Genomic DNA, 144179 nt, shown 5'->3' with positions numbered 1-144179 from the left:
TACTGTGCCCAGTAGGTAGATATGGACCCAACCTAGTTGTCCATCAATATATGAATGAATAAAAACTTTTTGAAACATATACATGATGAAATTTTATTCCTGCATAAGGAAAAATTAACTTCTAACATTTGCAGGAAAATGTGTGGATCTGGAGATCATTAGGTCAAGTGACATAAGACAGACTTAGAGAGACAAATAGCACATGTTCTTTTACATGTGTGAAATCTAGATTTATATATCTGCATATGTATGTGCACATCTAATATGTATTAGAACAAAATAGAAAGGTGACTTCCAGAGGGAAGGAAGAATTCTAAAGGGAAGAAAAGGAAGAATGAGATAAGGTAATGGAATACATATGCTATTAAGGCAGTATGGGGGACTAATTGGGAGAGAAGAAGTGGACCAGAACTGAATTAAACTCCATCATATCTTCAGTTACTGAATAGATTTTGCTGTAGGCATCCTCTAATATGGTCCCCAGTGAACACTTGTGGTATTATGCCCTTGAGTAACCTACTTTTGAGTTTGGGTTTAGTTTAATGACTTACTTCTAACAAATAGCATCCACAAGTTGATGAAATGTCAATTGATATTAAGTGACAAAAGACTGTGGCATTCTCTTTGGTACCTTTCTTGCTTTACTTGTCTACTGGAAGAGATGAGGCAGCTCTCTTTGCAGACATGTGAATAATCCGGGAAACAAATTAGTTAATGTTTGCCAGTACCCATGGAAGCTTGGAAGTGAACCTTCTTGGGCTTGAAAATTCCCACACAAATGAGCTTACAATCAGATATCCTCCAAGCTTAGCCTGGAGATGACTGTATCCCTAACTGACAGAACGTCTGTAGCCTTTGAGCAGATGTGGATATAGAGCTGAGCTGCTCATTCACTCAAGACTCCTGACCTTTGGAAATTATGACATAATGAATGTATTTTTATACCTGATAATTTTTTGAATAATTATTATGCAGCAGTATGTAATCAATAGTGTGTAATAGTTGTTATTTTTTTTTTTTTAGATTTTCTTTTTAGAGCCTGGTACCAAGTGTTTTGTGCAATGACTCAGTGTTATTGTCATGTTTTACTGGAAATGTAATGAGGTTTGAAGCCCTGTTCAAGATTTCAATGTGCTAATAAATTGAGTTATGATACAAGTTTATACATTCTAATGGCAAATAATTCTTTTTCTACTATGGTCCCGTTTCTTATATCTAAATGCTGACAATAAAAGGGACAACAAGGAAGCTACTTAGCAATATTACTGAATATATTAATGAATTGCAATTTTCTATCCTGAGCATCCAGACATTATTATAGAATTAGCATGTAATATTAGGCAGTTGGATTTTGAGTTAGGAGGTCTTCTGTGCATATATAATAATGAAATCTAGAGTTGAAACCGTAAATTCCTCAGGAAATATATCAAACTCTTGATTTTTTAAAATTAGCTCTTCCTAAAATGATGTGTTCCCTCTTTAGGAGGACTTCAGTTTGTCACATCAGTGTTAAAATAGCCATCTACATGAAGGTGACATTTGTGCTGTCTCTGTGGTTTCCCCTGGTCATTGACTTTCATTGTAATCTCCCCAATGCTTCACAACTCCTCATTCTAATTGCTGTACTTTTGGATGCTGGCCCTGATTGGGAAAGGCAGTTGAAATGGCTTGTACTGGGTGATTGACATTGCCTGTATAAATACCTATTCTCTTAAGCCTGTACCATGTCACAGGCTGTCAGAGCTCTTCTAATTCCAGAGCCTTTTCATAATCATAATTAAAACATGATGCTCACTAGTCAATTATAAGTTCACAAATCAGGCTTTATGTTAAATAGCTACTCTAAGTCATATACATACATGAATACACACATATTTGTGTGCATATGTGTGTTGAGCATTCCTATGATTTAAAGGGTTATTTTTCAAGCTCATGGTTCCTATATAAAATTAATATTTGAATTAATTTTATTTGAATAGTTGAGTAGAAGCCATAAAATCTACTACAATGAGAAGTATTATTCTTTGTCCCCAGTAAAGATCATTGATGGATGGGCAGCTGTTTTATAGAGAGAAGGGAAATCTTACATGGCTTCTAAAGGAGTTTCCTTGGTGTGTCTGATGAGTAAGAAGAGTCAAGGGTGGCAGATTAATGTATGAATAATCTGAAATAATTCTCATAATATGTTATGATTATTGGATTCCCAGAAGTAAGTAATGAAAAACAAGGGTAAATTTGTGTGTAGTGTGAATTGGTCATATATAAATTAAATTAATTGAAAAGTGGCTTATTTTATTTTTTATTTTTAATTAGTTTTGTACTCAGTGAAAACAGTCAAGTCGGTATCATTGTTAGGCCTCTTCAATGAAGGTGGTTTATTTTTGATGACCTCTAAAGAGAAATTCCTAGAAAGTTCTAGGGTTGTATTTTGATTTTCCATTCATTCTTTTTACCTTACAGTTTTAACTTGCATGGCAGTTTTCTTCTTACTAGTGCTGGTTTTCTCAGTTTTGTAGCAGTGTCATAATCAATAATTATGAGTGCAATTCACATAGAACCACAAAAGTGGATCAAGAAGGAAAAGTTATTATTGATATCTTTGAGAATACAAGTTATATAAAAATTTGTGTTCTAGGCCTAGAGGGATGGCTTAGAAGTTAAGGTGTTTGCCTGCAAAGCCAAAGGACCCAGGTTTGATTCCCCAAGACCCACGTAAGCCAGATGTGCAAGGTGATACATACATATGGAGTTTGTTTACAGTGGCTGGAGGCCCTGGCATGCCCATTCTCTCCCTCTTTCTCTCTGTCAAATAAATAAAAATATTTATATTTCTTCTAGCTATAAGTATTGCCTTACACATTGTGATGGTTAATCTTCATTGTTGTTTTGACTGGATATGGAATCACCTAGAGTGTATCAATGAGAGTATTTCCAGAGAAGTTCATTCTTAATGTATGCAGCACCATCCCATAGACTGGGATCGCAGACTAACTAAACAGGAAAAATGGATGATGCCAGATTTGCATCAACATTCATCTGTTTCCTGACTGTGGGTCAATGTAACTGTAGCAGACAGCTTCAGGTTCACTGAGATGAACTTTCAGACCAGGCACAATTATGGAGGAAGGGATATTTATTGAAGCTTAAAGATCCAGGGGAAGTTCCATAATGGCAGAAGCTGGCCTGCCTTCACAGGACCAAGCAGACAGAGAGAAGCACAAGCCTAAAGCCACACAGCACAGCACACTTCAGGAACTCTTGGTAGGCACACTTTGCATATCTTTAGATTGAAATCTGAAACCCACCACCACACCTTAAGATCACCTGGTGACATTGCCTCTAGCCAGGTAGCCAGCAGATGCAAATTACAAACAATAAAGAACTGAATATATTGGGGGCCATCTATTCAAACCACCACAGTAATCAACTGCCTTATGCTCCTGCCACTATAATGGGCTTTGTCTCTTCAAACAGTGCACCAAAATCAACCCTGAGATTTTTTTTTACAATAAGAAAATACACTAGTACACAGCTCTTTCAAGAAGGGCTGAATTTGATTGCTTAGTACCCATGTAAGCCAGTTGCACAAAGTGGAACATGTGACTGGAGATTGTGTGCAATGGCTAGAGGCCCTGGTGTACCAATTTTCTCTCTCTCACTCTCTGTACTTGCAAATAAATTCTATTTCTTTATTTATTTTGGTATTTGTGTATGTGTATATATGCACTTTTATATGTATTTGGTAAATGTGTGTGCATGTGCATGTGAAAACCAATGGTTGACATTGGATGTTATCCTTAGTCACTCTCTACTATTCTTTGAGACAGGCTGGCTCACAGAATAACTATTTTCAGATATATTGTGAAGATTTCATAAATGGTAACATTTACCAAGCACTGGCTATGTTTTCAAAATGTTCCTTATTTTTTTAACAAAAATCCTATAATACAGATGTTATTATCCATATTAAATTGATGAACAAACTATTTTATCTACCTGAAAAGGTCATACATCTCTAAAAGAAAAAAAAAAGTCTGATATCATCTTCGTTTACTTTTACTTCAAATCTACATACCTTTCACAGCTGCCTTCCTGGAGGTCATTTCTATTTTAGGTACGATAGTGATCTTGGGCCTGAGACAAAGGTTAGATGACATAGGATTCACAATAGTGCTCAAGAAAAGAAAGGTCCTGAAGTAACTGATCAGTCAGGGGAAGGAACGCAGTAATAACATAAGCTGAACTCAGTAGCAAGAGCTGTTCCTTGAGGGTTACAGTTCAAGGTGACACCGAGGATGCTCTTTGTATCATTTAATTGCCAGAGAGAAGGATATGAAAAAAAAGTCCAATTATGCCAGCTTCTGGGTACTGAGAAGTTTTCCAATGAGATAGTGAAGCTGTCAGTATAAAAGCTAAGACAGGGGGACTTCCTTCACCTGCAGGGAAGGAAAGGCAAAATTGGTGGGGCCTTTAAGGTCTTCAGATAGTAGTAGACCTCCAGTGGGAAAGCGCAGAGGAGAAAAAGTAGGGAATATACTCATTCCCATGATCTCAGGTAGCCCATCAGGCCCCCAAATCCCTCAAGCAACCATCTCAGTTATTGCACTGTAGACCAAGTTCACTTCTGCACTACCTGCAGCCTAAGCAGAGCTAGGCAAGCCAGGTAGCATTCTTCCCTCCCTCCATCCCATGGCTTTCCTCTCTCTTCCACAACTGGGAATACAGCCCCATCCTCCGTTCCCACTGGGTCACATGCCCATGCTGTCCTATCCAGTCCCCCACCCCCATCACAGCATCACTGGACCCTGCAGCAGTCCCATCCCCTCCTGCTATGGCCATATCACAGGACGACGCACTCCCATCCTCCTCCTGCTTCCTGATGCTAGCAGAACCACAGTCTCATCCCCTCACCCTGCTGTGTCACAGCACTGTGCAGTCCCTTCCTCTCCCTTCCCCCACCCCACCACAGCACCAGACTGCATTGTCCCATTCCCTCCTCACCATGCCCCATTGGGCTACCTGTCCATGCAAATGCATACCCCAAACAAATGACCAACAAGTCCTTCAACCAGGTCTTTGGGTCCCTGCCAGAGCTCTTCCTGCCTGAGAAGACAGCCCCCCTTGCCATCAGAAGCCTAATCTAATCAAACATAAAAGAGAATTAATCACTGAAGACAATTCAAAGGTAAACTACAGCTTCTTCCTGAATTAAATAAAATTCCCACACTGTGATGGGCAGACCATAGCACAAAAGGAATAACATGAAAAATCAAATGGAAGTAAATCCAACAAGGTTGCACAGCCCCATAATGGAAGTCTATAATCAAAGCATAGAAGAAACAACAGGATCAGATAGTGAAGGCACAAGCTATGCAATCCTGGCCAAACAAGTAGAAGAACTTGCAGAAAATCAACAAAGGTCCAACAATTGTATGAATGCTGTTCTTGCTAAATTAGACCTAATAGAAAAAAACCTAATAGAAAGAAACCAGGAAGTTGTCCAAAGACAGTTAAGTGATCTGAATGGGAGTGACCTCAGTGGGGCTAACCTCAGTGAAGACATAAATAAATGCAAGGATAAATTCCAAGAAGCATTAGGAAAATCAGAAAATGACGTAAAAAAGGAACTTGAAAGAGGGATGGGTACTATACATAAAAAGGCAATAGAAAATACAAACCAAATTGAACAAATCTAAACCTCTATAGAAGCTCTGCATAAGACAGTCAGTCATGTGGAAGACAGAACCTCAGAATTGGAAGGCAAGACAGAAGAAACAGTTTGTGAGTCAAAAATTTGAATAGGTTCAACACTTTTTATGAACAGAACATAAGGGAGCCGGCAGCTTTCCTTAGCAGCTATCTCATGGTCCTGGCATCTCCACCAGGTCTCCACTGAAATCTATGGCTCATCATTATAGCTCCATTGGGTCTCTATGCAGGCATCCAGCAAACATACTTCACACTGCCCATGGCCATTTCCAAAACACAAGACTGCATTGACAACTCAATAACTCTCTCTTCCTTGCATTTCTTATACTCCATAATACCAGGTAGGGTGCCAATTTGTTAATTCAGGGGGAGATAAAGCAGAGTTTGAAGAACAGGACACTCCTTGAGCACTGAGGGCCCTTAAAAAGAGTCTACGTTCTTCCTGTTGCCCAAGTGCAGGTCAGCTGGCCCAATCTCAAAGGTTGTAATCTCCCAATTGAAGCTGAATGGGCAGCAGTTCACACTAGGATTTCATTTTGCTGTGTCATATCTCTGCTTACATCAGTCTGTTTCTGTGCAAAGCAACCCTGAACAAATTCTCAGGACACAGACATATCAGCAAGCCTTTCACACAAACTGCTTGTAGCCCAGTCCAGACAAAGCTCCTATTGACCCTCATGAGCCAAACCTCACAGTCCATAGTTCTTAGTGTGTGGCTTTGGAGTTTTCAAGCTGATTTTCAAGAAGAATGTGGAAGGATTTAAATCATTGGCCTAAGAGACACTTTGCAGTGCTGTAAGTACAGCTTGATGGACTATTCTGGTCAGAGTTGCAGTCAGGTTCACAATGCTGGTAGAAATTTCTCAACCAAGAGCAGTTTGAGGGAAAAAGAGATTTATTTTGGCTTACAGGCTTGAAGGGGAAGCTCCATGATGGCAGGGGAAAATGATGGCATGAGCAGAGGGTGGACATCAGCCCCTGGCCAACATAAGGTGGACAACAGGAACAGGAGAGTGTCTCAAACACTGGCAAGGGGAAACTGGTTATAATACCTGTAAGCCTGCCCATATAATACACTGCCTCCAGGAGCATTAATTCCCAAATCTCCATCAGCTGGCAACCTAGCATTCAGAACACCTAAGGTTATGAGGGACACCTGAATCAAACCACCACACTCTCCTCCTCTTCTTGTGAAGCTAGTATCAGCCTTGTACCAAAACCAGATAGAGATACAACTAGAAAAGAAAACTATAGGCCTATTTCCCTGGTGAACTTAGACACAAAAATCCTGAACAAAATCCTCACAAACTGAATTAAACAAAAATAAATAACATTATCCACCTGGTTCAACTAGACTTTAGCCCAGGAATGCAGGGTTAGTTCAACATATGGAAATCTGTCAATGTACTACACCACCTAAATAAGCTTAAACACAAAAACCACAAGATAATTTCAATAGGTGCAGAAAACAAATGTTGGTGAGGATATGAAGAACTAGGAACCCTCATTCATGATTTGTGGGAATTTAAGATGGTACAACCACTATGGAAAGTAATGTGAAGGCTCCTAGACAGGTTGACTATAGAGTTACCAACAGACTCATTTATTCCCTTACTGGGCATTTACTCTGAAAGCTCCATATCTCAGTTCAGAGATATTTGCTCAACCATATTTGCAGATGCTCAATTCATCATAGCTAAGAACTGGAATCAACTCAGGTGTCCTTCATTGGAACAATGGATTACCAAGATGTGGTGTATCTACATGATGGAATTCTGCACAGCACTAAGGAAAAAGGACAGATCATTCTCGGAAAACTCACCCAATCACAGAAAGACAATCATCACATGGTCTCACTCAACTGTGGCTCCTTACCTGGATCAACCAGAGATGCTGACATACCTAATAGGCATATCAAGGACCAGAAAATGGGAGGGTTGGGCTTGTGGGGAGGGTAAGGTAGGGGGGAACAAAACTGGACACAAATGGAAGTGGTACCATAAAATCCTATATCCTGGAAAACAGACTAAATGGCTGAATCCTCAACAGGACCTTAGAGGGAACAGGTGAATCAAGGGGCCTTGGAAATGGCAAGATGAAGCCTAACCTTAACCTTCTCCTGTTTCTCTCTCTCTCTTTCTTTCTCTTTTATATTACTCATCTTTTTCTTCCTTCTTTTTCCTTGGTACTGTCCTGTAACTCCCAGTACCAGGATGTTGTTAACATCCACAATGGACTGTTGATCAGAGAAACCTACAAGTTTTCCCAAAAGAAGACAGACTTCTGTCAGAGTGCTTGATTACCCACTAAAGGTTAATGGTAAGACCCTACTTTCGCAGATGCCATAGACTGTCAGTATGGAACATGGAGAGACCTGGCTGAAATCTGGAAGAGAGCCAGTTCCCAGATAATTTGTCTAGTGCCAGAAGTTGCTACATGAGATACTTGGGGAAAATGGCCCACATCTCTCTGAGAAATTTGAGATCTAAGCTACTTAGCTGCAAACAACCTGACATGATGCTCACCCAAGTGCAATAGTGGCACAGAGCCATGGTGGGTAACCAAATGCTCTTGGATTGGCTAACAGATCTCCTCAGTGGAAAGGGATTCATAGCTATTACTGGTAAAAAAGTAAGAATCATATCCAAATAATGAGTTTGCTCTCCAATATCAAGCTTTCACCAATTGGGCTACAAGAGTGCCTATACCTATTAAATTCTGTCTAAACTAACAATAATTATCACATTTAACTGGTGCTGACTTCACTTGCCATTGGAGAATCTGCTTCCTTTTTCAGATGGATGCAGAACCTGAGGAAAGAATCAGCCTAATACACTTAATCAAGACCCCAGCTGAAACCATAGAGGAACTGGGGAAATGAGCAAGAGTGCTGCTTTTTTGATGACCCTGATATCAGCACAAGGGTGAAGGAGATAGACACAGAGGACACTCAACTTCTACCAAACCAGATATCCAGACACAGAGGCTTCTAAGAGCCCATCACTGGAGTAGACCTAAAACAAACCCAACACGGCTAAGGGAAATTTGCGGAAGAGGGATTGGAAAGCTTGTTAGGGCCACAAGTTGGCACATTATACACAGAAACATTGCCTCTTCCCCTTAACTTGTGGTTACACCCACAATGCATGACCCACCCAACCAGGAGGTTACCTTCAGAGATGAGGGAACAGGGATGAGGGAAATGATGGTACCAACATGTGCTGTTTAAAACACTGAGTATGTCCATAAGTAATAAAAAAAAAAAAAAAAGCTAGGACAGTCTCAGGCAAGCCAGGGTGGTTATCCTGATGCATAGTGGCTGAATGAGAACTAAGGAAACTTCTCAAGTGAAAGGGAAGCTGTGAGCCAATTGCCTCTAACACTCACCACTCTTTGGGGATAATTTCATGGTCTAGAACAGTATAAGTCTTGGCTACCATCAAGATTACTTGCTCTCCCCTTTCTTAGCCCACTGTCTAGAGGAATTCCCCAGGCCAAAAAACAAAACAAAACAAAAAACATGACAACTACAGAAAACACACACGAAAAACACCAAAAAATACCCCCCAAAACTGAAGAAAGCTACACATGTACTCTTTAATTACAACTGGTAAATTGTGGGAAATTGGCCCTTAAAGTCTATGCCGCAAGAATTGATGTGGATAGATTTTAGCCACTGAGGCAACCAGCAAGTAGAAATTCAGTTAATGGAATGGCTCCTGTTGTGAAGAGTCCTTTTCCATGAACAATGGAACATGTTGCAGTGTGAAATGGCCATCATTAGACTGATAGTGAGCTCTGTGCCTCTTCTTTAGCAACTCCCCTTCCTTTCTTGAGGTAAGTCATGAACCAGAGAGGAAAAGGGAACTAGAAAGTGAAATCTAAGAATAACTCATCATGGCTTACAAATCTTTTTTTAAAGAAATATATTTACTTATGAGAGAAAGAAAGAGAGAGGGAGAGTAGGGACATGCCAGAGACTTATACCACTACAAACTTTGTTCATCTGGCTTTATGTGGATATCAGGGAATTAAGCCCAAACCACTAGGCTTTGCAAACAAGCACCTTTAACCACTGAGCAGTCTCTCCAGTTCCACAAATCTTGACATAAATAAAAATACTACATTTTCCTGTTATTAGTCACTAAAACTATTGCTTGATGCCTTTATTAGGGATTGTAGTTATAAAATAATCCTGCTAGGTAGAAATCACCTACTATAGAATTAGATGTCATAGAATTAATTAATACTGTCACCATAACAAGTTTGCATTTACATTATACTCTAGTTTAACTTCAGGTCATATGAATCTTTTACCTTTAAATTTTCATTTACTAGGGGTCTTACTACAGAATAAGAACTCTAAAACTCTGTCTATTGAACATATGCAAGGAAAGACTTCTAATTATTTTAAGCTGGAAGAAAAAAATATTAATTTCCTGTAAATCATCATCCAAAAAGTAATTAAGCGTGAAGTAATCTTTTTCTTCAAAACTTCAAAGAAAGTTATATTTGATTAAAATTATTCTCTAGGTTTAGATTACTATAGTTATTGTATTGACTTAAATTATAGCTTAAAGTTTGTGAGCATGAAAAATAACAGTATTTTTACTAAGGCGTGCTTTCCTCACTTCCTGCCCCAGAGTAGATGAGTTGGAGTGGATATACTCATCCTCAGGGCATACTTGCAGGGCCAGTTAGGACATTCCTCACTCATCCTTCCCAGAATGCCTTTTGCAGTTACAGCCTGAGGAACCATGTGTGGAAGTGACTTCTGAGTACATAAAGGGCTTGTTGTCAAGGGATCTGTAATTTTCCTCACATGGGCTCTGATCTTCTCTTGAGAGACCTGTGTCTTCAAGTGCATGGAAAAAGACAAGATGTGGTTGAAGTGCCACTTTGCTGACCCACTCAGGAATCTTTTTCTGATCCTATTCACATCTGTGCTAGTAGAAACCTGTCAGGGCCATGTTAGAAAAGATCATTTCCCAAAGGGTGCTGTGTTAACCCGTCCCCTAGCCTTCTTGGAAAAATATCTGCATAGAACCATATTAAAGCCTTTATCTAATTAGTGCTATATTAGCATATTTGTCATGCACATTCTTTTTATCTTGTAGCTCTAATTCCATCCTTTATGGGGCACACACATCTTAGAAAATTATCCTTACAAATGCTAGGCAACAGGAAGGACAATGGATAAGTATTTGGGACACCTTTATGGTACCTTGTCCCTGTCTCATATATCTTGCCAGTCCTTCTGTTCCTAGTGCACCTTGGCCTTGAAGCATCTCCATTGTCTGGAATAAAAATAAAGTGCATGGGAAAATCATGGCCTTTTCCAAAGTAATAGTGTGTCACTCTTTGAGGGCAAGTAAGAGCAGATATTTTTCCCTATATCTGGGACTGTATTTGTATATATATATATTTTTTTGCTTTTCATAAGGGAAAAATCTTATGCACAATAATAGAGGAAAAGAAAGAAAAAAAACCTGTATTTGGCTATTTTATTTACTTTTTGAACCTTAACATTTGAACAATATGTATATGTGTGCTTGTGTAGTGCCAAACATATCTGAGATAAAGTGGTATATTTAAACATTTGAGCATAAAAATGTATTAAATGAAGGGGTGATGGAGAAATACCCAAAACATTCAATAAAGCTTTCCAACCTGAATATAGGGTTACTATGACAACAAAACTCAAAAAAAAATTCCTCTTCATCATATAAAGTTGCTAAAAAAAAATGCCCATGGTGGAAGCAGCATGGAGTACTCAAATTTATGACTATTCTACAGAGGCACAAAGATTTTCCAAAAACATTTGAGAAAGCTTTAGGGGGAACGTTTTAATATCTTTCTTTAGACATAAAAATAAAAAAACTCAAGCCATTTCCTCACTACTTCATTTTTGTATTTCATCTAAACCATTTTGAAGATTTTATACCAATTTTGAAATCATTTTTATGAGGGAAAACAGTGATGATTATAATTTTTGAATGAGGCATATTGATGATATTGACCTGAAAATAGGTTTGGAGGATCCCACACATGGTATAGGAAGGGTTCCTATGTAAACACAGTGGCAGTTGTCAGACTGGTGCTGACTTGGTGCTGTGGGTTTGACTAACTCCTGAAAGGTTCCTCAAAAGCCTTGAAATAGGCAAAGACAAGCTATGCTGAAGAAAGCAGAAGTGAGACTGTTGATGATCTTATTTTCAACCTTTGTGGATGGAGTTTTCTATGAGGACAGTAAATGCATGCACATGAATGTATGAGTGTTTTTTCATCATATTTATCACATGAGTAGGAATTAAAATTATATCTCTGTGTGTAAGAATATATTTTATTCTATAGGTTAGTACAAAGAAATGACTTCACAGAAATAGTGGACTTATTGTACTTATAATTTCCTCTCAATGATGTGAGCTGTGAAGGTACTTAAAAGTATAGAGTTGAAAATAACTAAAAATCTATCATTTATTTCACCTTTTATATCTACATAAAAAGATATCATTTACAAATAGACATTTGGAGCTGGAGAGATGGCTTAGTGGTTAATGCATTTGCCTGCAAAGCCTAAGGACCTAGGTTCGATTCCTTAGTACCCATGTAAGTCAGATGTACATGGTGGTGCATGTGTCTGGAGTTCATTTGCAGTGGCTAGAGGCCCTAGTATGCCCTTTACCTTTCTCTCTCTCTTACAAATAGAATAAATAAAATAAGAATAAACAAAAGGAATAGCCATTTTTTATTTTACTTTATTTCATTTATTTATTTGAGAGTGACAGACAGATAAAGAGGCAGATAGATAGAGAATGGGTGCCCCAAGGCTTCCAGCCACTGCAAGCAAACTCCAGATGCATATGCCACCTTGTGCATCTGGCTTACATGGGACCTGGGGAATTGAGCCTCGAACCGGGGTTCTTAGGCTTCACAGGCAAGCACTTAACTGCTAAGCCATCTCTCCAGCCCAAGAAATAGACATTTTAAAATCATAATGTTCTTATTGTGAAAACATTAGAACCAGGTAACCTGTATCTAAGTGGGTCAAGGAAGAAATTCTCTCTATTGGATACCATTCTTTGTTTTCTGAAGGTAAATTAGGACTGTTTGACATGACTAGGCTTATTTTTAATGGTAACATAGTTCCGTTGGATTTTGTTTACATAGTAGAACAATCCTATAGTTTTTTCTTGTACTTGCTACCAAGTTGCATGGGTATACTAACAAGCATGGGAACTATTTTTCCAAAATAGAGTGATCTGTGAGTTAGGCCAGACAGATTTTTCTAAGGAAATCCATGTAAAAATTCCTTGATGGGCTGGAGAGATAGCTGAATGGTTAAAGCATTCGCATGCAAAGCCAAAGTATCCAGGTACAATGCCCCACTTAAAGCCAGATGTACAAGGTTTTACATGTGTCTGGACTTTGTGGTGGCTAGGAGACCCTGGTGCACCCATTCTCTCTCTCTCTCTCTCTATTATCTATCTTCCTATCTATCTATCTATCTATCTATCTATCTATCTATCTATCTATCATCTATCTATCTATCTATCTATCATCTATCTATCTATCTATCTATCTATCTATCTATCTATCTATCTATCGTAATTTAGCATCATCATCTATCATCTACCTATATCTAAGTATCTATCTATCTATCTTCCTACCTATCTATCATCTATCATCTATTTATCTATCTATCATCTAATTTGTCATCATCTATCATCTATCACCATACATCTATCTCCATATTTGAAATAAATAAAATATTTTTAAAGTCTAAAGAACACATTGATATTTCCCAGGCAATGTGCTTCTGTACATCCATACATGGTACATTTGCCCACTGCTTTTGGAGTTAAGTGCTCATCCTTCCTCCCCACTGCCCCAACTGCTCTTTTGTATAAAACATTCTCAGTTGGCTTGTAAAAAAAGTTCTAAGCCAGGCGTGGTGGCACACGCCTTTAATCCCAGCACTTGGGAGGCAGAGGTAGGAGGATCGCTGTTAGTTCAAGGCCACCCTGAGATATCATAGTGAATTCCAGGTCAGGCTGGGCTAGAGTGAGACCCTACCTCAAAAGAAAATAAAACCATAAAAAAAAAAGTTCTAAGCAGTGGTTTTCAAAGTGTATTCTGCAACATTATCAACATCACACAACCTTGAAATGTGTTAAATATGTTAATTCTCATGCTTTACTTCAAGTCCATAGCAACAAGAACTCTGAGAATGAGGCTCAGAATCTTGCAGTCATCCTTATTGATTATGTTGATATACCCTAAATTTTGACAACAGTTGGTCTACAAGGTAATACTGAAGGTGATAATAGTGAGAACACTTTTATTTATTTGTTTATTTATTAGTTATGTACACGGTGTATACAGTCATGTTGGTGCCAACTGTTAACTGCTAAGCCATGTCTTCAGCCCTGGAAGGTGGGTTTTGAGTCCATGTGCTATTCTGTCTCTGCTTCCTGTGCTGTAATGTGGCCAAGGCTCCCTGCTCCTGCAATGATTTCTCCACTGTGATGGACTCTAACTTCTGGAACTGTAAGCCAAAGGAGACTTTTCCTTCCATAAGTGTCTTCTGGTGGGGCATTTTGTACCAGCCATGAGAAGGTAACTGATGCAGGTGTACAGTATGCATCCAAAGAATTATGAAATGAAAATAAATTGAATCATTCCTTGGACTGGCTGTCACTGCCTCACTGTGACTGGTAGAATATGGCTTCTTGAGCAATGTGATATAGTGACAGTGCAGGTCAAATGAAAAGAGGAGCACACGGTCAGTGTGTGTGTATGTGGAACATATGTGGTGTGGTATGTGATGCATACAAGTGTGTGAGCAAATGCACACTGGTTTCTGTTAGACTGGCTGTTCAGTGAACCCCAGTAATTCTCCAGTCTCTGCTTACCACTACACTGTGGTAACAGGCATGTGTAGCCACACTCCACTGTTTATGTGGGTGCTGGGGAATCAGAGTCAGGGCGAATCAGACCATATTAGGCCCTCATGTTTATGCGGCAGCTCTTACCCACTGAGCCATATCCTCAGCCCAAGATTTGAGGACTTATTAGGAGCAAGTCATGGTTTGCTAAGGGCAGTCCAGGTTGCTTCCTGTTGTCATGGAATAATTTTAACAGTGTTCTCTTTCATTCTCAGAAATGTACTGATTGGAGACCTATGGCTACACACAAACATTACCAAGTCCAATTTTTTATCTTGTGGTAGAGAAGGAAAATTTCATGTGACTTGAATGTATTATTCTTTCAAAATTTTTTGTTTATTTTAATTTATTTATTTGAGAGTGGCAGAGAGGAAAAGAGGCACATATAGAGAGAGAATGGGCACGCCAGGGCCTCCAGCCACTTCAAATTCCAGATGCGTGTGCCCCCTTGTACATCTGGTTTACATGGGTCCTGAGAAAATCTAGCCTCGAACCGGGGTCCTTAGGCAAGCGCTTAACTGCTAAGCCATCTTTGCAGCCCCAGGCTGTATTATTCTTTACAAAATTGGTAACAAACACAAATGATGGCTAGAGTAGTTATCAATGCTGTTTCTCCTTTTTAGGTACATGTTAATATTGTGTTGATAAGCTTCTAGGAGATGCCAGTGGATTACAGAATAACTAGGGTGCTGGCATTTTTCCCCCACTTTCAACTAAGGTTCAGAAGCTCAAAATAAAAAAAAAAAATGGAAGTCACATTTAAAAACTTTTTTTTAAAATTAATTAGTTTTGTATTCAGCAAATACAATCAGTTTGGTACCATTATTAGGCTCATCCATGACCTACCCCTCCCCATTGGCCGCTCCTTGTTGATGTATATGGGTCGTGCATTGTGGAGTTAGCCCACAGTTATTGGTATGGTAAATGTCCCCGCATATCATGACCCAACGTGTGGCTCTGACATTCTTTCCGCCCCCTCTTCCACAAAATTTCCCTGAGCCATGTTGGGTTCATTTTTGGTCTGCTTCAGTGATGAGGTGTTGGGGGCCTCTGGGTCTCTGGCTCTCTGATTTGGTAGGAGTTGATTTTTCTCTGTGTTGATATCCTTCCCCCTTGTGCTGGTATCTGGCTCATCAGGAAAACAGCACCCTTGCTTGTTTCACCAATTTTCCTTAATTTCAGCCGGGGCCCTTTTGAGGTATGATGGGGTAGCTCTCTCCTTAGGATCTGCATCTACCTGAAAAAGAGAAGCAGATTCTCCAACAGAGAGTAAGTTAGCATCAGGACAAATAAGATAACCCTTACTTTTTTTTTTTATAGAGAATGTAATAGGTGTAGGCCCTCTTGAAGCCCATGATTGATGGAAGTCACATTTTTAAATTTTCTGTAGAGTGTTCTTATTTTCTTATTCTCACTTTTTCTGCAGTTCTGGGTGTCTTTATGGATCATTTTTCAAACCTTAATGTTACCATCAATCTTTTAAAAGATGAGATATGTACATATGTATATGTTTATATGATGTAAACGTGTGTGTATGCTGAAGATCCAAAAATCATTGAGACAAGGACACTACATGGAGTCACTCTGTTGCTAGCCAGCCACTTTCACATATTGTATTGAGCATTACAGGAATCTTTTTTTCCCCCTAGTGCTGTAGTTTTCATGAGAAAGGACGGTATCCAAATTGATTCTCCTCTTTCTCTTCCTCTTTATTCATTCTGCCTCTAGAGAGGGGGATACACTATATTTCTGGTACATTTGGGAAGAAAGATTAGTTATGCTTGAAGGCAAGGACAAGCAGCACTGCTGTGTCCAGATGAATAAAGCTTCTCTCATTCTGGGGTCCAGTTGTGGAGTAGGGTAGGCCTCATGCTGTGCTAGAATCTACAATTTGGCTTTCATTAGTAGTAAAGCCATAGGTAATTTGACCACCCATTTGTTATGCCTCAGTTTTATTTCTCTGTTTGTTAGAACCTGGACAAAGAAGAGGTATGCTCATTACTGGGGACCTCTCAGAGATTTCAGCATTTGGCATTCTGACCACAACTATAAAGATTGAAAATTAAAGACTTCAAAAGAGGACAAAAAGAAATACACTCTGGACAGATGTTTGCATAGGAAGGCCACTCTGACCTTGGCAGTCTGCAGAGGCTTAGGCGTTCTTTACCTTAACTGCTATGACCTGGGTGTGTGTTGCTCTACAAGTCACATGGCTGTTTGCCCTTGAAAATTGTAAATAAGCAACTATGAAACTGCACTTGGCTATGCAGGTGTGCAAGAGACTGACATGAATACTGTATAAATGAATAAGCCAATGTTAGACAGACAATGTGGAAGGTGGCTCACAGAGGCCTTCCTACACGGGTACATTTGCGGCAGGGAGTATGGCATGCATTACCTTGTCCTCTGCACTATCTCTATGGGCATGAAAACAAGCAGAGGCCTGAACCACACATCACCAGCAAGAGAGGGTTTCAGAGGGAAGTAATAGCTTGGGTGAAGCAAAAAATATTATTAAGGAAAAGCGATTCTTTTCAAGCCTCTTAGCTGTGAGTGACAGAGCAATATTTGCTATTTTGAAGCTATGAGGTACATCCAAGGATTCTGTAAGTGCCTTCTGAATACTAAAAGGTTCCAAGATTTACATTGTCAACGTAAGGCCTCAAGATGAAGGCCACAAGATATATTCTATATTGCTGCTCAGGGAAGAACAGAGAAAGACTGTGCTTAGAGGCCATTGGCTTTTGCACCTCAGCAGGCAACTCCCCTATGGGCCCCACATTAGGTCTGGATTGGTTACCTTCCTATATTAGAGTCTTCCTCATGAGGCCCATTTGTAAGGAAAGAAAGCAGTGGTACAAACAGCCCCTGGACCATGGCTGATCTTGTAGGCACCATGTGCTACCTCACCAGTAGATCCCACCTTCATTTAGAACTGTGGAGCACAGAAAGGAAGAGATTTGAATAAAATCTATGAGAAAAAAAAAAAAGACAGCTACAAACTGGTGAATAAGGCTTTCAGCACTGAAGATTTCTGAGGTTTATAAAACAAGGTTTCTCTGAGAAGAGACAGGGTGCATAGACAGACTCCTCTTCCTGATGTTATAAATGGCATGATGCCAAAATTAATTCCTAAAGGAAAGCTTTTTGGAGTGAATGAAGTTCACAAGCTAAAAATGGAAAATTGGCATTTGACTGATTCACAGCCAGGTGAAGTTGGATTCACACAGAACTTTTTCCACCTTTCCTTCTGATCCCATTGACTTTCTACTATGGTCTTTTACAAAACTGCTGAATTCTGGGAGTGGAATTTAAGAATTGTTTGGAGAAGTCAGGATTTCTGTGACTTGTAAATATGGTGCCTATGGAACCAGTGATACACTGCCTTCTGTGTTCTGTTAACTCCAGACACCTTTCAAGAATGATGATGATGCTTGGACCCTGCAAGCTTGCTGTAGAAGCAGGCCTCTTGCTCTGCCTTCCTGATGGAAGTGCCCCTGGGTCCCCATTCCTGGATACCCTGCACCTGAGGGTGTGCACGTAGGGAGTGGAAAGACTACCACTTCAGCCAAGCCACAGCTGAATCCACAGAGGAATGGGAGACCACAACAGTGCTGCTTCCATTTTGTTCCTGGTAATCAGCGCCAGGGTGTAGGAGACAGACCCTGAGGACACTCAAGATCCAGAGGCTCCTAAGAGCTCATCACTGAAGTAGACTTAAAACTCACAAACAGAGAGATAGTTTAGTGGGTATATCATTTGCCTGCAAAGCCAAAGGACCCAAGTTCAATTCTCCAGTACCTATGTAAGCCAGATTCACAAGGGGGCCCATGTGTCTGGAGTTCATTTGCAGGGGTTGGAGACAGTGGCAAGCCCATTCTCTCTTCCTCTTTCTCTCTGTTATAAAAAAATAAAATGTTTTTAAAAAATATTTTTATTTATTTATTTGACAGAGAAAGTATAGTAAAAAAGAGAAAGTATAGTAAGGTCTGCTTGTAAGATGAATTATCAGATTATGCTCTTTATGTAAATAGAGCTCCAATTCTAGTTGTTAGTTAAGAACTAGTGGATTTATTCTATTTGGAATAACTAAAAGGTACTATAATTCAGTGGCTACAGATGCAGTATATTGTTGAAGGCTGTTCTCTAATTTGGGAGTTCTGGCATGCTCTTCCTAGAGTTGAAGCAATTGAACAAACTGAGGAGACATCCACAGCACCATTACATATACAGGAGAATGAAAAGCATGCTGTGAGTTTATTTTAAAATTGAGTCTATGACTGCAGTCAGATTGCTCACCAAGGATTTTAACACAGCCAAAAATTCACTCTCTAGAGAGCTTCTTTTGTATTGCCCTTGGAGATTCCCCGCGAGTGAGTCTCAGACTATCTGAGGACTGTTTGTTTGCATTCTACTGCGTTTTCATGCTGTCTGCTTATCACGGGCCATCACTCATTAGCTTATATGTGAATTCTGTCGTTTTACTTTCTGGGTAAAGGTTTTCAGTTAATCTCTTTGTATTTGAAAACATGTATTTCTCTCTCCTTCTTGGAAATCATAATACCTGAGGTTGGAACCAAGGAGTTTTTGGGTCTATTGGGTCTGGCTCAGCAGAGCACTGGGGAATTGAGTGCTTGCTATAATTTCAGACTTACATTGCATAAGGTTCTAGGGTGGCAACATTAGGCCACATCATAGCGAGTTTAAACCTCGTGCTTCTTGCATTTTCTCTTGTCAGAAGCCTTTTTGTCCTTGAAAGCCTAGTTTCCCAGTTTCTTTTCATGCAAGAAGTGACCTTTCCACTCTTACAAGCAGTGGAGGCAGTCAGCTGCTCAGCCACTTCTAACAGTTGGAACGAGGGTTAAACTACAAACAAAAATTTCAAACTAAGCTTTTTAAAAACAAATTGTTCACTTTAAAAAAAAAATATTTTGGTTCCTTTAAAATAACCTTTTCAAAGCATTGTGTCTGGGACTGGCTTTGTATCATTGGATTTTAGGTAGGGTTCTTGTTATTCGTGTCTCTCTTTTCGTTCTGATTGGGACATAATTGGGAGATTAGGCAGGATATTTACAATTTTCCAATTTTAACAAGATGCTGCTGTTGATCCTTAGGTGGGTCCGTTTTACACTTTAAATCGGTAGCAGTGAGCCATATGTCCGACAGAGGGCAGTGTGTGTTTGCTAAAAATAAGAACTCCATCTCGAGGAAGTGTCCTCTGCAAAGAGTTGAAAGGACACAAGGAAACAATTTCTTTCTTTCAATTCTGATTGTGTAGCTTTGACTACAGCTGCCATTTTTTTTCTAGTGAAAACTATATAAAAAATTCCCCAAGTGTCCCTTGACCTCCAAGGAAGAAATTGAGAAAATAAAGGCAAAATGCATAGAAAAAGGTTTCTAGTCTCTAGGCCCACAATATTACAAAAACTTGCTTCCTGCTCAGCTCCACCTTGATCCCTTTAGGGTAGACTTTTGACCCTGGGTTAAGGGGGAATTCTGAGGAGACAGGCTGCAGCCATACGGGATTCCTTTTGCACTTTTTGGGTGTGCAAGATGCTTCTCCTTTCCTGATGGAAAAGCAGCATGGTATGGTTTGTAAACATAAAAGAAATTCGATGAATGTAACTTCAAAGACAAAAAGATATTCAATTCTCCCAACTGAGTCCTGAGACTACTTCTTGGCCAAGAGTGCTTGTGAAACTATAGTTGGTTAATGTAAGGAAACTAATATTTGCTGAATGTTTACTTTATATCTGGAATTACAACCTTATGTAACTGATCCCATTTAATTTTCATGGTATCTTTCAGAGTTCGACATCGTACACATTGTTTTAGAGGAAGAAACAGTCAGAAGGATAAAGGCTCACTCTCAAATCTCCTAGTGGACGGCAGAGCTAAGCACTGCACTTGGAAGCTGCGATGTTAGCGATGTGCTCATGCCAGCCGCTCCCCTTCACCGACCCCTGCCCCAGAGACTGGCCCTAGAAATTCTTGCCCAGTCAAATGACTGGAGCTTAGAATCATGAAAAATGATGATTTCCCATACTGAAGACAGAAATACATATGTGGGATGATCAATGATTTTCTCCTTCCCTATTTTCATTGCCTCTAAGAAATATAATTTTCTTTCCTTTGATAACTTTTCTTTTCTGCCTGAAATGGACAGATAAGCCAACAAATAAATGCTAACATAAACAACACACACAAAAAGAAGTTAGTAAGTAAGAAAGAAAGTATTGTTAACATGAAGTTGTTGTGACTAAGGAAAGAGACCCAGAACAGAGGACCCTGTTCAGATAGTGGATGAAGTTGACAGAATTATAGCTTTAACCCATGCACATCTGGTTCCAAGCTCAAAATATTTTGGTTTTCCATTTGCATTTCCAGTCTAGACAGGCATAATAATGAGTTAGAGACAGCCTGAGGGACAGCTTCTGGAGGAGTATCATCCAGGCCACCTGAAAGAAATAACCAACCAAAGAGGATGCTGGTGCAAGTGTCACAGTGCTTGGGAACCAGAGGAGGTAAGTAGATGAGGCCAGGCCAGGGGTTTGGGCTTCATGAAGAAATGGTCGTTATCTCACTCAAACCACTCACTAGATTTACCTTCATTTGTTTTCCCTAAACACAGTAACCACTTTTGGAAGAGTATTTTAATCACAGAGAGCCTCTTGTTTTGTCTTTTTCTAATTTTTTTGCTAATGAGTAAACACAGCGGTCAGGATGGCCAGAGGTGAAGGCAAGAGCAAGTGCTTTCAGAAAGATCTCTGAAATCAACATGGAAGTGCTGCATCTCATAACCCTGCACAAAATTGACAGTAGCCAGCTGTTTTCTAAGCAGAACAGTATCCTAAAGAGCCACTAGCCATGAGGCGAAAAGGGAGAGAGTGTAAATAGCTCCTCTCCTACCGAAGCGCAGATGACAAATCAGCCAGAAAGGACCCTGGAGGGAACAGAAGTCAATGAGGCAGCAGTCCTTGCAAATGACCCTTGCCTGCCTGCTCCCCTTTGTCATCCAGAAAGTCCACCCGCGCGGCCTTTCTGTGCTGCCGCAGCAGAACGGGGCCTCTCACAGGCTGTGTGTGCACATTCTACGTCTACATATCGTATGACAATTCCCACGGATTTTAAGATTTTTACATGGCTTTTGTCTTCCTCTCTTTTCTATATTTCTGCCTCTCTCCTTTAAAATATAGGAATCACAATGCTTAAGACTTCTTAGCCTCAGTCTCCTGGACTCTGTGTAGAGGAAGTTTTCCACACATTCCGGCACTTCCTGCCTGAAATAGACAGATAAGCCAACAAATAAATACTGTTAACAAGTGTTCTCAGAACTAGTTTGGTGCCATTGTTTAACATGTGATTCTTGGTAGGTAGATAGGAACCTCTGAAGAACTCAGTATGATCCAAGGTGAAGAAAAACTGACTTTTAGGCTGTTTGATCTCAGCTGTCCTGAGTGGAGATATATTGTAAGCACCCATTTTGTTTAGCTAAATGCTACCAGGTATGTCTTGCAGGGCTGTATTTCAAAGGAGATCTGGAGGTTAATGAGAGAAAGGGTTTGAAAGCTAAATTGTTATGTGTAATGAAGTAACATTATTTTGAATCACTCTGATGGCGGGGAAATGTGCTTATTAGGCCTTAAGTTGTTGCAAAATGACACATGTCTTAAAAGTTTGGATCTGGGACATTAAAACAGACTGCGACAGAATGAGCAGAATAAGCTGTGTGACGTAATCCCATGGCAACTCCACTGACAAAGCGTTTAGGCAGTGTTATCTGATGCTGACTGTCTGGTTACATGGAGGTTAATCTAAATAAGATGAAGTGCTAAACTTAGGGGGGGGTTCTGTTTGATACTCATTCAGTTTTCATACACATACTTTAATCCTTGTTTTACATTTTTACTGAGTTTCAAATGTTTTTTTTTAAAGTCAAGAATCTACACATAAAATCACTTTACTTTCCCATTGTTTCTGAAGGAAAATCTACAAATTGTCAGTAATCACATATTAATAATTAAATTAGACTCTTTGCCACTATAGAAATTATCTGTACAAAAGGTTAAAGAAGGGAAGATTGATTTTAGCTCACAGTTACGAAAGATTCAGTTCATAGCTCATTGCCTTGTGTTTGGTCTGGGAGAAGCATCATAGTGATTGGTATGTTAAAGAGAGCTGTTTACCTCATGGCTGCCAGCTAACAGAGAAACCTCAAAATGAGGCCAGGGCAAAATATAACCTCCAAGAACATGTCTATAGGACTACTTCCTCCCATAGGCTCTACCTCCTAAATGTTCCAATGTAGCCACCAGCTGGGGACCGAGGTTTCAACACATGAACCTTTGGAAGGCATTTTATATCAAACCACAATAATGTTTTATAAAATGCCATCCTTCCCTTCTCATCCATTTGTTCTTTGGGGGGATGTAGATGTCTGTAGAAAAATCAAGTACACAGCACTTTCTATTACTATGAGAAACTAGAAGAAAAGCATGACATTTCTCGACACCAGAGTGTATGAAGACAGAGGGATGTTGCCTGAGAAGATAACTGCTTTGTACTTGGGTGGTTGTGCTTCCTAGGTGGCCCTGCCATGGAGCTCCAGAGAAGATTTAAATGGTTTACTGTGAGGATTATCCCTTTTCATTTATCTTGGGAGTCCAAGCTCTTTCCTTATCTTCATACTCCCTACATTTTCCATTTCCTCTTTTAGTTATGACCGCAGCATTAGTCACTGAGCCTGGTCCTATGATTGTTTTCATCTGAAAGCAAACTGCACTTGGGCAGAAGAGGTTATTGTCACTTTTAATATTTGTTAGGTTTTTTTTTTTGTTACATATTAAAATCATTATTTGTTCACTTTTATTTGTTTCATTTTCTCTTTAGGGATTTCCTTTTGAATTTGGATCTATTTGGTGTTTCCTTTTTGTCATGTCAATGTTTCTTGTTTCCCAATCAATGCTGACTATTTATCCCTACATTATGCAAATGTCTCAAAAGCCTTTCACTAGCATGCTCACTTGATCAGTTTTGATATTCTCTTTTATACATGTTCTCTTTATTGAGAATACATAGCAGGTTAAAGATTCTTCTATGATTTATCAATGCCCATCTCTTTGCTACCTGCCCATTGCCATTTCTAACTGGTCCTTTACTTATCTCTGTAGCTAAGTCTGGCATGTAATTATGACTCCTGCATCTAATGTTGTTACCTTGTCCAGAAAAGGGAGACCACCTGTGCAGAGCTCTACTATGGGTAGAATGGCCTTGTGTAGAGGGGCCAGTGTTGGTGCCCAATTCTCTCTTTGTCTAGTGCAATTTTGGTGACTGTTCCTTCAGGGCAGGCAGAGAAACTGAATTCTCTTCAATTAAACTGGGTATCTTGACAGCTTGATGAATACATATCTGGTTGGATTGTGCTAAGATTGGACATTGGAAGTACAGATGATTGAAGCCATTTCATAGAAGACTCATTTTAATCCCTTACTTTTTGCAGAGCTACTTTGACTAAAGAATAATTCCTCTGGGGACTAGCCTTATTCTTCACATACGTTTCATTAAGGTAAATTTTTGTTAGGGTTATACTTTAAGAGTATGGAATTTTTAGAATAGTATCACCTGAATTATTTATTCCTCTTTAAAAGGAAAATAACAGTCCTATCCTTTTCTTGAATACCATCATGAGACTTCTGAACTAGAGAAAGTAAGATTTTCGTATTATCTGGGTTCTCTGGAGGCTGGTAGGGCAGAACATGGCTGTCTGTTTTACCTAGAGAAATGCTTCTCATTCCAAAGCAAAGACTTGCTCTCTGGCAGGAGGCCCTGTGATGGGATTCTGAGTTGGCTTTGGTCAAATGAGATTCAGCACTGAGTACTGAGAGTTAAAATAAACGTGCCGTTTTTGCTTGTTTTGTCACCTCTTGACCTTAAGAAGACTTCTTTAGAACTGAATTACAGAAGTGTCAAACATACATTCAGGAATATTCTTTCTGTGTGATGGGACTGGCAGGTATGAGATGTTCCCAGTTTTATACTTATGACTCCTTCCATACACTGTGGAAAATGTTATTCTCCAAAGGGTAGACTATGTATATTTCATTCAAAATGGCATATTTCTTAGAGTAAACTTATAGCTAAAGTGCCTGGATGACACCATCGTAAAAGTAGCAATATATGTCCCCATACATTCTCATTATTACATAGGAACATTGCTTATAAAATACTTCTATGTAAAATTACTTTCAAAAGCAGAATTCTCTTTAAAATATAAAAAAACAAATGTAACTTAAAATGGCCTTTCCAGTCAAGGTTTTACTCTTAGGTAACTATCTTTAAGAATGGCATTCCTTCTTCCTGGAATTTAAATTTCTCACAAACTCTATTAACACAGTTTTCCCCATCAAGCTATCTTAAATTGAATTTTGAAGGTTGGCAAGCAAATTGTACTTATTTTAGTACCTTGAGACATAATATGTAACTTGGCACACAGATCAGACTGAATCTTGTAAATTAAAAGTCAGGTGAAGGCAAGTGGAGAGATGCCTCAGTGGTTAAGGTGCTTGCGTGCAAAGCCTAACGACCCAGCTTTGATTCCCTAGGAGCCACGTAGAGCTGGAAGCAGCGGCAGGAAGCCCTGTGGCACCCATTCTCTCTGTGCCTTCAAATAAATATATGTTTTTTAAAAAGTCAGGTAAAGGACTTCCATTGGCTTTTCAAACATTATAATTGCTCGAGTTTCAGCTGTAAGTGTCCTCCACTGCTCTGTGGTTAGACTGATCACACATTCCTGTTTGTCTAGTTTTTTTAGAAAACAGTAAAAGGGATCAGTTATTTGCTAACATCCTTCTCTGAAGGAAACACAAAGGTTTTTTTTTTTTTTTTTACCACTATTGTGTTTGTCAAGCTATGTAACATGTGCATATATCAATATACATCAACATAGTGGCTATAATATGTAGTTAATCAATGAGGTGTCCTACAAGATTTTTACAAATAGACTTTTTAAACTGAAGTAATACATGTTTACACTTAGAAAACCAAGTGCAATAGAATACAGAAATGTTCCATGCTCTCTCCATATCCATGCCATTTCATAAGAGACTATCAATTTTCTTCTTATTATTGCAAAGTTTCACTTGAGCTTTGCTTTCTGTTTTTTCTATATTGGCAGTATGTATCTTGAATCTAGAATGTAGGCATTCTTTCCAACAAAGCCATTTATGTCAATTTTTACAAAATATAATGATCTTAGCTCTCTAGTTGCCTAGTTTCTTACGTACCTCCAGTCATTACTTTCTCATCACTGATATCAATTTTAGGCAGCAACTTAAGGGAGGAAGGATTAATCTTGGTGCACAGATTCATGGCTGGGAAGCCATAATTGCTGGGGCTTTGTCCATGGTAGCAGATTATGGGGTGACCTGCTAAGTCTTGGTGGATCAAGAAGTAGAGACCTCAAGCCTGATCTACGAGTGACAATTTTCTAGCCCTCTACTGTGTCTACTGGCCAGGACCTCAGGTCCAGATGATTCCACAGCTTCTAAAAATAGCACTGCCAGCTGGGGACCAAGAGTTTAAAAGCATGGACTATGGGAGGGGGTGTTTCACATTGAAACTATAACACTGTTTCACTAATTATTTCTTCCTCGTATGTATATGACTAACTAATTCATTCCTCCTGTAAGTGATGAGAAAACATAGCTAGAGATAGGAAGTAACAGATCAGTTCCACTTCTCCCCTTTCAATCTCTCTCCTGGTTTCCATGAAAGCTTCACTATCCCTCTTCACCAGCTGAGAAAGTTTTGCTACCTCCATTGTGTTTGTCTCTTCTGAATTCCTTCACTTCTTTTTTTATGTATCTTTCTATCTTCAATTTTTGAGGGGTAATTTTAAAATCACAACATAGCTAAAAATACCATTAGCTCTAATTTTATATTGATATTAAAATGGAAATAATTCTGGCTACAGTTTCCATAACTTTGAAGGTACTGGTAACTATTAGTTTCTGACATTACTGTCCAGAAGTCTCATTCCAATATAATTATGTATCTCTTGTATATGACTTGCTTTTTAATTTCAGTATTCTTAGGAAACTAATTTCTATGTCTATTCCCTTAGATAAGTCTTCTTGTATTATGTCTTGATAATTTTTGACACTTTCCCACAAGCATACAATAGATTTTGACCCATTCTCCTCTCCCTCTAATTACCCTCTCTTACCCCTGCCTCACACTAAAATCCTTCTACTTCCTCCTTCCCCTCTCCTCCTTTTCTTGACTCACTGAGTTAAATCAGGGTCAGTTGTATGATCACAGATAGGAAGTCATTTACTGGAGATTGGGCGCCTCACCAGTGGCTGCACCAGTAAGGAGCCTGACTGCCCCTCTCCCAGCAACCATTAGTTGCCAGTAGCTCTTCTGGGAGGAGTGGGGTCTCTGCCTCCTCACCCATCCATGATTAAATTCAGTCTTTTTCAGGTCATCACATGCACTGTGAGCTCATGAGTCTAGCAGCCATGTCATATCAAGAAGATGGCATTCTGTTTTACCATTTTACATCCTCCTGCTCCTACATTCTTTCTGTTCACTCTTCTGCGAGGTTCCCTGAGCACTGGATGGTGTCGTGTTGATGGCTGAACACAAACTTGTCTATTCTTGGTTACTTTGCCAGACATACATCTCTGGCTTTAAGCTCTTCCCTTTGCATAAAGAAACTTCTGACTGACTAAGGCTGTGAGCAGTGACAATCTGTGGGAACAAATACAGTTAGGTATAAGGTAGTTTAACATGCTATCCATTTTACGTAGCCACAAGTGCTGGGATTCCTCCTACGGCCTAAGTCCCAAACCACAAGCTTTTGGCCAGATTTATAGGAAAAGGCATGATTCCCTTCCTATAGAGTGGGCCTCAAATCCAATCAGAGAGCAGTTGGGTTGCTTTCGTTAGTTTCTTGCCATTATTGTGCCAGGGAGCACATCTTGCTTTGCAGGTATATTGTGAAGTACACAGGGTCCATAGCTGGGTAGGATTGTTGATGAATTTTCCCCTAGCATCTTGTATAACACCTTCTGTCATGAAGAAAGCTCATGAGCAGGGAGGAAGATTGAAGCTCAGTTCTGGCATGTTTATGTCTTGCAACCAAAATGTGTCTTCAGCAATAGGGACTTTCCATATAGTTTTGGAGGGCAACCAAAAGCAATGGAATAGCCTGTATTCTCTGCAGCTTTTGTGACCTGCAACATTTGGAGGTATCTGGGCTCTGGCACTAGAATTATTAATTAGTACCCTATGGCTTCTGGAAGCAGCTTTATCCATCCATGTAGGGGACCTTCATTTAACCACTTTTTTTTTTTTTAAATGACTTACCAAGTGGTATGCTTCCATATGGCTTATCCATATGTCCTTAGCTTTGGTTCTTTTTACTTCTACCCTCTTTACTGGCTTAGTTTGCTCAGACATTTCCCACTGTCATTTCTAGTGTATCTAATTTCATTTGTATCATTGTGGACTTTCATCCTCAACATTGGCTTTGTATTATCTGAGGTTCTTTTCCTATTGTATAGATGTAGATAATCTCTCTCCTCTCCAAATATGTTAAATTTTTTCCATCTCATTTCTATACTATAATGAGTTTAATCTGGATCATTTTCCCTGTTTTCCTGCTGTCTTTGATAGTAGAAGAAGCACTTGAATATTCAGGATTCCTTGGATGTCTATGTCTATTCATAATGAAGAGTAAATGACTAAATAGTTGGTGGAACATTATATATGCATAGCAAAGGCTCATTGATGTGGATCTCACTGTGGGCTAAAGGTGCCAGAATGTTACCATAGAACTCGGCAACCTGAGTGGGTGCATATGGTGTCAGTACTTGGGGATTTCTTTCTCTCTAACCTACTTAATACCTGCAGAGAAGACCTTCCATTCTTACTCCTTGGGAATTATGGGTACTGTAGAATCATATTGCATGGAGTAGGCAGAGCTTCTCATTCACCCTTTAATCATACTTTTAACAGTCCTTCCTGTACCTCATTGCAGCTGTATTATCTGCCTTTCTCTCACATACATTGAGCCATAAATTCAGGGGGGGTTTGGTGTTGTCTATGTTTGGTAATGCTTAGATTGTTTTTAAAAGAAGCATTTTTTTCTTTTTATTATCTTCTCGGTTAAGTTGACACCTGTCATATGTTAAAATAATTTCTCTTGTTTTCCTTGGTCTACTTATATGTACATTTTGTTTTTCTTTCAATTGGTGTTTGGGTGGAGGAGAGAAGAGCTATAAATATGTGTTCTGGCTCTCTAGTTCAACTGAAAACCCCAAGAAGCTATCTGTAAGTTACAGATATAGCCTGGGAAAAGTATGCTTCCCCTTATATTTGTATGAACTCCGAAAGCAAATCTATAATCCTTGAGCACAGGGTTTTGTGATTACTTTGCTTGCCTCTGGAATGCAACATAAATGTGATTTTTAAAATTGGCCTCAGATATAGGAGCTGCAAGTATTTCTCACTTGGCTCACTCCAGGTGGGAGTTTTTTTTGCCACCTTACTAGAAATAAAAGCAAGAGCCTTACTAGGCTAAAGTCCAAAATGGAATAGACATGTTAATGAGCAAGAACAGAAAGCCCCCAACTCCCACATCTACCATTCAATTTCAGATTTTACAAATTCAAAATACATTGCAGCTTGCAAAATTAACAACACTGTCCACCTGTATTTTAGCAGTTAGGAAGAGGAAACTGGAGATTGGTGGGGGGCAAGGATAAGGGTGGCCAAGTGTTAGGTGAGGAATGGACTTTGGAAATGAGCCATATCTATGGCATAAGTGTGACTGGTCCTAGGACCAACCTGAGAAACACTGCCCGGGATGATCTTGTTGCTCTCACAGCACACATCTTCATCAGCACAGTTGGCACATTCACAGATGCTTACTGATCCTTACTCCTGTAGGTACTAGCTTGTTGGGAGTTCAGCTATTTATGGTAAACTTGCTCTTTGAGGCCATGGGCTGTATCCGACTCATTTTGGATCCCTAATGCCTAAGGCAGTTGTTGAACTTTATAGCTAACTCCACAAATGTTTGTGCAATGACAATAAAAACTATATTTTGTTTAGTTATGTATCTAGTTCTGGTTGTTGTAATCAAGTAAAAACAGCTGAGATATGAAAATAACTCTCAGCCATTATATTGGTAATAGGGGTTAAGATTTGCTATGTACATATCTATACGCAAGTATGTACATATTTACAGTTTCCTTTATCAATGTCAGATTTTCATCCCAAATGTTAAATATCACAATTAAGTGGTACAATTAGGATCTAATGGTTGGGTGCTTTTATCATGCCAGTTTTTTGATGGCATCAAGGAGTTCCAATTTTAACTGGAGGCACTTTGAGAACTTAATGATTTGTTTTTGTCTTTTCCATCTGAAGTTACCTCAAAGCATTATGAAGTTCTGACTCCAAGGAAGCAGATGCAAGATTCAATTCTGTTGTTTACTAACAATGATTTTTTGGAAAATTGTTTAGTTATATTAAATGGTGTTGTCTTTTTCCCAATGGATAAAACAACACAACATAGATTTATTAGATGGGAAGGAATATTTGAACTAAACTGTGATGCATTTTGATTAATGTGATAACACCACACCTATACGCACACACACATATTCTAAAATTACTAGAATGGCAATAACAGAAAACCCACAGTGTTTAGGTTTTCAGACAGTTTTGCATTTGTAGTTCTGAGACTGATTGGAGTCATCAAAGGGAATACTTGTTTCTAGTGCAAACTGTGACAAGGAAGAGTCTGCTTTAATATGGCTTCTGGATGAATTAACAGGAGTTATTATGGAAATATTCTTAGATTGTTCTAATAATCTCCAAACATGTTATTACCTTCTGGAAAAGGAGAATGAGCAAAATGAATGGAAAGAGCCTAAGATACTTAATATTTGTGAATGAGAATAGGTAATTCCATTCATTCATAATCCACATTTTCTGGTAACACTTTAGGGCAGGATTTAGCTAAGTAGATTAATATTAAAGTCAAATGTGGCAATAGAAACCTTGTAATTTATTGTTAAGAAAATTTGTTTTTAAATCTTGACAAATTTTTCCTAGACTAATGCTTAAGTATGTGATCTTATGAAGTGAAAATTCCACTTTATATTAACTCTAAATTATAAGAATTACATTAATACCTTGCCAAAAATTCTTCTTTGTCTCTTCTCACCATTACTTTTCCCAGAGTTAATAGCTGAGGATGTGTTAATATTCTGATCATTTTTAATTTTTTTTATTAATTAGTTTTGTATTTAGCAAATACAGTCGGTTTGGTACCATTATTAGGCTGATCCGTGATCTACCCCCTCCCCTTGGCCCCTCCTTGTTGAGGGATATGGGTCATGCATTGTGGAGTTAACCCACAGTTATGGGTAAGATAAATGTCTCGGCATATCATGACCCAATGTGTGGCTCTGACATTCTTTCCACCCCCTCTTCTGCAAAATTTCCCTGAGCCATGTTGGGTTCATTTTTGTTCTGCTTCAGTGATGAGGTATTGGGGGCCTCTGGGTCTCTTGCTCTCTGATTTGGTAGGAATTGACTTTTCTCTGTGCTGGTCTCCTTCCCCCTTGTGCTAGTATCTGGTTCACCAGGAAAACAACACCCTTGCTTGTTTCACAAATTTTTCTTAGTTTCAGCCGGGGCCCTTTTGATGTGTGATGGGGTGGATCTCTCCTTAGGCTCTACATCTATCTGAAAAAGAGAAGCAGATTCTCCAATGAAGAGTAAGTTAGCACCAGGACAAATGAGATAACCCTTACTCTTTTTTAATGGAGAATTTAATAGGTGTAGGCCCTCTTGTAGCACATGATTGATGGTAGCTTGATATTGGAGAATGGGCTTATGTTTGGATATGGTTTTGACTTGTTTCTCAGCTCCAGCTATGGGAACCATACCACTGAGGGGATCAGTTAGCCAAATCAAGAGCAGTTGGTTCCCCACCATAGCTGTGTGCCACTATTACACTTGTGTGGGCATCACAACAGGTTATTTGCTGCTAAGTAGGTTCAACTATGAGTTGCTTGGACAGAAATTGGTCATTTTCCTCCATTCGCCCATGTAGTACCTTCTGGCACTAGACATGCTGACTGTCTGGGGATGACTCTCTTCTAACTTCTAGCCATGCCATTCCATTTTATGTGTCAACCACATAAGGTTTCTTTAGCAGTAGGGTCTAACCACTAACTTTTGGTGGGTCATCAAGTACTCTGACAGAAATCTGTCTGGCTTTTAGGAAACAGTGTAGGTCTCTCTGATCGAAAGCTCATTGTGGATACTAGACACATGCTGGTACTGGGAGTTACAGGTCAGTGCCCACTAAGAAAAGGAGGAAAAAGATAACTAATACACAAGAGCTAGAGAGAAGAGACAGAGAGTGAGAGAGACAGAGAGAGTGGGAGAGGTAGGACAGGAAGCTGTAGAAGATTAAGGTTAGTCTTCATTATACCCTCTCCAGTGTCTTGTGGTTCAGAGGTTCCCTATAAGGGCCTGATGAAGGTTCAGCCATTGGGTCTGCCTTTTAGGAAGTAGAATTTTATGGTACCATTGCCGTTTGGGTCTAGATTTGTGTTTCCCACCCCTTTGATGCCCTCCCCTCCCTCCTGGCCCATCCTAGTATCTAGTCCACGAGATACTTGCTAGGTATGTAAGGTATCATGGATAGATTCAGGTTAGGTGCTGTAGATGAGTGAGACTATGTGGCACTTTTTTTTCCGTGATTGGGTAAGTTCACTGAGAATGATCTGTTCCAGGTTCAACCATTTTTCCTCAAATTTCATTTCCAAATTTCATTTGCAAATGTCATTTTTTCTTACTGCTGTATAGAATTCCATTGTGTAGATATACCACATCTTAGTTATCCATTCTTCTAGTGATGGAAATCTGGGTTGATTCCAGATCCTGATTATTACAAATTGATTCCCATCTTCACAATGTTAATTTTCCCTATCCAGGAACATGGGAGGTCTTTCAGTTTTCTCAAGTCCTCTTCAATTTCTTTTTTGAGTTTTTTTATGTTTTCGTTGTATAGATCTTTCACTTCCTTGGTTAATGTTATTCCAAGGTATTTTTTGTTGTTGTTGCTATTGAAAATGGAACTATGTCCCTTATTTCTTTCTCTGTATCTTTGTCATTTGCATATAGAAAGGCTACTGATTTTTGTGTATTGATTTTGTATCCTGCTACTTTGCTATAGGAGTTAATCACCTTCAGGAGTTTGGGGATGGAGTCTCTCGGGTCTCTTACATATACAATCATGTCATCAGTGAATAGAAATAACTTTACTTCTTCCTTTCCAAATTGTATCACTTTTATTTCCTTCTCCTGTCTTAGTTCTTGAGCTAGGACTTCCAGTATTATATTGAAAAGCAGAGCTGAGAGTGGACAACCTTGTCTTTTTCCTGATCTCAATGGGAATTCCTGTAGTCTCTCTCCATTAAGTTTTATTTGGGCCTTAGGAGCTTTCTATGTTGCCTTTATTATGTTAAGATATGAACCAACCATTCCAATTGTCTCCAATGTTCTATCATGAAGTGATGTTGTATCTTGTCAAAGGTCTTTTCTGCATCTATTGAAATGATCTTGTGGTTTTTATGTTTAACCTTGTTTATATGGTGTATTACATTTACAGAATTCCATATGTTGAACCACCCCTGTGTTCCTGGATGAATCCTACTTGGTCAAGGTGGATAATGCTTTTGATGTGTTGTTGGATTTGGTTTGCGAGGATTTTGTTCAGGATCTTTGCATCTGAGTTCATCAGGGAAATAGGCCAGTAGTTTTCTTTTCTTGTGGTATCTCTGCCTGGTTTTGGAATTAGGGTGATACTAGCTTCATAAAAAGGAGTTGCATAGCTTACCCTGTTCTCCAATTGTGTGGAACAGTTTGAGTAAGATTGGTTTGAGTTCTTCCATGAAGGTTTGATAGAATTCAGCTGAGAAGCCCTCTGGTCCTGGTCTCTTCTTTTTGGGGAGGTTTTTTATTACTTTTTCAATCTCCATGAGTGTGATGGGTTCATTGAGTTGATTAATCTGCTCTGAGTTTAGCTTTGATAGATGATATACATCCAGGAATTTATCCATCTCCTCCACATTATCCAGTTTTATGGAAAAGAGGTTTTTGAAATAAGTCCTGATGATTTTCCCAATTTCACTTATGTCTGTTGTGATATGCCCCTTTTCATTGTGAATTTTGTTAATTTGAAGCCTCTCCTTTTTTTGCTTGATCAAATTGGCCAAGGGTTTGTCAATCTTGTTTATTTTTTCAAAGAACCAGCTCTTTGTTTTGTAAATTGTCTTAATTGTTTCCTTGGTTTCCAATTCATTAATTTCTGCTCTGATTTTAGTTATTTCTTTCCTTCTGGAGTTCTTTGGGTTGGATTTTTCTTGCTTTTCCAGTTCCTTAAGGTGGATGATTAGGTTATTAATGTGGGATCTCTCTGTCTTTTTTATGAAGGCATTGAGTGCTATGAATTTTCCCCTGAGGACCACCCTCATTGTGTCCCATAAGTTTTGGTATGATGTGTTCTCATTGTCATTCAATTCTAGAAATTTTGCAATTTCATTTTTTATTTCATCCACTATCCATTTATTGTTTAAAAGTGTGCTGTTCAGTTTCCAGGTGCCATTTGGATTCTTGGTGTGTCTTTTGTTGTTGATTTCTAGTAATATAGCATTGTAATCTGATATCATGCAGGGAATTATGTCAATCTTCCTAAATATGTGGGGCAGTCTTTGTGACCCAGAATATGGTCTATTTTAGAGAACGTTCCATGGGCTGCTGAGAAGAATGTATAGTCTGTTCATTTGGGATGAAAAGTTCTATAGATGTACATTAGGTTTAAATGATCTTTGGTTTTGTTGAGCTCTCTTACTTCCATGTTGAGTTTCTGTTTGGATGATCTATCTGTTAATGATAATGGTGTATTGAAGTCCCCAGCTATAATGGTATTGATGGTTATTTCTGTTTTATTGTCAAGTAGTTTTTGTTTTATGAACTGTGGAGTCTCTGTGTTTGGTGCATACAGATTTATGATTATAATATCCTCTTGATGGATTGTTCCCGTGATAAGTAGGAAGTGGCCTTCTTTGTCTCTTTTGATTATTGTTTGGCTTGAATTCTATTTTATCCGATAATAATATAGCAAGCCTGCTTTTGCTTGTTTCTTATTCCCATTTGCTTGGAATATTGTTTTCCACCCTTTCACCCTGAGGAGGTGTCTGTCCTTAGTGGTGACGTGGGTTTCTTGAAGGTAACAGGTTGAGGGGTCTAATTTTTTGATACATCCTGCTAGCTTGGGTCTCTTGATGAGTGAATTAAGGCCATTAATATTTAGGGTACTAACTGTGAGATTTGATTTGATCCCTGACATATTGTGATGGTATATGTGGTTTGATGTTTCCATGGACTTCGAAGTGTTTTGTGCCTACTCTGAGTTTTGTTCTTGTTATCTGCTTCTTGCAGGCACTTGAGTTTTGTTATTTGTTTCTTCTCTGTGGAGAATTTCCTGAAATAGGTTTGGTTTTGTGTTTATATAATTGTAAAGCTGAGTTTTGTCTTGGAATGTTTTTCTTTCACCATCTATTATGAGGGATACTTTTGTTGGGTAGAATATTTTGGGTTGGAAGCCATAGGTTCTTAGACTTTGCAGTGTTTCTTTCCATGCCCTTCTATCTTTCAGGGTTTCCATTGAGAAGTCTGAAGTAATTCTAATGGGTTTATCTTTGAAAGTGGTGTGCTGTTTATCCCTAGCTGCCTTTAGGTTTTTTTTCTTTGGTGTCAATGTTTAGAGTCTTAATAACAATATGTCTTGGAGAGTTTCTCCTTTGGTCCAGTCTGTTTGGAGTTCTGTTGGCTTCTTATATCTTGATGGGCCTTTCTTTTAAGATAATGGGGAAGTTTTCTTCAATTATTTTGTTAAATAAGTTCTCCATACTTTGGTCTGAATTTCTTCTCCTTCTAGTATTCCTTTGATCCTTATATTAGGATGTTTAAGTGTATCCCACAATTCCCTCATGTTCTGTTCACAGGAACTTTTGAACTTACTGAAATTTTTGAACTCTGGAACTGTTTCATTTGTCTTGTCTTCCAGATCAGAGTTTCTATCCTCCACATACTGACCCTATTCTTGAGAGCCTCTAGAGAGTTTTGTTCAATTAAGTTTGCATTTTCTACTACTTTTCTATGTATCACTTCCATCCCTCTGTTAAACTCCCTTTTCACTGATTTTCTTGATGCTTCTTGGAATTCATCCTTGCATTTCTTTATGTCTTCATTTACCATGGCCAGCTGTTTTTTAAGGTCTTTTTCTTTTTCTTTTCCCTCAAATCTCTTAACTGTCTTTGAACTCCTTCCGGTTTCTTACCCATTAGGTCTAGTTTAGTGATGGCCACATCCACACAATTATCTGTCCTTTGTTGCTTTTCTGCAAGTTCTACCAGTAGCTTGGTCATGGTTGTAATGCTCATGGCTTCATTTTGGTGTTCTCATTCTAATGACTCTTCTATGTTTTGATTGGATATGATCATTGTAGGACTGGGTGATCTAACTGGATTTTCTTGCATTTGATTTTTCATGTTATTTCTTTTGTGCTGTGGTTTGCCCATGACAGTGTATGGGCATGTAGGTGGGTGGATCAGCCTGGGCTCAAGCATAATGGGAATATGAGGTAGCCTGGGACAGTTGTCAAGCTGCCTGGGCTTTGGCTCTCACTTGCCAAAACTGCCTGATCTACTGCCTGGCTGGTGCGCCAAAGTTACCTGATCTCTTAAGCAGTAATGCACCAGCACTGCCTGAGTTTGAGCTAGGAGGGACACTGAGACACAAAGCAATGAAGCAGCACAAACTCTGGCATGGGAACACTGGGACCAAGAAGCAGTCTACGCTCCCCCAACACAGGACAATGGTAGCTGGCCAGCGTGGCAGACAGGTAGGGGATGGCACCTGAGCTGGTGCAAGTGACAGACACAGTCTGAGCTTGTGTGGTATTTGCTGTGGGACTGGGCTCACTGAAAATGTGGTGGCAGGAGCAGTAAGTGAGTGAGCGGCGGAGGAGTCTAAGCTTCCACATGTAGGGATCTTGGTGCATGGTGGCACTGTGGGTACAGTGGCTACTCGGGGGGAGGTGTGTGCTACCCACCTGTTATTGCCAGGACTCCCTGAATGTGCGGTGGCTGGAGCAGAAAGTGGGTGAGTGGGCGGAGCAGTCTAAGATTCTGCACGCAGAAACTGATCCACGTTTGGCGACACTGTGGATACAGTGGCTACTTGGGGTAAGGGGTGGGCTACCCACCCACAAGGGGATCAGTGATTCCCTGTTTTTCCCCCCTTTGTGCCCTCCCCCTGGCAATATATTGGAGATTGCTCTCCCCTAAAAACCCGGTGAACCCTTAATGTTTTTCCTTTGTTTCCCTTGGATTTGCAGTGCAGCTAGGTAGTTGCCATCTTGGCCGGAAGTCTATTCTGATCATTTTTAATGGATTGATGCGTATAATGTCTTTATATCTTACCTTTTGAAGATACTATTACTTCCAGGATATATAGGAATTTTGTTTAAGTAACATATTTTTTTTTCATTAAAATAAGCTCATGTCCGAAAATCCTAAATTCAGATTGTTATTTTGCTGCTTAGCTCTGTGACCTCTTGAATATTCATTTTTCCTAATCTCTTACCTTACTCACTTTTGTGAAATCAAAGTGATCATACTGTGAATGAATGAATCAAATTACATGGCAGTTACAGGTTGCTAAATTAATAAAATATGTGAAGTATCATATGTTGTGTGACTACTAGAAGATGGATAGAAATGATACTTGTAAGTTTGTGTTGCAGTTATCTTGACATTGCTGGCACAAAGCACCCAATCAAAAGCAGCTGATAGGGTTTTGGAGAGATTTCTTAGTGGTTAAGGTGCTTGCCTGCAAAGCATAAGGACCCATGTCTGATTTCCCAGTACCCTCACAAAGCCAGATACACAAAGTGCTGCATGCATCTGGAGTTTGCAGCAGCTAGAAGTCCTGGTACACCCATTCTCTCTCCCCTTGAAAACAAATAATTTTTTTTTTAAAGCAGCTGATAGGAGGGCTTACAGAAAAGATGGAAGAGCAGAGGCTGTAAATCTCCTCCTTGCCAACATCAAGTGGATAACAGTATCAGGAAAGTGAGCCAAAATATAGTGAAGGGGAGCTATTTATGACTCCCCTAAGCCAGCTGTCAGCAACACACCTCCTCCAGGAAGGCTCCACCTTCCAAGCTGCCGTCAGCTGGGAACCAAGCATTCAGAACACGTGAGTTTATGGGAGATATCTGATCCAAACAATCATAGTTAATCTGACCTTTTGTTCCTTTCTCTATGTCCTCTAGATCTTCTATTCTTTTTCTAACATTAAGATCAGGCTAAGAATGGACTATTGAGGAAGATATTTGGTCTTTGCATTAAAGAATATCATGGAAAATGACAGAGGGAAATCTCCAGGTTCTCTTAGAAAGTTGGAATTGGGCAGATGTAAATAGTTGACCATACAGTTCAATATGTCTTCCTCTTTGTCTCCTTTTCTCTCTCCATTTCCTTTTTCCTATTGAAAGTTGAGGTGATTAAATCATAGCTTATTAAACTGTGAGTTGTGATACCATATGGGGTTGTACAACTGAGTGTGCGGTCCTCAAAATTTTAGCAGAAGTATTAGGTTTCTGCAAGTTCAACAATCAAAAAAGAATCCAAAGTCAAATGAATATGAATCTAAGGTGTTTCTGGCAGTTCTCCTCCATGTTGCACCATGAAAATTCACTGCCACATGGTCCTGAATAGCTAGCATGTGCCCTTTGCACTGAGCATGTCCTGATAGCACACAACACCAGTGAATGTTGCTCAAGACACCTTGGTTCATTCAAGACTATTACATATTATGAATTCTATTATTTTGATGGTACATCCAGAGTTTTCTGCTCTTATAGAAATATAATGGTTTAATTACAGCAATAAAGACTTTTAATATTTTCCTACCATTCTTCCACATTATGTATCACATTAGCATATCTGATTGTACTTTATTTGCATTGAAAAACTGGTGTTTTGTGTTGCTGACTTTAGTTTCAATATAAAAAAATCACTAAATATATTTTGGATTAGATTAATACAGAATTTCTGAAAACTTCTGATGGTCCTAGCCATGCTTCTAAATTTTGTACTACATATTATATGAAGTGCTGTTCTCACCATTAAGGATTATAAAATCAAATATCAATCAACTCTGAGAAAACTTGCAGTGCTCAATGTCCTGCAGTATCAAATATTCAGCAGGATTTCATTGTTTATGTAAAAATAAACAAGCACATCCATCTCTTTAGAATGCAAATTTGCTTTCATATTTAGCAAACTGTAAATTTATGTATTAAATGTGTATTAAAGCACTGCTTTGACATGGTTGTTTGTGTGATGTATTATCAGTAAAGGTTTGATATGCTTATCTATTTTATCTACTTTTATATCTCAGTGGTATAAAAATTTCTTGGGGGAGAAGGTTCAGAAGCAGTTTAAGAAGCCCTGGTTGACAAGTAACAAAGTGGAGGTTCTGGAAGATGGTGGAGGGTGTGGATTATACACAGCAAAATCTAGTTGTTCAGCCTCTCCTTTATTTTTTAAAAAATCTGAAATACCTCCCCAAATACTGTATTAATCTCAAATCACTTCATTCAAATCCTCCCATTTATCAGACGAAGTTTAGAATGTCCATTTCAGAGTCAAAGGGCTATCAAAATGTATGGCATTCAGCCTAATTGAAAACTATTACCTTTTTGGTTTTGGCCTTATGTATTTATTATTGTATAGCAATTTTGATTGAATCTCTTTTTATCTGTTTTTCAAATTTTATTCAATTTTTATTTATTCATTTGAGAGAGACAGAGAGAGAAAGAGGGAGAGAGAGAGAGAGAGGGAGGGAGGGAGAGAACGAGGGAGAGAATGGGTGCGCCAGGACCTCCAGCCACTGCAAACGAACTCCAGACATGTGTGCCCCCTTGTGCATCTGGCTAAGGTGGATCCTGGGGAATCGAGCCTCAAGCCGGGGTCCTTAGGCTTCATAGGCAAGTGCTCAACCACTAAGCCATCTCTCCAGCCCTTTTTATCTGTTTTTTTTTTTTTATTTTTATTTATTTATTTTTTTTTAGGTAGCATCTTACTGTAGTCCAGGCTGACAGTGGAGCTCACTCTAGGCCCAGGCTGGCCTTGAACTCCCAGATATCTTCCTAGCTGTTTTCCAAATCCTGGGGGTTAAAGTCATATACCATTAAGCCTTGTCACTTTTTTTTTTTTTTTTTTTTGAGACAAGATCTTGCTGTCACCCAGGCTGGCTTGGAACTCACTCTAGCCTCAGGCTGGCCCCTAAGTGATACTTGTTTCATATCTTAACCTCCAGAGCGATGGGATTGGTGGTGTGAGCCATCATGCCCTGTTTGCTATCATCCTTTCAGTTTTTTTAAAGCATATATTACTTGTACAAAATAATGAGTTTCCTAATGACATTTTCATACATGAATATATCATCATTTAATCCTTTCACTGTGAATATACCATCTCTCAAGAAGTGCATCAGTCCTTGTTGGATCTGCAGGAGATGTGGTCTCCCTGGGGTTGCAGTCAAGACGTAAGCCTAGGAGAGCAGAGATTAACCACAATCTCTCCAAGGGTTCATCAAGGATGCTTCAGTTTTATTCCAGCATTTAATCTGCCACAGAAGCTGGTTATTGCTTCATCTTTCTGAGTAACATGGACACTGTCACTTAATTAACTCACCATTTGACTGCATGTTTAAAACTGTCAGGTGGGAAATAAATTTAGTGCTGTCTTATGATTAATGGAATGCTAGTCTAATTTTATGAGAGCCATGTACCTGGCATCTAAACAAAAGCTACCAGGTTTGTTGATTGTTATTTGGCTTACGAATATATACACTGTTAGGAAAATAACTGCACTTGTTTGTTCTTTTTGTAGATTTCTTTTTAAAGTACATTAATATGTGTGGGTTTGGAGATGGCATGGTTGATTAAGTGGATAGAAATGTTTTAACAGATTAAATGAATTATTGTGCCCCTTAATAGTCAGTCTTTGTTGAATATAAGTGTCTCAGTGTCTTAAGATTAATAATTGCATATTTATTGAATGACTCCTCACCTCAAAGGGACTTGTTCTGGGACCTTCAAGACTATTTACATGTTGGTGATTGACTAAGAACACCTTTAATACATAACAAATGTTATACTTATGGCTGGGATGAATTATAGTGAAAGTGTACAAGGTAAGACAGGAGGTAGATGGTTCTTTGTGAAAACCAGGTATGGATTTCCAAGAGTCCTCTCCTGGTAGATGCACTTACTTCCTCTGGAAATGTCCCATGACAGTGGTGAATTGTTGCCTCCCAGGGAATTCATTAAGTTGAACATCCAATAGTGTTTTGGAGGAGGAGGGGCTATTCATAAAGACACATTGACTAGTGTATACCCATGTTTCAGACTCCCAGAAAAGAAGCAGATATCAAACACTTTGTACTAGCAATTTATGCATGGTGAAGTGCTTTTATGATTTAAGGAAAGGATGTCAGTGTAGGGAATAGTTTATCAAGCAACTTTTCAGATATCAATCAAAGATCATGTTTAATAGCAGGTTTTGCAAAAAATATTTTAAAGGTTATTGTATTAATGTTCATGTACAACATTCAGATGCTTTCATTGAATGACTTCAATCCAAAATACTTTTTCATTTGCAATACTGTTATTATTAATTATTTGTAATGCTGGAAATCAAATCCAAGGCTTCTTGCATACTAAATACCTTACTGCTGAATTATATCAAGAGTATTTGTAATTCTTAAAATTGACTCACAAAAAGAATATGTGGTCAAGTGATACATGTTATAAATAGAAACATCATTTATTTAGGGGTTTGCTTTATTCCCTCCCTCCTTCCCTTCTTTTCTTCTACCCTACTTCCCTTACTATTCCTTCCCTTCTATCCCCCTCCTTCAAAACATTTGCTGAGCATTTATTGTGCTAGCAAATGACAGAGCAACATGATCAAGATCATAGACTGAATTAAGATGTCCAAGTTTAAATCTTAACTATCATTCACCAGTTACATGATCTTAAACATGCTCCCTATGTGACGTGCCGCTCTGAATATTGCATGGTGAACTTTCCATCATGAGGGATAGTGATACTTCCTCTCTCCTTGTACTCCCTCTGTGAATATAGGTCAGGATATTCTGGTCCAGGGCTGAGGAAATTTTGGGAGCTGTCTGCAAACTATAAGCCTTGTTTTAACTTGATTCATAATGTGCAGATTCTGGGCAAGGAACCAACAGAAGAACAGAATGAAGACATTTAATTTTATTGATATCTATTGAAAATGATCAAAGAAAAAAACTATAAGCACACATATGCCAGTGTTAATTTGTCTGTGCCATAAGCCAAGCCCCTAGACTAGACCTCAATGACTGATCAATACTGGTGTTGAGAGGTGTGTCTTGATCATAGGATTCGACCTCCTAACTTTCTGATTGATGGCTTACTGCTCTTTCTTTCCTTGTGCTTCCCTTTTTATTTATGTTCCTTTATACTTTGTGCTTTTTACTTTCCTAATCATGGTCACACACAAACACATATAGAAAATGATTTATATTGACTGCACCTGCCACAATAACAGATGTGTCATTGGTGGGGTAGAAGGCAGGCAGAAAAAAACGTAGCATTTACCTGCTGCACCTTGCATTGGTAATGCTGCTGCTTTTCTGTAAAATCATTACTTCCATTGTGTTCTGTGAAAGAATATCGTCTTAATATAACTTATACAACCCATAAGTCAAAGCAAAATTATGAGTTTTTTTTTTTTTGTGGGGAGGGGATTGCTTATGGAGCCATTGTGTTTTACTTAGGCAACAGAGACATGCCGAGCACTCAATTTGAAAAGGAAATTTTATGACTCTTTCCTTCTCTGTGTCTTACACACACACACACACACACACACACACACACACACACACACACACCATAAACACAAGACAACTACTTTGGACCTACTACTGATCTTAGGCATTCACTTATGTCGTAGTAAATAGCACTCAGGCTCTATGTCTTAAGGGTGACTGATTCTAAATGGTGAGTGCTTGTGGGTTGGGCTGCTGCTGATGTTTCAGATGGTGCCTGCTTCCATGAGTGGGAAGAGTTTTATCAGTACAACCACTTTCATAGTTAGAAGACAAATTGGTTGACATGTCCTATCTCCTTCTGTGAGCATGGCCATGAAAGTTTTGTGTGATAAAATATCTTTCCAAGACATACTAAACACCTACTTTAGTGCTTATCTTCCTTTTCTGATGTGTGTTTCCAGGAGCTTTTATGAATTAATACCAGCAATGTAGAGGACAATGATCATATGTGTTGTTCTTACTCTCTGAGATATGTGGATATTAAAATTAATTTCAATTCAGTAGCATTAGCATTGACTTCCTCCATTACAGAGGTCACATTTCAAGTGCTCAGTGACTGCATGTGACCAGTGACTACAGCATTTGATGGCATAAACAGAACACTTGATGCTGATACCAAGCTCTGTTGGAGAATTTCTGTTTAGATGAAATGTTCAATATTTCAATTCTTTATCAGTCCTGTCCTCAGGATACTAAATGGAAATTGGATATCAGAATTATGAGTTGTTCTAATTAAGTCTTCAATTTTCATGGACAACTTTGACATAGGCAAGTGTTACACTGACCTTTACAGATTGAGGTTGAGATGTGTGAGCTGCTTTGTCCTATCTTTAGGTGATATGCCTGTTGAGCATTGAGTTTTGTAGATGTTCTCCTAATTGCTTAGTTTGAATTATTTGTGTATGTATGAACCAGATCTATGAGTGAGGGAGACATTTATTAACAACTTGAAACATACAGTATTGCACAAATAACTCTCACCTAACATATACTGTTATTGATATGGGTATGCTTCCATAAAATGTACTTTGTCAAACAGTGTGTCAATAACTTTTTGCCATCTAAGAAAGGTGTCTGTTCCAATAGTGACTTGTGGCCCTACATGTCTAATTCCTTACAGTGGCCATGAGGGGCTGGAAACTGTCTTTCTTCTTGACTTTTATCTTAGGGACAGTGTATACTTCAGGAAATTTAGTAATGAGCAAAAGGATAATATTTACTCTGTTTAGATTCTCTTGCTTCTTCAAAACAAACACACATACACACACACCACACACATACCACATTGATTAATGCCATTTTATGTAGTGGAAGAAAAGATGAGGCTGTAGGGAAAATCAGACTGTCAATTATAATTGTCTCTTTTGTGTGTTTGTCACATGATTGTATACTTGCTTTAAATGATAATGTTTGGATTTACTCTGAGAGAACATCTCGGTATTGAACATATGGGTGTGTTAGTTTAGGGTTTATAGTATTCATACAAGGAAGTCTGGGTCCTTATATCAAACAATGAGCCTCATCATTCCCCTAAGACCAGAAACACCTGTGTGACAGGAGGATATGTTGTTATTATGAAAGCCTCAGATGTTGCTAATGTTTCATCCCTTATATATTTCAGAAAACCAGAAATTTATTATTATTTTATAAAATCCACTTTTGAAAGTCTGCTTTCGATTTGGGTATATTAAAGTGAAAGATAAGAACCCTAATGAGTTTTGGTAAAAGGCAAACAACAAAGCGGGGCCTGGTGACATGCTTCTTTAATCCCAGCAAATACTCAAGAGGCTGAGGTAGGAGGATTGCTTGAGTTTGAGGCCAGCCTGAGATTACATAGTAAATCTAGGTTAGCCTGGGCTATAGCAAGATCTACCTGAAAAAAAAAAAAAAAGAAAGAAAGAAAAATAAAGGAAGAAAAATTGTTAAATAGAAGCTTTTTAAAAAAGAACCATGGAAGGAAATGGAAGTAGGAATTTTGGGTAAATTGCTTTGCACTGTTTATATTTATAACTCAGACCTTTGGTCTTGTTTATGGAACATTTCTACACAAGGCTCATTGATTCCAAGTGCTGAGTCACAAAGCAGCTGCTTCCACTAGAAGCACAGTAATTTAACTTACTACTGATTACCTCATGAGTATATGATTTCTCAGACATGGTCTCTGATCCAAGGTTCCTGCTCTTGAGGTTATTTCTCACAGAGCAGAAAAGCTCTTCCTATGACTCGCCTGTCCATGTGGCAGTGCTTTGATGTCATCATGTTTGTCATTTCTGTGTCACTTGGGAGAACAACTTTTTCACAAGAGGGAAAATACTTTTGCTATATATCGGTACTGGAGATGTAAAATGAAGATAAATAGAAGCCAGGCTGCCACAGGATTTTGTGTGTGCATGCATGGGTAATGGTGAGTTGAAGATGGGATAGGGAGGAACTTGTAAAATACTTCATAAGTACCTTGTGATAAAAGTAATAGAAAATCATAATGGTTCACTCTTAATTAAGTTTAAAAGGCCACGTTCTTATAAAGCTCTGTTTCATCTCCTTGTTTAGATGTAACCACTTCATGACAAACTTTTGAGCTTGTACTCATTGTTTTGAGTGTATGGCTTCACTAGGCCTATGTCTGTGCCAGATTGTCTGCCACTGTGCTGACTTGCATCAGTGAAAGCACTCCCACAAATGATTCCTTTCCATCTTCTCTGATGTGGCATAGAAGTCATTGCACACTCCTGTGGAAAAGAAGAATCCAGATGGCACTATACCACACTGCCTGAGGCTCTTCTGGGGGAAGCTGGAAGAGTTTTCCATAGGAAGACTTGGTCTTAAATTGCGAAGGGATTCAATGCCCAGATTCATCTACTTTTAGAAAAAAAGTACAGGAAACAGCTTTGAAATCAGAGGAATGTCATTTTCAATCTTGGCTCAGTCAGCCCAAAGCTGCTGGGATTTTAGAGTATGTAGCTTAGTATAGTCATCAGTAGATGGTGATGGTTGTTGATTTGATTGTTAATTTTGGTGCTAGCATTTAAATGCTGACATCATTTCCTGTTTTATAGCATAATCCCACTTCTTTACTGGAGCACAACACCCATCAATAGGATCAAATAAAATGTGAATTTAGGCTTGGTTTTTCATAGGGAATAGTGACAGGGAAGCATGTGCTATGCTTGCTTGTGTGGGTTTGCTTGCTATCAAGTTTTTCCTGTAACCTGCACACATCAATGATTATCTCCAAACTCGGTGTCATGAATGTGTAAATGTTTACATGCTGTGTAACTATAACCTGTGGAAACATCATGGTGAGAACATTATTAAGACAGAGGATTCAAAAAGATTCTTTGTATAATCTAGGAAAGGTTCTACCTTTTGAAAAGAATTCCTTTGAAGTTGTTAAGCATTTGTAGATTGAGAACTACAAGAAGAAAAAAGTTAAACATGTTAACTCTTCAAAAGCTATACTTGAAAGATATTTTTACACAAAGGCAGAATATTTTGTTATCAAATATTTGTTGCTTCTTGAAAGTAATACTAATAAATATCTTGTAGGTTGTTACACACTATACAATCAGGGCTAGGGCAATGGCAAAATAAAGACAATAAATATAATTCATACTCATCGATTCTATGTTACTAACAAAACAACCTGCATTAATGAGCAGAAAAATGCCTTTTAAAGGGGACTAAAATTATCTCCTTGAATTCAGAAAAAATGTGCTTCTCCCCATGGAAATTTTCCATGTACCAAAATAGAACATACTAATGATCATCATTTACAGAAGGCCCGCTATGTAACAATGCTTTTCAATTCTAATCCCTATGGTAACCTTTCAAGGAAGATTGCATTATCCCTTTGTCATGGATGAAGAAATTGAGCTTGAGAAGGGTCAAACAATTGTTCAAGGAGAATTCTGCACACACTATTGGAGATAATCTGTAATGCTGACCAGGTTCCGTGCCACTGTACCCATAAAGACATATTGATATCGCCTCTTGGAAACCAAGTCCTGTGAGTTATACTCCAGTATTGTGTATTGGCTTCAAGACATCAGAAAAGAGCAAGTATGGATCCCTATGTACAAGGCTACTGATTATGATGCTTCTGTTTTCAATCAACTTTTAAGGTAAGCAGGTGCTAAGAATTGAGAATAAAAGCATAGAAGACATTACTTATCCTCAAGGACCCATAGCCTACATACAAAGCTGATAAATAGCTGTTTTGGATGCCGTTCTCTCCTCTCCTCATTTCAACAGTAGGTATTGCATGCATGCAGCTCAGTGATTCTTTTCCAGCAGTGATACCCATCTCTAACCATTATTGTCTAAAATCAATGTACAACACACATGAAATTCATTTGCTATTCTGGTTTTTGGGTGGGGCTTCTTAAATTTATTCCATATTCTGTCTCTTTTGCCTGTGAACATATCATAAAGAATTTTTTTAATTTTTTAAATTTTATAATTTTTTTTAAATTTTATAATTTATTAGAAATGAAAGTAAATTTGCATACCAATGAGATATATGTGCTCGCTTATTTTTACATGAGGAACTAAATTCTGGCTGAAAATTTGATAATGAATCATATAGATCATCTTTAATGATTTTCAGAGTTGATTGATATTTTGTATAATCATCAGTGCTGAGCATACCTCTTTGCATAACTACATATTACAATATGGCAGGAATAAATTTAGGGCCATTTCAGAAATTGTTGCGAATTCTGTTCTAATTACAAGACAAAATTCATTTAATGTTCATTTAATTTTTATGAAACAATCTATCAACTCAAACAGCAAGTTTTGGGGGATAGGGTCTTGCTATAGGCTAGGCTGCTCTGGAATTCACTCTGTAGCACAGGGTGGCTTTGAACTCATGGTGATTCTTTTATATCAACCTCCTGAGTGGTGGGTGAAGGCATGTACCTACATACCCCAAGAGCAATTGTTAAAATGAAGCATCCTAACACAATAAAATTCAAAGACATGTTTACATGCTGAGGAAAATACTAAAAATCTGTTTTCTGTAATTAAAGCATTATGTTTCTATAAGAACATAAAACTTTGCACGTACAATAAAACCCTGCAATTCATAATACACAGTAGTCTCAAAGTTGAGCTGAGGTGTTTAAGACTGTGTTCACTGGTGTGTGGTGTGATAGGGGACACAATTCAAAGTGTGCATTATTGTGTGGTCAGAACCAAGGCTACAGGGAGTCATGTGTTGCTATGTAGATGAGTACTGCCAGAAACACATCAGGTTCATTATGTGTTTGATTTTGAAGCTTTGGCCATTGAGCATTCTGAAACCTTTTACTCTTGCCAAAATTTATGCCACCCCCACCTTCAGTTATGTGATCCCATATGGGTATGTGACCCATAGCTTAAGAAGCCAGGTTTTATAGGACACACATGATTATTCCTTTGAAATATACTGCACCAGTCTTGAGAGAACTGTGAGCATTCATGTCTAGGATGCTATAAATTTCTATAGATATTGAGAAGGAAAGATGGGTACCTCCTAGTTTTGGATGAGACAAGAAGTAAAAAAAATATACAAACATTGTAACTACTAAGGAATGGGTAGGAGTATGCCAAGGGATGAGACTAGTGATTTAGACGGGGCAAAGAATGGGGCAATTTAGATGAAACTCCAATTAGTTTAGCATGTACCATGTTGGCAGATTATTTAAAGGTTCTGCACCATTTTACTGGAATAAATAAATCCGAGAAGCACTTTAGAAAGGAGAAGTACATAGGCCTGTGGCTGAGAAAGACACATGAATTATTTCAATCACCTCTGAGAGAGAAAGTGAGGGCCAGATTAGAACAGTAGAGCTGGTGTGTACAGCAGAGATCTGGCTGGGAAGCAGTGTATCACTGCTATACAGCTGGTAATCACTGGCAGCTGGACAGTGAGGGACTATGTCAGAGAGGAAGGAATGGCCAGGGAAACTCCAGAATGCTGCATTCTATGACTGGGTTAGAGATGAAGTGAGCTGTAAGAGTGAGTGCAATGATTTCATGAAGGACAAACTACAAAAACATTAATACAGCACAGTAATGTTTGAAATTTTTTTTTTAACTTTCAAAGCCCAGTACTTGTTTTTCAAGCATATCTAAAAGTATTCTCATGAGATATTAATAAAAAAATTTGGTGGTAATCATACCAAGTTTTGCATCTCTCTTTATTATTCATATTTGCTTTGATTATTGGGAAAAGTTAGCATCAATAAATGCCTGATTTATTGATCAAATTCAAGTATGGAAGAGCCTGGAGGAGGTGATTGTTGCTGAAGTAGCTATATTCCTGCACACGGGTAACAGTGATGGTTCTTCGTTTCCACTCTGAAATGGAGCTATTTTAGCTTTCTGGGATGTCAGTGATTGCAAATAGTCAATGTCAATAAAAAGCTTATTTTTCTGAGCTGTATAGATGGCTTAGCAGTTAAGATTCGTGCCTGTGAAGTTTATGGACCAGGTTTGACTCCCCAGTACCCACCTAAGCAAGATACACAAGGTGGCACATATGTCTGTAGTTTGTTTGCAGTAGCTAGTATCCCTGGTATGCTTGTCTCTTTTGCCCTCAAATAAATAAATAAAATAGATAACAAATAAACACCTTTTTTGTGAGTTTTTTTGAGGTAGGGTCTCCCTCTAGTTCAGGCTGACCTGGAATTCACTATGTAGTCTCAGGGTGGCATAGCAAAAAGAAAATAAACAGAAAAAGTATGACAATAAGAAGGAATAATTGAGTATTAATTTATAAAATCATAATTCTTATTGCCAATAGTGTGCTCAAGTTTTACAGCTTGGTTTGTTTTATTATTACTATTATTTTTAAAATTAAATGTTATTAGAAGAAATTTTTGATGATAGATGACAAACTCACATTCTAGAATTTTGAAACATAGTGTAGGATCTCTACATTATTTATTTCTTTTTAAAAATATTTATTTATTTATGAGAGAGAGAAAGAATGGGTATACCAGGGCCTCTATCCACAGTAAATGGACTCCAGACCTTGTGCATCTGGCTTATATGGGTCCTGGGGAATGAAACTGAGGTCCTTTGGCTTTGCAGGCAAATGCTTTAACTTCTAAGCCATCTCTTCAGCCTTTTGAAAAATATTTATTTTACTTTATTTATTTATTTGAGAGGTAGTACAAGTTATTTATATATATGTCTATGACATACTTCTTTGGTGAACAGTTTAAAGTACTGCTTTCTTCTCTACCTTGCTGTGACAGTGGTCTCGGATGGATTTAGACTCTGATATGCTGCTGTTTATGGCAAAGGTTATAAAAGAGCTGTTCTGAATAGAATATACATTATCCATTAAGTGAAATTTTTATTTGTTTTCAGAATTCTGTATTTGTGTTTCACCACCTTAAAAGTATGGTGTACATTTTCCGTGGATGAAAAGTAAGCTCTAGTATATTGTAAAATCTCTCCTTTGCTTCTTATTTTGGATGAGCTTTTTTGTCTTTGTGTTTTCTATCTGAGAAATAACAAAAAAAAAAATATTGCTTTATTCTCTCAAATCCTATCATACTTTTGCAGCTAGTATAAAAGGCAGTATTCTCATGTTTTGAGTAGGGTCATAATTTACCTATAAGACTTTATATAAGTAATCCACTTTGTGATGTCAAAACACTTTTATTTCCACTTGGGAGGTTTACTAGCTTGCTTTAATAAGAATTGCAGCTGTTTCCACATACATGGAACAATTGATATGGTGCTAAATAGAGTTTGCAAAAAGATTCTTCATAAGAACAATGAATTTGGGCTGGACTAATTGAGAATCCTGAGCTTTTTAAAAGATTTTACCTGGACTTACAGAAACTTTGTTACTCCCTATATTAAAATGCCCTATGAGGAAATTAGAAAGAGATAAGATTGTAGACAAGGAAATGTGTTTTATTGTTTATTTCATTTTAAAATTTCAGTCTTGGGGTTTGTGAAATGCCCTCCATAAGTTCCTGTGTGTGGGCACTTGCTCCCCAGTGGTGACGCTGTTCAGGGAGTGCTGGGACCTGCAGAAGGTGGGGCCTCAATGGTGGAGTTGGGTGGTTTTGGATGGGCTTTTATAGCCTGGGCCTTGTTTGTTTATTCATTGTCATTCTTTCTTTCCCATTCTTTCTCTCTGTATGTCTGTCTATCTGTCTCTATCTTCCTGACTGTAGATGCAATATATATGTACCTATGACCATCCAGCTTCTGACTCCTGGTGTTGTGCTAGCCTGCTGTGATGGACTATTATCTCTGGGACTGTCAGCATAAATAAACCTTTCCCCTGTAAGCTGCTTCTTGTCAGGTTATAGCAATGAATGAGTAACATACAGAAAATTGATACCTAGAATTTGGGTTGTTTATGTGAAAAAGCTGACCAACTGGTTTGCCAGATGTTGGAACTCATTTTCAAGAGGCATAGGGAAGAGTTTGGAACTATGGGCTAGAGAATCCCTACAATGCTGTAAGTAGAACTTAAGGAATTTGGGTTGTTGGTGGAGGAGGAGGCTTTGAAGACCAGATTTCTCAGAAAAATGGCCAATGGAGGCTTCACTTGGAATATTTCAGAAGGCAGATGGGCTCTAGACAGTTTATATTATATTCTGGTACAGAATCTGGCTATTGTCTGCCAGTGTCCCAAGAAACTGAATAAGCTTGAATTAAAATGATGATGGCCTAATATGTTTGATAGAGGAAATTTAAAGGCAGGATAGCATTCAGTTTGTGTCATGCTTACTGATCATGTATATTATTCAGATCTTCAAATTTTGCATTATGAGATGGCTATGAGCCTACATGGGCAGGGGCAGAATGTTGTGGTTTAATGTAAATTTACTCTTTAGTCTCATGTGTTGGAGTGTCTGGTCTCTAGCTGGGGGTGCTGTTTGGGAAGATGGTGAAACACTTAGGAGGTGGAAGGAACTGGTGGATGAAGTAGGTCATTGTGGGCAGGTCTTGAGATTTTTTTTTAATATATTTTTTAAATTATTTATTTATTTATTTGAGAGCGACAGACACAGAGAGAAAGACAGAGGGAGAGAGAGAGAATGGGGGCGTCAGGGCTTCCAGCCTCTGCAAACGAACTCCAGATGCATGCGCCCCCTTGTGCATCTGGCTAGCGTGGGACCTGGGGAACCGAGCCTCGAACCAGGGTCCTTAGGCTTCACAGGCAAGCGCTTAACCGCTAAGCCATCTCTCCAGCCCAGTCTTGAGATTTTTATAGGCTGACCCCACATCCATCCTCTCTCTCTTTCTCTTTCCCCTGACTGTGCATGCTTTGTGACCAGCCAGCTCCTTGCTACTGCTGCCTGGCATGAGAGTCTGTACTCTCAATAAACCCTTCCTTCCTTAAGCTGCTTCCTGGCAGGTATTTGTTCACAAGGAAGACTAAGGTAACTAATACAAATATTTATTTTTATTATATAACAAAGCAGCACGTTCTGCTTGGACAGATCTTCCTGTAAAGCAAACAGCACAGTAGAGAGGCTCATGCAATTGTGTGCACTTTATGACCCTCTTTCAAGCATTTCTCATGCTTTGAAAATCAGTATCAGGTGGGTGACATAGTCAAATTTGTAAAGCCATCACATAGGCTCTACCATGAGGGAGTCTGGGAGACTACATACCAAGGAGTGCCTCCCTACTACCCCTAGACTTCTCCAGTCTCACCTCTCTCTGCTGAGCCTGCTGCCCTGGCGACTATAAGAATTTAGCCCAGCCCAAGGGGTGAGGCAGTTACCAGCCCCAAAAGAAAACAAGTCCACAGAGAGAACAAGCAGATCTCAGACTAAGAGAAGCCATATTCTTCATTACTCAACAGTCAAAGTGAACGGAAGTGTGGATCATCTCGGAGAATCAGTCAGCCACTGGAACAAGAATGTAAGAGGCTAGGAACACTGACCATACAGACACCAGTATTCTTCCTGCCAAAGGAAGAGCTCTGATAAAGGCTTTGGAGCAGGCTCTGAGCAGGATAGACAAAGCTAGAATTTTCAGATTCCAGAAGAGTGGGGCTTTATAATGGCAGGCACCAGAGCACTGCTAACAGAATGGTATCAGAGGCAGTGCTAATGAGCCTCTGGAGCTGGTCTCTTCGTATAGCAGCAATAATAAAGGAAAAGCAGTATTGCTAAAAATAAACTGAACTTTGGACTTTCTGGGGCTCTTCTTGAGGATAAAAACTGTGATAGTTTATGTTGTCAACTTTACAGGATTTAGGAAGGTGGAATTAGGTTAGCCTCTGAGCATGTTTGTGATTAGGTTACTTGAGGTGAGGAGGTTATTCAGAAGTGTGGGCAGCACCCTTTCATGGACTGGGGCCATGGACTGTATAGAAAGGAGAGAATTTGTCTGAGCAGTAACTGTCATTGCTCTGCTTCCTCACTGGAGACTGAATGTGATCAATTCCTGCTGCTATGTCCTTCCTGCCATGATGAACTGTAACCTGCAACTATAAACTGAAATAAGTCATTGCTCCCTCAAGCTGATTGTTTTCTGGTATTTTCTCTCAGAAATGAGAAAGTAACTGAAACACCAACACTTTACTGGATGTCATCACTAAATACAATGACCTCCTAATGCATGTATGCCCCCACCACCAATGCTGCTGTTTATATCACTTTAGAAATTATTAGGTGGGCTGGAGAGATGGCTTAGCAGTTAAGCACTTGCCTGTGAAGCCTAAGGACCCGGGTTCAAGACTCAATTTCCCAGGTCCCACGTTAGCCGGATGCACAAGGGGGTACACGTGTCTGGAGTTTGTTTGCCGTGGCTTGAGGCCCTAGTGTGCCCATTCTCTCTCTCTCTCTCTCTCTGCCTCTTTCCCTCTGTCTGTCACTCTCAAATAAGTAAAAATAAACAAAAAAATTTTTTTTAAAGTAATTATGAGGTATTTCCACTCATGTGCATCCATCAACAGAGTGCTTAACTTTGGGGTCAAGAGCAAACCATTGCAGACCACTCCCATTGAACATTTCTGTTCAAAGCAGCACATAGGCTTTCAGTACAGGTATACAGAGGACATCATTGCTAAGCATACAGTTGACCAGAGTTGGAAAAGTCTTGGATCAAGCAATGGAAGTTTCTTGAACAGCAAGTATATTGAGCTACAGAGATACTATCAACTGAAAGAAAATGATGTACCTAAATTTGGGTTCAGTAGCAGAGTGTTTTGATCCATGACTCATCAGATAATGATTACCTCTCAGTCTGGAAGGAAGGTGGGGAGGAGGAGAAAGTAGTGGCAGCTAGCAAACTAAGGTGTGGCCCCAACTACTGAGGTGACTTTCCTTCTTAGGAGGCTTTGTAATTCTGCTCAAAAAGCACTGGGATGTGCCTGTTATTGCCTTGAGTGTTTCTTCTGTGGCTGACCAAGCTTATGTTACATTTTAAGAACACTAAGTTATGTTTTATTGAAGTTTGTTCTGTGGAACATGAAGCATGTGCCTGTGGGCATTTGTTTTCAGAACAGTCTCACAGGTCACAACACATTGTAATAGTGTGCCTGTAGTTGATGCTTTTAGAATGGCTGCCTAGGAAGTTCAACCACTGGTTATAGTGGATGGTGGCCTGTTGTCTTTTTACAGTTACTTTACGTGGTAGTTCTTCTGTGAGGGCCAAGAGATTTTGTTTTAAAGACAAATCCTTGAGTTTTGGTTTTCATCAGCACAACTTCTAACCTTTACCATATACCGAAACATTAGCTCAGTTGAACTCTTGAGTCATAGATACTGAATTTTCAGTTATATATTTTGAGAAATGGGAATTTGCCACTTGACCCCATTTTTAATTGTTTACCTTAGACAGATGTTTGATCATACTTTCTTAGACATATGACTGTAAGAAAGATCATAACTAGTACAAAAGGTTCCAGTTTATTATCACAAGAGGCTGCAACGAATTATGCACCTATATCATAGGAGAGTTCATGATTTCTCTATGAAACATGCACATAACAATTTTGGTCTGTTGTTCAGTTTTGCATTTTTTTAGCTGAATGTTATCTTTTTTCTCTTTGTTGAGAAATTCACCAACACTTTTGTAGCAGTGCCTTGTCTTACTCTCATAACATGTATATATGTCTAAAGGAGGTTACTGTAACATAAATTTTCATGCTTCATTCTTTTAAAATTTTATCCAGATAGGCTCTATTAATCTTCTTTTTTTTCTCAGATTTTTTTAAAAATTTAATTTATTAGTTTTCTTTTCAGTAAATATAGGCAGTTTGGTACCATTATTTAGGCTCATCTGTGATCTATCCCCTCACATTAGACCCCCCTTGTTGATGAAAATGGGTCGTGCATTGTGGAGTTAGCCCCCAGTTATTGGTATGATAAATGTCTCTGCATATCATGACCCAACATGTGACTCTGACATTCTTTCCGCCCCCTCTTCCGCAAAATTTCCCTGAGCCATATTAATCTTCTGAGGATGAAAAATGGGCAATTGTACAATTTCTTAATTTTTCAACTGGGAAAATTATGTGTAAGTAGAAAAGTAATAAGTATTAGCATATAGTGTGAACATGTATGTAAATTGTAGGATAAAGAGCTACATACTGATTTTCACTTGGCAATGTTTTCTGATATGCCTGTAATACCATATGATAAGCTAATGGCTTCATACTTATGCTTTTAAGGGCATAAATAAAATTTTTAGATAGCACTACACTTAAAAAGATACTCCTTATGAAATTTTAAAATATTAGAAGATCCAGAATAATCTTGCTTACTGGAAGCTGTCAATGAAAAACAAAAGAAAATAATAATCTCAGGAAGCAGAGGTAGGAGGAATTCTGTGATTTCAAGACCACCTTTAGAATACAGAGTAAAGTCCAAGTCAGCCTGGGCTAAAAACAACAACAAAAAGAATAATCATGTTTAATTATACCTAAAATAAACATTTATATTCACTCTGTTTTATTTAAAAATCAGAAAATCACATACTTGGTTTTGAAGTGCTATATTATTTAATAAAATATTCTATGCATTAAAATCTGTTATTAGGTGTAAATAATAATATATTAATAATTTCCTTTATGGTATATAGTTAAGATCTCTTTTAGTTGTTAATGATTATAAGTAATTTTGCTCTTCTCCAATAATAACACTTGCTGTGAATGTATAAAGTCCATACACTCTTCTCGAGTGCAGTAATTTCATTATTCCTCCTGATAATCCTGTGAAGTCAGTAATATCATTTTCCTCATTTTAGAAAAGAAATGACTGTGTTTTGGAGATTTTTTGTAATTGGATGATGATAGCACAGGTAGTATGTATGGGATTTAACCCTTGTGACACATGATTCCAAACTGCAAACCCCAAGTGGTGACACATTCTTGACTCTTCATATGATCACATCTAAGGAGATGCAAATATAAATTGTGGACATTTTAAAGCATTTTATGGTTTGGCAAATTATTTTCTAAAGCATAATAGTTAATGGTACCAATCAGCAGCCTTAAAATAAAAATATTTTAACATTGGTTGCTCTGATAAAATTGTTTTCATTGCTTGTCTGGAATAGAAACCTTTTTGTAAGACCTTGGTGATATGATATTTTTGTCATTTATAATAATTGCAGCAATTATAATAGCCATGGTGATGATAATTGCATTATAAGTAGCTCTAGTTTACATATTGTCTTTTAGGTACCAAGGTTTGTATAACGATCTTTGCTTATATTAATTGCTTTAGTGTATTAGTTACTTTTCTTGCTTGTATGACCACATACCTGTCAAGAAGGAACATAGGGGAGGAAGACCACTTTTGGGGAGGGCTTACAGTTTAGGGGGAACTGTCTACCAAGGCAGGAATGTGAGGTGACTGGTCACATAGTATTTACACTGAGAAAGAGGAGAGGAGTGAATGTTCATTTCCATTCTCTTTCTCTCTTTCGTTTTTTTAGTTTTTCTGTTTTGTTGCATTTGTATGTATATGTGTACTGTGCCTGCATGTGTGTATGCATGTTCATATTGTGTGGGTGCACATGTGCATGCCAGTATGCTTGCATGTGAAGGAAAGATTGACACTGGATGTCTTCCTCAGGAACTTTATTTGAGATTTTAAGACAAAGTCCATTGCTGAAACCAGACTAGCTTAGCCAGTGAGTCCTAGGGATCCTTTTGTCTCTTTCTCTTCCACAGTGGAATTCCAGGCAAATGTTGCCACACCTGACTTTTACATGGATTTCTTGGATCTGAACCTAAGTCCTCATGCTTGCACAACAAACTTTTTTCCCACCGACTAAACTGCTTAGCCCTGCTTTCTCCTTTAATGCAGTCCAAAACCCTTTTATCACTCATAGCCTGGGAATAGTGCAAGGTGCTCATTAAGGTAAATGAAGATGTACTTTTAATCCGTATCTACATATGCTAATCACAAGTTTCATATCTGTCCATTTTCAAATTTGTCCTGTAAAATTTAAAAATCTTTACATATTATTTATCTTCCAAAACTTTTCTAAGAAAGTGTTTTATTGGTTTGGTGCAAGAATCTAGCAATCTTTCCTAAAGAGAAAATTGTCTTGATTGCCTGGGGTCTAATCCCTTATCAACTTTAGTCAATGACTTCCTTTGAATTATTTTCTCCTTATAGTAGCTCAACAAACTCATTGGATTCAATCTCTTTTATGCCTTATAGGACTTGAAAAGGCCTATCATTGCATCAGTGTGATCTTGCTTAATCGTTTCATTTCTAAGATGAGAAAGTTGAATCAAGGCTAATCTTCTTTATGATTCATACTCTTAAAGCTTTTAAAACTTCCAATCCTTTAGGATGTCTGCTCATGTTGTTTTTGCTGATTTAACAATATTCTCCCAATTTGTGTGCTTAGGCTTAGCATGAAGTTATTGGTCTTAGGAATCCTACACAGGGGATGTTATATGTAGGTGTGCTTTACTCAACAATTATCTTATGTCTGAAATTTAGAAAAATGGAATTTTAATGCTAAAAACTCATAGATTATTTTAAATGATAAGATAATGTCATGCCCATGCAGAAAGATAAATTTGTTTTAAGAGAAAATTGCTTTACTTTTGGACAAGTTAATATGAGTTTACCATGTGCCTTTTATTCCCAGGAAACCATAATGATGAAACCTATTCATTCTAATAACACTATAGGGTAAGCCCTCTTAAATCATATAACTTAAAAGGATATTGGGTACAGAATGCATAGTATTAACTGAAGATGGATTTTTAATCTATATTCCATTATAATGACATTTTACAAAATTTATATCCAGTTGTTTTGATGTTGACAGTAAATTATTAGGGGTAACATCTGCCCTTGAATATATTTTTAAATCTAAGAGAGGTAGTGATGATGAAGAAAGAGAAGATGACATTCAAGTAGAGAGGAGGAATTTCTAACTGAAATTTCAGTGTGCACTATGGAAACAAGAGCTAATACTTCAGAAAAGACATTGTGCTAAACATAGGTACCATTTACTACTTATAATACCTCTTGAATGTAGATTCTATAATTCTCATTTTATGCATAAGGAAATATACTTTACATTGGATACTTTACTTGAAGGAATGCAGACTATATTTACTAGAACATGGATTTAATATGTTTATCAGATTTTAGAGTACATGCCCTTAACTACTCCTCTTTATCACTCTGTAGAGAAAACTATTTCTCAAGGTAGGATCTGGGATTCATGAAGGACTGCCAGAATTCTCTAATAGTCTATAATAGGATTATAAAAATTCATCCTTTCTTTACTTTTTATAGTTATAAAATGTTGATTTTCACACACATAATTTTTATGTGCTATTAAATTTTATAGCCTATAAAACTGATATTAATTGATACTTAAAAAGCAAATATGTTTTTATAGAATACTAGAGATTCTTATTTACTTAGAAAAGTAGCTATTCAAATTACACATTTGATAAGTAGTTGAGGTAGTATTGGGAACAAGGTCCTTGACTTCTAAGCTTCTCCAGGTAACTACTGTGACATGGCCTGATTATGGACAGTCCATTTTGCTCTTTCAGAGTCCCCTTACTTGACCACATTTAGTAAGCTTTTGTTCCTTTGAATCAATGGATTGCCATCTAGAATTTACATGTAGCTGCAATGTTTCATGCAGGCAGACAGACTAGGTTATGACTGAGACATTCCTAGACTAGATTTCAAAGATGATAAAGCAAAGGGCAGTGTTTGTCTGGAGGACCTTGCCTGTCTGGACATTTGTTAGAAACTTCATATTTATAAAATTAAAAAATACTTTCCATTTTGTTTCTTGACATTTTTGTCATTTATATAACAGAGGAACCAATTCTAGAAATGTATAGTCTAGACTTGATTATGACCTCAATAGAGAACAAATTACTAAGATAAAGGTGAAAAGAGACAGGTCAAAGCAACCAAATCATCTTAACTAATTAATTATTTAATTTTAATTATTTAAAACAGAAAAGGAAAGGCCCTTAGTAATGCTGTAGAACTTATTATTATTATTAGTGAATACCATTGCAAAAAGTTATGTCCAAAACAAAGCAAATTTAGAATACTGAATGAATTCTAAATGTGTGTGTGTGTGTGTGTGTGTGTGTGTGTGTGTGTATGCAATAACTCTAAATATAAATTTAAGAAACAATGTCAATTGTTCATAAACAAACCAATGGACAGGATATAATATTTAAGTCAACATTGCAAATATTCTTTACTAAAATAATTTTAAGTCAAAATTGATAAGAATTTTATAAGAAATTGTGAAGTTTCTATATAATTCTGAAATTTTTAAAATTTTTTTTGGTTTGTTTTTTATTTATTTGTTTGAGAGTGACAGACACAGAGAGAAAGACAGATAGAGGGAGAGAGAGAGAATGGGCGCGCCAAGACTTCCAGCCTCTGCAAACGAACTCCAGACGCGTGTGCCCCCTTGTGCATCTGGCTAACGTGGGACCTGGGGAACCGAGCCCTGAACCGGGGTCCTTAGGCTTCACAGGCAAGCGCTTAACTGCTAAGCCATCTCTCCAGCCCAATTCTGAAATTTTTATATAAAAATTTTCTGATATGTTAAGCTGGAAATCTAACTCCTCCTTTATAAAATTAAAGCTCATTATGCATCATTTTATAATAAAAAAGAATGCCTTGAAGATGGTTGTGGTGAGTCACACCCATAGTCCCAGCATAGGAAGGCTGAAACAGGAAGATTTCCATCAGTTTGAGGCTAGCCTGGTCTATAGATAGAGGGATACCCTTTTTCAAAGAAACCAATAGACAATAAAGTTTTTAAAACTGAACTTTATTTGTAAAACATTTATAAATTGAAATTAGTATTTGGGAATATCTATCTATCATCTATTATCTATCTATCTATCTATCTACATTGGAGCAAATATAAGAATAAATTATTATATGTATTACTTCCATAAATATGAAAGTCCATAACCTTGGGCATCCACTATGTACTTAAAACAAGCTGGATTGAGGATATTTAAAGATGTGTAATTCATAAATTATGCAGATGTTTATTTGGTGTTATCTTAGACTTTAACAATGAAAGTATTTTGGGAGTAAACTTTTAAAAATTGGATAATATGTAGAGGCAAAAAATTAATTCATTTCCTTGTTTAGTCAGTAGGTGTTCATTTCTGATTCAATAGTTTTAGATATTAAAATTTTTGTGGGAAATATAGGAAGTCCTTCATTTCACAGGAGTACTATCCTGGAAGACAGATTATTTGTACCTTAAAGTGTGTCAGGAAATCATAAGGAATTTTAAGAGCATGGAAGGGGCAATGTGTCATGGGGCCTTGGGCAGATGCTTTGCCCCCCATGATTATAGCAGTCATCAGAAGAGGTGCCAGTAGATGCAACTATCCAATACAGACTTGGAAGCAGAGAGTTTCAGCTATGAGAATTGTCAGTTTAATAAGCTACTTGAAAGATTAGCTTATTGTTCTAGGACTAAAAAGAAGATGCTTGTGGCTAAAGTGGAAAGCAGGGGGAGATGGAAGAGGTGAGGGTAGAAATGGGCACATACCACTACCACAGTCAGAAAAGGGACTTTGAATACAGTTCTAAGTGTTTCTACAAAATCATTTGAATAATTTAATCAGGGCAAGAAAATATTTTGACTTTTGCTCTAATAACATCTGTCTGACTGCTGTATGGAAAAAGGGCTTGACTGGAAGGTACAGGGTTGAAGCAATTACCATTGGCATTAAGTCAGACAGAAATAAAAATATTCCATTTCTAGACAGAGAGTTCACTACCTCCCTTCTAAGTGGCCAGGGAAAGCTTTGCAGAGGAGACAGAAGTTAAGGTATTTACTTGTTAAGACATTGTTATTCACAATTGCCCTACAGAGAAGAGGGAATAACACTGGCATGCAACTGCCTTAATGGAAGTTATAGGACATCAGGAAAGAACTTCTTGAGCAAGTATTCTATTCCAGCTGGACAAACCTTAAGATGAAGAGAATTTCCCTTATCTGAGCAAACAAATGGATGGTTTTGCTGTCCCTTAAATGTTCAAAGGAGGACTATGTGTGAAGAAGAGTGCAATATTACTGATTCTCAGAGTGGAGCATGGATCTTTGGAGGACAGTGTAGTGGCTAGAACTAAAGGAAAGAGATGAAGAGTCACAGAGTCCTAGTGAGGAACCTCAAAGAAGAGATAGGGCTCTAACTTGGTGCATCACTACAGGAGTGACATGATCAGGCATTGATATTTTGGAAAATTAATTTAGAGAAGGGCTTGTGGGTCAATGAGGATCTTCTTGGGCCTTGAGAGGCCCAGGTGGGAGGCCTTGTGGAACTTCCTGAGCCTAGCTAAAGTTTGGTGATCTGCCTCAGGCCAGCTATGTCTAATGGCTTGCAGCCTGCTACTTCTGCATAGGAGTTGGAATTCCCAGGTGCACTTTGGACCAATCATCTCAAAGGTCGCGGTTTACTATTGGCCCTTACCTTTCCCCCATCCTAGAATCCCCGCCTTCCTTCTCAACTTTATATAGGCAATTTTCTCCTGTGTCTCCAAGAGGTTCTGAGTCCCACTTTCACCCTTCTTCCTCAACCCCTTGGGAGGAACCGGCAGGCCTGTTACCTCCCTGCCAGGGAGGAGCCAGGCAGGACCTGTGCAAGAGTTTCTCATAGTCATTTAATTAATGTCTGCTATCCTTTGAGTCTGTGGTCTTGCTAGAAAAATGGGAGGGTCAAAGTGCAGAAATTGGTTATTTGCTAATGCTATATATTTTTATATTCTCTCAAACTTTATTAAAACTTGAATCCTTAAAATGTATTCAGCAATTTTATCATTTCTTCTGTACTTTTTTCTTTTTTCTTGTTTTTCAAGGTAGGGTCTCACTCTAGCCCAGGCTGACCTGTAATTCACTATGTAGTCTCAGAGTGGCCTTGAACTTATGGTGCTCCTCCTATCTCTGCCTTCTGAGTGTTGGAATTAAAGGTGTGAGCCACCATACCCGGCTCTCTTCTGTATTTTTTTTAGATAGAAAAAAGATGGATGAACTATTGTTAGAAGTGATCAACTTTCCTTAGGTATCAGCAGGTGACAGTGTAAGATGACATACAAATACATAATCCTCTCATTTATTTTCAAGTAACTGACAAGAACTGTAGTCTTCAAAATAACTCACGATGAGGCAAGAGAATCATCTCCATCCTAGAGCTGAGAATGAACTCCAGAAAGTTTGTCTTTTTTTAGTTGATTAGTGGTTGACAGGAGAATAGATTTCCTGGCTGTTATTCCATTTCTAAAATATATCACAGTTTCCAATTGTGGACACTATATCACATGGTCCCCTGAAGTATGGTGAATTACATTTGTGATTTTTACTATTTCATATCGGTTGGGCAATACACAAGGTTTTTAAAGGGCATTCAATAAATAAAATGATATTTATGTCTCTTGGATATTTTCACTTATAATTTATAAATTTGGCACTTACCAGGAAGTGTATTTTTTAAATATATTCTACTTATTTGAGAGAGTGAGAAAGAGACACACACAGAGAGAATGAGAATGGGCATGCCAGGGTCTCCAGTCACTGCAAGTGAACTCCAGATACATATGCCATCTTGTGCATCTGGCTTACATGGGTCCTGGGAAATTGAACCGGGGTCCATTGGCTTGGCAGGCACACTCCTTAACTGCTAGGCCATCTCTCCAGCCCCATGAAGTGTGTTTTGTTCTATATGTTGTTCTGTAGGTAAAATCTATTTTGTTACTTTTTTGTCTCTTTCAATAAAAGGCAGTTTTATTTTAAACCAGATAGAAAGAGCCTTCACAAGACTGAAGATTCATTTTTATTTGCCTTAAAAATATTTTTTTGGAACAGTTTCATACTTTAGCCAAGGCTAGGAGGCTAGACTGTTACTGATGATGATCTTCCTTCCTTAGCCTTTCAAGTGCTGGGATTCTGTGATCTACTATGCCCAGTTTACATGAGTAGCTTGTATGTGTCAGAGCCACTGTAGTAGCATTTTCGACTCTGGTCTTACTGAGGACATAGGACTGTTTAGAATCTAAATTTCATGTTCTTTTTAAAAGCAGAAACTCTTCATTTCCTGATAAATTTTGAATTGACAATTTGCTTTCAGTTAAGTTCACAGCCACAAAAAATTTCTCACTGTTTCTAATCTTCCAATCTAACCGCTATCCAATTACAAAGCATAATAATCTAAACTCCACTTTGCTTAACATATTCAAAACTTCCTCTGTCTGCATTAGAGATTCTCAGAAACACTGTTTTAGAGAAGTTGGTCTGCCAATATTTTCAGCATGAGGTTTTGTTATTGTAAGAATCAATGGTTATAGATGTTGGTTGTGAAACCTGTGCTATTTTCTCTGTGTGTGTATTTGAATTACAGCGTGGATCATCATGATTTAGTGAGTTTTGGGGAAGGAGAAAGGTATTTCAAGCTAGTAAGGAAAATTTTTGCAGAAGAGGGGGCGGAAAGAATGTCAGAGACACATGTTGGGTCAGGATATGCAAAGACATTTATCATACCAATTACTGTGGGCTAACTCCACAATGCACGACCTATATACCTCAACAAGAAGGGGCCAATGGGGAGGGGGTAGGAGGTCACGGATGATCCTAATAATGGTACCAAACTGCCTGTATTTGCTGAATAGACAACTAATAAAAAAAAGTGTAAAAAAGAATTTTTAAAAACACCAAAAAAAAAAAAAAGAGAGACAGAAAATACCATGGCATTTTGGGAAATGAAATCAGCACATACAATGGCACAGAATAACAAAAATCCAGGTATGTTGTATAGAATCCTGTTTAAGAACCAGAAAGTTTACCACTTTGCTTCCACCTGGGGTCTATGTCATAGCTCTCTTTATTGCTCTAAAATCTCAAGGACAATATTTGCATACTCCAGGCATTGAGAAATAAGTTCTATTTCTGAAAGAACAAATTATACTTTACATTTGAAGAGATAATACAAATGTGAATTTATTCAGCATTATTTTTTGGCACCCAGAGCTGCTAGCACCAGAAATATGGCCAATCTGGGAGATTCATTATGTATGTTTGTCTTATCTAAATATAAATAGGTGAGTGAGTTAATGTTCACTCAAAAATACTTGTGACATTGTCTTTCTGTCAGAATATGTGATAAACATGGTTCTTGTTTTCATTGAATTTCTACTCACGTGGGGAGGTAACCAACAAATGATCATAATTATGTAGGATATACAAAAGTTTTTGAGAATAAAACCTAAACCAAATACTCTAGACTGATAACCCTAATATTAAATTAAGTCTTCATGTTTAATAAATCTTTAATTAAGTAAAGAGATGGAGGAAGGGAATACTGGATGTATTTTTTTTTTTTTTGATTAGTTCTATTTCCTAGTAAGTTTATAGGAGATAAAAATGGGTTCATTGTTATTTTGCCCCTTTCTTTCCTTATTCAGTTTGCAATTTCTAATAATTTAAAATCCTAATTGCATTAAGTCTTTTTGAAAATATTCTTCAAGTGCGAGCAAATGATGCCCATATTAGAGAGGGAGCACACTGAGTGAGAAATGATATCTCCAAGTGCAAGTCAGAGACCTGTTTTGGAAACTGATAGGCTTCAGACCAAGTTGGATTTGGTCCAATTTAGTTGGCTATTCTTCTGGACTCTTTATGATGCAAAATAGAAACCTGTTTTATGAGAATGTGTAACAAATCAGCTCTAGGCACAGCTCTGCTTCCTATGCAGTGTGAGAAACTTGCCCCAATCATATTTCTCATATGTTCATATGATCTTTCATTTTTCCCATACAGTCCTTATGGAAGTTTTCCTGTTTATCTTGTGGCTCCTCCTGAGATACTCATTGGCCCCTCTACCTTGCCGACTCTGAACTCTTTCCTTGAGTTCACTCCCAGAGTTTTCATAGTTTCTGTGCATCTCCTGATAGCTCATGATGCTCTTATAGAGAGAGTGTACTTCTATAACCCAGAGTATCCCAGGAGGAAATGTGTTTATCCATGTCATCTATGTGGGATGTTATAACTAGACTCTTACCTTTGCCTTTATTATAAAGTTACTTTAAACAACCCACCCCATAGAGCCTCCAATTTGACTTCGTAATGGAGAATTGTAAAAGAGAAAAAGAAAATAAGTGGGATCTCTTTTAAAACCAAATTTTTGTAAAGAAACTCTTCAGCTTCATATGATTCCATTGGTTGAGTGACTGTTTAAGATCGTGACCAACTGGGGTTTTGTTCAGGAAGTCTTTTTCCATGCCTATATCATGGAAAGTACTTCCTATATTTTCTTCCAGTAGTATTTGAGTTTCTGGTCTTATGTTGAGGTCTTTGATCCATTTGGATTTGAGTGTAGTGCATGGTGAAATGTGTGGATCAAGTTTCGTTTCCTGCATGTGGTTTGTCCAGCACCATTTGTTGAAGATGCTATCTTTTTTCCAGCCTATATTTTTCAGGCCTTAGTCGAATATCAAGTAGCTATAGTTGCTTGACCCAAAACCTGGGTCCACAAGTCTATTCCATTGGTCTATATTCCTGTTTTTATGCCAGTACCATGCTGTTTTTATTACTATGGCTTTGTAGTATAGCTTTAGATCAGGTATGATGATGCCACCAGAGATATTTCTTTTGCTGAGGATATGTTTGGATATGAGAGGCCTTCTGCTTTTCCATATGAAATTTGAGATCATTTTTTCTATCTCTGTGAAGAACACTGTAGGGATTTTAATTGGAATTGCGTTAAATCTATATATTGCCTTTGGTAGGATTGTCATCTTCACAATGTTAATTCTGCCTATCCAGGAGCATGGGAGGTATTTCCATCCTCTCAAGTCCACCTCAATTTCTTTTTTGAGTGTTTATATATATATATTTTTTGTATAGATCTTTTACTTCCTTGGTTAATGTCATTCCAAGGTATTTTTTTTTTTTTTGGTTGCTATTGAAAATGGGACTATGTCCCTTATTTCTTTTTCTGTATCTTTGTCATTTGCATACAGAAATGCTACTGACTTTTGTGCATTGATTTTGTATCCTGCTACTTTGCTATAGTTGTTAATCACCTTCAGGAGTTTTGGGATGGAGTCTCTCGGGTCTCTTACATATACAATCATGTCATCAGCAAATAGAGCTAACTTAACTTCGTCCTTTCCAAATTGTATCCCTTTTATTTCCTTCTTCTGTCTTATTGCTTGAGCTAGGACTTCCAGAACTATATTGAAAAGCAGAGATGAGAGAGGACATCCCTGTATTGTTCCTGATCTTAATGGGAATTCCTCTAGTCTCTCTCCATTAAGTATTATTTGGGCCTTTGGAGCTTTGTATATTGCCTTTATTATGTTAAGATATGAACCGGCTATGCCAATTCTCTCTAATGTTTTGATCATGAAGTGATGTTGTATCTTGTCAAAGGCCTTTTCTGCATCTATCGAAATGATCATGTGGTTTTTATGTTTAAGCTTGTTTATGTGGTGTATTACATTGACAGATTTTCATATGTTGAACCACCCTTGTGTTCCTGGGATAAATCCCACTTGGTCAAGTTGGATAATGCTTTTAATGTGTTATTGGATTCAGTTTGCGAATATTTTGTTCAGGATCTTTGCATCTATGTTCATTGGGGAAATAGGCCGGTAGTTTTCTTTTCTTGTGGCATCTCTGCCTGGTTTTGGGATTAGGGTGATACTATCTTCATAGAAGGAGTTGGGTAGCTTTCCCTGTTCTTAAATTGTGTGGCATAGTTTTAGAAACATTGGATTGAGTTCTTCCATGAAGGTTTGATAAAATTCAGCTGAGAATCCATCTGGTCCTGGACTCTTATTTTTGGGGAGGTTTTTTTATTATTTTTCAATCTCCATGAGTGTGATGGGTTCATTGAGTTGATTAATCTGCTCTCAGGTTAGCTTTGGTAGATGATATGCATCCAGGACTTTATCCATCTCCTCCACATTTTCCAGTTTTGTGGAGTAGAGGTTTTTGAAATAAGTCCTGATGATTCTGCCAATTTCACTTATGTCTGTTGTGATCTCTCCTTTTTCATTTTGAATTTTGTTAATTTGGTGCCTCTCCTTTTTTTGCTTGATCAAATTGGCCAGAAGTTTGTCAATCTGGTTTATTTTTTCAAAGAACCAGCTCTTTGTTTTATAAATTGTCTTAATTGTTTCCTTGGTTTCCAATTCATTAATTTCTGCTCTGATTTTAATTATTTCTTTCCTTCTGGAGCTCTTTGGGTTAGATTTTTCTTGTTTTCCCAGTGCCTTTAGGTGGATGGTTAGGCTATTCATTTGGGATCTTTCTGTCTTTTTTATGAAGGCATTGAGTGATATGAATTTTTCCCTGAGGACTGCCTATATGTGTCCCATAGTTTTGGTATGATGTGTTCTCATGGTCATTCAATTCCAGGAATTTTGCTATTTCATGTTTATTTTATCCACTATACATTTATTGTTTAAGAGTGTGCAATTTCCTGGTGACATTGTGAAGCAAAGCCAATAGATTCCTCTCAGAATGGGAGAAAATATTTGTGTGTTGTCCAACGGATAGGGGCCCAATCTCTAGAATTTACAAAGAACTCAAAAATCTAAACAATAAGAAGACAAACACCCCACTCACAAAATGGGGCAAAGAAATGAACAGGCTGTTCACAGAGGAAGATATACATATGGCAAACACACACTTAAGAAAATGTTCAACATCCCTAATCATCAGAGAAATGCAAACTTAAACAACTATGAGATTCCACCTTACCCCAATACAGATAGCAAACATCAAAAAATCAAATGAAAATAAATGCTGGCGAGGATGTGGAGAAGCAGGAACACTCATTCACTGTTGGTGGGAATGTAGGATGGTACAACCATTTTGGAAAGCAATATGGAGACTCCTGAAAAAGCTGACTATAGAGATACCAACAGACCCAGTTATACCATTACTGGGCATCTACCCTAAAACCTTCAAACCACAGGCCAGAGAGATTTGCTCAACCATGTTTGTAGCAGCTCAATTCCTAATAGCTAAAAGCTGGTGTTGTAGTCCAGTTCGTATTGATGGTAGAAATCACCCAACCAAGAGCAGCTTCTGGGAAAAAGAGATTTATTTTGGCTTACAGGCTTGAGGGGAAGCTCCATGATGGCAGGGGAAAACGATGGCATGAGCAGAGGGTGGACATCACCCCCTGGCCAACAGAAGGTGGACCATAGCAACAGGAGGGTGTGACAAACACTGGCAAGGGGAAACTGGCTTTAATACCCATAATCCGGCCCCCAACAATACACTCCCTCCAGGAGGCATTAATTCCCAAATATCCATCAGCTGGGAACCTAGCATTCATTACACCTAAGATTATGGGGGACACTTCACCTGAATCAAACCACCACAGCTGGAATCAACCTGGATGTCTATCACTAGAAGAATGGATAACTAAGATGTGGTATATCTACACAATGGAATTCTAAACAGCATTAAGAAAAAATGACACAAAGAAATTTGAGGAAAAATGGTTGAACCTGGAACAGATCATTCTCAGTGTACTTACCCAATCACAGAAAAAAAAAATTGACACATAGTCTCACTCATCTACAACACCTAACCTGAATCCACCCAAGATACCTTATATACCCAGCAAGCACCTCATGGATTAGACACTAGGAAGAATGGGGAGGGAGGGCAGAGCATTGAAGGAGTGGGAAACACTAATCTGGACCCAAACGGCAATGGTACCATAAAATTCTACTTCCTAAAAGACAGATCTAATGGCTGAACCTTCACTAGACTCTTACAGGAAACACCTGAACCACAAGACACTGGAGAGGGTAGGATCAAGTCTAACCTAAATCTTCTACATCTTCCCTCCCTTCCTTTCCGCCTCTCCCCACTCTCTCTCTCCTCTCTAACTCTTGTATATTTGTTAATTTTTTCCTCATTTTCTTAGTGGGCACTGACCTGTAACCCCCATTACCAGCATGGGGCTATCATCCACAATGAGATTTTGATCAGAGAAACCTACAAGGTTTCCTAAATGAATGACAGACTTCTGTCAGAGTACTTGATGACCCACCAAAGGTCAGTGTTAAGACCCTATTGCTGAAGACTCTATACGCAGCTGACACATAAAATGGAACGGCATGGCTGGAGGCCAGGAGAGAGTCAGTCCCCCGACATTCAGCGTGTCTAGTGCCAGAAGGTGCTACATGGGTGACTGGGGGAAATGACCAATATCTGTCCTAGCAACTCATGGTCTAACCTACTTAGCAACAAATAACCTGGTGTGATGCTCACACATGTGCAATAGTGGCACACAACCATGGTGGGGAACCAACAGCTCTTGATTTGGCTAACTGATCCCCTCAGTGGTACGGGCCCAAAGCTGGAACTGGGAAACAAGTCAGAACCATATCCAAACATAAGCCCACTCTCCAATATCAAGCTACCATCAATCATGGGGTATAAGAAGGCCTACACCTATTAAATTCTCTATCAAAAAAGTAAGTGTTATCTCACTTTTCCAGGTGCTAACTTACTCTCCGTTGGAGAATCTGCTTCTCTTTTTCAGATAAATACAGATACTAAGGAGAGAGCTGCCCCAACATACCTCAAAAGGGGCCCGACTGAAACTAAGGAAAATTGGGAAAACAAGCAAAAGTGCTGTTTTCCTGATGAACCAGATACCAGCACAAAGGGGAAGGTGACCAACACAGAGAAAAACCAACTCCTATAAAATCAGAGAGCCAGAGCCTCAGAGGCCCCCAACACCTCATCACTGAAGCTGACCAAAAATGAACCCAACATGGCTCAGGGAAATTTTGCGGAAGAGGGGGCAGAAAGAATGTCAGAGTCACATGTTGGGTCATGGTATGCAGAGACATTTATCCTACCAATAACTGTGGGCTAACTCTGCAATGCATGACCCATTTACATCAATAAGGAGGGGCAATTAGGAGGGGGTAGGTCATGGATGAGCCTAAACAATATTTCCAAACTGCCTGTATTTGCTGAAAAGAAAAGTAATAAATTAAATTAAAAAAAAAGCAAACAAATTTTTAGTGCTGCATGTTTGGACAGAGTTTGGGAACTTACCCATACCACTAAGTTTATGTCTACTTTACTTGTTGAAGTTTTCTTCATAAGCAAGTTTCTTATTTTCTAATTACAAATCACTACATGGAACAGCTATGTCTGAACACCCCTATCATGACTTATAAGGGAAAGGTAACTCAGGCACTAGCTTAAGGGAGGTCTGATAGGCTCAGAGAAGTATGGACCCTTGATAAATCACAATGAAGGAGACTTGGGGAAAGATAGCTTCTTTCAGGCAGTTTCAGTTAGGGAAAGGACCCCAAAGAGGGAACCAGAGATGCCACCCCACCTTGCCAGGAATGGAACTAGTATCTGATCTAGTTTCATCCACAACCGCTGCAGCGCCACCCCTGCTGCCTCCACAGTCTAGCTTGCTACCTAGGTGGGCTGGTCTTTAGGGCCAACCCTCTGAATCTGTAACCCAGTTAGATCTGCCACATACATACTTGATTCTGAGGAAAGAATACCTTTTCATCCAACTATGAAGATTTGTCCATGATTCTGTGTGCCCTCTCTGCCCTGTGATTTCTGCCTGGACATATGAGTCTGCCTTTCTCCTACCAATCTAGGCTGTGTAGGGGAGAGCATTGATTCTTAGTTTGATTATTGTACTGCTTTTCTCTACTTTTTGCTTTGGAGTAACTTCTCACTTTAATTACATGTATCATTTTCCTCTGATCTTTGTGTCTACCACATGTGTATTTACATAAAATGCTAGATCTAACATATGGATATTTCTGCTAAACTCTGGGCCTACAACCTGTGAAATTTCTCTAGACTCGGTGTTACCATGGGTATAACTCTCTTTACTAGCCATTTGTCATCTGAATTTTCTAGTCTTTGCCTTGCTACTGTCCCTCTGCTATTCTTCCTTAAGCCATCATCAACTGCTCTCTTAATTTTATTCCATAGGGAGGCTCAGGGTGGATGATTTGCTTCCACACAAATGTGTGTGTTTTTTCTAAATCTCCCTGCATAAGCCCCTGGATCCTATTGTCCACATTCCTGTGGCTTTCCTCTTGCCTCTTGACCTCAAATTTCCTTAAATGGACCTCATGACCTATGCTGTGCCTTCTACATGAGTGTGTGTTTCCTATCTTTCACGTGCTTGTAACTCTGCTCCAACCTTCTCTGAGATTCTAATTTCTTTTAAAGGAACCCCACAAATTCAAAATGTATGATTTTTTCTCCCTAAATAATCTCAACAGTTTTTAACTTACCCTCTTTGAATCCATTTTTATCAATGTTTTGTCAAAAATAGGACAATGACCTGTAGTTGCTTGAGTATATGTTCCCCAGTAGACCAAAGTGTTTTATTAAAGCTTGTAGCTTTGATTCACAGCTGTCTGGCAGGAAGAGTTGTCATTGTGGCTTGATGCTGAGGTCTAGCCTTAAGATGTTTTTGGGGAAGATCTGATTCCAGCCTAAAGGTACACAGAATAGTCTGAGCTCTTCCTGGATCCCTGCTGCTGGCTGCTGGTTCCCTACTGTTGTTGTCATTTGTGCTTGTTTGCTCGTGGTACTGACTGATGATGTAGTTTCTTTCTACTTAGATCTGTTAAAAGGGCAGGCCTTTTCTACCATTATGGAAATTCCCCTGAATCTATCTGTAAACCTGAAATAAATCCCATTCCTGCCATAAAGTGTCTGTTTGGAAGTTAATCCCAGCAACATGGATCTGACTACAAAATTATTGGTACCAGGAGTGGGGTTGTCATTGCTGAGATGAATCTGACCATGTGGCTTTTGATCTTTTGGAACTTTTGTGCTGGAGAAATGGGAAAGAACCTGGTATTTACAACTAAATATGCCTTCCAGAGCAGTAAACCAATTTTTATGGACTATTCTGGTAGGAGTTTGAAAATACTTGTTGAAGAGAGAATAATATTTTGAAGTTTTCCTTATGAACTTTGAAAGGGGAAGGAAAGATAGGAAAGAACTTTGCTGGAAATGGTATACTGGAATAAAGGCTGGTTGCATTCTGTTTCCCATACCAATAGAGTTTAATCAGGTTAAATTTTAAAGTAATTTTATGGTCTTGGTAGAAGATATAAAAATGAAAGATTTAAGATTTAAAGTTGGTAAATTCAAACAAATTTAAAATTACTGGAACTGAGACTGGTTGCTAAAGTTGCTCTTGCTAAAGAGATATTATCATGATTAAGAATGACTTCCTATTGCTTTCTAGTGAAATAATAGATAAAAGGCTGGAGGCAATTCCACCCCAGGACGATTGAATGGCAGAATTGCAAAATCTCTTAAAAGGGAGAAACTTGCTTTTCAAGGTCATAATTTATTTCTTCCCTGCATTAACAACATGCCTGTATCCTGTACATCTGGTATTTGTTTCAGAAGCATGAAAAATGCATGGAATGGGTCAAGAATTGCAAATGCTTCCAGGTGCAGCTTTTGAGACTTAGCATATGGAACAGGTGTGAAATATCTGATAAAGAGGCCAAAGAAACCATTGAAAGATGGACTATGGTTTGCAGTGGAGACCCCAAAATAGTTTGGATGTACCAGGACTTGTCCAGGGGCTACCATGTAGCGCTATTGGCTTGGGATGGAAGTTTTCCCTGGCTACTCATCCCCGCTGGTGGGGCAGAATTGGAAAATCAAGAGACTTGTCAATGGATATCAGACATGAATGGCAAATGTTTGATGTTTGCCTAATGTTTATTGATTTTGCATTGCTCCAGTCTCTTTTTGCTATGCCTTATAACAAAGGAAATGTTTGCTCTACTCTGTGCCATTATGTATGTAACTTATTTGATTTTATAGGACTTACAGTTAAGAGACATTCTAAAAATCTCAGATGAGACTGGGGACTTTGGAATAATTTTAAATTGTTAAAGACTATAGGACCTTTAAAGTTGGGTTGAATAAAACTTGCAATGTGTGATGAGCATGAGTATATTGGAGGCCAGGTGTGAAATGTAGTTTGAATTTATGTACCCAAATGACTTTGATGTTTTCTTAAAGTTAGTAACTTGGATTTCCAGCAACTTGGCTAGAAGAACTGTCACTTAGTGACTTGGATTTCCAGCCACCTGGATGGAAGAGCTGTCATCGAGGGAGGATCCTGGGGTCCAAAATTAAGGTGTGTTTGAGGGTGGATCTAATTCCCAACACTATTATGAAACTTACCTTGGATTTGTAAGCCTGAAATATATTGCATTTTTTCCATAAACTTTGTCTGTTTGGGCTTTCATCCCAACAATGTGGCGTTGAGTAAAACATGACCCAAAATTTGGCTTCATGAGCTTGGGATACCCCTCCTGAACCCCCAAATCCCACATCAAAAAGACCTCTCCCCCTTCCCAGTGCATTTCTGTGCCTTTCTACCCAATGTGTTACAGTCATCAGTGTTGCATAGGGCAATCCTCTAAGGCCAGTTTCCAATTGCATACACTCTAACCAAGCTATTATTTTTTTTACCCTGTCTCCTGTGGAGAGGCTCACAGCAGGAGTTACAAGTAGTGCAGACAGCTGCTGCAACTGGGTGATAGAAGTAATAGCCAGTGGGTTAAAGACAGATGAATGAGCTCCTCTGCCATTTAAAGTACTACAGACTGGTACTGAAATGGGAGAATTAGAGCATCTTAGGATATATATCACATTTTCATTATTATACAAACCACTAAGATTGTATTACAAAATGTTCTGTTCTAGAAAATTTACAATAATGTTTTTTCCAACTTTTGCCTTTGCATTAAGAAATATAAGGAATCAGTATCACTTTCATTGTGCTTTTGAAATGTAATGATCTTAAAATGTGGAGATGTTTTCAACCCCCTGGGGGCCTAGGTAAGATAGTTGCTGTTAGGTCAGAAAGGCTCCCAAAAATGGAGTCTTTGAGGACAGCAGGATGGGGACAGAGACTTATCTACATTCCTCAAGAAACTACCCAATCATTTTCTCTTCCTTGCCTAACAATGCTTCTCTCCTTGCCCAGGTCATGATTTCCTGTCCCCTTATCTCCTAAGTCACCTGCTCATTGTTCTGGTCTCACACCTTACTTATTTGAAATGGCTAAGGTAAAGAACAAAGGAGTTCTTTTCCATTGCTCACCTTCCCCTAACTGAAGAGCCCTATAAAGCCCACTGTTTGGACTCTCGGGTTGGCTGTGCTCTGCTCTTGAGAGTCAGTCCTGGCAGCTCATGTTTTTCCTGAATAAAAGCTTTCATCTTTGCCTCAGAGTGGTTTGTATGGTCTTGGTCACTCCTGAACATTACAGTTCTTTTGTGGGTTTTATGGTGGTGATTTGAGGAATTCAGTATCTTGAAAATTCAATCAAAATAAAAAATGTTTAACAACTACTCATTTTTACATACTGAGCATAAAATCATCTTGATAGCTAGTATAAGGTAAAAATATGATTTTCTCAAGTTTTGAGAATTTTAATACATGAACATACCGTAATTAATTATTATCCTCTGCCATTATCCTCATTAGTCTCCACTCCCCACTTCAATTCCAAAAAATCCGTTCCTCTTTGCATGTAGTTCCTCTTCTATTTTGATCTCTATTGTGCCCTTCAAGGCTTAGGAAATACTGTGGAAGAGGGAACAGAAAGAATGTCAGAGCCAGAGGGTGGAGAGGAGTGCTTTGGAACACTGTCCTCCAGACATGAAGATAGATACTGGGACATTCGTGACCTCACAGTGGAGTTCCCTGCCTCCATAAGAACTTCACAATATTTGAACCCATCTACATTTAACATATGTAATGGAGGAGGGAAAAGTTAAAAAGTTAGACACTTTTTATGTGAAAGAATAAAACCATTTTTTAAAAACCCTTTTTCTTTGCCCTATGATTTTTAGCTTCATTAAACAAAAATGAAATGTATTCACTAAAGTAGATTTAAAGCATACCCACCAAGGCTCAGAGAATTTTGTGGAAAGGTTGGGGGGCTGCAGAAAAATGCAACAGCCATAGGGTTGGAGGGAATGTCCTGAGACATTGCCCCTCCCTCACCAATGACTGACTACTGCTTTTACAACTCATAACTGATAACTCCATGGTGAATACAAATATCAGCAATACTGCTATCTAGGGCACTTATTGGTGAGGGGGCAGGGAGGAGAGAAATGATGGTACCAGTATGTGATGTGTTAAAAAGTATCTACTTAATAATAAAAAAAATATTTATTAGATAGAGAAAGCGAGGGATAGAAAGAGAATAGAATGCCAGGGCCTCTAGCCAATGCAAATGAACTCCTATCACATGCACCACCATGTGCATCTGATTTTGTGGATTATAGGGAATCGAACCTGGGTCCTTAGGCTTTTCAGGCCATGCTTTAATTGCTAAACTATCTCTCCAGCCCAAGAAATGTATTCTTTAAAACAAGTTCATTATATTATAAAAACAATATATTTTGAAAAGTTCTTTTTCTTTTTCATACTAGGGCAATGTATAAATGGATATTAAGTATTTGCTTAATTATAAGTTTAATATATAGTAAGTTATGGGAATCATTTAACTCTTATCATGAAGAAATTTTGATTAAAAGTTTTTTTTTATTAAGAACATACTTTGTATGGATACATTATGTGTTGGTACCATCTTTTCTTTCCTCCTCACTCCCATTCCACTAAGGACCCTCTTCAGTGGGGTTGCTGGTATTCCCTATGGGGTTGTGAATTATATGTTGTGGGAGCAGCAGTTAGTTATTGGGGGAGGGGCTGCCTCTAGATATGACATTCCAACCTGTGGCTCTTGCAATATTTCTGTCCATTCTTCTGCAAAATTTCTTGAGCTTTGGTGGGTATGTTTTAAGTCTACTTCAGTGATAAGCTCTAGGAGCCTCTGGATTCCTGCTTTGGTAGGTATCACATAGCCTCAAAGTCTGTCTCTTTCATCCTGGCACTGATTGTCAGGTTCACCATGGAAGCAGTGCTCTTGCTCATCTCCACACTTCCTCTGTGGTTTCACCTAAACCTTGACTGAGATGCCAGGGGCACTTTTTCTCCTTTGGTCTCACTACCTTCTGAAATTGCAAATAGATTCTCTAATGGAGAATGAATACAGCATAGGTTGAATGGGATAAGCATTGCTAATTTAGGGAGATTTTGCTGAAGTGTGTGTGTTTGTGTATATACATAATATATAACATACATAATATGATATATATTATATGTACATATATAATAAAATCTGTTATAGACAAATTATAACAAACATAGCTGCTCCTTAAATATTGTAAAAATATACAACATGACATCATCATCAACAAAGTAAGTGAAAAATGTGCAACTGAGTTACAATAAAAATTGCAAAATAACCTCCAAAAATAATTTTCTAATATGTTAGGCTGCATTCATAGATACTCTGAGCCACAAGTAGCCTATGGGATGGGAGTTGGGGATGCCTGGTTAGTTGGATCATAAAATGTCCACATGGGGATAATTTTCAGGAAAATAAATGGTTACCAGAGAATTAAGGACATTCATCTTTGGGATTATAATCAGATTTTCCACATCAAAGATCTATACTGTTTCCCCAGGCCTTACTAATCTTGTATGTAGTCAGGAAAACAGACTTTGTGTCTTTGGTGTGCTCAAAGGATTTCTCTGCAGCCAAACTGTCCTTTGAGGTATAGAATAGCATACATCTCTGTCAAGTCACCCTCTCTTCTTGTTAGTTTCTTGGATTTATGCTATTGTCATGTTTTCGTTTTGTGTTCCCTAACTGAAAAACATGTTTTTGTTTCCCTTTAGCTGTAGATACCTTGGATTTTAAATAAGTGTACCTAGATCTTTTGTGTTCCTATTTTCTTGCTCAGGTTTTGGCAAGGATTTCAGGCAAAAAAGTTTAGATCCAAGAATGTCGGGAGCACAGTGTAATCACCTCAGTGTCTCTCCTCTGCTTTGTTGTGGAATATTGTTCTCTGAGCAACTTTGAACTCCCTGTTGCTTTCAGGTAATTTCCTACCAGAAAACTTTGTTTTCACTCTTCAGAAAACAAAAGCAAACAAAGAAACAACAAAAAGTTCTCCACCAGAAAGTTTAGAACATATCAATTCTTATTGGGCCATTTACAAATAATTAGTTAGTTCTTAGTCAATTCCAGTAAGTCACTAATGTGATGTTTACAGGGCATTTTTTGCTTTTTTTTTTTTTTTTTTTTGAAGCCAAGTTGGAGTTATGAAGAAAAGATTTTAACAAAAATTTAAGCATGGGCATAAGGGATAGAAAGTCTTTTAGGAGGAAGATATGACATACTCAAACCTTTGTTGTGAATTTCTCAAGGGGAGTTGCCAAACTAGGTCTTTGCACAATGTGCACTGTTACAATAATTTAACAACAAATAAAGAATTGAAGGCTGGGGAGATTACTCAGTGGTTAAAGCTTGCATAGCCTGCTGGATAGTGTTAAATTTCCCAACACCCGCATAATGGCAGTTGCAAAGAAATGATTCAGAGCGCATCCATGAGCACTTATGACAATAGGGAAGGAGCCAGGAGACTCTGAAGCTCCCTAGCCAGCTAGTTGCCTGTCTGGCAGTTTGTTTCGAATGAGAGGGAGTACAGACACCTCAAAGTCATCCTCTGACTTCCTTCCACACAGCTTCCATGTACCACACATACACATAAATAAGTAAAAATTTTAAAAAATGATAAATCACTTTATCAAGATAGGTCATTCTCTGTTTTGACATTTTCAATGTTGACAAAGATACCCCAACTAATTTCTTATGGAACCTGAATGAGAAAGAAGAAAATGCTTTTGAGTGAATTTAGTCTGTAGGCTACAAACATATATGCTTACAAAACTCTCACATGTAATGAAGCAAATGTTTAACAGTAAGTTAAATTTGAATTCCAAAGTTGCTTTCTTTTTAATAGAAATTTCTGTGCTATGTTTTGTTAAGCTCTGGTTTGCTGAGAGCCATTTAAATTTAATTGCATTTCAACTTCTCCTTCAGTGAGTGAGAATGCAAGCCTTTAGATGTTTGTGACATGGAAAGTAATGGACATGCCTCCAAATTTTAATGGGAGAAATGCCATTTTTCTTTTTCTGGAATCATCAATTCCTTATCTTGCAGATGCATGCTTGCTAACTAGCCCTTTTATACTTAATTCAAATCTGTCAGTTTGAGCTGCTGCTATATGTCAATCTAACAGATGAAAACTGGATTCTTCATTGAAAGGAAAAGCAACATGTCTTTAGTTTCAGTATCTGTTTCATTGTTGAGTGGATTGCACATTCACTGCCTCAGGTTTTGCAAGGTGGATGGTCAAAGCAACGTTTGTTCAGAAGTCATTTACATAAAAAGCAGTGAGCTTTTTTAATCCCTGAAATTTCATATTTAAGCTGGCCTTTTTTTTTGGTAGCATATTGTTTTGTTCATAGCATCCTCAGTTTGTCTCCACACTGGATTGGGATGGTGCACCCTAATTTACTAGAACATACTGTTGCTTTAGAGATAGGCTAGCCAGTAAAATTGATGAAATGTGTATTATGTTTTGTCTTTCCTTGAGATATTTGTCTAGGAGAGTGAGTGGTGTTTTCTTACACCATTTTCATGTACTGTGTATTTTTAGATCTCAAACAAAGATCAAGTCTTTCTCTTGTCCTCCTTGCTAGACTTGGTGGCCACCTACTCCTACCCTCTCACTTACAAGAGGGAAAAATGCACCTCAGCCTGGTGAGGTGGCTTGGCATATGACCCAAATGATGTCTGAGTCAGAATTGGGACCAAATTTTATAATGATATACCTCTGTAAAGTTGTACAAGAATACTCACAAGTGATGTGAAATTAGGCAAATGCTGTCATGTGGCCAGGACTCCAATCTGTCCATGGGAAAGACTTGGAATGAACAGGCTGAACAATTCAGTTAGGAATATTTAGACCACCAGTCTGCATTTATAAAAGTAGCTATTCCTGAAAGCACCCATGTATTCAAAGTAGGAACTATGCAAAGCAGTGCCTTTGGAGAACTCTAGCAATGACTTTGATTAATCCAAGTCTAGATTCATCTCACAGTTCTAACACTTAGGAATTTGGCCTGTCTTTGCATGAAAGCTTCTAGAGGACAGCCAGACGATGCTATTTTACTAATTTCTATTGTCAGTGATTGACCCCAATCATTTTTTTCCTACTAATCCTCAAACCGATAGCTTGACTCAAAGATCCTATCTGGTGGGTAGTTTGCTTAATTAGAAAGGTAACACATGCCCTTTTCAGATTCAAGCATACTAGATCTACACATCTTTTGGAATGAACACAAAGTGACACTTTGGGGAAAAAAAATTAAGCATCCCCAGAACACTTGGAAAGTGTTACCGACTCAATGCATGACTTCAGCAGCATCATAAGCAGAGTTACATTCTCAGTTTTTCTTCAGGATATGACAAAAAAAAATTTCACCACCTACTCAGCTCTCACAATCTCTTCCCCTAACACTTTTTAGAGAACAACAATGAGACAGGTTGAAGGACGACCACAGTTTTCATTTTCTTCCTGTCTGACTTAGGGAGACAGGTCCATACTTGGCATGGAAGGATCTGAAAAGGAGTGGGTGGGAAAGTGAGCTGTTATAGTCAAAACTAAGCTAATTTTCAAGTGACATTTTTGTGCTTATGTTAGCTGTTCATCTGTTCTGTTTTTCATTTCATTTCTTTCTATATTTAGATTAAGTCAGTATTCATGATTTGTAGTTTTTAAGTTATTGTTAGTATCTTAACAGAGATAGAAGTAGTCAAGTGAGTAGATTATTACAGTTTATATAATTCTTATTTTCTGATCGGTAGATAATACAATTATACAATTCTTAGTCTACTGTGTTTTATGTTAAGACTTGCCAAGTATGCGAGTGATATGTTATAAATATGATATGATATAAGAGGAAGAAAGTAGTGTTATGTATTTATGTGGATGATATGCAAATAAAGAGAGATGATCCAAAGTAAAGTGACTAGTACTATGTGTGGTATGTGTTATTTGATAAACATCAGTTGTAGAAATAGTAATATTGACTTATTTTGCAGTTGGAAGATGTTTGAAGTAATTAATCAAATTTGATTATCATCCAGCAAATCTGCATGAGATTACAAAGTAAAAATAAATTTCTAGAGATTTTGATATGTCTATATGTGTGTGTGTGCTCTTAAACTGAGAATTGAACCTAGTTAGGATTGTATACACACTAGGCAAGTGCTCTACCATTGATCTATATCCCCAGACTTAGTGAATATTTGAAAGTGTGGAGATACTTCCTTTCTCTTTAACTTAAAATACTGTTTCAAGGTTTATATAATGAAACTTTATTTTGACAAAAAAATAACATGATTGTCCTAAAAACAAAATAGTATTATATATACCATGGTGGTTTGATTCAGGTGTCTCCCATATACTCATGTTTTCCGAATGCTAGGCCCCCAGCTGGTGGCAATGTGGGAATTGGAGCCTCCTGGAGGCGGTGTGTTGTTGCAGCGGGCTTATGGGTGTCACAGCCAGCTTCCCCTTGCCAGTGTTTGGTGCTCTGTCTTGCTGCTTTCTGTTGTCTACCTGATATTGCCTGGGAGATGATGCCCACCCTCTGTTTATGCCATTGTTTACTCCTGACATCATGGAGTTTCCCCTTGAGTCTATATTCAAAATAAAAACTCCTCCACAAGCTGCTTTTCACTGGGTTCTTTCCGCCAGCAACTTGAAGCTGACTGCAGCATATGGGAAATGAGGATGAAGAACCAGGAGAGGAAAAAGATACAACGACTGCCTTGTTGCTCAGTTTCATTACAGAGTGGTCTCAGGAACTGACACAGTGAAGACAAGAGGACTGTTTAGCTTTAGCATCACATTCACAAAGGGCCTCATCTGTACACATGTGACACTTTATCCACCCATTTTATCCACCCAGTAATAACTTGCCTTCAAGGCCTCAGAATTCCTTGATGTTGTCTGCATCACAAAACTATGTTCTGAATTTTTTTTTTTTTGGGCTAAATGCTGCTGTCTTCAGCGATTTATTTAATTAATTTTTATAAGTGCTGTAATTATCTTGGAATAGTGAAATTAACTTTTATTGTATTTCTGATGTGCCAAAGGCAATCATTAATTTGTTAAATATAAGTATTTTTGATATATCATCACTTCTGTAACTCAATTCTAATCTTGTCTCCCCTTACTGAACATACATGGAGCCTCCAAAATGGAAATGCTTTAGGCTTGTTTTGAGCTTTGAGTGTGCCTCACAAGGACTCCAAGTGTTAACTCTGACAGGTGTTAGCAGTAGAGTGAGCACAGGGCGTGGAGGAGAGGGATGCAGACACCAGAGGATTGTGTGGCAGCCAAAAAGGCCCACTGAGGGTGCTACAGAAACAAAAGTTTACAATTATACTTTGGATGAAATTAGACTTAGAGGGTCTCTTGTGGAAAGGAGTAGTAAATATTACACTTTTTAACTGAAAATTACTGAAGATTCTTTCCCCAGTGTTTAAAGTCATTAAACTAAAAATTTAGCCTTCTGTTGCATATGCCTCACCAAGATATACTGTTAAGAGACAAATATGTAAGAGAAAAGTATAAAAATATCAGAATGATGAATTTGTATTGCACTATATAAATAACTTGAGTTATTTTCATTTATGACACAAATAGCCCATTACCTGCCTTGAGTATGACCAGAAAGGTTGCATAAATGGTAGTAAAATTTATGCTAATTTTAGAATATGTAAATTTTCTTTATTAATACATTACACTGAATGTGAAATGTGTACTCAACGACCACAGACCTTTAGGAAAAAAATAGCAACAGGAAACCCATCTTTTATAAAAGTCCAAATTAAAAATCAGAGTAGAGGAAACATAATGTTGGGAGCTGTTGAAAGTGAATATATTTATTCAAATATATTTGTCCTTTAGCACTAATAAATTTTGTATAGGTATCAAAGAACATAAAATGTTTCTATCATTTTGATTTGGGTTAATGTAGTCATATTTAGGGTTTGAACAGATAAATTTATTCCTTGAAATTATTTTAAAATCCAGTGTATTTATGTGAGATTATAAAGAGATCTTATTAAAACGAGAATTTTCACTGGATTTTTTTTTTGTTATAATCTCATGTTCATTTACATTAGTAGTGTAGAAGAAAAAACAATTCATAAAGACCAATTTTAAAGATGCTTATTGCAGGGAATCATCTAAAAAAAGATTGTATGCTTACATGTGTGTGTGTGTGTGTGTGTGTGTGTGTGTGTGTGTACACACACACACGATTTGCTTTACCTGGTGAGCCATTTTCCCAGCCCTAGAATGATAGAGTGACAGCTTGCATTATTTTTTTTAGCATCTTACTCTACATTCCTCTGATAACTTTCCTGTGTTATTATAAAATAATATTTTCCTATTCTTTTTTTTTATTTTAAATATTTTTTTTGTTCATTTATTATTTATTTATTTGAGAGCGACAGACACAGAGAGAAAGACAGATAGAGGGAGAGAGAGAGAATGGGTGCGCCAGGGCTTCCAGCCTCTGCAAACGAACTCCAGCCACGTGCGCCCCCTTGTGCATCTGGCTAACGTGGGACCTGGGGAACCGAGCCTCGAACTGGGGTCCTTCGGCTTCACAGGCAAGCGCTTAACCGCTAAGCCATCTCTCCAGCCCATATTTTCCTATTCTTTTAAACTATTTTAAAAATTTTATTTATTGTGTGTGTGTGTGTGTGTGTGTGTGTGTGTGAGAGAGAGAGAGAGAGAGAGAGAGAGAGAGAGAGAGAGAGAGAGAGAGAGGGCTCAGTAGGGCCTCTAGCCACTGTAAACAAACTTCAAATGCATGTGCCTCCTTGTGCATCTGACTTATGTATATACTGGGAAATTGGACCTGGGTCCTTATATTTCACAGGCAGATGCCTTGACTGTTAAGCTACCTCTCTAGCCCATACATTCCTGTTCTTTTACAGTGCCTATGTGCCATTTTTCTTCTGCTCAAGAATTTGAAAACACAATGATTTTTTGCAGTTATACTAAAATATTAATATTTAATAAATAAGTATTGTAATACTACTTTGTAAAGATTCCAAAAATGAAAGAAAAAGTTTTCCAGTTGAAATAATTAGAGCAATAAGGAGGCATTTTTGGCTCTTTAGATTACACATTACACAGGTTGGATTGTATATTGGTTATCTACTGTTGTATAGCAAATTATACCCAAATTTAGTACTTTAAGATCATAAGTATTTATTATTTCATGGTTTCTGGTGGTTATCTTAGCTCAGAGCTTCTCATGAAGTTGCTGCAGTCCAGATGTCAGGTAGGACTGCATTCATGCAACTCCTTCCATGTTTCTGTCTCACACTGGTTGGCAGAGCCCTTAGCTTTCTCCCCTGCTCCTAGCAGGAGGTCTCAGCTCACTTCATGTGCACCTTTCTATAGGGTTGCATGGATGTCCTCATAACATGACAAGGTGGGGAGAGGGAGGAAGAATCAGGGGAAAGAGAAGACAGAGAAGGAGGAGCAGGAAGGGGAAGCAACATAAAGTGCTTCATGGACTGGTTTAGAAAGTTAGTCACTGTCACTTTTGTCACATTGGAATGATTAGAAGTGATTCATTGGCTCTGTGAAGGGAAGAGGAATTGGAAATTGATCTCTATTAGAAACAGTATAAAATGTGTACTTAGAAAAATCTACTATTTGTCTTTATAATTGGTTTGATTCAGCATTATCTCTGTTGTCATCTCAGACCATCTTCTCTTTTTGGGCCCTCTCTCTTGCAGGATAATTATGATCCTAAGAATGAGTCACTGTATACTGTCAGTATGGATACCACAGTTTTAATCTTCTACAAGGAGAGAACCTGTTATTAGTTTAGTTTTTTGAGAGGAAAAAGGCAGCCTCCTTGGCAAAGTTCAGTAGCATACAATGTTCATTTCTCAGTTGCTTCAATTTCTTTATACGCTCTTAAATAAATCAGCTCTGTGAGAGTGTGCTAATTGCCTTTGGGCTAGATTAATTTTACAAATCAACATGGCAGGAAAATAAGATCATTTTGATTATATTAGGAATGTTAGGATTTGACCTGAATCTGGTATGGGTCAATACTTCTCTCTCTCCAATCCATCCATACTTCTTCCTAAGACTTTGGTGGCTACTGTATGTATGATGTAAGAAGTTAGCAGCTATTGGTGGGTTGGAAAGTCAATGATCTCTATCTATGCCATGCACTCATCAAATTATGGGTTAGCCAGAATAGTATAAGTCCTTATAAAATATATTAATATAACCGAAGGAAAGAGCCCAAAAGTCAAATACTAAATTTTCTAAGGTGAACATATCACATACATTAAAAGCTATTTGGAAAATATGAATTATTTTACCATTAAAGCCACATTAATAAGACCTGGCCTTTGGGGAAGTGGATGGAAAATATGTAGTTTACTTGATCTTGAAATATTAAGTGATTTCTGTTTTCTAATAATCCAGCCTGTTCAATGGTATTTGTTGTAGTCAGATTCTTATTGCTGGTAGCAATCACCCAACCAAGAGCAGCTTGTGGGGAAAAGAGATTTATTTTGGCTTATAGGCTCAAGAGGAAGCTCCATAATGACAGGAGAAAACAATGGCATGAGCATAGGGTGGACATCACCCCTGGCCAACATAAGGTAGAACAAAGCAGCAGGAGAGTGTGTCAAATACTGGCATGGGGAAACTGGCTATAACACCCATAAGCCCACTCCCAACAATACACTGCCTCCTGGAGGTGTTAGTTCCCAAATCTCCATTATCTGGGAACCTAGCATCCAGCACACCTAAGTTTATGGGGGACACCTGAATCAAACCACCACAGTATTCAATACAAAGATCTATCCTCTTTAAATCAAATGGTTAATAGAGGTGGAGAAAATAATTTATAAATTATACCTTGATATGATAGAATCTATTTTTAGTTATTACATGATAATCCATATGGTTTTGTAAGAGGAGGACTTGGATTATAAATTTCACTGAATGGCTGACTCATTCCTAATGTGAAGTAATGCTCATGCTAATGTTACTCAGTTATGTGCTAGCTACTTTTATTACTGTAGCACCCACAGAAACACTAGCTGGTTTTCTAATTGTGAATGGTAGGAAGGGACTTGAACAACTGAGATGTCTCTAAACTTGTAAAAGCAATTTCAATAAAAATTATTATTATTATTATTATTGTATACATGTTACTTTGCCTAAATTTACTGATTATCTACTTTGTCTATGTGGATATAAATTAGTAAACATGCATAAAAAAAGAAGTTATTCTTTTGTCCTTCATACAGCATTGTTAAGTGGGTTAGGTAAAAGGTTACTTTCTGTTACCAGTAATATAAGTGAGAACTATTAAGAAAAATCAATGAAAGTAATTATAGCCTCTGTGATGATAACTGTGATTGTCAAGTTGAGAGGACCTAGAATTTTCTTGAGGGATTATGTATATTAGGTTAGCTGAGGAATTATCTTGATTAGGTTAATTGAGGTAGCAGATCCACCTTAACCAAGCACCATTCCATGGGCTGGGGACCTGCATGGTATAAAAAGGAGCAAGATGGCTGAGCGGCAGCATTAATTACTGCACTCAGCTTCCTCACTGTGGGCTAACTGAATGTGACTAGCTGCCTCAGACTCCCCCAGTGATGCCTTCCCTGCCATGATGGGCCATCACCTTGAACTGTGAGCTGAGATAAACACTTCCTCCTTCAAACTGATTCTTATCAGGCTTTTTTTTTTTTTTTTCTGAGCAATGAGAAACCTTTTGTCTGTGCATAGGAGTTGAAAACATAGTTGCACATATGAGTGGAAATAGTTCTGCTTAAAGGAGTGAAAGAATAAAATTTTACTTTCCTTTATTAGACATGTATGCATATACATACATAATAATGTATGTGTGTATACATGCATATTTGTGTTTGTGACCAGTGCTCATATACATGTGTGTTTGCATGTAGAGGCTAGAAGACAACCTTCAGTTTTGTTCCTCAGCAATGTTGTCCACTTTTTTTTTTTTTTTTTTTTTTGGCTTGTTTGTTTGGTTTGAGACAGGATCTCTCACTGGTACTAATGGTTAGGCTAGATGGGCTGGTCAGTGATTTCCAGGGATCCTTCTTGCTCTGACTACCATGTGCTGGGATTACAAGGGCATGCCACCATACCTAACAGTTTTATGTCAGCTCTAAGGATTGAACTTAGGTCCTCATGATTTCACTGGGGAGCACTTCACTAACTGAGCTGTCTAGCCCCAATAATCAATATTTTAAAGGTGCTTACACAATAATACATGTATTGAGATTTTATCTTTTGAACTGGTCAATTGCCATTTCATATTGAAAGAGTATTAGAAAGAATATACTTAAGTTGAATGGCTCCTATTTTTTGCATAGCTACTCTATATCAAGTGGTAGGCTGTCTCATAAATGTTACTGTGTTAATTATTATGATGATTCATTTGAAGAAAGACTATTTCATTTTAAAAAATACCAAACAAAAGCTTAGAGATAGTAGTATGCTTGCCTGAGGTTGAGATCTAGGGTCCAAGAATTAACGAGGATTTCTTGCTGGGAAATATTACTGTAGCTCAGAGGTAGCAGCAAGGTAAATTCTTGACATAACCATTAAGAAGTGTTCTTTTTCTTCTCTTAACCAAATCTTATCTTTTAAAAATATTTTTATTTGTTTATTTGCAATCAGAGAGAGAGATAGACAGAGATAATGGGCATGCCTAGTCCTCTAGCCACTGCAAACTAACTCCAGATGCATGGATCACTTTGTGCATCTGGGAATCAAACTGGGGTTGCTAGATTTTGTAGGCAAGTGCTTCAATCACTGAGCAATCTCTTTAGCCCTCCAACCAAATATTTTATTTAGAAGTTTTCTTAGTTCTGGATTTCATAACAAATATTGAATATACACAGTTGTTTAGTAGACTCATAATTGTTGATTTAGGAAAACCTGTATTTTTAATTCCACTTAATCTGAATAAATTCTTTTTATAATGATTGCTCACGGTCAGAAATGGATTAAATAAACTTTGTGAAAATTACTTCTAAGGCTTTTTATTCTTTGTGTCATTTAAATGTCACTGGGAAATTCTGTATAGAAGAGAAAAACAAATAGTGTTTTGTAATAATTTCTTGATACTTACATCTTGTGGTTCTTTGGCATAGCTTGAACTTATTTCAAGCTTAAATAAATATGAAGTTGTGATTAGTTAAGAGGATTTAAATTAAAATGATCTTTCACTTTTGTCTCTACTATCAACAATTTGAGCAAGATGGATACAGAAACCCTTGAAATGAATGTCTCATGAAAGTCCTGTATTAGTTACTTTTTCCATTGTTGATACAAATAAGTATTTGACAAAAGCACCTTAATAAAGAAAGGGTTTATTTTGGTTTATAGTTCTAGGGGACTCAGTCCATCATGGCCGTGGTCAAGAGGACATGGCAACAGGAACATGTAGCAATATGTCACATTGCAACCATGGTCAGGGACTAGCAGAAGTTGAATGCCAGTGCTCAACTCCCCTTCCCCTTTTCATACAATTGAAGACTGAAGCCCATGGAATAGTGCTGCCTACAGTGAGTCGGTCATATCAATTAACCTATTCTAGAAAGTCTCTCACAAATACACCCAGAGATTATGTCCATGCGGATTCTAAATCCTGTCAAGTTGACAATAGAAATTAAGTATCACAAAGATCACTGTTTATCCAGAATATTAACCAAAAGGGGCTCTTGTTGGGAGGCATAATGCTTGGGCTTATAATTCTGATGCAACAAAATCTCATCAATATGCAAGAAATAAAAGAAAAAGATTACTTTATAGCTCATAGATTTGCAACATTTTGTAAAACAAAATAATAGGTACAAAGATAAGTTAGTTATTCTCTAGAAATTTTCTGCATTGAAATTTATATACCCCATTCAAGCTAACCTAGATTGTAAGAGTCCAGAAAATCATGTAAAATAGTAATGTATAAATTAGCATTGGGAAATCAAGATTCCTTTGTTCTCCTGAATTTGAAGTGGAATTTGGGAAGCAAGTATGCATTGATCTCAGAGTGACTCAATCATTAGGGATATTTATTTAGATTTATAGACTGGTGATCATTGTGACATTTTAAAACATTTCTTTAAGTACTCTTAGAAAAATTTCAAGATACTTAAAGGCAATGTGATAGAGTGGAGGGGTCATAGCTTTGGAAGGAAAATTTAACATTAGCTACACTGAGTAGCTAAGGGTTTCTTGGCTGATTGTTTAACTGCACTGAACATTAGATTTCCATTTATAAAGTGAGATGGACAAATTCCACCTTAATGAGTTGTTGAGAGATTCAAGTGAAATGCTTTGGGTGAAATCCTCATTGAAGTACTTGATAGATATGTTTTGCCTTCTTTAACTTTCACAAGTCATATAAAGCCATCAGGTATTATTAGGATATTTTTGGTATTAGCATATAATAGTTGGGTTCATGTACAACTAAGAAAAATAATGCCCCAACTTATATGCATTCTGACAGTTATCTCTTTTTTTAAACAATATTTTACACAAGTTTTACCCTGACAAGTTGTCTGGGGAATCTTAATATGGGTGATGGCCAAAACCTTTCCTCAGGATGACTCTGGGGCTGTAGGATAAGCACCAGATTTTTTGCAAATAATCTTCCCAGACTCTGTCAGGTAAGTTTTATTCCTCATCGTTTGGAACATGCTGAAGGGCTACAACTTGTTCATAAATATGTTCAAGGAAATATTCTTTGTTGCTTGGAGAACTTCCTCTTTTTTCCCTCAGTTGTATCTCATGGATATTTCATTTCTGTCATTTATTTCTTACTGTTCTGATTTAGTTTCTGTCTATTAAAAGTCTCATTCTGTTTTCTTTTTGGTAAACTTCTATCTAACTAACTGACCTTAACTAGCTAGCTCATTAGAGCTATCATCAGTATTTTCTGAACCAGAACAATATTTCACACATTGTGATGTTCTAAGAAATATATTTGAAAGTCTTGCATGAATAATAAAATGAACAATGTCGCTGCAACTTATGCTAAAATGAGATGACATTTTATTATTATTTAACAAGGCTATGGCTTATCTGACCATGTATATTTGTTATTACTTTTAGAGTCCAAATGCTGTTTTACTAAGTAATTAAATAGAATTTAAAAATCACAAAATAGGATTTGATCCCAGTATATATATATATATATATATTTTTTTTTTATCTTTTTTTCTTTTTTTTTTGTTTGATCCCAGTATATTTTAAAGATTTATTTTCCTGTTGGGTTTGCCTTCTGCACTGAGAAAAGAGTTCAGGTATCTTTGAAAGAGTCTTACTTATACTTTACCTTAGCTAGAATTCTGACTTTATGTCCAAGGCATACACTGGATTAATGTGTTTTCTTTTATGAATATGGCATTTGAAATCATAGCAACAAGCTATTTCTAGAACGTTATGATATTTTTCTGACAATGTTCATATAAAGTAGGTGATAAACTGAAAAATGAAAGAGGTAAATGGAGAGAATAAGACAAGCAGGGTCAGGAAATACCCCGTAGACTAACAAAAACAAACCAGGATTGTTTAAATTGAAAATATTTTAATTAAACAGGCTAAGTTGAAGCTGAATAAAGAATCTGAGATATACATAGTATTTTTGTTTTGAAAGAACAATAGGGATACTTTATACCTTTCATTTTCAGAAACAAGTGAACTTCATGATAATACTGAAATATTTTTATCCTAAAACTTTATGGCTATAGTGTTATTCCATATTTTTTTTTCTAGAAATGTACTAGAGAAAGCTTAGCTCTCTTTATGAGAGGAATGGAATACTTGTATGTCCATGTGACAGATCTCACAGTCTGAGTGATCTCTTTTAACTATCTACAAATCAGTATTTTAGCAAAACAACAGGGGTTTGAGCTACATTTTGCATTTGAAAAGTTCTGACAAGGGTTGCAGAGATGGCTCAGCTGCTTGTAGGCATGAGGACCCGAGCTTGGATTCCCAACACCATGAAAAATGTCATAAGCCTACAATTCAAGAGCTGAGGAAGTAAAGGCTGGCAATCTCTGAGGCTCACTGTTAACTAGTCTAGCCAAACTGGTGATGTTTAGGTTTAGTAAAAGAGCCAGTTTCAAAGAATGAAGTACAGAGGAACTAAGGAAGACAACCAACTCCAACCTTTAACTTCCTCAAGTACCCCCCCCCCACACACACACACAGTACACACATATGCATTCTTTAAAAATTTTAACAAGGTTTTTACTCTTACTAATTATGAGTTTGTCCAGGCTAAAGATGTCAAGTCACATTCTTTTTAAATAGAAGGGTATCAATTCAATGCTGAAATGGCAGTTATATGAACTGTAATGATTAAAAAGGCCCATTTGTCATGGAGCTATTATAAAAGAGGTAAGCTATCATGATAACTAAATGGTAGAAGGATTTAGTTATTAATATAATATTTATAGCTATTAAATCTAGTACATGAGGATAGATATAGACCTTTGGACCTGAAGTGAGGTACTCTAGAATAATTTGGGAGGTCACAGTACATGTTAAGGTGTGTACAGAGGTACAAAAGATTGTTGAATCCTGGTATATTTTGGATGGTCTAGAGTAGTTTTGTGAGTTGAACTACAGATCATTAGGTTCATGAGAGTGAAGCTCTTAGTGATGTGGTGAATCAGGACTCAATTTAAGGAAAACAATTTAAGAAGGACAGAGTTAATGTCAAAATTGAGTAGTTTATGGGATGTGTGTAGTATGTGGATCTGAAGGCTTCCATGCTGTTTCCTGGAGGGATGAGCACTCTAATACCTGTGGAGAATTTAGGGAGTATGCTTATATTATAGCATTACTGAATGTTCAGTTGTATCATGCTAATCCAACAAAGACATTACGTGTTTTGGAAGTAAGGGAGAAATGCTTTCAACAAGAGCTGCTATTGATAGAAGTCTAGTTTTGAAAGAAGTCAGTGAAAGCATTAGTGTAATGCTGCTGCTGGAAATCTTATCTAGAGTCCACAAGAGAGGATCAGCAACTATATTAGTTACTTTATTATGCGATAAATTTGTTGACAATTCTCACACATGTACTTAATGTATTTTGATTATAATCCCCTTACAGTATTTTTTTTTTTTTGTCTCTTTCCCTCATAGATTTTCTGCATAATTCCTTCTTTTCCCACAACTTCTGCTACTTTGGTGTCTTCCTTCCTTCCTTCCTTCCTTCCTTCCTTCCTTCCTTCCTTCCTTCCTTCCTTCCTTCCTTCCTTCCTTCTTTCCTTCCTTCTTTCTTTCCATCCTTTCTTTCTTCTTTCTTTTCTTCTCCTTCCTTCCTTCTTTCCTTCCTTCCTTTTTTGTTTATTTCACTTTTCCAACACCTTTGGTTAGCCCTAATATTGGGCAGGTAACAGATGCTTTGAGGTCAGGAATGAAATGGCTACTTTGTGTCCAGAAGACAGCATCCCAAAGTACTCCATTCCATCCTCTGCCACCAGTTATACAATATCCCCTGACAGGAGGAATTCCATGCTAGGTACAAAGAAGTTACACAAAATGTGATGGCTGGGAAGATCATAAACTGTAAAAGGAAGCCACTACTGTTGATTGGCTAATTGGATATGTTGTGATCTGTACATTGTACTCAAAAATATTTGTGTTTATGGTCATAGATTAGTGCTGTTCTCACTTTCAGTTTGAAAAGCTTCTTTGTGTCATTTGTGGAAGCAAGTACTGGGAAGACCTAAGACTAATCAAAGTGCTGAAAAGTGACAGTTAAATGCTCAACACCAAGTAAAAAGTGGTTATCACATCCATTAAGACTCAGTGTATTACTTACTTTTATATATTAGTAAGGCCAAAATACCTGACAGAAACAACTAATATGGATTAGGTTTATTTTGGCTGACAGTTTTGGAGGCTTTTCAGGACTGAGTGGAAAAAGCCTGACAAGAATAACTTTGCTTACTGTGGTGGGAGTGTGAGGCAAACTTTGCTCGTTGTGGTGGGAGTGTGACACAGTGGATTTTCACATTGTGACAGACAGGAAGCAGAGAAGTTAGATGAGAGCCAGTGGCCATTATAATTATAACTTCCCAAGGCCTCATTCTAGTGCCCCACTTCATATCCAAGAATTATCATTTTTTAAAACTTTAATATTTAATCCAAAAATGGCACTCTGTGAGAAAATGTAGGGATTGGGAGATTGACTACCTCTTTTCCTTTCTCCCCTTTAACCTTCCTTTGTTCTTTGTTTCTCCTTGTAACGTGGAAAGGGTTCATAGAAATATTATTGGGTGTCTCAACTGGTAGCACTAGGGACCTTTCAGTTCTGTCTGAATATGTCTGGGACGAACTTGCAAACCCAGGGTCCTTCACTAATGTGACAGCATCGATTCCAGTTTCCTTGCCTCTTGCCATTTTAATCATTTAGTGATGTATAGTGTTTAAAATAGAAACTTGTGAGTTAAGATCCATATATTTATGATATTTTAAATTCTCATTTCTGATTCTTAGTGATTTTAGTATAATGAGAACAATTTTACAGTGAAATTCCATGAAATGAAGCCCCGGTCTTTATAACATAGAGAATGTTAGCTCTGTTGACAGTACTGCTTCCTCCTGATTCTTACACTGTCTTCTTTCCACTTATTTCACCTTATAATTTCAAATAAGATGTCTTTACTTTTTACTTCAAACAACATACAATCAATAGGTTGTATCTTACAGGAATCTGCTACCCTTTATTTTCTCCTATAGACACACTTGGAGCTGAGGAATTACAGGGAGGATGGCTTACATTCTACAACTCCAAGAGGAAATTGTCTTGCTGGTTTCTTAAAGTCCCCTCAAGTTAGTGCTTCTCCATGTCTACTTCCAAGACTCAGATGAATGTAAAGGAGGGTGAGGCATCCCTTGGTGGTCTCATAGAAAAATATCAGTGCTCTTTTTTTTTTAAAAGTTATGCTTTATTTTTAAAAATTCTTATACATTTTTCATTTTCTCCAGAATATATTCAAGACTTTTAATATGAAAGAGAAGTTTCAAATTTCATACTATTGAATAAAATTGCTGTTCCATGGAGTAGTGGTAAAATTATCCTGTGATTTCTTTTCTCCCTGGATACTATTTGTACTTCTATTTCTCCAAATTGAAAAATGAGGCATTTGGATGTCATTTTAATATGATTCTTATTTCTTTCACTGCCCTCCATATATTCAGAGAGCTGCCAGGTAGGCTGACTCTAGTAGTAGCTTACCTTTTAGGAGGAACTGTGGTAAAATGACCATCGCAAACAACTGGCAAACTATCCATTCCATACACATAGTATTGGTAGTGCTATAATCTCACATTTCTTGACTCTGGTGCTATGGAAGCATAATCGGACTGAACAAATTATTCTCTATCCCTAATATATCTATTTTAACAACATTTATGTTCATATATATTATAAAAATAAAACAGCACAACTTTGAAAGTGAAAACGGAACTTGTAATTTTGAGTCACAGGATGAATGTAAAGGTGGCTATTATTTCCTCAACCAGGCAGAAAAGGAATAACTTCACAAACTCAGTGAATTGTAGAGTGCTTCCAGTTAGCTATTATGGCCTTCTATGCATGGATTCTTCATTATGTAGAGAGCTAATATAGTTAGCAGAACATTTTTTTGAAGTGCACATCAACCCCAAGGATGAAATGCATTCATGAAATAAGCTTCTGAAGATCCAGAAACCATAAATTCCCAATGCTATAACTTAATCTTCTGGAAATGCTCCAAATAGCAGCCCCAAGTTCCCTTGAGTGAAATGCACTTATTTTCTCCCTGTGCACATTTAACTCTATTCTTTATTGAATAAAAAAAAAAGGATAAAAGGACTTGGTTTATTGCTTCTAATAAAAGAAATGTAATCTGAATACTCAAGGATGTAATCAGATCATAGCATTTCAATTGTATTACTAATATGGTCATAAAATAAATAAGTTGCATGCTGAAAAAGCTCACTAGGCAAGTGTATCTTGTCATTGTGTCTCATCCATCTTGCCTTGCTGTTTCTAGACTGTCAGCATTTTCTCTCTTTGCTCTTTGGTCTGCATCTAGTGATTTTCATATATCCCTCACTGACGTTCTTGTTACCTCGAAGTTTCATATGTAGAGATAGGTGAAATCTGTTGTACCCTGTTTATGCATCTGTAGTTTTTCGACTCTCAATTTGTCATCTGACTACTCCATGTGCTCTTTCTGGCCTTGCTCATTAAGTCAGCTACAAATGCATGAAAGTGGATACTATTCACATTGGTGTTTCCATACAATTGGTCAGTAATCTCTTTACACCTGTGAAGTTTGACAGCCTCTAATGGAAAGATGAAGTAACTAGTTACGTGTTTGTGTGTGTGATGACATGCATGACATGGCATACTTAGGTAATGGTGAGATAGCAATTCTGGGTTTCTTTGTTGTTCTCTCTGGTCTCTAAGGGTTCTCATCTGCCTCCATGTCCCTGCAGGAGGCTGGCATTACAGAGGTGCACTTCTACACACAGCTTTACAAGGACTCTGGGACCCAAACTCAGACCTTCATGCTTGTTTATGTGCTTCCCCCACCCATCAACTTCCCCTGCCTGCACAATAACTACTTTTCTATAACCTCTAAGGAAAATTTGAAGTCATAAAAGATAGCTAATTATTGGTTCTTTCATTTTGTGAGTGGGCAGGACCGTCTCTTTCTCTAAGCTTTGAAAGGTTTATATTTATCTTAAACAGTTTAATTCTTAATAAACAATAAATATAATATTCTTACTTATAGGTCAACAATATTTGGCCAATATTGAGTCCAATAATTAGATTTATCATAGGACAATTAAGTTGGATCTATGTATCTTTACTCAATAGGCATGTGAGTCAGGTATATAAATTATTAAAAAAAACAGTTTGAGTTCAGAACTGGTCACAGTATTCAGTGATGGTCATATTACTGTTGCTCCAGTGAGAAATCTTATTTGATAATCTAATTTTGTGTTAATCAATGAAGAAATAAATATTTTAGAAAAATACATATTTTATTTTGATAGTGAATTCCTGAATGATTTTCTCTTTACCTTCATCATGTCCTGTGGGCACAAGAGAGGAACCTTTGACAGTAGAGTTGAGATATGGCTTGAGTTATAGACCACTGATAGCAAATGAGATGCAACCTAGGATTTACTAAATCATGGTGAATGTTTTCCTAGCCAGAAGGATTTAGTACAAATATCTTTCTTTCTTTTATTTTGCTATAAATTCACCTAGATCTAATATACAACATTGCTAAGATCTTGTTCAGTGAACATTTATGTTTTTGTTTAAAACCTCTTTGGTATTATTGAAACTGAGTATGCCCACTAGTAAAAACAACCTGTGTTAGTAAGGGCTATAGATATAACCTCTTTTACTAAAGCATTAAATTAAGTCTAATAAAACGTTGAACTAATCCCCTCTCCTCCCATAGGATTCATTTAGAGTTTTCCAAATTTAAAAGAGTAGCTGTTGGGCATCATATGGGTGAAGCCAGTGTGAATAGCGAGCGACTCGAGAGACTGGGCTGTGGGATCAGCTGGCCCATGATGAACATCCCATAAGCACAGGCCTATCATCAACCACAGTGTCAGCTTTTCTCAGATCACTCAAGCTGGCACTTTTTCAATGTGGCCGAACTGACATGATCTACCTAAGCTGCTTTATTCGTTTTCTTGGATTTTAAGTCACACAAATATAACAAATGTTTAGCTGGAGAGAAATGCTAACCATCCTACAAAGAATACTCTTCTGGGCTTCTCAACCTTGTGAGTGTCCAGTTTCCCACCCCTTATTAATTATTGTTATTATGATGATTAACAGAATATTTTGTATGTATTGATCATGTGTTGGTACCCTCCTTTCCCTTGTCCCTGTCCCAGATTCTCCTGGGGATCCTCCTCAGTGGGGTTGTAGGTTTCCCCATGGGATTGTGGTTTATGTGTTGTGGGAGTAGCAGTCAAGTTTTGGGGGAGCAGGAGTGAGTGCCTCTGGGCATGATGTCCCAACCTGCAGCTCTTACACTCTTTCTATACCTCTTCTGCAAAATTCCCTGAGCTGTGGTGGGTGCGTTTTAATTCTACTTCACTCATGAGCTCTTATGAGCCTCTGGATCTCTGCTTTGGTAGGTGTTGAATATCCTCAGGGTCTGTCTCCTACACCTTGGCGCACTCTTGCCTTGGTCCTTTGCTGAACAACCTCTATCTTCTTTGCTCAGGATCACATACTGCATTATTAAAGCAGATTAAATCTATTTATTTATTTATTTATTTATTTATTTATTTATTTATTTGAGAGTGACAGACACAGAGAGAAGACAAATAGAGGGAGAGAGAGAGAATGGGCGCGCCAGGGCTTCCAGCCACTGCAACGAACTCCAGACGCGTGCACCCCCTTGTGCATCTGGCTAACGTGGGACCTGGGGAACCGAGTCTCGAACCGGGGTCCTTAGGCTTCACAGGCAAGCGCTTAACCACTAAGTCATCTCTCCAGCCCAAAGCAGATTAAATCTAGAAAAGGCAAGTGTCTTGAATGGAGATATAATTGACCTTCTATATAACCAATTATAAAAACAAAACCAATAGGAAGCAGGAGACAGGTAGAAGAAAAATCTTGAATCAAATAATAGTGAAAAATCAGACATTGCAGCATAAGTGGAGGTTAAAGCGTAATAATAATTCAGGGTATGTGCAACTTCAGGCATTTTTATCTGGTACGTTGAACTTCAGTATAGTCTTTTAATTTTCTTTGTTTTTTAATAGTTTATTTTTAGTTATTTATTTGACAGAGAATGAGAGAGAGAGAGAGAGAGAGAGAGAGAGAGAGAGAGAGAGAGAGAGAGAGAGAGAGAGAGAGAGAGAATGGGCATACCATGGCTTCCAGCCACTGCAAATGAACTCCAGATGCATGCACCCCCTTGTGCATCTGGCTAATATGGGTTCTGGGTCCTTTGGCTTTGCAGGCAAATGCTTTAATGGCTAAGCCATCCCTCTAGCCCAAATGTTTTTGTTTCTGTTTTAACTTTTATTGACAACGTCTACACATTCAGACAATGTACTACAATATTACCCTTTCATTACCTTTTTGTCCTCTTTCCCCCAACTCCTCTCCACTGGACTCATTCTTTCCATCTCATTTCCCTTCTATTTTGATATGATTGTTTTTTTCCTTCTATTATGCAAGTCATATGTAAGTAGTACCAGCCATTGTGAAGTTATGAATACCACAATAACTTTGTATCTGGAGGACAGTATTGCAAAGCATTTAAACTCTTCCTTTGGCTCTTACATTCTTTATTTTTTGGTTTGGGTTTTTGAGGTAGCGTCTTGCTTTGGCCTAGGCTGACCTGGAATTCACTATGCAGTCTCAGGGTGGCCTCAAACTCACAGCAATCCTCCTACCTCTGCCTCCCTAGTGCTGGGATTAAAGGCATGCACCACCATGCCTGGCCTAGCTCTAACATTCTTTCAGCCACCTCTTCCACAATGGACCCTGAGCATTGGAGGTGTCATAGAGATGTCTCATGTCTCAGCACTTTAATGAGTTTTAAATTACCCTGTGGTCACCTCTACCTGAAAAGAGAAGCTTCTATAACCAAAGGTAAGGGAAGCATTAATGTATAGGGACAAAATATATTTAGAAAACAGTGTAGGGGGCATAATGTATACATTTAGTTAAACAATATTAGTACTTCCCTTCTGTGGTGGTTTGATCCAGCTGTTCCCCATAAACTTATGTGTTCTGAATATTAGGTCCCCAGTTGGTGGCATTTGATAACTGAAGCCTCCTGGAGGCAGTGTATTGTTGGGGGCAGGCTTATGGGTGTTATAGCCAGCTTCCCCTTGCCAGCATTTGGTATACTCTCCCATTGCTGTTGTCCATCTGATATTGGTCAGAAGGTGATGCTCACCCTCTTCTCATGCCATCATGGAGCTTCTTCTCAAGTCTGTAAGCCAAAATAAACCATTTCATCCCATGAGCTTCTCTGCACAGGCGTTTTCTGCCAGTAATGTGAACCTGACTGCAACAGTAAAATTGTACTGAAAAGTGGGATCATTGCTGCTAGAAACATAATTCTGTGCCTTTGGCCTTTCAGGACTGCTCTTCAGGGAAAATGTGGATGAATTTGAGATCTTGGCCTAAGAGACACCTTTAAGTGCTGTAAGTATAGCTTAGTGGACCATTCTGGTCATAGTTGAAAGACCTCAATGCAGTAAAACCCATAGGTTTGCCTGGACTGGGCTAGAAGCAATTTTTGTGAGAGGCTTGCTGTTAAACTTGTTTCCTGAGAACTCATGTAGGGTTGCATTGTGTAGAAATGGACTGTTGTGAGCAGAGGGATATGACACAGAGAAAATGAAATATTTGGGCCAAAACTGCTGCCCATTTAGGTTTGAGAAGTTACAACCATTGCAATTGGGCCAGCTGACCTGCATCAGAACACCGGGAAGAATGCACAGTCTTTTGAAGGCATGTCCTATTCTTCTATGCTGGCTTTATTACTCTCTGGATTAACAAATTAGTAACCTCCATGGTACTATAGAGTAAAATTAATGCAGGAAAAAGAGGGTCATTAAATTTTCAACATGATTTAATATTTTGAAAATGGCCATGGCAGCATGAAGCAAACTTGCTGGATTACATGCATAGCGATTCTAGGGAGCCATTGGGATGAGCCTTCAGTTGTAGAAGAGACCCAGTGATGATGCCAGAACTATGGGATGGCTGCCAAGTAGAGCTGCTGCCACCAGATGAAGTTTTCTGGGACTGTAGTAGCCCAGTTAGAGGTATGGAATTAGAACTCCAGAGACTTGTCACTGGTGGTAATTCACTTGGAGACTTGTCACTGGTTTCAGTTGTTGGGCTTGTAGCCATAGAGTTTGTTGTTTTCCCTGTTTAACTTTTGTATTGGTTGAATGTTTCTTTGTTATGCCCAATGCCATCTTTGGCAGTGTTAATGTTTATTCTGTAGCATTATGTTATTATTATTATTATTCGTTTTTTGGTATTATGGCTGAGATAAAAGATGCCAGAACTTCTAGCCGCTGAAAATTAACTCCAGATGTATGTAGCAGTCAGTGTGTCTGGCTTTATGGGGTACTGGAGAATTGGACCCGGGTCATTAGGCTTTGCAGGTAAGGACCTTAATAGCTGAGGCATCTCTTCAGTCTGAGAGTATTCAATTTTAATAAGCCCAAAATATATATTCTTCTTTTAACATCTGGATAAACATATTACCAAAATGCTTTTTGTATGTTTTTTTGAGGTAGGGTCTCACTTTAACCCAGGCTGACATAAAATTCACTATTTAGTCCCAGGCTAGCCTCAAACTCACAGTGGTCCTTCTACTTCTTCCTCCCTAGTGCTGGGATTAAAGGCATACACCACCATACTTGGATCCAAATTGCTTTTTATTTTGAGTCTCTAAGTATATATTATGAGAGTTTTTACCATGTGCCAAGCCCCATTTAATTTATTATCTACACTTTCTTATATAATGATCAGAATAAACTTAAAGGGTAGATTTCTGTCCCCTTTTGGACTAATGATGAAACATGTTTAAAAAACACAACAATATATCTAAATTTACACATTAAATACAAGACAGAACTGGAAATTCCAAAAAGCTAATGTTCTTTTTGTGTTTCTTTGTATCTCTAAGCACAAGGGTGTGGTGTGCACTTTTGAGTGTTGGTAAGCATGTGGGAACACATGCTTTTGTGTGCACCTGTGTAAGCATTTGTGTGGAGATAAGCTTGGATGTCAACATTAAGTGCACCGTCTGCCTTCTTGAAGCAGGATCTGTCATTGGTCTGGAGTTCACCAATTAGGCTAGATTAGCTGATCAGTGACTCTAAGGATCTGCCAATGCCTCAGTGAACTATGTACTCTATTGTAGGTGTGTCGGTTGTGGTTACTTTGTTAAATATAAAGGTCACTACATGAAAAGTAAATGATGAATTTGTCTAAATGATAATTGATAAGTTACTATTCTAGCTATTATTGACAACATAATTTAGATAAAAATGTCATACATGTCTTAAACATAGAATAAACTGAAATGATACCACAGTATAAACAATTAACCGTAGCATGTATTGAGTTTTTGTGCTAGGAAGTTGGAGGACTTGGGAAAAATCTTAAATTATTTAGAAGCAAATAGCATGATATAAAATAAAAATTATTTTAATATCTCATTCTAAAATATCAAGAAAAGTTAAATTGGAATGCCTGAAGTGTCAGGTAAGTAGTAAAATTAAAAAAAAATTAAAATTTTTTTATCTATTATTATTTGCAAGCAAGGAGAGGAATTGAGAGAGAATGAAAATGAGTGTGTCAGGCCCTCTTGTCACTACCAACTCCAGATACATATGCCACTTTGTGCATCTGGATTTATGTGGGTACTGAGGATTTGAACCTGGATTATCAGGTTTGCAAGGAAGTGCCTCAACCACTAAGCAATCTCTCCAGCTCAGTAATACCATTTTTGAGCTAACAAACTCCAGTGTGTATTTTCAGTACCTACTATATGGTAGTCCTTATAGTAACCTTTTTTTGTTGTAAAGACCTTAAGAGTTTCATGGAATTTGAGTAAAAAATAGTATATAAAATACTGAGTTGAGTTCAAAACCTTGGCTATATTTATACTTTCTGTTCTATTTGTCTTTCAAGAATACTGTGATAAATATTTAACCCAAGTAGCCATCTGTTGAATAAGAAGATCAAGTAGATTAGAGAATTTGTTGACCTTCAAGAAATGATAGAATAAATAAAGAACTTAGAGGCAAACAATCAAGAAATACTAATTTTGTTGAAATAGTCTTTTAATAGAAAATTTGATGGGATAGTTAACTTCGTCCCTGTCAGCTACTGGATTCAAGTCAGATATGAATAGCTTTTTTTTTCTTTTTAACTAAGAAAAGCAGATATTTGTTGCTTTCATACTGTGGTTGGGGAATTTGTCTTGTAAATTATTCGGACAAAAGGGTTCTTGTAGGTTCTCTGAGAGCAGACCCTTAGTCAAGGCTAGTCCAAACAGTGTGTCTAACTTCTTTAACAGTGAATGGTTTTCATTTTCAAAATTATGACAAAGTTTGACTAAATCTACTGGCCAAATTGGCCTAAACTTGAAATGTCTTATCCCTTGAGTATTTTCACTGGTATGCATGAAGTCCCATCCTGAGGTCAGTGAGATTATTTAAGACATTTATATATCAGAATACAAGATATCTGCTCAGCTTCACCTCTGAGTGTGTGTGTACACCATGCTGAGGTGGAATTTAAAAGAGGAAGTAGTCATTTTTAAAATACTTTCAGACAAAATGCTTGTATCTTTAGTAGCAGCTGTTTCTCAAATAGACACTGTTCCAAATCACACAATTCAGAAGTATAACTAACTTATCATTTTCTGGACCACAATACACTCAATGTGAAACTAACACATTTAAGCACAAATATTATAAATGAGTAATTGTAATGAATTAGTTCATTGCTTTGTATTATACCTGGAATCAGTACATATTCTAATATTAGTATAATATTCATGCTCTCAGTACTTATATTTTTCTTAAGCCTCATTCAATTATATTTTACATAAATTAGGAGTCATAGCTCTTAGATTTCAAGTGGCCTTGATCAGTCAGGACCATCCTGTGGATCAGAGATGACCTGGTTTCATCACATATCACATTGGCTTTATACTTTTCTATTTAAATGTTAGAATTTTACCTCTCAAAAGTAGTTGAGGACTTGTCAACTTTCTTGCTAATTTCATTCCTTATAATAGCCCAGCAGTTATATAGGAGGCAGTTTGGTATTTTTCCTTCAGATAGTAGTGTCTGATGGAATGGTATCATTTTTAGATGTGTTAAATTCAGAGCTTTAGGAATAAGACCTTAAATATACAAATATTTTCTTCATTGATTCTCAGAACTCTTTCTTTGAATGGAAAATTTCCTGATGAGAAATAGATACAAATGATCCATCAAATAAATAAATAAAATAATAAAAAGTAAAATTTTAGTTGTATTTAAGTCAAGGTAGAGTATGTATAAGAGAAAGTTTGTGCTTATAGATAGATAGAAATCTGAAGTGACAAAAAGAATAATGAACACAAAATAAAAAAGGAGGGGAGGAAGGAATGCCATGACTAAAGGGTCAGGAATATGAATTTCATCTTCATTTTTCTAACGTTCTTGCTATTTTGGAACCTCTGGTATATTTGAAGTGAAGTCAAAGGCTGGAAAGTTTGTTTAATGGTTAAAGGCACTTGCCTGCAAAGCCTACCAACCTGCATTCTAGTCCCCATTAACCATATCAAAGTAGATGCACAAAATTGCACATGTGTTTGGAGTCCATTAGTATTGGCAAGAGGCGCTGGTGCACACATATTCTCACTCTAAAATAAATAAAAATGTTTTTAAATGTGAAGTTAAATGAGACATAGTAACCCTGTATGTGGTTTTAGGGATCATTGAGTGTAGTTATCACATAATATAGAGAGAACATACAATGAGGACAGAGTAAATTAAAGTAGGAAATGGAAGAGATGGTTACAAAAGAGAAGAAAGAAGAAGAGAAATATAAGAAACTAAAGTATTCGCTCCCAATAAACTTTCTGAAACTATTTTAAATTCAAATTTCAATATTTAAAATGATAAGGGATGCTAGAGCAAAGAAGTTTATATTCATTTTGTGTAATTGTTAATCTGTTTTTTTTTTTCTGCTAGTACATAACATTTTGGTTTCCAGCTGTTTATTATCCAAATCATTTCCTGCACTAGATAAAGTGCTATCAGCAGGACTCTATGATGTTTAATGCTAATGAAAGGAAAAATCTTGGACAAGTTGCAAAACATAGATTTTTGAATGACATGGCAAAAATAATCAGAATCTAAATGAAAAGAAAACTTGGATAACAGCCATTATATTTACTATGCCAAGATAATTGATTGACATTTTAATTAGATGAGAAAATGTAATTGTATTTTTAACTCTGAAAAGACCCCTTAGAAGAATGAATGGACATTATATAAATAAATAAACTTACAAGAAAACAAAGGAATAACAAAAAATGGTAAGATTCACTCAATTTCTAGTGTTCATGACATGAGTTATTAATTCCATGGATCATGAAGCAAAACTTTTTGAAAGTTAACTTGCCTTTACCCTTTAGATAACAGTTTGCATTCGAGTAATTGAATTTTATTAAGACAATTGTTTGCTATAGCTATTTGTCTTTGTTTTCTGGTAGCTCTGGCATAAATATTTCATTTAATTTATGTCCTAAATTTTAAAATATCCCTATAAAATCTGAGTAATTGAACTGTACCTACCTTACCACTATAAATAAAAATGAGGCTTATGTATGACTATAAGCACAATAAAATATATCAGCTTAAAGGCAGACTATATGCTTGAAAAGCAATAAAGCTTGAAAAAAGCTTGAAAAGCACTTGAATATAAGAAGGGTTCGCAGTTTGAACCTGAAGCCATAACTTTGGCATACTCATCTATTTTTACTCCCCAAAAGTTTCCTCTTGTGAAAGTGCATTCTATTACTAGTGAACATTTTAAAAATCATACCTTATGTTCCAAGAATAATTCCATAGAAATTTGGGACAGGCAAACAGGAGTGTCGTCAGGCAGAAGGATGCAGTCACTGAGTTTCAAAAATCCACCACAGATCTGATGATAAGTACCATAGTTTGCCTTCAGTTCTGACCCGTCAACTTTTTACATACATTACACCTGGAAGTCACAGAAGGGTTCCAGAAGATTGTGTTTTCCAAAAATGCCATCATAGTACCTCCTGTCTCAAATATCCTTATGTGCTGCTGTCCTGTGACAAAGGAAGGGTGAAATTTCTCACTTTTAAATTGAGGTTTGGCTTTTGATTCTCTTGTTATGAGTGGATTTTAGTGGGACCAATGTTATGTGACTTGTAGAATTAGGGAGAAGAAGAAACCTAGCATCTTCTACCTATTCTCAAGCTGTCTACTTGTGGGACATTCTGTCTGGGGATACTTTTCCTCAGAACGCAGCTAAGAAGCCCAAGCTTCTTCATCTAGCTAGGCCATAAGGTATTACATTCTTGATGAGAGCCATGAACTTAAATGGTCCTAGGTCTGAACTGTCATAGACAGCCTAGAGTGTTACCAAACCTGTTTGCTACCTGATTTGGTGAAATCTATGAGTCAAAATTATATTTTGAAAATATTGTATAGCCTTATTTAAAAGCACCAATATGCAACAGAGACTACATGTAACCTCCAAAGCCTAAAATATTTACAATCTGACCCTTAAAAGAAAAACTTTGTGACCCTTGTTCCAGATGCCCTGAGGACTCTCCCTCCTTTTCAAGGCAGTCCTTCCTCTGAGTTTTTGTCTTTCTCTCTTCTCTATGTCAAAATACATAAGGGCTTAGGAAAGTTCCGTGGTTTGTCGAGTGGTTTTTACTGTTTATTTATTTATTTGTTGTTTATTTTAAACAAGGAGCCTGATACCTCAGGATGGCCTGGAATGAACTCACTATATACCTAACGCTGGACTTTGTCTCACTATAATTTCCTTGCTTCAGCTTTCCGAGCACTGAGAGGACAATCATGAGCCACCATAATGTGTTGTAGTGTCGTTCCCCTTTTGGGTATGTATGTGATGTACATGCATGTGTATGTGTATGTTCATATGTATGTAGGCACAAGTATATGCAGGTGAATGTGTGTGTGTGTGTGTGTGTGTGTGTGTGTGTGTGCTGTGGAGTCCAAAGGCCAATGTTATGTATCCTCCACAATTGCTCTCTGTGTTTATTTTTGAGATAGGGTGTCTCCTTGAACCTATACTAGCTGGCCACTAAGTCACAGGGCCTGTTTTTGACTCCCCAGAACTGAGAGTTACAGGCATATAGCATCATGCCTGTAATTTACATGGGTTAGGGGGATCCTAACTCAAATCCTCAAGCTTCAGAAGGAAGCACACTTTACTCACTAAGTAAGCCTTCTCAACACTAGCTGGAGTATTTACTTTTTTTTTTTTCTTGTGTATGCATGTGTAATGTAGTGTGTACTTTCCTGTGGCAGAGTACATTCATCTGGGACAGAATATTGGGTATCCTCCATTTTTCTTCTGCCTGTTCTTGTTTGAGCTTGAGTCTTCATATGTGTCAAGATACATAACACTATAAAATATCTGGGGCTGGAGAGATGGCTTAGTGGTTAAGCGCTTGCCTATGAAGCCTAAGGACCCCGGTTCGAGGCTCGGTTCCCCAGGTCCCACGTTAGCCAGATGCACAAGGGGGTGCACGCATCTGGAGTTCGTTTGCAGAGGCTGGAAGCCCTGGCGCGCCCATTCTCTCTCTCTCCCTCTATCTGTCTTTCTCTCTATGTCTGTTGCTCTCAAATAAATAAATAAAAAATGAACAAAAAAATTTTTAAAATATCTGAGTCTTGTCATAACTATATGAAATATATCTGAGCCATTGATTCCTTATATATACTCATAACATAGGGCTTAGATCCTATGGCATACATTTGAATGATGCCCATATTCACATTAGTTTTATGTTACTTCAAATTATCTGTTTGTATCAAAAAGAGTTGGATTAAAGATTAAAAGAAATCAATAAAATATATCCTTTAAGAAAGAATTTCACATTATCACTATACACTGAGTTATTATCCCCCAGTATTGATTGTTTTACACATGACTGCAAAAGGATCATGTATATGAGGACTGAAGAATGGAAAAGCTGGAATTTGAAGGCTGCACATGTTTGGTTCTCCATGGTGAGTAGACGAAGAGAACCAACCACATACAAAGTACCAGAGACTATAATAAGCTGTCCTAAGCTTTTTATAGTGATTAACCTAATTTGCTCTTCAGTAACTATTTTAAGTAGGTATTTTTATTTGTGTTGGTCACGATAGGATAACTTCCACATCAAATAATCACAACATATTAGTGGCTCAACAGTAAAAATGCTCTCTTCTCACAGTTCAGTCTGTGTCAGTGAAAGTGGGTAGTGGAGGGCAGAATAAGCAAGTTCTGTTTGTCAGAAACCTTCAGAACACTGACTTCTTCCATTTAATGGGTTCACTCCCCTCTGAGAGCTTGAAGTGGCCCACTAAATTACTGATTAGCAAGTGAAGGAGATGTAATAGGTAAGATTACCCTCAAGAGGTTTTTTAGGATGTGACCAGATTGAGTCACAGTTTACCTTCCACTAACATTTCATTGCCTAATTTAGTCACATTCTTCAAATTAACTGCAAAGCAGACAGGGAATGCAGTCTACTGTCCTCCCCAGATGAAATCATCTCGGTTTTGGTGAGCACATGGTCTCATTCTTGCTGTAGCATAATTAAGCACTGACAAACAGGACTTTGAAGAAGCTTGATCAATCACTTGCCCACAGTAAGATAGCTAGTACATAATAGACCACTTAATCTTTGTTGAAAGCCAAAATAATTTTGTTAAATCAGAAAATCCTTTAGAAAAATGTAAGGTACATTTTCAAACTTAGTGGCTTTAATAAAACTGTACAAGAATGACTTGACAGTAGTGGAAAAAAATCAGAACATTTTATTTCAGTGAACAACTCTAGATAGGTCTAATATATAGCTGAAATGAAATATGTATGAAACACACATATCTTAAGTTATATATGTCTTTATCTGGCATTCATTATTTCTCCTAAATCCTTGTATGGCTTTTTGGAGACATTATGAATTAGGTTATCAAGGTGTTCAGCCAACGTTCTCACAGTGTTTCCGTTTATGTAGCAATTGGATGGATATATTATCATCACACTTTCTTCCTAATGTCTCATGATAACTCAGCCTAGGTGATGGTTTTCATGCTGGCACGGAATTCAGCTATTATAAATCTGAGCTATTCACTCAGTAACCTTAATGTGTAGGCAAAGATGCTGACTGATCGCTTGTGCAATGATCTACTGCATTCATTCTCCATGATCCATTTGCTCTGCTCCTAAAATCAAAGCCTTAAAAATTACAGGAATATTTGTATTTAGTTGATGGAAAATTTTAGCTGTGTGTTTTTCTGTGACCAGAGATTGTATAAAAGGCATTATTAAAAATAAATCAAAATCTTAATCTGGAAAGATGTTGTTTCCTTTATATCTCAACAGCAATGTGAAGAATATATCCAGACTCCAACAGTGTGTATTCATAGTTATTTCGGCAGAGTGGAAAATACTGTGTGGTTAGTTTGAAAACTCATAAGGTTGGGTTCTAGCTTCATAAACATTGGCTTTGGATTTTAATACATCAATGATTCAATTAATGTATGTGAAACACTTCCTGCATTAACTCATTCAACAGGGCTTCCAAGCATCTAAAGGGAATTGTATACTGTGATATACTGTCATTGTTAAAAAACTTTAAAAGAAAAAAGAGAGTGTTTCCTTATGAGGAAACCCAATAATTACAAACATATAATAGATTGCAGTTGAACTACATAGATGTACTTAAAGAGACAAAGGAGCCCTAATTGCATTGACAAGCAGTAAGGATGGAGTATATACATAAAAGAAGAAAACAATATAAGAGTTTAAATACTAATTCTTGCTACAGGATGTTGAACCTGGGTGACTGAATGAAGTATGGTGGGGGGCATTACTACTAAGCTGTTGTGTTGAATGTGAAAGGGAGTGACACCCACCAAATCCCAGAGAATGTTATCTGGTTATTTAGGCTATTTTGGAAGGCTAATTATTACACAGAATTATAATTTTTAATCCTTTACAAATATAGTTGAATTAAATAAAGGCGAAATTTGTTATGGGTTTATATATTACTGTTATTTGTCATAGTCTTGCTATGTAGTCCAAGTTGGTCTCTTAACTTGTGACAGTCCTGTGTCAGTTTCCCTACTAGTAGAATTATAGGTGCCCAGCATATCTGGTTAAACTTCTTTGACATTTCTATGCATATCTGAAATTTATGATAAAATTTCAAACAGGTTGGTAAAGAATTAAAACACAAGGAACTAAAATACTGACTTATTTTTACTATATATGTTAGCTGTCATAATGTTTCAAAAGCATGTTTGCTTACATACAGCTGAAATTGATTGAACCAACAGAAAAATGCAGCCATGATAAGTGTGTGCAACTTTTATTAGTGCTGAATTTGGAAATAGGATGCAGGCATTGGCATTTATTAGAGATTCAGTATTAGCTTATTCCAAGATGGCACATGTGTGGTTCTTGACAAATAGTGTACTTTTCATTTTCTTCAGTATATTACTCCTCCTTTTTTCTTTCAAACTTTTATTTCTTTTCTTTCCTTTCCTTGCCTTGCTCTGCCTATCCTTATCACTATACTCACTCTTAAACATTCTTACTGGTGAACACCTTCGCACTATCTTCATGCCTTAAAGTCCTGAAACTGTTTGACACTGGGCCTTATTATTACAAAATATTCAATTGACATGACCACATACTTAAGAATGTGTTCTGAGGGTCGGAGTGGTGAAGATTTTCACTGAGAAAGGAAGAAAATATGATTCAGATTGGTCTCTTTTACCCATGAAACATTCAAATACTTGTCCTATTTAGGCAATGTTTCTTAAATTCGAAATCATAGACAAAACATGTATTATTCATTTCTGAAATTTTAGTTTTCCTTAGAAAATGAAATCAGGTGGTAGAGAAATGGGATGTTGTTTTTTGTGGAAATATTTATTTTTATACCATTAAAATATTAGATAGTCCCTTGACTTCTATGTACAAAACCCTGGCTTTGATCCCTAGTATTGCAAAAACAAAAACCAAAGTGAAATTCTATATGAGAACAGAATTTCTTTGGGTGGCTATGTCACAAATGTGCCACCATACCCTAGCTTTTGTAACCATCTTCTTTGAAGTTTGTAAGATGATGTTCATTTGGACCTGCTGCAGATTCACTATAAATGATTTCTGTAGGATTAATTTTTAAAATAATAATGGAATAACTTGCTTAGTAGGATGGTTTTTGTAATTTTGTTTTTCATTGAATGTCTTGGTAGAAGTTTGGGAACAGAAACAGAGGAAATGGGACTAGAGATATTGCTTAGTGGTTAAAGCATTTGCCTGTGAAACCTAAGGATCCAGGTTTGATTTCCCAGAACCCATGTAAGCCAGATGCACATGGTAGCACATTCGTAATTTGTTTGCAGTGGCTAGAGGCCCTGGTGTGCCCATTCTCCTTCTCTCTCCTCCCAAATAAATCAAAAAAATTAAAAAAGTAAGAAAAATACTGTAAGTCAAAATAAACCTTAAAAAAAAAAAGAAACAGAGGACATGGGCAGAAAAAAAATTAAAGGAAAAAAGAAACATTCCAAGAAGAAAGTATTTTGATACAGTGAGGACTGCCTGGTGATTGGGCTCAAAACTTGGGCTCAAGTTTCTTTCCCCACTGTGGAAAGTTGTGCAGGTTGATTGTTTATTATCCTCATTTCTTTGTATCTGTACACTGAGGTATCCAAAGCAGCAATCATAGTATTGACTCACTGTAATATTAGCATATGTTGGTTTCACTTCCTATTTTCCATAATTCTCCATGTAACACATTGACTATTTTTAAGTGAATTTTTAAAAATATACATTTTCCAGGAACTTACTTAGAGATCTTAGTTTCTGTTGTCTTCAGTGATGTTTATTTTTATGGGACAATATTTGTGAGTGATTTTACATTCATTTTGGCCAATGGAATTCTGATTTATAGTTTCAAATAATAACATATACATTCATGGTAATAAAATGATTTGAAACCTTAGCTATCCTCAATTCAGCCATGTCTTCTTAAAAAGAAGAAGCTGAGGCCTAAAAATAGTAAGACTTACCCAAATGAGCATAGCTACTTAGGAAAGAGTAAGGTCTGAGCTGGTTTTCTTGACCTTAGTGTGCTTACTTACCATCGCTCCCAGCAAATAGTTTGAAACTGGAACACTACAATTTTAAAGCTTCCCCATAGAGTATACATCATTACTGTCTTAATAGTATTTGCATGGTGAATAACATATTGTAGACATTTAATGAATTTGGACAAAATTAATGATTTCAGGTTAATGATATAAGGTGAGCTCCTTATTTACCTTGATTAGATAGAATATAAATATAAATATGTATTCTGAGGGATACTTTCTCCAGGCCATTGCCAATGACAAGTCTGACTTTCCTTTTCACAAAGAATCTGGGTTTTCACTTTCTGTCATGATTTTACTGAAATTGGGTTAAATCCCTATATCAATCACATATCTTAGAGAAGATAACATTTCTTAAAATTCAATTTAATGCCTACCATTAGTTCTTGGCTCTTGTTCCTATTTAATGAAATGTTACTTCATCATCAACCATGATGCAGTATTCTATTTGTTATTTTGTGCATGTCCAGGAACAATCACAAATATACAGTTTACTCAAAATGCATTTATATGTGACATAGCCTTATGACTATTTGGAAAGCACAATACTCTTGACTAATGAAAATAACCTTAGAGATGCTGTGACTGTTGTGCTGCCTTCTAGTCTGTTAGTCCTTCTACCATGCAGGATACCACTGGTCCCATATGCATTCCACCTTTTCCTCCCTGAGTCTGTCTGTCACCTATGACTTCTCTGCTTTTCTTTTAAAATTTTTTCCATTTCAATCCTAGAGTCAAAGTTAGTAGTCCTCTTAAGTCAAGCATCTTTGTCTTTCATTGACATCTTGACTAATCTATAACCCAAACCTGGGAGAGCTTCATGGATGGAAGTGGAATATCTACTTTTCCCTATCAAGCCTTATGCTTTCCTCTGTCTCAGGTTCATGTACAGAGGACTTTCCTCATTCTTATGCTACTCCTATTCATTTTGCAAGTTGGAGACTAAGATTATCTGATTGATATATGACAAAACAAAATAAAAATGATTGGCTCATCTTTCTCCTGCATCTGAAGTCTAGGTCCTCCTTGTGTGTACCTACTTTGCTATGCAAAGGTAAGGCCCAGTGTTCTGACACATACACTTAGGATGCGTCCTAGGTACACCACCTTCTGTGATTGAAAAGATATTATTCTCGCCATCTGGAGGATTACCTTCCTATGCTAAGCTCCAAACCAATGGTTTGTGTCTGTTCGTATTCTCCTTTAACTTCTCTTGGACTGTATTACTACTTTTTTCTAGTTTTAATTTTCTTTGAAAAATAAAATTGTGGTCATAGACAGATAAACAAGTACCTTGGGCATATTAAAAGCAAGCATTCAAATACTACCAAGCAAAAATAAACCATCTTCTCAGAAAATGAAGATCCCAAGAGTAATGCTGTACGGAAGTATAGAGGAAGCCTGTCCTGCCATGTTGGTAGAAAAGAGACAGAAAAGCTACTTTTTGGGTTAATCTTAAGAACCATTGTCACATTCAAAGTACATAGGCTGAATATTATAAAAAATGTACGTCAAATTATCTTTCAGTATTTGATGTTCATCAAAACAAATAGTTTTTATTTACCCTCTTCAGAAGAATGCCATTTGACTATTCCAAAAATTCATAGGTTTATGGTCATTTTCACCCACTCCTTGATGTTTTTAGTAACTGGGTCAAAATCTTTCTCACCAATATTGTTCTTGTCATAAATCCCAATCATATCAATCTCCACAGAGAGATGTCTCCAATAAACTGGCTTCGATGTTTTGGGAGTACTTCCCTTACAATGATTTTCTCTTGTACTTGAGTTTAGCTCTGTTTATTTGTGGCCTGTAGGTCACAAAGTGGCGAGTTCTGAACTGGGAAACTGGAAAATTATTTGTGGTAGTACTACTAACAAGTGCTGTGACCCAGTTAAATTCAGTATCACCTTGCCTCAGTTTTCTCAGCCATAACTGAGCTTTACAATATTTGTCTTGCTCCTTTACATAAGTTAGCTTCTTAGAATAACGAAATCATTCTAAGAATGTTGAGGAAGAAAATTACCAAGGTTCAATACAGGTTAAAATAGTAAATGTTCACTGTGAAACTTAGAAGAAAGTGATATCATTTTCCACCTCCTTACCCAATTTTGTGTATACTTTTACATAACCTGGCATCCAAGAAGTAAACCTGAAGAGCATCTATTTATACTGCTATTCTCAAAAGCAGAGGAATATAAAATCCTGACCTGGTGACTATGTATGTGATGGGGAGGGGCATAGTGTGGGGAAATTGAAGGAGGAAATAAACTATTTGAAGGATATTAATATCAAAGACTTAATTTGGTCGTTTTGCAGAGTTGAGTTAATGGATTAAACTTGTGGCTGTTTTATGTAGTTTTGTCAGAAAGTGATGTGTCAGACTTTTTACATCTGAGATACTTGCTCTTTTAAGATGCCTGGAAGCATCAATCATAGGTAAAAATTTTCCTGCTGATAGTTCTCTTTTCTCTCGTTATCAGGAAAGAGGAATTTATATGTGATTTTTCAACAGAAATAGTAGAAGAAAGCCAGTTCATTTCAAAGACACTTTAAAGTGGCTGGATTTCTCTTTAACTTTGCAAACAAACTTAAGCTGATATTTTGGATTCCATTAGCAATCATGACTGCACAAGCCCCCATTATCACCTCTGGCACCTTGACTTGGTGATCTAATATGAAACTTCCCAAAGCATGATGATATGCTTATTTGGGACTCCAGTCTGCAGAGTCTGGGAAAGGAAAGGAAGTTAGCATTCTCCCCACTCACTTGTGCTCAGCAGTATTCTCAGCTGTCTCCTCACATTCATGGTTTATCTCATAGTTAGTCCTCACAGAAACCATTTGTGAGAAGTGTTACGTCTCCACTTAGCAAATGAGGTTACTGAAGCTCAAAGAAGTTAAGTGACTTTACAAGGGTTATTCAGCTAATAAATAGCAGATTCTGGTATGATGCTTAACTCCTTTTATTTCATAGCTTGGCCTCTTTGCAATAATCTGTTGACAAGTAGGGCTACTTTTCTGAAAATCACAAAGTCAGCTCAAATTTGTGTTCATCTTTTGAAATTATAAGTTAAAAATTTAAATTAATACACACAGCGAGGGAGAACATACTGAAATCTGGGTGTCATAGCATTCAATGGCTTAGACTGAAGTTTCGAAGAAATATTTTTGGTCTCCCCTGCCTCACTAACTAGCTCTGTAACCTAGTGCACCACTTGGGACCTGAGATTTCTCATCTGTAAAATGAAGTGTTGAACTCAATGATCTCCACACCCTTGTCAGCATGACAATATTCTGTGTTTCCGAACGGGAAATGGTTGAAGTACATTTTCCTCTTTGCAATGTCATTCAGTTAATGAAATTAAAGGAGAGGAAATCCAGGCATGGAAACAAAACCACATGCTACACATTTATGCCATATGATGTTCTATGATTATAATTTCATTGAATTTCAGTTACATGCTTCTTATGGTGATATTAACCCCATTTTGTGTGTGTGTGTGTGTGTGTGTGTGTGTGCATGTGCAAGTTCATGTGTGGAAGTGCAGGTCCACACATGCCATGGTGTGCATGTGGAGATCAGAGGACAACTTTGTATGTTGGTTTCGCTTTCCAGCTGTTTCATGCAGAGTCTCTCATTGTTTATGGCTATGTTCACTGGGCTAGCCTGCCCATGATCTTCTGGGAGATTCTCCTGTCTCCACCTCTCTTCTCACCTACTGTAGGCATGATGGGATTGCAGACAGTAACACTATAACATCTGGTTATATGTGAACTCTGGGGTCCTGAGCTCAGGCACTCAGGCTTATGTGGCAAGTGCCATGTAAAGATCTTCTGAGCCTTTTTCTCCAGCTCTATTCCAACCATTTTACTGAAGGAAAATGACTCAGAAAAATGAAGAAGTTTGCCCAATTTTATTAAGATAATACCCATGGAGACCAGCTTGAGGGGAAAATATTTTAACTAACCTATGAGTTAAACAAGTTACTTCAAAGGCCTCTACTTGTACTAGCCCCATTTTATCACACACACACACACACACACACACACACATGATGTAACACATGATTCCTTTTTTATTGTAGTTTCCAAGAATTAGAGCATATTTCTGGTATAATCATGTAATGAAGAAATAAACCTTTGATGTAGTAGATTTTCCAATATTTATGAATGCCCAAACCTTAGTTTCGCAGCTGGTAAATCAAATTTATCACTTTGACTACCCTTTTACAACATATGCCATAATTATCCCACCTCACGGTAACATGGAGAAAACAGAGAGATTAGATCTTACAACTTAAGCATACATTTTTGTTCAAATCAATGTCCAATAGATAGGGGAAGAATAAAGCCAAATAGTATTTGGGGAGGTGGGCAAATAACTAGGCTCACACCTTGTGGGACATAGGCCAAACAGATGCTTTTTATCTTTTCCTTAAGGAAAACAAGAAGGTGTTCATGATCTGGACTGCAATCTGAATACTCACTTGAACTATGGTAAGGAAAAGGAGCTGTGGGAGAGCTGGAGATGCTGATGGTATTGTTGTAAGCCGGGTGGGAAGGAGAGTAGTGTACACTAGGCTGGCATGTCTGCAGAAGGCATGAGATGGGCTGACTTGACAGACACACGGGGGATGGTACTGAGAGAACCTGGAGCTAGATGTCAACGGAGGAAAGACATTATTCTTTATGTCTTTCTTGGTTTCTTTTACATACAATGGTATGGTATAGCTGCAAATATACCAGGTCAGTGACAGTACTTGGAAATAGATAATATAATACATATATGGAAGAGTATAGTGCATTGCAGCCGAAATTCCTCCTAAAGAACATTTTCAGATCCTCTTGCTAATGCTTCTGTCCTTTGTAGAACACAGCATTCCCAGAAAGAAAATAAGTATAATAAACATGATAATGGATATTTGATAGAAAAAGTCCTTTGATAACTTATTATTATTCCCTATTGTACTCTAACATTTGTGCTTTCTCCTTAATAGCCTTGTCACAGAATGTGAAATTTCATTTATTGTGGATGACTAACAGCTGGCATACTTGAGGAATGAGAAAAACAGGTGCCTTTGGCTTGATTAGTCTCATTTCTTTGACCAAGATAGTTATTCAAAATAAGAAACATAGATATTGTGGTGTGATGATGTGTTTTAGATTGAGGGTGATTTATTTTTCAGCTTCCAAATGGCCAATATGATGTTTTCTTCAGATTGTCTATCCTACCTCAACAGTGTCTTCTGCATGGAATATTTACTTAACATGCTTTGCAGTGGGCCTTGAATAACATAAGCACCATAGTGATACCCAAAATGAGAAAAAAAATCTAGTACATATCATTTTATATTTTGTGAAATTACTGGCTCAAGGGCATCCATTTATTTCTGGAATGTTCTTGCATTATCTCTCAGCAATTTCCATTTGAAATTGAGATTACAAGGGGTTGGCTAAAACTTATTATTAGAAATGTACACAAGCCCATTTCTCATGCTGTGAGTACATTATTAGTACAGTTACTACTGGCTATGTTCTACCATATTCAAGCTTTGGATGTGAAATGTCCCACTAGGCTCATGTATTTATACACTTTACTCACAGTTTTTGGAGATTGTGGACAATTCAGGTGATGGGACCAAACTAGAGAAAGCGGATTGCTGGGCCTCAGGGCTTATAGCAAGGCTCTGCTTCCTGCCTGAGGTCACTGCTTCCTGATGGAAGGAAATGTGAGGAAACTGACTACAAACTCCTGCTGTCCCAAGCCAAGCTTGCCACAGCTAACATGCATTTTTCCATGATGGACTGTTTTCCTTAGAATGTGAACCAGAATAAATCTCACTTCCCTAAACTCACTTTTAACCAAAAAGTAACCGCTACACTAGGTTTTATGTTATATGCCTTAAGTATTTTACCATCACCATCTCCAAAGATCTCTGATATAGCCATTGTTTTAGCCATAAAACACAAGTGGAAAAATACTTATAAATAACTCTGAGTCATTACTTTTATATTTTGTTATAGCATAAACATTTAGGCAAGAAAGAAGCAATAAAAATATATTGGAAAAGAAAGAAAGAGAAAAGAAAATTTCCTCAATTATTTCAAATGCTGAAAGTCCTATTTCTTATAAATACTTCCAAGAATCATGACTCTTGAGATATCTAGTTACTATTGTAATGACCAGGGAGGAGAGAAACTCAACTGAGTGTCCCAGCTCCTATGTTAAAATTTCTAGCCAAATGACTCCACAGAGGGATCCATTTAAATGCAACATGTCCCTTATAGTATTATCCTATTAGGGATACAACCATATGTTTAAAGTTCGCCCATAATTATTATCTTCTGAACCTAGATTTCTGCCCAGAGCCAAGAGAGTTTTTGATTATGTAATGGGGGAATTGGGATTCTAGGGTGCTTCCTGTAACCCCACGCATTTAGTTCGTATCTTTAAGCTAACCAAAGAATGGGCAATTCCAGATTCAAGAAAATTATTTAAAAAATTTTTTTATTAGTTAGTTTTGTATTCAAAAAATACAGTCAGTTTGGTACCATTATTAGGCTCATCCATGACCTGCACCCTCCCCTTGACCCCTCCTTGTTGAGGTATATGGGTCGTGCATTGTGGAGTTAGCCCACAGTTATGGGTAAGATAAATGCCTCTGCATATCATGACCCAACGTGTGGGTCTGACATTCTTTCCACCCCCTCTTCCGCAAAATTTCCCTGAGCCATGTTGGGGTCATTTTTGTTCTGCTTCAGTGATGAGGTGTTGGGGGACTCTGAGGCTCTAGCTCTCTGATTTGGTAGGCGTTGATTTTTCTCTGTGTTGGTCTCCTTCCCCCTTGTGCTGGTATCCGATTCATCAGGAAAACAGCAGCCTTGCTTGTTTCACCATTGGAGCCCTTTTGAGGTATTATGGGGTGGCTATCTCCTTAGGATCTACATCTATCTGAAAAAGAGAAGCAAATTCTCCAACGGAGAGTAAGTTAGCACCAGGACAAATGGTTCACCAGGAAAACAGCACCTTTGCTTATTTCGCAAATTTTTCTTAGTTTCACCTGGGGCCCTTTTGATGTGTGATGGGCTGGATCTCTCCTTATGCTCTACATCCATCTGAAAAAGAGAAGCAGATTCTCCAATGAAGAGTAAGTTAGCACCAGGACAAATGAGATAACCCTTACTCTTTTTTAATGGAGAATTTAATAGGTGTAGGCCCTCTTGTAGCACATGATTGATAGTAGCTTGATATTGGAGAATGGGCTTATGTTTGGATATGGTTTTGACTTGTTTCCCAACTCCAGCTATGGGTCCCATACCACTGAGGGGATCAGTTAGCCAAATCAAGAGCAGTTGGTTCCCCACCATAGCTGTGTGCCACTATTGCACTTGTGTGGGCATCACAACAAATTATTTGCTGCTAAGTAGGTTGGACCATGAGTTGCTTGGACAGATATTGGTCATTTTCCCCAAGTTGCCCAAGTAGTACCTTCTGGCACCAGCCACGCTGACTGTTTGGGGACTGACTCTCTTCTAGCTTCCAGCCATGCCATTCCATTTTAAGTGTCAACTGCATATGGTTTCTTCAGCAGTTGCATCTGACCACTAACCTTTGGTGGGTCATCAAGTACTCTGACAGAAATATGTCTGTCTTTTAGGATTCAAAATCAATGCACAAAAATCAGTAGCTTTTCTTTTTTTTTTTTTTTTTTTAAGAGGTGTCAGGCATGGTGGCACACACCTTTTTTTTTTTTTAATTTTATTTATTTATTTATTTGAGAGCGACAGAGAGAAAGACAGATAGAGGGAGAGAGAGAGAATGGGCGCGCCAGGGCTTCCGGCCTCTGCAAACGAACTCCAGACACGTGCGCCCCCTTGTGCATCTGGCTAACGTGGGACCTGGGGAACCGAGCCTCGAACCGGGGTCCTTAGGCTTCACAGGCAAGCGCTTAACTGCTACACCATCTCTCCAGCCCATCAGTAGCTTTTCTATATGCAAATGACAAAGATATAGAGAAAGAAATAAGTGACATAGTCCCATGTTCAATAGCAAAAACAAAAAAATAAAATACCTTGGAATAATGTTAACCAAGGAAGTGAAAGATCTATACAACGAAAACATAAAAACACCCAAAAAAGAAATTGAGGAGGACTTGAGAAAATGGAAAGACCTCCCATGCTCCTGGATAGGCAGAATTAACATTGTGAAGATGGCAATCCTACCAAAGAAAGTGATTTTTTAAATACCACATTTTATTCAGATTTTACAAAGGAGTGGTGAAAGGGGAAGGCTGGGAGGTAAGGGGAGATAAAGTGGAAAGAAAAGAAGTACACCATATGGAGCTCAGAAGCCTGTGGGGGCCATGTGTAGCTCAGGAGTCCATGGGATCAGATGTGGGGATCTTAGAATAAAATGTGAGAAGGAATTTTAAAAATAACATGAACTTTTAAGAAGGACCAAAAGTGAAGATAGTAATCAAAGGAAAAATAAAAGTGTCTTCCAGGTGGGAAAGAGATTTTACTTATCCAAGATCTTTTAAAACAGTTGTTGTCAGCTCCAGAGAAAGGAAAAAAATGGGTTCCTCTCTCTGTGGATTCAAGGGGATATAGGATTATATCATCCTACCTGGGCACACCCACACCAGGTGACCCATCCAATCAGCCTGGGCTTAGAGGAGAAATCCACCCATACCTGGGCAGGGTGCACACTTGAGAGAGATCTAACTGGGTGGGATGGATAAATGCTAAATCCCAGGATTGGCACAGGTAGGGCAAGCTGAGATAGGTGTGATGCCCTAAGACACCTCCTTTTAAGGGCTGCCCTGGTCCTGCTTAATTAATCTCCTGCCTACTCTGGCACCCTCCACAATTATATGCCAGTTTCACAACAGAGTTTTGTCCTCAGGGCACTGAACCACAGCTAAGCACTCAGTCTACTACATGCTAACTACCTAGAAGGATGACCAGTGAGTGACATTTTTAAACTGAAACTAAATATAATCCTTGAATACTTAGAAAGAACAAAAGAATTAAATAGAAAGATTAGAGGGAGGATGAGGGTGTGAAGACTATCTAGGTTTATGTGCTATTTTTCCAGTCTGTAGTGTTCAAATCCCCAAACAAAAAATGTTTTGTGTTTCTTATTTATCTCTTGTTATATTTTGGAAGTTAGGTTTCATGAATTTCTCAAAATATTACAGGTATTACAATTTGGAAAATGTGAAGTAGGGCCCACAAGTCTGTATTTTCAACCAATTCTCCCAAGTAAGTCAGATCTATACTGAAGATTGAGAATTAGTTGTCTAAATATGTCATATTTACTGAGACTAGAAACAATCTGTAATATGTAATTTTGGGAAAAAAAAAAAAAACTTCCATGGCACCTTCTAAAGATTCCCTTTTTGTCTGTTGTGTGTTCTTTTTGAGAAAACAACAACAACAGCAATCAGCCAACCTTGGAAATCCAAGGAGTTTCATTAATAATATGAAAATGGAAATTGCTTGTCTGCATAAGTGGTCACTGGGATGTAAATGCCTAATGATTTGCCCTTCCAATTAGTGTTCATCTGAAACCATTCATAAAACCAAAACCAAACAAATACAGTGTTTTGCTGTGATAGCTGCTAATCTGAAACATATTCTGTCTTCTAGAAGTTAAAATTTACTAGTGGATCAGAAGGTGGTGGGTGGAGAAGCACCTGGTGGTCTCACATATCGGGAGGTCATTCACTCTGGCAGCCACATTATTTTTATCCTTTCCTTGGAATATTTAGAGATGACTGGTATGCCTGCCAGCTCCTCTCCCAGAGCCACCAAGGGCTGTCTTGAAAGGAAAATGCTTATGTAAAGAAGACAAGTGTGGGAAGGCAGGCATCAACTTAACAGACCAAGGAGCTCAGCAGTTCCACCCACTGCTTCTTTCCCCCAGAGCAATCTCCCCAGGGACGCACTTCTAGGATATGTCTGGTGCTTTACAATGCTTCCCCAGCCCTTTCTGATGCGACGATTTCCTCCTGATAGCTTAATTTTATTAGATCATAGGAGCACAGTCTGTAAACGGGAAAGACACTTAAAGGGATAGAGAAACTTTCAAAGCAGCTGTCTAATGTAGGCTTTTTTTTTTTTTTTTAAAGAACCTTTGGAGGGAGGGGAAAAGAAAACTAAATCTAAACCTTACAAAATAAAAGCTACATAAGGCAGGCTAGCTTTCCCATTTGCTGTCTGAGTAAAATATTCATGAATTCTGCACTATGGTACTGTATGCTAAATGCAATCAAAAACTCTTATGCAGAGCAGAAATCATTGGCAAGTGCAGTTACCTTACAAAGCTTCACAGAAACATCCATGAAATCTGCATTGCAAGGTACTGTCTCTCACTGTAGCAACAAGGCTTTAAGAATTTCAGGGGAGAAGACAGTCATCCTTACATTCTGTAATACTGCTTATAACAAGATGCCTCGAGCAGGAAGTAGGCTTCTGTAAGACCCCCAAAAACCCTAGCAGGAGGAAAATATACAATCCTACTCAAGACCTAACCCATAGCAGTGCACTGTCATTCAAATCAGAGAAACATTTGGTGAACTTTAGAGCAGACAGACCTCTGCATGAGGCAGAATCACAACTCCAAAGACATGTTACTTCCAAAGACAGCTTTCTGTGCCACAGGTGGGCCACAGAGTTCGTTTGCTACTCAGAATCTGCCTTCTCATATGTCCATCCTTCCATCCAACCGTGCTGTCTTTGATCCACTTACCCATTTAGAGTGTGCTTTAGAGGGTCTACCATATTCTGGGGCCCATGAACTGAAGCATACCAGAATGGATGGCCAATTTTGTTTCCCATATTTTCCTCAAGTTGATCTAACCAAGAGATAAACAGTGCAGGACAGAATAACTAGCTAGTTCACAAAACTTCCCAGCCAACTCTTAATTTGTCAAAAGAGAGTTATGAGAAATTAGTCACTTTCTATAAGGGGGCTTGAGTGGTATGGGTGAAGCATAAATCATTAATAATGGTAGAACATCTGTTTAAGAAGCAGTGATGACACAAAATTTCCTCCTCTGTATCTCCCAGTCAGTGGGTAGCCTCTCTCCTGCTAGATGGAAATGAGCAAGAGGTTTATTCTGTGGCAACGGATACCAGAGGATCTCAACTCATAAACAAAGGAGCAGCAGAGCAGGGTTACTGCACTGAAGGGATGAGACACTCCTACATCACTTGGCACTAAAGGCTGGAGATGCCCTTGTGCTGTTTTCATCTGTCAGTTCTTAGCAAGGACTGCCAGGTAGGGATACATCCCAGGCAGTTTGTGAAAGAATGTTACCTATGACTCTTAACCACCTAAAGACACTTACACATGACTTTCTAATTCAAGAAATAAACAAGCAAACACACTATTCAACATACAATAGAGACTCTCCCCATAAACCTTACTCCAAAGCACAGACTTCCACTCAGTGTTAATTTTCATATGCTCCCTCATGTATGTATGTGTAGGAGGAAGAGGGGCCAGAGATCTATAGAAATGGGAAAAAACCCTCTAATCTGAAGAAGAATTTATCAGAAAATTAGAGCAAGAAAAAGCATCTTAGAGAAAATTCAGCATAGTAAATGCAATAGTTTGTAAACCACATAAATTATTTTCTTTCTTTCTTTATTTTTCATTTTCAAAGTAGGGTCTCACTCTAGTCCAGGCTGACCTGGAATTCACTATGTAGTCTCAGGGTGGCCTTGAACTCTCGGCAATCCTCCTACCTCTGCCTCCCGAGTGCTGGGATTAAAGGTATGCACCACCACACCTTGCTATTTCTTTATATATATATATATATATATATATATATATATATATATATATATATATATATATTTTTTTTTTAATTGACAACTTCTATACTTACAGACAACAAACCATGGTATTTCCCTCCCTTCCCCCACTTTCCTGTTTATAACTCTGCTCTCTGTCATATCCCCTCCCTCTCTCTTTTAATTTTATGTCATCATCTTTTTCTCCTATTATGAGGGTGTTGTGTAGGTATTGCTAGGCACTGTGAGATCTTGGATATTGAGGCCAATTTCTGCCTGTACAGTTGTATATGAGGAGTGGTCCCCTTTCTTTGGCTCTTACATTATTTCTTAACAAAAGTTGCGGTGGAGAAGAGCACTGGATTTCTCAACCGGTGCTGAGAGCAGCCAGATGAGTTACTCTAAACCTGCCCAATGGCACACAGAGGCCACTAGCCATGGGCAACTATTTAAGTTTGAGTGAATTAAAGTTAAAAATTTGGTTTCTTGCTCCAGTAACCATCATTCAGGACTCAACAGCTACCTGTGGCTAGTGTCTACCATGTTGGGCAGATTTTATCATTGCAGGAGTCTTAAGCAGCAGTTATATTTCTTGTTAAACATCTGATGATGAGAGTGACTGTTTTAACAAGATGATAGGGCAAGCTGAAAGAAAGTCTTTATAGCTTTTGCCCAAAGAATTGAGAGAAGGCAGTTGACTCAAGTGGTGTTTTGACATCTTTGAGATGGGACAGATGGAAGTCCTGGGCCATTATGGACTCAAGGGCTTGTGGTCAAACTATGGCTGCTCCTCAGATTTTAGAGTAAGAGGTGGAGGTGAATGTTCTAAGGAGAAGGGTGGGTGCTCACTTGTGAAATCTGAGAACACAATGTCTATAAGCTGTTGAGTTAGCAGGAGCAGAGGGCAATAGTGATAAACCAGTGCGGAAGAGCAGAGGCACCAGGGTTAGTGTGGATAGTGCGACTACTTTGTCAAAATGTCATTGGATTACTCTTCAAAGAGACATTTTTACCTAGTTATGAAAACAAATTTTAAACCTATCCCAAGAAACACAATTTAAAAATAGTGACACAATGAGGAACATATATACTCCCCTCTCATCACTCATCACATTTAAAATATGAATAAAATATCACATGTGTTTTATTGAGTCACATTTTCTGTCTGTTTATGAAGGGAGAGAGAGAGAGAAAGAGGCTGATTTTCAGATCAACTGAAAATAACTTTAAGGTAGAAAACCCATGAAAAGATGAGGAAAACATGAATTGGAATCAACTTCTAAAATGAGACAAGTTGAGATATTTTTGAAATCTTGCTTATTCTTCCTCAGGTTTATTTTCTGCTCATAATCCTAGTAGATAAGAACAAGTTCAAGCAAAAGCAGGAGGGTATTTGCAATCTTACTTCCAAAATAATAGAAATGTTGATAACTACAGTTTAGTTTAAAGACGGTTATTTATGATATTAATAAATGTAGCACATTTGCAATTCATATTAGCCCCATTCAGGTTATAGGCATTGCTATTTCATAACTGTAAAATGTGTCATTGGTTCTATTAGGGAATATCTTCTGCTGGATCCATTAATTTATGAAGCACACATTTTTTAAGCACTTATCAAGAGCTCTGTCTTTAGGCTGTAAAGAAACAACTGTCTAAAACAAGGTATTTGTTCATCATTGAGGATAGTCAAATACTTTATCATTAAGAAAGTGTATATGTGAAAAGTAGAGGGACAGACTTGACCCATAAATGGAGGTAAAGCTAGACAAACTGTACACAACTGCTTTTCAGTTGCAGGCACCATATTATACTATTTAATCATTCTAACTACCTTGGAAAAGAGGTACAAGTTCTATGGGTGTCAAATAAAGTTGAAGGTCTATCTGTTCAAAGGGAGGGATTAGTCTACAAAGTAAAAACTTAATGTCCTCAAACTATGTCTGGAAATATTATTAACTTTTAATTCAATTCCTAAACATTATTATTCAACAAAAATTCATGAACATATACTAAGTGCCTAGCTCCAGTACAAAGTAAAAAACAAAATGTACCAAGTAGCTGTTTTCATATTATAATAGGAAAGATTAAATAACAAATAGACTAATATATAGAAACTGTGTCAGGTGGTGATAAGTATGCCAATGAAAAATGTAAGGAAGGCCAAGGAACCTTCTAAGATACTTAGTGGTGAGGGTGGGGGGAGCAGAGTAAGCCTCCCCCATGACTTATTTTATCCATTTGTCTGTCTGTCTGTCTATCTATCTATCTATCTATCTATCTATCTATCTATCTATCTATCTATCCGTCTGTCTGTCTATCTAGCTGTCATCATCTTTCTTTCTTTCCTTCTTTTTTAATGGATTGACAGAAAACTTGTAGGATACTAGCCACCACATCTGTGTTTTCTGCATGCTTCTTTTTAAAATTGTTTTATTAATTTATTTATTAGATACAGAGGGAGAGAGAGAGAGAGAGAGATAGGGAGAATGAGTGTGCCAGGGCCCTGAACCACTGCAAATAAATTCCAGATGTATGTGCCATGATGTGCATCTGGCTAACATGGGACTTGGAAAATTGAACCTGGGTCCTTAGGGTACACAGGCAAGCACCTTAACTGCTAATCCATCTCTCCAGCCCCCGCCTCTCTCTTTCTTTCATATGTCAACTGATTGAAAATCTTGCTGACATTCCTCCACAATTTCTGTACCTCTAAACAATATGACTACTGTCTCTGTTCAGCTCTAGAGAGTAGGCCACAGCAGTGTGACAAGTTATGTTGTTAAAATGATCTTAGAAATCTTAAGGTTTCTATACCTACATTAACAGAACTCATAGGTAGTAGCTGACAGCATCATTTTGTGAAGATAGTTTAGGGGTCCCTTGCCAATACACTGATATGCCAATGCACCAATAGATTTAGGGTACCTGTGATCTTTGTCTTATGAATTTAAGGAATTTATGAATTTTATGAATTTAAAATGCATAGACCATAGGGTAAGACTTAAAGAGACTTGATTAGCTTAAGAGAAGGAAAGAAGAGTAAGTACAGAGAGATCCTGCCATGTGGAAGGCAGGAGAGGGGAAGGTACTCATGTGAGAAGGGTTTCCTCCCATGTCAGCCCAATCAGCCCAATTGGGCTGAAATTAGGGGGCATACCAGAGCAGGGACCTGGAAGTTTGGGAGAAGTGAAAAGCTCAAAAGAGACTTTGTCTACATGTTAAGGATCTATTTATAATTTTATTATTGTGGGCCATTCCCTCATGCCAAGACGAGTCTGCGAGAGAGAGCTGATTGGTCTGGACTCAAGGTGCTGGCTAAGGAAGAGCTCAGCACACCTGAGAGAGGTGACTGGATGGCTGGATCAGATGCTGAACTTTGGGTCTACTGAAGCAGGCAGGCTGTGTTCCCTGTAGTTGCCCTCACCTGACTAGCTATCTACTTCCCCATCAATTTGATTGGTTATCCCAGTGGTAGAGTTTTCCAACACTGTGTAGGAGCTGCAGTGGAAGCTACCTGACCCAGATTCTGGATGACAGAGACCACTGAAGCTGACCCAGCACTCTAGGACGAACCTGGATGGGGAGATTCTATGGACGAATGAAACTTCACATTCTCCCCAAAGGTCAGAAACGTTTGTGAGCATGAAATCAAAGGAGTACAGCTATGTCCTATTACCTCAAGATCAAAAAGCAAGTTTATGTTTCTGGTGTATATGTTGTTATGTTCATATAGGTCTCAGTGTCTCCCAAAATAAATATGTTGTTAAGGGGGAAGAACCATGTATTCTAGTTTTATAACATTTTCTCCTTCCTCTCACTTGTTTAATGTGTGCTTTGAGTATAATATATTCCCAAATCACATCACCAATCTGTTTCCACTCAAAGAAGTTTACATATCCACTTAGAAAAACTTAGTACTGAATATGCACTACTACAATTGGGCTCAAAATCAAGTATAGACACCAAGAAGTGGATAAGCAGGTTAATGCCTTTGAAATACTGATAACCTATTTATGAAGTTAAAAACAATGCATTGGTTGGTAGCTAGAGGACATCTAAAAACAACCTATGGGTAGGATGATAACTGTATTAAGAATTTAAAATTTAATATGTGCAGGGAAATTAAGGCAGAAAATAATTTGTGAATCTTGAACTAAGACTTAATGTAAACAAAGCATTTGAATTAAGGTGGCTATTCCCAGTGTGGGGAGTATCATAAATGAAGGCATAACTTATGGAAAGAGCTAAACACATGTGGGACATAGAATGTATATCAGTTTGGCTAAGCCAGGCAGTTCTGTTAGTTGGGAGAAATAAGGTCAAATAGACAACTGGTGCTGTTTAATATAGCAATCCTGTCACTCAGCCAGATGGATATATAGTTTGTTTTAATGATTAGCAGGAGAAGCTATTATTTTTGAACTGGAGTCTTATTCAGAACTAGGAGAACATGGCAGCACTTAGAAAACACAATGACTGGTTGGTCATTTATATGATGTTCTAAAAAGCACAATAAAATGTTTTTTTAACATATGAGACCAATATGGCAGGCCCTGTCATCAACTGTAGGGCAAAGTCACTTGCTCTGGGAATCCCAACCAACTAGGCTTATTAATCCCAATATACCAATTAAAGAGATGATGTGAAGGGTAACAAAAGGAGATTTAATCAACATGGCCATGTTGAGAATTAACAAAGAGGCTCATTGACCTCCAAGTCTATCTTTAGGGCATTAATAAGAGCATGGGGTTTCAAAAGTGGAAGAAATGGGCAAGGGGGCAATAGAATGCAGAATTAGCTAGTGTTGGCCACACATGGTCTGGATCATCATTATTTAATTTCTTGCAAGATTATTTGAAGGAGTCCTTATCACTTCAGGTGACATACTGGTCTCAGGAGATGACTGCTGCTCGAGGGTGATTTCATTGTGGGGTGATCTGTTTGCATGGCTCTGCTGTTCCTGGAATACAAGGTGACTGCAAGTTTAGGAAAATCACTGGAGACTTAGGACATTTGAGAGATCTGAAACAGACCATTGTACAAGCTGTCAGTACAATACTGTGATCTATGTGACTTTGGGTTTGAAGGGGGGTGAGATAGGTTATATATCAGGGGCGGATTTTGTTGTTGCATATCTTGATAATATGGTCTTATGTGCTGAGTTAAGTAGGAGTCTGACTCAAAATTTTAAGACAAAGGAGACAGATGCACAATAAAGGCAGGGATGACAAGACTTGCTTGTTATTACCTTGTGGATTCAAAGAATTTCTTAGCAAATCAGTTTCTATATCACCTGTTATACCACCTGATAAGCCCTAGTTAGGTAGATTTAATTGCCCATGTAGAGTAAGTTGGTTGATCTAGCCCTCCTTCTTGACACCCACTCACCCTACTGATTTCTGCTCAAACAAGGCCTTCCTTATTAAAGCAGATCTTCAACTTTGAAGAGATGGAAAACTTTAGGTCACAGGCATACAAACCACCCAATAATTAATGATCATCTTTGTATTAAGAAAAAATGACATGTAATATATAGATAAATGTAAAATGAATTTTACAGTTTTGGTCAAAACTAGAGATAGAAAATTTTGCTGTTGGTCACTTTCTTGCTTGTGATGATGTTACAACTTATAGAGATTATGAAACAAACCAAAGGGTATGAATATGTGTCAAAAAGGCTTTTCTGGCCTTAGGGCTGTGGCTGTTGGCCTGTCTTCATTTGTAGCATAGGGAAATCCTAATTCCTAGAATCCTCAGCATGGTATAACTGCCTTTTCATCTTATAGACAAGGTAGAAATTTTGTCTTCTTTTTCTAGCACCTTTCAGAACTTTGGGTCACCTTGCATGGGTGGGACTGCCTTGGAGGAGAGATGGGAGGTAGTCTGGTCAGCTTGGCCCTGCAGAAGCCTCGGGTTTTTCCATCTAGTTTTTGATACCTGGTTATGATGATGCAGGGGTGGCCTGTCTGCTCCACATGCAATTCCCTGGAAAGCACTCTCTGCAGACAGATTTGTGGCCATTAGAGCACATCATATATTTAGCTCTAGAAGCCACTAGGTAAAAACAGATTCCATATTTCATTGTTTTTGTTGGCAAAACCTTCTCTTTATCTGTTTCCTTCTGTACAAACTTGGGCTAATTTATAAGGGCAGTGCTTGCCCATGTTTTTATTTTGAATGTCACATTAATACATTGAAAACCTTCTTTAGTATCTTAATGAAGTGGATGATTCAGACAAATTATCTCTATCTGTGATTCACAAATTCTGCCTCATTGTTCAGGAAATTTTTAAACTATTATCTCTGGACAGTCTACAGTGCTTCATTTCAATAACAGTGTGTCTGTAGATGGGCTTTTGTATGCTTCCAGAACAATTCTCTTTGGCTCTTCGATTTCATTTGTATGATTTGTGTGCTGGGTTTTTCTTTCTCTCTGATTTGTAGAACTCAGCATTCTAAAAAGGACAGATGTTGGCTCAGGGTTTGAGGCTAGTTTATAATATCTGGACGTGCTTGTGCAGGAGCTGACTCCATCTGTGAGGAGGGAAGGAGGAGGAAGGGTACAGTGCCTTTCTCCCTCTGACTGAGGGGTGGGTCCTAATGTTCACTGCTGCTGATGCAGAACTCAGCTTAAATGATCTAGGACATGAGGGGTGGCAAGTACAAAACAGTGAAATCAATTACCATATAGATCATGTTCTGGTGGGGAAGATAGAAGTGGTGTGTGTAATGAATCAAAGCTGTAGGCAGTTCTGGTGCATGGTGATAGTGAGGGAGACAGAGTTTCCAGGCTCTGCCTTGGCTTCTGAGGGCTCTGCCTGAGGAATATGGGAGTAAGCAGAAACCACTTATTGTAATGTGACAAGGGAGGACATTTGTGAGGGCACAGGAGACCCTTATTTATTGTAGTGGGGATCTGTTACTCTGCCATTCCAGCACTCTAATTTTCCTGCGGGGAACTTCTCTCCTGCTCCATGCACTCAGTTAAACAGCACCCCACCGCTGCTTCTCTGCTGAGGTGTGGGCAGGACACATGACCCAAGCTAGACCACAGTCTTCTTTTTCCACAGCTGAGTTCTGAGTGGAGGGATGCACCCATGGAAGCAGTATGCTGGTGATGCTTCCTGACAGCAGAGCTTTGAAGAAATGGACCATTTGTATCTGCTCACAAGAGTTAGCTTAGTTTCTCTTTATTTTGGCCATGGTTGTTTTGATTTTAAATAATGTAAGTCGCTACATGTACTTAAATAAAATTTTATTTTCTCTTTCAATTCGCCATGGCAGTTTCTTTGCTTACAATGAAATATCCCACTTGTGGAAATTTCCTGAGTCCTTAGGCTAAGCATATTAGTGTAGTGTTCTGAGCAGTCATGAAGTTTGCTTACAGTGTATCAGCATGATACCCATGCAACCCAACTGGAAGAGTGAAAGGACAGGATAGAAGGAAGAGAGATAGGGTTGGGCTGAAATCAGAGTATTTTCTAAGGGCATTCATAAACATTAGGAAAAACACACAGCCTAATGTGGAGATCACTGGGCCTTTCTGAGGCTTTAAGTTCTGAACTCTTCTAATTCCTCCTCCTCATCTATCCAGATGGTTAATCATTTCTTTCCTTCTTTCCTTCCTTCCCTCCTTCCTTCCTTCCTTCCTTCCTTCCTTCCTTCCTTCCTTCCTTCCTTCCTTCCTTCCTTCCTTCCTTCCTTCCTTCCTTCCTTCCTTTCTTTCTTTCTTTTTTGAGGTAGGGTCTCACTCTGACTCAGCCTGACATGAAATTCACTATGTAGTCTCAGGACTCATGGTGATCCTTCGTCTCTGCCTCTCGAGTGCTGGGAAGGTCTGTGCCACCATGCCAGGCCGTATTCTCTCATTCTAGAAGTGAGAGCTAAGTTAAATGACATAATAGATGGCTGGCACAGGGTTGGTACATTGAAAGCACCTGGTTAACTGCTGGTCTTTGTTCTCTCTCTCTCAATTTCCCTTCTGTGATTATTATGAAGCTGGTAGATTCAACAATGAATTGAAATGAGATGTATTTTTTTCAGGATTTTTCACTAGATGTACTTTCCACTGAAATGATGTGAAATGTGGTCTAGATGTAGGCATTGTGTTTTCTTCTGGAAAATATTCATTAATATGAAATATTTTCTTTGAAACAAACAAAAGAAAAACCTTAAGAAGGTCACTGGTTTAAAGATGGTGGAAGTACAGTATGTTGTATAATCCTCAAGGGCCACACTGACTGGGTAGCAGTTACAAATCATATCTCTTTAATGCTTCTTCATTTTGCTAACTCTAAAACACAGCCTTTTAATGAACTATTAAGCCCCTACTCATGTGATTTCCAGAGCCTGGTGATGGCTCTGGTCTGGGACACTCAGCCAGTTTCTCTGTGAAGCTGGCACTGCCCCTGTGTGCTGGTGCTTTGGAATCACTGTTGGACTCTGTGGCTGCTTGGTCTTGACATAAGGAGGGTGTCTGCCCTTTCCCCCTCCACACACATCCAACACTGAGCTCAGGCTTTACTTGGGCCTGGTGTGCCCAGACAATTTCCTGATGGTCAGAGTTATCTGCTCTTTGGTGTTCATGACCAGCCAGCCTGAACGGAGGATGAAAATAAATGATCACAGGCCATGACATGGTTTACATTCTCTCCACTACATTCTTTTCCAGAAAATTATAAGCAACATCAGGATTAATTATATTGAGTTATATAATTCATTTTAATCTAGTCTTTATATAAATATATGATGCTATGTAAAGTTTTGTGTGTGCCCTCCTCTACTTGAGGGGGTTGTGTCCTTCAACTCAATATACCAGAAATACCTGTAAGTCTCAAAATATGGACTGGCTAGAATGTCATGCTATGTTTTTTAGGGAAAGCTAAATCAGGAGATAGTGTCTCAATGACTGATTTATTTTTCTTCCAACCTGGATTTGATTGAAATTGTATATTATAATCAAAGTCAACTAGTATAATTCTTCAAAGAATTAAGTATCTATTGACACCAGGTTCTTCCATCTTTTGGAGAGAGATTGTTAATACACATCATGATATCTAGGTACTATGATGAAGTTAAAAGTAAGAATTTCCTTTATGTTAGTTAAAAAACACATTATTTACAAGAGAGAAAAGTAAAGGAAAGGTGATTGTTATGATTAATTTTGTTCACCACAATTTATGTAACTAGGTATTAAAATACAACATTTTAAAAAATAAAAACCAAGTGCTACTCTTCTGACACAAATTGTGAATGGTGGATTGTGGTATTTTACTTTCTCCTTTGGGTAATATGAGGCAAACACCTGGTGATGGATAACAAACTGAAATACTCGGTGGATGAAAATGTTGTCAATTCTGTAGTCAGTACTTCTAGACGGGAGGATGCTTGCTTTTTATTCTGAGATTACAAAGGAAGTTCAGCAAATACAGCTGATTCCAGCCTGTTTCTATTGTGCTTCCTTTCTCTATCCATCTATCTAGTCTTGGTTCTGAAAATTCTGAATTAATTTTAAAATCCATTACCATCTACTCATCCAGTTATAAGTCTGTTGTTTCCTCAAGTGTCCTTTACTTCTAGTAATTATGAAATCATATTAATGTGGCATAATCATTTTCAAATCAAGGACCAGAAAATAACTTATAGTTATTGTCTGTCTCTGACATCCCACTGTGTGAAGACAACAGAGATGTTGAACGCTGACAGGGAGGAATTCAGATTCTGGGCATGCCACTGGCTATGTGACCCCTAGTGCTTTAGTTTCCTTAGGTGTAAAATGGCAAAATGTCTATCGACTTCCAGAGGTCATTGGTGAAATTGAAAAGAAGTCTGGGCATGTCTTTCTTTCCAAAGAAAGAGAATGAAGGCTTTTACTCCATTTTCGTCTTGTAGCCACACTCACTTTTCCAAACTACCCCACTGCCGTGGTAATGATTTGGTAATGATTTTCTCCCACTATCAGAAGAGCTCTCAGTCATTCACGTGTGAGGCACTTGGCTTGCTCACAGAAGGGAAGCTTTGATAGTCAGGAGATGGGGCAGAAATGCTCCACATTTCTATAAATTGAACAGTTAGGATCAGATTTGGATTTGAACTTTTTCTCAAGCCCTTGATCCTGCTGAAATCTCATCACTGGTTGGTTAGGGGATATGGACAATGACTATTTCTTATTTCAATTATCAAAAATTTGCCATCCACATGTGTTTATGAGTACAATGTAAGAGTGTATGTACCTTTGAAGGCAATATTTAATATTTAATATTTTCCTTCTCTTTTCAAAGATAAAATTGTTATGTTTCATTTGGCAAAAAAAACCTTAAGGTGCTTGTAATCTTTATTTATGAGTATGTATTACACACTTATTAAAAATAGGATCATTTTAAATTGAAGTCTAATAATGGAGTTTAGTCTGACAAATTGCTTTACATTTTTATGTCAGAATATTATTAGAGTTTTGCAATTATGTACAGACCCAGACATGATGGTGCTTGCTGATGGTAATAATTACTCCAGAGGTTTGGCTGGGGTACTCGGTTGGGGTATAGGTAAGTCATGATTTGATCCTGAGTTCAAGACCAATCTGGGCAACATGGCAATATCATCTATACAAAACAAGTAAATAAGATAAAAGTTTGTGTGTGTTATGAGCTTATATACAGCTTTGAGAAAGGGAAATTTTCTCTGATGAAAAGAGTACCTCTACCTTTTTTTTTTTTTTAAAGAAAATTTATAATTGCAAGTACTTTTTTTTTTCTCCTTGCAATCAATGTATATAAATTCGCTGATGATGAGTTAGGCTGTCTCCCATCTTTATGACCTAGTAATGTTGCCTTAGAGACTTTTTTGTTTTTTGAAATGTGAACACATAAAAGGGAAGAGAGAATCAGCACCTACCAGGTTTTCAGTAAGTGTATGAACCTAACCTTAGTGAGTACTTTGCCCTAAGATGCCATATTTCCTCTTGTTATTAAGATAGGACAAGTTTTTTGTTTTCTAGATTAAGCCAATTAAGCCAAAACAGATAGTTTATTCAATTGCCAGGCTAAGTCTAGAACAAACTGTGTATGACAAAAGGTGATGTCAAGTTGTCCTTTTAAAAGACTTGTTGGTTATTATTTGTCTTGAAACCTGGTATGTACCAGACGTTATATTCTTGGCTGTACAAAAGAGTAAGCTTACTTTCTTGACAATCTCTAGCAGATAGCTTGTGATGAACATTACATTCTGATTTAATGTGTACTCAAAGATGAAGTAGTATTCTTTTTCTCTTTTAATTTTGTGCATGGATTTTCTGAATGTCAAGATTTACACCTTATTTGTATTTCTATGATATGATGATTTCTATGTTATATGATAACATCTTACTAATGTGAAAAATTTATGTGAAATAGTGAGTAAAATGTCTGTGAAGATTATGTATACACAGGGTCTGGAGCAATGATGGGTAAGAGTCCTTGAAGGCCCGAGAGACTTGAGAGGACCCTGAGTTCAATCCCTAGCATCCACACAAAAAGCTGGGCATGACCACACATGCCTATGAAACTAGTCCTTTGTATTTTGGGGTGGGAGAGGGATGGAGACAGGAGAATCTCTGCAGCTCACAGGTCAGCCAAACTGGCTGAAAAAAAAAGCAGCTACAGGCTTAGTGAGAGATTATATCTCAAGGAAACATTGCAGAAGAGTGTTAAATACCTCAACATTTTCCTCTGACCTCTGCATGTTTACATATGGGGTACAGGAGCATCTCTATGTACATGCATGCACTATGCATACACTCACCAAACACATAGCACACACATATACTACATACACATACAAAATATGCATGGCAAGGCTCAAATACTTTAAAAATATATATGATGACTATAAATATATCTATATCAAAAACTGATATTATTCATGATATTTATTTTATCTCTTGGTAAATGTTTTTATCATTTTTCTATAATTAAAAGTAGTACCTCTAATGCTAAATAGATTATTTAAATTTAATCCTTTTCAAAGATATCCTAAAATTAATAGATATCCTAAAATTAATAAGAATACTTTGCACCTATAATTTTTCCTTCCACATTGCATACATGTTTCATAAAGTTGTAATACAAGAATTATTGGGGAGGGCTGGTCTTTAGAATAGAGGAAAAAGAGTCTGTTGTATGTGGGAAGCATCGGAAAGCTAGGGTGCTAATGTTTGCTCCTTCCTTGGGTTAGCATGTAGAAAAGACAACTTTCACAAATAGTAATGGAAAAAGAAGACAAAAGGTGCAAGATGGTAGTTGGAAAATGCCTTTCAGGTGTTAAATGACACATTACTTTAATTTTGTCTCTAGCTTCTCTCTAGTAGTTACCCCATGTAAATGTAAAATGATGGATGGTTAAAAACAGAAGGCAGACGTGACTATGCCAGTGAAGGCAATGAGTTAAAAGCAGAAAAAGAACATGGATACTGGCACAAGAAAAAATCCAGCAGCAATTCTCCACAGGCAGCAAATAATTTGTTTGAGTGCATAATTAATAGATTTGTCAGAAAGTACTTAGATTGTGAAATATTGCATGTAGCCCTCTTTCCAGATGGATTAAGATGGATGGTCCTCCAGCAGCATATGAAACCTCATTGCTCAGTGGCTAGAGGATTGCTGCAGCTAGTCATGTTTGAGTCTCTGCTTCTTTGCCTGCTCCTTTCTCTTTCCTTGGCTGCAGGGGGAGAAATGAATAGAATGTTTCTAATTCTGATATTGAATGGTGTCCTTTACCTAAAGGGCATCCAAGCAGACAAAATTAAATCAGTTGCTCAATGGGGAAACTTTCCACTAAGCAGGAATTTAAAACAGGGAAATGTATTAACATGTTGAAAAATGGTTAAATTAAGCCGATCTGTGGATCAGAGGTGTGACTTTTCAGCAACAAGTCACCAGTGGATTTCATTTGCAATTGCTTGCAAATTGAGAAATGACATATGCCTTTTTTACCCTTGGAGATACTCATGTAATACATACGCAGGATACTGTCATAGAAATTGGCTGGTTTGAAACAGAACAATCAGAATTCTACCTATTTAAAACAGTTGATTTAAAAAAAATAACCATCAGTGAAACTTGAAAATTTTTGTTAATGGTGATAATTAGGGGCTTTTCTGAGTGGTGGAAGAGCTTCAATACTAAGTTAATATGCCAAAACAAACACCTATAGCTTTCTTATGGTTTGTTCTTTGTGAAGAAAAATGTGGGGACTTACTTTATGCTAGACTAGGATTTTTCTGTATCATTATCCCTGTTTTCCCTGACTCAGATCAGATGAAACTCTGACTTTATTCAAATAACTATAACTATAATCTTAAAATTATAAGAGACTAGTCAAATAAGTTACCTTGACACAAAGATTTCCAATAGATTAAATGAACATATTCTATAAATAGAAGAAGTGTGGGCATTTGATGACCTTTTTAAATCACTTTCAGAGAAAAAAATAAATGGTAAATGAATTCAAATTCTTATCTCTCTCAATATATCATAGCAAACTATATGGAAATATATTCCCATGGTAAGCCAGAGGAATGGCTTAATGATTTAAAACATCAGGTTTGCAGTGATTAGAAACCATAGAGCTATTGCTCTGAATCTCAAAATACTTAGTTTAATCTTCTCTCTTTCAAAAAAATGTCAATAGAATATCCAGTTCAGATTCTCTGTATTATTGTGCACTCACACATGCTCATGTCAAAGAAGATACCTTAAAAAAAACAAAACCTAAGGATTTTTGAGAAAACAAAAGGTTTTGAACAGATCATTTTCAGTGAACTTACATAATCACAGAAAGATAATCGCCACATAGTATCACACATCTACAGTACCTAACCTGAATCTACCCAAGATGCCAACATACTCAGCAAGCATCTCAAGGACTAGACAACAGGGAGGCTGGGGTTGGAGGGGAGAGAAAGGGATGGGGTGAGAGACACAAATCTAGATCAAAATGGCAATGATACCATAAAATTCTACATCCTAAAAGGCAATCCAAAGGGTTGAACCTTCACTAGGCCCATAGAGGGAACATATGAGCCACAAAGCATTGGAGAGAGTATGATGAAGACTGACCTTAATCTTCTACAGCTTCTCTCTCTTTCTTCTCTCTAACTCTTTTATAATAGTTATCCTTTTCTTCCTTCTCTTAGTGGGTACTGGCCTCTAACTCCCAGTACCAGCATGTGGATATCATCCACAATGAGCTTTTGATCAGAGAGACCTACAAAGTTTCCTAAATGAAAGACAGATTTCCATCAGCGTACTTGATGACCCACCAAAGGTTAGTGGTAAGACCCTACTGCTGAAGATACCATATGTGGTTGACACATAAAATGGAGTGACATGGCTGGAAGCTGGAAGAGAGTCAGTCCCCAGACAGTCACTGTGTCTAGTGCCAGAAGGTGCTACATGGGCAACTGGGGGAAAATGACCAGTATCTGTCCAAGCAACTCATGGTCTAACCTACTTAGCAGCAAATAATCTGTTGTGATGTGCACACAAGTACAATAGTGGTGCACAGCCATGGTGGGAAACCAACTGCTCTTGATTTGGCTAACTGATCCCCTCAGTGGAACAGGACCCATAGCTGGATCTGGGAAACAAGTCAGAATCGTATCTAAACATGAGGTTGCTCTCCATTATCAAGCTCCTAACAATCATGGGCTACAAGAGGGCCTACATCTATTAAATTCTCTATAAAAAAATAAGGGTTATCCCATTTGTATGTTGCTAACTGTACTCTCCATTTGAAAATATGGTTCTCTTTTTCAGATAGACGCAGAACCTAAGGAGAGAACCACCCCATCATACCTCAAAAGGGCCCCAGCTGAAACTAAGAATAATTGGCAAGAAAAGCAAGGGCACTGTTTCTTGTTGACTTGGGTACTAGCACAAGGGCAAAGGAGATAGACACAGTGAACAATCAACTCCTACAAAATCAGATATCCAGAGACACAGAGGCCCCCAACACCTCATCACTGAAGCAGACCAAAAATGAACCCAACATGGCTCAGGGAAATTTTGCGGAAGAGGGTATGGAAAGAATGTCAGAGCCACACATTGGGTCATGATACGCAAAGACATTTCTCCTACCCATAACTGTGGGCTAACTCCACATGCATGACCCATATACCTCAATAAGGAGGGGGTTGGACATGGATGAGCCTAACAATGGTACCAACTTGACTGTATTCACTGAGTACAAAACTAATTAATAAAATATAAATAAATTATAACAAAACATAAGGCAAAAAAGGCTTTATAGGAACATTGGCTTCTATGAACAGCAATCTCATAATCTTCTAAGAAATGCATGCAAAGCAATTGGAAAAACTGGGAAGTCATTTTGTTTATTTCTCTTCTATCTTAGCAGCAGAAGGATACTGTTATACTGCTCATTTTTAACTAACTCCAAGAAACCTTCAGAATATACAACAGCATACAGGACTTGCTTTCTGCCTAAACCCATGGCACATGATAAAATCATATTTTCTCAGTCTAAGGACAGAGATGCTGAGGGTGACAATTCCTCTTAAAAGTGTCAAGAGAGGCTTTGCAAAAAAAATCAATAACTATCCAGTGCTATATTAAATGTCTATGGAGCAAATATGATTTTTATATAACAAAAACCACTTCTAAAATATAACTAATTTAGGTGTAAATCATGTCAAATAAGCATGACTAGATGTTGGAGTAGATAGGGAGGCACAGCAATGACTTCTGCAAACCTGAAATCCATTTTTCTCCCTTTACATGTTAAGCTTGGTGTTTTACTCAATATAAAAGTTTTACCATCTTTTAAAACACTCAGGATCTATCAGTCTCATGAGAACTTATGGGGAGTACATGAAAGTTCTTGTGTCTCCAGGTATCAGTCAGAACCAGGCAGAAGTCATTGGCATGATTTTAGTACACCAAACTGTCTAGCTTATATTTTCTAAGTAATCTATAGAAAAGGAAAAGATGTATCTACTTTCAACATTTACATCTTTTTGGAGTTTTCCTTTTATGACATAAACTTCACTACCAAGATTTCATTCTACCCTACTTATGAGTATGACAATGAGTTTTCTTTTTCATGTTGATAGTTAGCATACTAACGGCAGCTGCCAAGATGGTATCACAAAGACTCCAAAATATACTTCTGTTAACTTTTCTTTTATTTAATTTTGATAATTTTTTATATTTATATCATGAATTTTGGTCTTATTTGCTATTCACTTTTTACCACTTTCTTACTAAACGCCTTCTTTCCAACTAATCTTCCTACGTTGTGTGTGTGTGTACATGGGTGCACGTGTGTGTGCATGTGTGTTTATTTATGTGTGTAAGAGTGTGTATGTGTGTCTATGTGTGTCTCAGTGAGTTAAATTAGGGTGCTTGCATGAGCATGAGTAGAGGGATAATTTACTTGAGTATGGGTAACTTACTAGTGGCTACACCACAGTAGAACATGACCTGGCCACCCACGCCTGCAATCATTTTCTGCTGCTGATAGCTGCTCTGGATGGATTGGGGTCTTGTGAGTCCCACTGCATCCATGATAGAATGTTGATGGTCTCAAGCAGTTGCTATGGATTAATAGGTTTAATAGCCATATAATACTTAGGAGCATTTCATAGCATTCCTTCCTGCCTTTTGGCACTTACATTCTTTCTGTATATTTTCTGGGTTCACCCCAAGCTTTGGAGGGGTGTCATAGATACCCTATAGATGGAACACCTTCAATAAGAGGTGGCAGCTTAGTTTCAGAAGAGATGCTACTAGGCCAAACTGAGAAACTGATAAAAAGTTAACAAAATGAATCGTGTTCTGATAATGAAGAAAGACTTCAGAGAAAAAAAATAAAACAATTATCCGGAGAAAAACATAAATTGTAAATATGTAATTCCTTTCTCAAAAAGCAACCTCTAAGACTTCTGGCCAAGATGGTGACCGCCTAGCTGCCCTGCAAATCCCAGGGAAAGAAAGGCAAGACATTAAGGGTTTTCTGGGACTTCTTATCAGTGGGAGGGCACATGGGGGTGGGGAGAAAGTGAATCATGGATCCCTTTGTGGGCAGGTAGACCACCCCTAACACCAAAGAGCCTTCATGCCCCACTGCTGCAGCCTCGGATGCCCCTCCCTGGCTCTGCATCCACCATTACGGCTCCGCGCCCACCGCCGGGGACTGGTGCCCACCTTCATGGATCCGTGACCCACCATCGATGCCACACCCACTTCTGTACCCAGATCACACACACAGATTGATCCCTACATGTGGAAGCTTAAACTTCTCTGCACACTTGCCCACACTACTGTTCAGCGAGCCCAGTCTCATAGCAATTGCCACACAAGCCCAGAGTATCTCTGCTTGCACCAGATCAGGTGCCCTCTCCTACCTGTCTGCTGCACCCACCATCCTACATTCTCCTGTGGTGGAGGAGTTCAGACCAAGAGTTCCCAGCCAGAGTTTGGGCTGCTGCAAGGATTTGTAACTCAGTCCTCCTCCAAGCTCAAAGGCAGGCAGCTTTGGCACATTACCACTTCAGAATTCAGGCAACTTTGGCACCCCTGTCAGGAAGTAGATAGGTGACTTTGACAAGTGGGAGCCAAAGCCCAGGCTGCCTTACAACTGCGCCAGGCTGCCTCAGATTCCTATTGTGCTAGAGCCCAGGCTGATCCACCCACCTACCTGCCCATACACTGCCATGGGAAGAACACAGCGCAAAACAAATAACATGAAAACTCAAATGCAAGAAAACCCAATTAGACCACCCAGTCCTATAATGAATGCATCTAAACAATACATAGAAGAGTTATTAGGATCAGAACATCAAATTGAAGTTATGAGCAATGCAACCCTGACCAACCTACTGATAGAAATTGCAAGAACACAACAAAGGACCAATAATTGTGTGGATACTACCATCACTAAGCTAGAATGAATTGATAAGAGATTGGAAGGAGTTCAAAGAGAGGTAATAGTTTTGAGGGAGAGTGAAAAAAAAAGAGGACCTTAAAAATCAGCTGGCCATACTAAATGAAGACATAAAGAAATGCAGGGATGAATTCCAAGAATCATCAAGAAAATCAGAAAATGATGTGAAACGGGAGCTGGACAGAGCGATGGAAATGATACATAGAAAAGTAGTAGAAAATGTAAACTTAATTGAACAAGCCCAAAACTCTCTAGAGGCCCTCTAGAACAGAGTCAGAGAAGTGGATGATAGAAACTCTGATCTGGAAGACAAGATGGAAGAAATAGTTTGAGAGTTCAAAAACTTCTGTAAGTTCAAAAGTTCCTGTGAACAGAACATGAGGGAATTGTGGGATACAATTAAACATCCTAATATCAGAATCATTGGAATACCAGAAGGAGAAGAATTTCAGACCAAAGGCATGGAGAACTCATTTAATAAAATAATTGAATAAAAAACTGCCCCAGTCTCTTAAAAGAAAGGCCCATCAAGATACAAGAAGCGAACAGAACTCCAAACAGACCAGACCAAAGGAGAAACTCTCCAAGACATATTATCATTAAGACTCTAAACATTGACACCAAAGAGAAAATCCTAAAAGCAGCTAGGGAAAAACAGCACACCACTTTCAAAGGTAACCCCATCAGAATTACTTCAGACTTCTGAATGGAAACCTGGAAAACTAGAAGGGCCTCGAGTGAAACTCTCCAAAGTCTAAGAACCTATGGATTCCAACCCAAACTACTCTACCCAGAAAAAGTCTCCCTTATAATAGATGGTGAAAGAAAAACTTTCCATGACAAAACAGCTTTACAATTATATGAACACAAAAGCAAACCTGCAGAGAGTATTTCAGGAAATTCTCCACAAAGAAGAAACAAATAACCAAACTCAAATGCCTATAAGAAGCAGTAACAATAACCAAACCCAGAGTAGGCAAAAAAACCCTTCAAAGTCCATGAAAACACCAACACACATCTACCACCACAATATGGCAGGGGTCAAATCAAATCTCACAATCATTACCCTAAATATTAATGGCTTTAATTCACCCATCAAGAGACACAAGCTAATAGAATGGATCAAAAAATTTGACCCCTCAATCTGTTGCCTTCAAGAAACCCACCTCACCACTAAAGACAGACACCTCCTCAGGGTAAAGGGGTGGAAGACAATATTCCAAGAAAATGGGAATAAGAAATAAGCAGGCATAGCTATATTAATATTGGATAAAATAGACTTCAAACCAAATATAATCAAAAAAGACAAAGAAGGCTATTTCCTACTCATCAAGGGAATGATCCATCAAGAGGATTTTACAATCATACATTTGTATACACCAAACACAGGGGTACCACAGTTCATAAAACAAAACATACTTGACAACAAAACAAAAATAACCACCAACACATTCATAGCTGGGGACTTCAACACACCATTATCAGTAATAGACAGATAATCCAAACAGAAACTTAGACCTAAAGGACATCTATAAAACTTTCCATCCCAAATCCACAGACTACACATTCTTCTCAGCAGCTCATGGAAAATTTTCTAAAATTGAACATATACTGGGTCACAAAGACTGCCTCTACATATTTAGGAAAATTGACATAATTCTCTGCATGATATCAGATTACAATGCTATATTTCTAGAAATAAACAACAAAAGACCCACCAAAAATCCCAATGGCACCAGGAAATTGAACATCACACTTTTAAATAATAAATGGATAGTGGATGAAAGAAAAAAGGAAATTGCTAAATTCCTGGAATTGAATGACAATGAGAACACATCATACCAAAACTTATGGGACACAATGAAGGCTGTCCTCAGGGGAAAATTCATAGAACTCAATGCCTTCTTAAAAAAAACAGAGGACCGGGCGTGGTGGCGCACGCCTTTAATCCCAGCACCCAGGAGGCAGAGGTAGGAGGATCGCCGTGAGTTCAAGGCCACCCTGAGACTACAGAGTTAATTCCAGGTTAGCCTGGACCAGTGAGACCCTACCTCAAGAAACTAAAAAAAAAAAAAAAAAAAAAAAAAAAATACAGAAAGATCCCAAATCAATAACCTAACCATCCACCTAAGAGCACTGGAAAAAAAAGAAAAATCCAACCCAAAGAACTTCAGGAGGAAGGAAATAATTAAAATCAGAGCAGAAATTAATGAATTGGAAACCAAGGAAACAATTAAGACAATTGACAAAACAAAGGGCTGGTTCTTTGAAAAAATAAACAAGATTGACAAACCCCTGGCCAATTTGATCAAGCAAAAACAGGAGAGGCTTCAAAATAACAAAATTCAAAATGAAAAAGGAGAGATCACAACAGACATAAGTGAAATTGGGAGAATCATCAGGACTTATTTCAAAAACCTCTACTCCACAAAACTGGATGTGGAGGAGATGGATAAATTCCTGGACACATACCATCTATCAAAGCTAAACTGAGTGCAGATTAATCAACTCAATGAACCCATCACACTCATGGAGATTGAAAAAGTAATAAAAAACCTCCCCAAAAAGAAGAGTCTAGGACCAGATGGCTTCTCAGCTGAATTCTATCAAACCTTCATGGAAGACTCAAACCAATCTTCCTAAAACTGTGCCACACCATTGAAGAACAGGGAAAGCTACCCAGCTCCTTTTATGAAGCTAGTATCATCCTAATTCTAAAACCAGGCCACAAGAAAAGAAAACTACCAGCCTATTTTCCTAATGAACTTAGATTCAAAGATCCTGAACAAAATCCTCGCAAACAAAATCCAACAACACATCAAAAGCATCATCCACCTTGACCAAGTGGGATTCATCCCAGCAACGCAAGGGTGGTTCAACATATGGAAATCTGTCAATGTGATACACCACATAAACAAGGGTAAGCATAAAAACCACAGGATCATTTCAATAGATGCAGAAAAGGCCTTTGACAAGACACAACATCACTTCATGATCAAAACATTGGAGAGATTGGCATAGTTGGTACATATCTTAACATAACAAAGGCAATATACAAAGCTCTGAAGGCCCAAATAATATTTAATGGAGAGAGACTGGAGGAATTCTCACTGAGATCAGGAACAAGACAGGGTTGTCCTCTCTCACCTCTGCTTTTCAATATAGTACTGGAAGTCCTAGCTCAAGCAATAAGACAGGAGAAGGAAATAAAAGGGATACAATTTGGAAAGGAAGACGTTAAGTTTGCTCTATTCGCTGATGACATGATTGTATATGTAAGAGACCCAAGAGACTCCATCCCCAAACTCCTGAAGGTGATTAACTCCTATAGCAAAGTAGCAGGATAAAAAATCAATCACAAAAATCAGTAGCATTTCTATATGCAAATGAGAAAGATAAAGAGAAAGAAATAAGGGATATAGTCCCATTTTCAATAGCAACAACAACAACAACAAAAATACCTTGGAATAACATTAACTAAAGAAGTGAAAGAACTATACAATGAAAACATAAAAACACTCAAAAAAGAAATTGAGCAGGACTTGAGAAAATTGAAAGACCTCCCATGCTCCTGGATAGGCAGAATTAACATTGTGAAGACGGCAATCCTACCAAAGGCAATATATAGATTTAATGCAATTCCAGTTAAAGTCCCTGCAGTGTTCTTCACAGAGATAGAAAAAATGATCTCAAATTTCATAGGGAAAGGCAGAAGGCCTCACATATCCAAGCATAACCTCAGCAAAAAAATATCTCTGGTGGCATCACCATTCCTTATCTAAAGCTATATTACAAAGCCATAGTAATAAAAACAGCATGGTAATGGCATAAAACCAGGAGTATAGACCAATGGAATAGACTTAAGGACCTGGACTTTGGGTCAAGCAACTATAGCTACTTGATATTCGACAAAGGCACAAATAATATAGGCTGGAAAAAAGACAGCATCTTCAACAAATGGTGCTGGACAAACTGGATAACCACATGCAGGAAACTGAAACTTGATCCACACATTTAACCATGCACTACACTCAAATCCAAGTGGATCAAAGACCTCAATATAAGACCAGAAACTCGAATACTACTGGAAGAAAATTTAGGAAGTACTTTCCATGATATAGGAATGGAGAAAGACTTCCTGAACAAAACCCCAGTAGCTCACGATATTAAACAGTCACTCAACCAATGGGACCACATGAAGCTGAAGAGTTTCTTTACAGACA

The sequence above is a fragment of the Jaculus jaculus genome, chromosome 1 (genome assembly GCF_020740685.1).
Source record: "Jaculus jaculus isolate mJacJac1 chromosome 1, mJacJac1.mat.Y.cur, whole genome shotgun sequence".
Lineage (NCBI taxonomy): Eukaryota > Metazoa > Chordata > Mammalia > Rodentia > Dipodidae > Jaculus > Jaculus jaculus.
Note: the sequence above shows the minus strand (reverse complement) of the source record.